The 144179-nt window shown below is 41.0% G+C and overlaps 1 protein-coding gene across 1 annotated transcript; it reads right to left on the minus strand.

Moving 5' to 3' along the window:
* Positions 1 to 43042: 43042 nt before the first annotated feature.
* LOC133660667 (uncharacterized) lies at positions 43043 to 45943 on the minus strand. Its single transcript, XM_062064246.1, has one exon. The coding sequence runs from the start codon at positions 45941 to 45943 to the stop codon at positions 43043 to 43045; it is 2901 nt and encodes a 966-aa protein (XP_061920230.1).
* Positions 45944 to 144179: the final 98236 nt, after the last annotated feature.

Consider the following 144179-nt stretch of genomic DNA (forward strand, 5'->3'; position numbering starts at 1 on the left):
ATTTGAACTCCAATAAAAAGTAAGTATAAGTCTAAGACCCACAAACGCTGGCTGAGTAACAACAATATGAACGTTGCATGGAAATTTCTCTGCCAGTTTCTGCATCCCACAGGGATTCTTCTTTTGTGTTTCTGCACCTGCGCTTCCCACACAAGGTTGCAACATTGTTTGTCAACACTGTCTGCTCTCATTTTGTCGCACATTTGACCCTCTGATGTTCTGTGTACCTACACTCTGTCCTCCCCGTCTAGGCCTGCTGTGTGTGTGTGTGTGTGTGTGTGTGTGTGTGTGTGTGTGTGTGTGTGTGTGTGTGTGTGTGTGTGTGTGTGTGTGTGTGTGTGTGTGTGTGTGTGTGTGTGTGTGTGCGTGCGTGCGTGTGTGTGTGTGTGTGTGTGTGTGTGGGCGTGTGGTACACAGAACATCAATTTCCACACTTTTATCAGCCCCGGGTCCAGTGGACCCCGGACATCTTATATGTAATAGAAATGTGTAGGGGGGGTGTATGGTGTGTGTTCATTAAATATGTATTCTGATATATGTTCTTCACAGAAAATGAGCCTAAGCCAGTGAGTCTCAGTTTGAAAAATTCATTAATTGTATTATTTTTCTTTTAATAAAAACCGAAAACGGGTCCCACAGACCCGAACACCACACAAGGGTTAAATACATTATTTAATTTTAACACTCAAAGGGGTATAAACAAAAGGCGCTCCCAGCGGAGGTAAAAACTTGACTATGAAAACAAAACTTGCACAAAGGCAGAGACTATGAACAATGAAACAAAAACACTAACTGTGGCATTAATAAACAAAACTTACTTGACAAGGAACTGTGACATGAAGCAGAGTGATGAACAAGTGTGTGACTCGAAACGTGAAACAGTTGCGTGACAGGACAGGTTTGAGTTTGAGTTTGAGTTTGAGTTTATTTCGAACATGCAAGCATACAACATGATACATCACAATTTCCAGTTTCTTTTCAACATGTTCGAAAAGGAGTAGGAAGAAGCAGAGCTTATTTAATCCTACCCCTTTTCTTTACATAACAGTTGCAAAACTTTTTGTTCACTTCCTGTTCACAATTTTTTCACAATAAACTCCATAAGTAATCACAATAAAAATAAATAAATAAATAATAGTAAGAATTTAATAATAATAATTGTTGAAGTAAGTCATATTTCATATGATGAGATAAGTAAGATTGCTTTAAGAATGAATGAATGAATGGATGAAATAAATTGAGAATGTTTGTCATGGTTCTTCTTCTTTGTACTTTGTAAACACTTTAAGTTTGAAGAGTTTCTTGAAGTGTATCATATCAGTACATTGTTTGATTGCTTTGCTTAATCCATTCCATAATTTAATTCCACATACTGATATACTGAAGGTCTTAAGTGTTGTACGTGCAAACAAATGTTTTAAATTACGTTTTTCTCTAAGATTATATTTCTCCTCTTTTTTTGAGAAGAATTGTTGTATATTCTTGGGTAGCAGGTTATAGTTTGCTTTGTGCATAATTTTAGCTGTTTGCAAATTCACTATGTCGTGGAATTTCAGTATTTTTGATTCAATAAATAAAGGCTTTGTATGTTCTCTATATCCAACATTATGTATTATTCTAACTGATCTTTTTTGTAACACCGTTAATGAATGAAGTGTACTTTTGTAATTATTTCCCCATATTTCTACACAGTAGCTCAGATATGGTAACACTAGTGAGCAGTAGAGAATATGAAGGGATTTTTGGTCTAGAACATGTTTTGCTTTATTCATTATTGACGTGTTTCTTGCAACTTTATGTTGTACATTTTTTACGTGAGATTTCCAGTTCAATTTATCATCAATCATTATACCTAGAAATTTGGTTTCGTTTACTCTTTCAATTTCTATTCCGTCTATTTGTATTTGTGTTTGACTTTCTCTTCTACTGTTAGCAAATAGCATTATTTTAGTTTTACTAAGATTCAACGATAGTCTGTTTTTGTCATACCATCCTTTTAATTTGTTAATTTCTTCTGTTATTATTTGTATTATCTCCTGTGTGTTCTTTCCTGAACAAAACGCTGTTGTATCATCCGCAAATAATACTAACTTTAAATATTTTGTAACTTTACAAATGTCATTTATATAGAGATTGAATAATTTAGGTCCTAATATTGATCCCTGAGGTACACCACAGGATATATTTAGCGTTGTAGACGTGTGTTTGCCTAGCTTCATGTATTGTTTCCTGTTCGTTAGATGACTTCTTATCCAGTTTAAGACTAACCCTCTGATGCCATATCGTTCTAGTTTTTTGATTAAAATATTGTGATTAATTGTGTCAAATGCTTTAGTTAGATCCATAAAAACCGCTGCCGCACATTTTTTACTATCTATTGCATTGGTAATTTCTTCTGTAATTTCAATTAAAGCCATTGAAGTTGAAACATTAGCTCTGTATCCATATTGGTTCTCTTCGAGTATTCTATTTTTATTTATGAAACTTTCTAATCTGTTATTGAACAGTTTTTCAATGATTTTAGAAAATTGTGGAAGTAGAGAAACAGGTCTATAATTTGTAAATTGATGTTTGTCTCCAGTCTTATAAATTGGTGCAACTTTAGCTATTTTCATTTTGTTTGGAAATGTACCTGTTTGAAATGATAGGCTACTAATATACATTAATGGTCCTGAGATCTCTTCAATAACCTTTTTTATCGTTTCCATATCAATTCCGTTACAATCAGTTGAAGTCTTAGATTTAAATGTTTTCACGATTGTAACTATTTCCTCCTGTGTCACATTACTGAGGAACATGGAGTTGGGATTTCGCTCTATGGTATCATTATAGTCCTCAATTGGAACTGGGTCTGGAATCCTTTCTTCCAATTTTGGTCCAATATTTACAAAATAATTATTGAAGCTTTCAACTACTTCCTTTATATTGTAATTTTTTGTATTTTCATCTAAGAAGTATTGAGGGTAGTCCCTCTTAGTTCCATTTTTAATAATGCTATTGAGGATGCCCCATGTTGCTCTCATGTTATTTTTGTTGCTGTCCAATAATTCACTGTAATATTCTTTTCTACATGATCGTAGTATGTCTGTTAACTTGTTTTTATACTTTTTGTACTTAAATTCTGCCTCTATAGTTCTTTGTGCTATAAATTTTCTATATAGTGTATTCTTCTTCTTACAAGCATTTTTTAATCCTTGTGTCATCCATGGTTGATTATTCTTTCTCTGCATGTTACTGAGTTGTATCCATGGACAATGTTTGTCATAAAGTATTATGAACTTGTTTAAGAAATGTTCATATGCTTCATCAACCTCTTTTTCATTATACACATTGTCCCAATCTTGCTTTTGTAGCTCAATTTTGAAGGCAGTCATCCTCTTCTCTGTGCATAGTCTTCGAAATGTCCTTTTGTCTTCCATGTTCTTCTTGTAGTTTCCATCATATATTGTAAAAACTGGCAGATGATCACTAACATCGCTTATAAGTAGACCACTTGTAGTGTTATTATCAAAATCATTGGTAAAAATATTATCAAAAAGTGTGGCTCATTGTCCTGTGATTCTGCTTGGCTTTGTGATTTTAGGATATAGACTGATGCTGTACATTGTATCAATGAAGTCATCAATAGACTTTTGCTTGTTGGGGTTCAATAAGTCAATATTAAAGTCACCACATAAGAACATTATTCTTTGACCATTGTCCATGTAAGTTGCCTTGATCCATTCTTCAAATGTTTCTATACCTGACTTAGGTGATCTATATATACAACTGATGAATATGTTTTTGCTTTTTTCCTGACATATTTCAATGGTTATACATTCTAAGATAATATCTATGGCAAATGACATGTTTTTTTACCACTTTGTAGTTCAGGTTCTTCATCACGTACACAGCTACTCCTCCTCCATTTTTGTTGGTTCTGTTGATGTAGTTTAGTTCATATCCCTCCAGATCAAAATCTATTCCTTTTTTATCATCAATCCATGTTTCTGTGACAGCAATCACTTTGAAGGGTTCGTTGATGTGTTCCAAAAAGTTCTTAATGTTGTTGTAATTTGCATACAAGCTTCTACTATTAAAATGAATAATTGACAATTTTTTATCACATTCAATGTTGCTATTATATTGATCATCCGTATAATAAAAACAACTATTACTGATGCGGGAGAAAAAATGTGTATCTGGATCTATATCATTTTCCAAATCCTGGTTTTTGTAATCTTTGTTGCAGAAATTTTTTAGTTCCATATTTTCTTGTTCAACAAACTTTGATGTTGTTTCAATAATCACTATAAGTGTAGGTGGATGCAATCCTGAATCTAGGTCCTCTTGTTTAGTCGTCCCTTGGAACATAGTAGTGCCGATGCTGAATTTAGGTGCTTGTTTTCTGTCAGAGTCCATTATCATCGTTGTTGTGGTAGCTGTGTAAACTTTAAAAATTGTCCAGGTCCTTGATGTCATGGACAACAATTACTCTTGCTTCTGGACTTCCATTCAGCTTGATGTAGATTTTACAGTTGGCGCTCCAAGTTCCCTGGATTTTTCCCTGCCTTCTCAAGTCGCGTGCTTTCTTGGCGATTCCAGCATTACGTTTTGTGAGATGCTCATTCATGTACACATTTGTTCCCTTCAGCTTCTTTCCCTGTCTCAGCAATGCCATTTTAGATTTTCTGTTTACGAGTTTCACGAGCACGACTGGAGTGGCGTTGTTGTTTCTTCCGTTCAGTGGGATGCATGTTTCGATGGTATTAATGTCAATTTCAATTTCTTTTGATTGCAGAAAGTTGACCACTTGCTGTTCTGCTGAGACCATATCCATTTCATCTGGTTCACCTTCATTATTCACAGCTTTCGCATAGGATCTTGGTTTAATTCGGTGCCCTGTCACAATGATATCATTCATTCGTTTATCCTGATCCATTTCATCTATGATGTTCCTCACCATGTTGTTGTCTTCTTGAAGAATCTTCATTTGTTTGCTCATTTCAGTGGCTTCTTTATTTCTGGAGTTGTTCTCTTTTTTCATTTCTTTCATTTCTTCTTTCATTTCTTTCATATCCTCTTTCCATCCATCCATCAATTCTTCCAATTTTTCTATCATTTATTCTTTAAATTCCTGGAGTATTTTTTGTAGTATCCCTTCTTGAATCCCATCATGTCCTGTGCCCAGCTTCAAATCAGTCTTTCCAGTCAATCCTTTAACTTTTGGCATCGCGGCAGTCACTGACGTCAGCGCCTCTTATGTCTTAAGGGCAGTTACTTCTTTAGCGACTTGCGGCACTTTTAACTTGTTTTTTCAACAATTTCGTACCTTGCGCCGTTCAGAGATCAATTTGAGGTGTCAGCCTGTCAACTTATATCACTCTGCGATGTCGGGATCACTTTAAAACAGCTGTAAACTAGCCGTAACTTTTGGTTGCTAGGCAACCGCTTTGAACTGCGGGAGGCGCCTTTGGCTTGAGGCTAACGGCTCTTCCACTCGCCTTATTTTAGCGTATCAGTGCCTCTCAACTGACCAAAATCAGATCGAAGATGCCAGGTGACTCTCCTGTGGCTGTGATCGCAAATCAGTGGTCAAATCAGTGGTCAAAATCTTCAGACTTAACAAAAACTCCGGTAGCAGAAGCGTAGCTTTTTTTCTTTGCGTCCTTTCTCATTGACAGGAAGTGGCCTGAGGTGAAAACTAATGAGTTGCTATGGAAACGAACAAACAAGGGAGTGCTACCAGGAACTAAAAAGAGTCCAAAAAACAAACACATGGCCAAAACAAAACATGATAAACAGACATGACATCAACAAACCCTTTAAAGTTATCGCTATCTCAGAAACATGGATGGATGCTAAAAAAGGAATGGATTTTGACCTAAAAGGATATGAACTAAACTATATCAACAGAACCAACAAGAACGGAGGAGGAGTAGCTGTGTACGTGATGAAGAACCTGAACTACAAAGTGGTAAAAAAATATGTCACTAGCTATTGATAATATCTTAGAATGTATCACCATTGACATATGTCATGAAAAAAAGCAAAAACGTACTGATCAGTTGTCTATATAGATCACCGAAGTCAAACATTGATACGTTTGAGAACTGGATTAAGGCAACTTTTACCGAAATCAGTCAAAAAATAACATTCTTATGTGGAGACTTCAACATTGACCTCTTGAACACTAACAAACAAAAGCCCATAGATGAATTTATTGGCACAATGTATAGCCTGAGTTTTTATCCTGAAATCACAAGGCCAAGCAGAATCTCAGGACACAGCGCCACACTTATTGATAATATTTTTACTATTTTGATAACAATACCACAAGTGGCCTGCTAATATGCAACATCAGTGATCATCTGCTAGTGTTCATAATCTATGACGGAAACTACAAGAAGAGGAACATTGATGAGAAAAAGACATTTCGAAGAAAAAGGTAAATCCAAGACCTCAACTGATTGCAACGAAATTGATATGGAAACGATAAAAAAGGTTATTGAAGAGATTTCAGAACCTTAACATTAGGGCTGCGAATCTTTGGGTGTCCCACGATTCGATTCAATATCGATTCTTGGGGTCACGATTCGATTCAAAATCGATTTGTTTCGATTCAATGCGATTCTCGATTCAAAAACGATATTTTCCCAATTCAAAACGATTCTCAATTCATTCAATACATAGGATTTCAGCAGGATCTACCCCAGTCTGCTGACATGCAAGCAGAGTAGTAGATTTTTGTAAAAAGCTTTTATAATTGTAAAGGACAATGTTTTATCGACTGATTGCAATAATGTAAATTTGTTTTAACTATTAAATGAACCAAAAATATGACTTATTTTATCTTTGTGAAAATATTGGACACAGTGTGTTGTCAAGCTTATGAGATGTGATGCAAATGTAAGCCACTGTGACACTATTGTTCATTTTTTTAATTTTTATAAATGTCTAATGATAATGTCAATGAGGGATTTTTAATCACTGCTACATTGAAAATGTAACTAATATTGATACTGTTGTTGATAATATTCATTTTTGTTTCACTACTTTTGGTTTGTTCTGTGTCGTGTTTGTGTCTCCTCTCAATTGCTCTGTTTATTGCAGTTTTGAGTGTTGCTGGGTCGGGTTTGGTTTTGGAATTGGATTGCATTATTATGGTATTGCTGTGTATTGTTTTGTTGGATTGATTAATAAAAAAATAAAAATAAAAAATAAAAAAAATAAAAATCGATTTAAAAAAAAAGAGAATCGATTCTGAATCGCACAAAGTGAGAACCTCGATTCGAATTCGAATCGATTTTTTCTCACACCTCTACTTAACATACAGTATATCAGCAACCTATCATTTCAAACAGGCTAATTCTCAGATAAAATGAAAATAGCAAAAGTCGTACCAATTTATAAGATTGGAGACAAACACTAGTTTACAAACTACAGACCTATTTCTGTACTTCCACAATTTTTTTAAATGATTGAAAAACTGTTCAACAACAGATTAGACAAATTAATGAATAAAAACGAAACACTCACAGACAGCCATTACGGATACATAGCCAACATCTCAACATCAATGCCATTAATCGAAATAACGTAAGAGATAACCAATGCAATAGATAGCAAAAAATGTGCTGCTGCAGTGTTTATCGATTTAACAAAAGCAATTACACAATTAATCATAGCATCTTAATAAACAAATTAGAAAGTTATGGCATCAGAGGGTTGGTCTTTAACTGGGTTAGAAGCTACTTAACCAACAGGAAGCGATACGTGAAGATAGGCGAAAACACTTCTACAGAGCTGAAAATATTTGTGGTGTACCTCAGGGATTAATACTTGGACCAAAATTGTTCAATTTCTATACAAACGACATTTGTAAAGTTACAAAGGACTTAAAGTTAGTATTATTTGCAGATGACACAACTGTGTTTTGTTCAGGAGAGAACCCACAGAAGCTAATACAAATAATAACAGTATAAATGTACAAATTAAAAAGATGGTTTGACAAAAACAGACTATCTTTGAATCTCAGTAAAACTAAAATAATGCTATTTGGTACCAGTAGAAGAGAAAGTCAAACAAATACAAATAGACGGAGTAGATATTGAAAGGGTACAAGAAAACACATTTATGGGTGTAATAATAGATGATAAAATAAACTGGAATTCTCATGTAAAAAATAGACAACATAAAGTAGCAAGAAACACTTCAATAATGAATAAAGCAAAACATGTTCTATCTAGACCAAAAATCACTTCATATTTACTGCTCACTAGTGTTACCATATCTGAGTTATTGTGTAAAAATATGGGGAAACAACTACAAATGTGCGCTTAACTCACTAACGGTGTTACAAAAAAGATCAATTAGAATAATACATAATGTTGGATATAGAGAACACAAAAACCCTTTATTTATTTAATCACAAATATTAAAATTCAACGGTTTGGTGAATTTGCAAACAGCTAAAATTATGTACAAAGCAAACTATAACCTGCTACTCAAGATGTACTAAAATTCTTCTCAAAACAAGAGGAGAAATATAACCTTAGAAGAAAATCTAGTTTAAAAAATGTGTATGCTCTTACAACACTTAAAACCTTTAACATATCCGTATGTGGAATTAAATTATGGAATGAATTAACCAAATAAATCAAACAAAGCACCAATATGATTCAGTTTAAGAGACTGTTCAAACTACAAGTTTTCACAAAGTACACAGAACTTTGATATAAAGGTTATTTATGTATTTAATATTTGTTTACTTACTATAGTGTATTATTTATTCATTCACTGTTCTGTTACAGAGAACAAGGAAATTGGGAAAAATTGCTATGGTATAAAAAGGGGTAAGATTAAATAAGCTCTGCTTCTTCCTACTCCTTTTCGGACGTGCTGTAACGAAACAACTGCAAATATGTGATGCATTACATTGTATCGTATGCATGTTCAAAATGAACTAAAACTGAACTGAACTGAAAACTCACACACACTACTGAAACACTCTCATACACACTACTGAAACACTCTTATACACACTACTGAAATGTTTTTCTCTCACGCACACTACTGAAACACTCTCATGCACACAACTGAAACACTCTCATACACACTACTGAATTTTTTTTCTCTCACACAAACTACTGAAATACTCTCACGCACAACTACTAAAACACTCTCATACACACTACTGAAACACTCTTATACACACTACAGATGTTTTCTCTCTCACACACTCTACTGAAACACTCACTCACACTCAACGAGCTAGCAACTAGTGATACAGAGTTTCTGCGGGTCCTAAGAGTCTCAGGGGCCGTGTTTATCAAGCGTCTTAGAGTGCCATTTTACACTTAAGTCCTGAGAATTTGCGAAATTTAGTCCTACTCTCAAACTTAAGAATAAAAGCTATTTATCAATTTTTTTAAGTCTAAGAATCACTCCTACTCTCCACGATATTTAAGAGACCTTCAGAGGTGTCCTAAGTGGTTAGGAGTTGCCAGCGGGGGATGGCACTGAGGCGAGAGAGACGTGCGCGAACGTTCAGGGAGCGGAAGGATGTCCTGGCTTTGTTTGATGACGAGCAGCTGATCAAACGGTATCGTTTAGACAGAGCGGGTATTATTTTTGTCAAAGATTTAATAATTTTCGATTCCATGTTGATTTCTGCATGTGGCTGCAGTGGGCTAGTATATATAGAGCCACCCACACCAGTTTCAAATTAGTTGCCTAATTAATGAATTGGAAAGAAAATGTTATGAGAGTAGCGTATGTGTGTGTGTGGCCCTTTAATAGGTGACAGCATGTGAGGTGAGTAACGTCAGTGAGTGTGTGGGCGAGAGAAGAGAGGGAGCGGTAGCATGAGTGCGGGCGGGGACTAGTTTGTTTTGCGTTGGATTGGCTGTGTGCAAGCAATCAATAAAGCAAGATTTGCAACTAATCGCCGGACTCATCATTCACCCTAAAGTCGTCCGCTGTGGAGACCCACTGCCGGGTAAAGTGAAGGGTGTTGGCCCGAGCATACATCGGCCCTGGAGAAGTGTCTCCCCTGCGCTCGTCGACTACGGTCTGGGAGCAGGAAGCAGGAAAGGTGCAACAAAAAGGAAACATTTATTTTTGATTAATTGCCAATATTGTTTGTTTGTTTTGTATTATTTTGTAGTTTATTGTGAAAATATACACTCCCATTGTCCACTTACATATTTGTAAGATATTTCTTTATTCTTAGACAAGGGATTCCCTTCCGTGATTGGTCATTTCTATGAACACAGAAATTACGTCACCTAAAAGTCAGTTTACGGCACATAGTAATGTCATAATTCAGCTCTGAGTGTGACACTTAAGATTCAGTCCTACACTTCGCTGAAAGTGTGAGTAAGACGCTTGATGACTAACTTTTAAGTGCAGCTTTCAGCGAAGAATTTCTTTACTCATAAGTCAACTCTTAGCAGACTTCTTAGGAGTAATTCTAAGAAGCTTGATAAATACGGCCCCAGATCTATTGCAAACTTGGCGTTTGTCTTGGAAGGAGCCCAAAAAGTACACTGTCAAATCAGCTAGTAATCTTTGCAGCGTTGTTGCTATGGTAACATGGCTGCAGCTTAAGGTATTTATACACTCAAATGTAACATAAAGATGATCATTTCTAATGTATACTTACTGTACTGAAAAATGTGTTAAGTCCTTAATCACAACTGCCTCAAAGGGCTTCATCTACTGATTACTTTTTCATCCCCTCTTTTACTTGTGTATGTTAGAAGTCTGTTCTGCACTGCTGTTGCACCAGGCATAATCTAACGTTGTTATTTGGCTATATTGGTTGTATACTTGAACAGTGCCATGTTGCCATGTCTTAAAACTAACATTACTGACTGTTGTTTGTTGTTACTGTCGGTAAATCATCTGTAAATTCATGCCCCACACTGAATCAGTAATACACTGTATATTATTGCTGTGATGAAATCAATTCTTCATCAGCATTTGAAGTTAAGTCAAGTACAAGAGTAAGCCATACTGATCATCCATTAAAAGTATGTAAGCTCCCTTTTTTTTGTTTTTTGCTCATTTTTATGTATATCACAGCATAAAGGAATGTCTCTTTATGTCATATTCCCTTTTTACATGACGCTCAGAAACACCAGTCTTATTTCAGGGTGGATTGACACCTCAGTTGACAAATAATGAGCTTCCTTTCCCCGTCCACAGCCTACAATAGTTGATGCGTCTGTGTTAAAGGGAAGGATATAATATTCATGGTAGAGTTACGGCTCAGAGAGAAATCACGTAAACAAACGTGTTCGGGGGGCTTGAAGTGATGAAATATCTTAAAATATATATTTGACTGAAATATAAACGTTAGTGGGTAAAATAAACTGATACTGACAAACAGTATCCATTACTGATTTAACATTGTGTGGGGTCAGTATTTTGTATTGTATTCAGTATTAGTATTATGTATTATATTTCCTAGAGCAGTATGACTTATATTTTGTTGGCTGTTTTCATGTGATCGGATTTTAACATTCTTATTTCAGAGTCAGGACACAGTTGCATGACCATTTCAACAAGGACGGAGTAAACAAACTCTAGATTCATAGAAGTTGGCTTCCAAACATAACTTCTCCCCACACACATATATTGTTTGGAATAATCAATATATTTCACATAGAAACAAAACATTCGTCCACAAACTGTGTGTTGAAAACAATTTCAGTAAAGTGTACGAAAGTGTTTCAGTAGTGTGTGTGCGAGAACAACAATTCAGTAATGTTTATGAGCGTGTTTCAGTAGTGTGGGTGAGAGAATTTCAGTTGTGTATATGAGAGTGTTTCAGTAGTGTGTGTGAGAAAAAAAGTTCAGTCACGTGTATGAGTGTTTCAGTAGTGTGTGAGAGTATTTCAGTAGTGTGTCTGAGAGAACAACATTTCAGGGGCTGTATTTATCAAGCGTCTTAGAGTGCCATTTTACACTTAAGTCCTGAGAATTTGCGAAATTTAGTCCTACTCTCAAACTTAAGAATAAAAGGTATTTATCAACCTTCTTAAGTCTAAGAATCACTCCTACTCTCCACGATATTTAAGAGACCTTCAGAGGTGTCCTAAGTGGTTAGGAGTTGCCAGCGGGGGATGGCACTGAGGCGAGAGAGACGTGCGCGAACGTTCAGGGAGCGGAAGGATGTCCTGGCTTTGTTTGATTACGAGCAGCTGATCAAACGGTATCGTTTAGACAGAGCGGGTATTATTTTTTTGTCACAGATTTAATAAGGGGCGTCATCTCCTCAGCAACATCACGCAGCAGAGCTTTCACAGCAGAACTAAAGGTCATCACAATGCTTCGATATCTCGCAACTGGGAAAATTCAACAGTGTAACGCTGTGAATGAATTGGAAAGAAAAGGAAACATTTATTTTTGATTCATTGCCAATATTGTTTGTTTGTTTTGTATTATTTTGTAGTTTATTGTCAAAATATACACTCCCATTGTCCACTTAAATATTTCTAAGATATTTCTTTATTCTTAGACAAGGGATTCCCTTCTGTGATTGGTTATTTCTATGGACACAGAAATGACGTCACCTAAAATTCCGTTTACGGCACATAGTAATGTCGTAATTCAGCTCTGAGTGTGACACTTAAGATTCAGTCCTACACTTCGCTGAAAGTGTGAGTAAGACGCTTGATAAGTAACTTTTAAGTGCAGCTTTCAGCGAAGAATTTCTTTACTCATAAGTCAACTCTTAGCAGACTTCTTAGGAGTAATTCTAAGAAGCTTGATAAATACGGCCCCAGATGTTTACGTGAGAGCATTTCAGTAGTGTATGTAAGAGGTAATTCTGAATAATGTCCCCAACGGCCCCTCATAGCAAATGAGCAAATGTGATACGCATTCAGAGGTGGGCGGTGCTTCACATCTGTGTTCAGATTATGGTTAAGGTGTAGTGATAACATAACATTTAGATTGGCATGAAATAAATGTTTTGTAATGTTATTATGTGATATATACACCTAAAGAAATGCTAGTACATCATTTAAGGAATATGACTGAGGGCAGGGGTGTTCTGGCATGCTGAAATGTTGTGTAAATTATTTTAACCCTTGTGTGGTGTTCGGGTCTGTGAGACCCGTTTTCGATTTTTATTAAAAGAAAAATGATACAATTAATTAATTTTTCAAACTGAGACTCACTGGCTTTGGCTCATTTTCTGTGAAGAACATATATCAGAATACATATTTAATGAACACACACTATACACCCCCCCTACACATTTCTATTACATATAAGATGTCCGGGGTCCACTGGACCCGGGGCTAATAGAAGTGTGGAAATGTATGTTCTGTGTACCACACACACACACACACACACACACACACACACACACACACACACACACACACATACACACACACACACACACACACACACACAGAGCAGGCCTAGACGGGGAGGACAGAGTGTAGGTACACAGAACATCAGAGGGTCAAATGTGCGACAAAATGAGCGCAGACAGTGTTGACAAACAATGTTACAACCTTGTGTGGGAAGCGCAGGTGCAGAAACACAAAAGAAGAATCCCTGTGGGATGCAGAAACTGGCAGAGAAATTTCCATGCACCGTTCGTGTTGTTGTTACTCAGCCAGCGTTTGTGGGTCTTAGACTTAGACTTACTTTTTATTGTCGTTCAAATTTGAACTTTACAGTACAACTAGGAACGAAATTTCGTTGCATTAGCTGGTTGGCAGTGCAGGATAAAAAAGCAATAAGGTGCAGATATAAATAAATAGATTACTGTACAGATAAATATATTGCACTTTTGCATATGCATCTACGTTTATGGATGTATGTTATATTGTCTTTATATCCCAGCGAGTTCATCCATTTTTGGGGGGAGTTGAGGGGATTATTATGATGCGTTCAAGAGTCTTACGGCCTGAGGGAAGAAGCTGTTACAGTACTTGGAGGTTCTGCTTCGGAGGCTGCAGAACCTCTTTCTAGAGTCCAGCAGTGAAAACAGTCCTTGGTGGGGTTGGGAGGAGTCTCTGCAGATTTTCTTAGCCCTGGTCAGGCAGCGGCTTTTTGCGATCTCCTGGATAGGAGGAAGAGGAGTCCTCATGATCTTTTCCGCCGTCCTCACCACTCTCTGCAGAGACTTCCAGTCTGAGGCACTGCAGGCTCCAGTCCAGACAGAGATGCAGTTGGTCAGCAGGCTCTCTGTAGTGCCTCTGTAGAATGTGGTGAGAATGGGGGGAGGGAGCTGTGCTCTTTTCATCCGACGCAAAAAGTGCATGCGCTGCTGAGCTCTTTTTACAAGAGCTCCGGTGTGTAGGGACCAGGTCATATTGTCAGTTATCTGCACCCCCAGGAACTTGGTGCTGCTTACCATCTCCACCGCTGTGCCATTGATGAAGAGTGGAGCGTGGCTGGACTGGTGCTTCCTGAAGTCGACAATGATCTCCTTGGTCTTGTCGACGTTCAGGACCAGGTTGTTGGTTCTGCACCAGTCAACCAGATGTTTCACCTCCTCCCTGTAGTCCATGTTGTTGTTGTCACGGATGAGGCCCACTACTGTTGTGTTGTCCGCATACTTCACAATGTGGTTAGTAGTGGACCTGGCGCAGCAGTCATGGGTCATCAACGTGAACAGCAGCGGACTCAGGACGCAGCCCTGGGGGGAGCCGGTGCTCAGGGAGATGGCACTGGAGGTGTTGTCGCCCACTCTCACAGACTGGGGTCTGTCTGTGAGGAAGTCAAGCAGCCAGTTGCAAAGGGGGGTTCTGAATCCAAGGCGGGCCAGTTTGCTCACCAAGTGCTGCGGGATGATGGTGTTGAATGCCGAGTTGAAGTCAAGAAACAACATCCGCACGTGTGTGTCCTTTCCTTCCAGATGTGCTAAGCTCAGGTGGAGTGCAGAGGAGATGGCGTCCTATGTGGAGCGGTTAGGGCGATAAGCAAACTGGTATGGGTCGAATGTGGGGGGAAGTCTGGAGACAATGTATTCCTTTACCAGCCTCTCGAAGCACTTCATTACAGATGTTTTTTTGGTATAAGTCAGTATTTTAACATAAAAGTGTTTGATATTGAGGCATTAAAAGCCACAAAATGCAACGGGTCCATCAGACCCACGAACACTGGCTGAGTAACAACAATATGAACACCACACAAGGGTTAAAACATGTTCTGGTCGAGTGCTCAATTACAGAATGATGAGCAGGCTGAATTTTACATTTTATTAATTGATAGGGAAGGGTCAAACATTGCCATGCAGAAATATGAATACCATTAACTTGTAAAACATGTAATATACAGAATATCAGAAGCATTTATTCAGGTAGAAATATCACAGATTACACTGTTGGGATAGGATCCATCCCCCAGAGACGCTTAAAGGGACAAGCAATAAAAAATGGATGAATGGATAAAATCATCTTTGACAATTAAAGCATGATCATAACAATCCACATTTTGTGTTATTTATGCGTGAAACTGCTATCTAAACATGGAAGTGTAGCTCCTCCTCTGAATGCTAGTGCTACTAAAGCAGGAATACATATATTGTTTGTCTACAAAAAACGAAATCTGGCAAGACACCAACACAAAGCAGGCATTTTTTTATTGTCATTAAATCATGTTTGTCCTTTTTGTGTTGAGCTGTTTAAAAAAAGCATGTTTAAAACACATTTCACTAAAGCAAATTAATTGTCCATCCATGGTGTTAAAACTTGAAAATTATCTGTATAGGGTCCACTTACTAATGATGAAAAATTGTATATATCGGTGATTAATCGGGATTAATTTTGAGTTAACTATGAACAATGCGATTAATCGTAATTAAATATTGTGATTGTTCGACAGCCCTAATACATCATATTGAACCCTATGGGTTAGATATATATACACTATATTGCCAAAAGTATTTGGCCACCTGCCTTGACTCACATATAAACATAAGAAGTGCCATCCCATTCCTAACCCATAGGGTTCAATATGATTTTGGTCCACCTTTTGCAGCTATTACAGCTTCAACTCTTCTGGGAAGGCTGTCCACAATGTTGCGGAGTGTGTTTATAGGAATTTTCGACCATTCTTCCAAAAGTACATTGGTGAGGTCACACACTGATGTTGGTCGAGAAGGCCTGGCTCTCAGTCTTCGTTCTAATTCATCCCAAAGGTGTTTTATCGGGTTCAGGTCAGGACTCTGTGCAGGCCAGTCAAGTTCATCCACACCAGACTCTGTCATCCATGTCATTATGGACCTGCTTTGTGCACTAGTGCACAGTCATGTTGGAAGAGGAAGGGGCCCGCTCCAAACTGTTCCCACAAGGTTGGGAGCATGGAATTGTTCCAAATGTTTTGGTATCCTGTAGCATTCAAAGTTCCTTTCACTGGAACTAAGGGGCCAAGCCCAATTTCCTGTAAAATAACCCCACACCATAATTCCTCCTCCACCAAATTTCACACTTGGCACAATGCAGTCCGAAATGTACCGTTCTCCTGGCAACCTCCAAACCCAGACTCGTCCATCAGATTGCCAGATGGAAAAGCGTGATTCATCACTTCAGAGAAGGCGTCTCCACTGCTCTAGAGTCCAGTGGCGACGTGTTTTACACTACTGCATCTGACACTTTGCATTGGACTTGGTGATGTATGGCTTAGAAGCAGCTAACACTATCACTCTATTTTTATTGTTGGTTCGTGAAATTATTTGTGCTGCAAGTTGCAAACACCTGCCTTCCATGAAGCTCTCTGCGTACTGTACGTGGGCTTGGTAGCAACTGACTGTGCAGAAAGTCGGCGACCTCTTTGCACTATGCCCTTCAGCATCCGCTGACCCCTCTCTGTCAGTTTACGTGGCCGACCACTTGGTGGCTGAGTTGCTGTTGTTCCTAAACTTTTCAATTTTCTTATAATAAAGCCGACAGTTGACTTTGGAATATTTAGGAGCGAGGAAATTTCATGACTGGATTTGTTGCACAGGTGGCATCCTATGACAGTTCCACGCTGGAAATCACTGAGCTCTCCATGCCAAAGTGTTTGATTTTATACACCTGTGACGGGGCCAAGTGATTAGGACACCTGATTCTGATCATTTGGATGGGTGGCCAAATACTTTTGGCAATATAGTGTATATACAGGTATATATATGTTTACACATTGTATAAGGCTGATTTATTACAACAACAAAAATTGTCAGAGGTACAAATACCGGATATTACAGAAGCTTCTATTGTTGTAAACCCTTTAAAGCTTAGCTCGGGATGCTGAGGATTCTCTGATTTTTTGAGTTGAAAATCTGACATCAGGGGGCGTTCCAGTCGAAATTTCAGACTAAGAACTCTGCTATTCTGACTACCTAATACAAACGGAACACACCATACAAAAATTAAAGGCCTGATGTCATGACAGTTTCGATTTTGTACTTTATTTTCCTGTGTTTGCTATAATTTCCTGTTTTGGTGAACTTATTTAGTAGTACTTCCTTTGACTCCTTGTCTTAATGTTTAGTTTCCTGCCAGCGCACATGTTTTCCACCTGTTGGTCTTTGCTGTGTCACTGTTTGTCTTTGCGCTGCATTACCTTTCTGCCAGTGCATAGTCCACACTAGCCGGCAGCTAGCTATCTTTGATTATTTTACATAGTGTTATTTAAATCTTTTACCTGCACTTCGCCTGCCGTCTCTGCATCTTGAGGTCATGACAAACTCAACAATGCAAGCACATGACACCTGATTTAATAAGAACTCAGATAACAAGTTCCAGCGTTTGCAAACTATAAAATGTGGACTATTAGTGGTTGTGTCGCGGGTGATCTAAAATTATTTGCATATAGTCACCAACGGTAATTCCAATTTACACAGAAATTGTAAGTACATTTTATTTAATTTACTTACAGCGCATTGCGGAAAAGAACTCATTCCTAATCTGAAGACCACCTTTAATAATAAAATAATCTGAACCGAGAACAAACTGATTCTATTTGTCATGATCCCACATGGCAGTTTGGACATCGTTATTAGTTTCTGTATTATTCAATGTCTGCCACTGTTATTTTAGTTTTCCACTTCCTGTTTGCCTCCACCACTTATTTTGTTGAGCGCTAGCTCTTTTCTCCTCCCCCTGATTGGTAATCAAAACAATCAGGATGTTTTTTATTCTATCCCTGTCCTCAGGACTGGGCTGCATCATTTTGCTTTGTTTGCTTCCCAAATGCATACATTTGCCTATGATTCCTGTACATTCCTCTGCTACACTCTTTCTTTATTTTTTGGTAATAAATACATGTTACCTGCACTTTGCCTGCCGTCTCTGCATTCTGGGATCCAGGCCAACCACGGTCAACAGTGAAAGGTAACACTATTGCTGGTATTTTTTTAGAACCAAAATTTAATCAAATTAAGAATGTGTGGGATTCTAATTAAGCTGTGTTCTCTTTTGACTAGCACTGTATGTAATATTATATACAGCTTTACTTAGACTTTAGGTCCTTCCATCGTTCCACACTTTGTAAAATTTCATAACTTTGGCAGCAATTAAGCCACATTACTGTAGTCTACAACTCGTTACGTTGTCTGACATGTGACTAATGAGCAGACAACATTATTTATTTGTTTAACTGAAATTAATACGTCCATTATTGAATGTTTTAGATTTTTTTTGTCAAGGTGAAATTTTAACCTGCAGCAAAACATGTTTACCTTCTTGGTCATTTGTGCAGTTCACCAGAAATTAATTAGGCAGAAAGATATTTAAGAATGAAAACCACTGAAAAATTTGCTCACCTGCCTCAAATTATTAATGTTGTTTACTGGATGATTATATAGGTAAAAATGTGACACTTATTACCACCATCACTGTTTAGCTCTCCAAAATATAGACTGTTAAATTTTGCTAACATTCAAAGATTAGCATCAATACAAATGGCCCATCGAATCCTAAATAACACTGCACCAGCGCCACTTAAGCACTTTGTCCAGTTTACATCTGCTGTTCATCCATCCATTTTCTACCGCTTGTCCCGTTCGGGGTCGCAGGGGTGCTGGAGCCTATCTCAGCTGCATTCGGGCGGAAGGCGGGGTACACCCTGGACAATGACAACTAGAAAAACGCCTCCACCAGGGGACATTGTAGCGTACCCAAATGTAAAACCTCTTTTGCACAACCTTTTCATATAAAGCTATAAAGGAATGGAACGACTCCACAACAAACTTGAAAAGTCTAACAGATTACTCTTCCTTCACAATTGAAGTTAAAAAGTGGTTTTGGAGCAATCAAAGCTGCTCACACGGTCACTGAGGTGGGCACTATGTTTGACATGTCAACTTAATGTATATCATATTTATGCATGAGAACATTTTGTTGTAAACTGTGTGTGTGTGTTAAAATCATGGATGTGTTTTACAAATGATGACAGATGTGAACAAGAGCTTGTATTGTCTGTGTTATGATGTAAATGAGGTGTGGTTGTATTGTATATTAAGTATGTGTCAATGAAAAGGCATTGTATGACTTTTCTTAATTTGATTACATGCTAAGTATGATTTCATTGTTATAGTTTGATTGCATGATTTTTGTATCCCTTTAATTTAGGTAGCCAGGGACTGCAGATGGAAATGAGCTCTTTAGCTATAATCTGGTGCAGAACATATCTGTCTTTGAGCTTAATGTTTCTGTGCATTGTCCCTTCAAATAAAGACTAAACTAAACTAAACAATTAAGTCAGATTTATATTAATAATAATAAAGGCTAAAATGATGTACCTCTAAACAGATTGTTGCCAAATACTCTAATCATCTTTCTTTTTAGTTGCAGAGATTCCTCAAGTAAAAAAACAACATTAGATTTAACCAGATTATTGCGTTAGAAATAACAATTTTATTTTAGCAGCAGCTGCAGGCCAGCATGCAGCACTGATGAGTCACATTTCAATCTCCTATTCAAAGCGCTCCCACTGTTTCACATCTGAAACAGAACAATGGGAGACCAAGGACAGTTCACATGCGGCCACAGTCTAGTAGTTAGATTAAAAAAATCTATGTGTCACGTCTCAAAAATCAAGTCTTTCACTCCAAGTTGACATGAGGAGAGTCTCATAAATGTATCTTCTTTCGGGATCACACACTGGCTTTGACACACGTTAAAAAAGATCAATTCAATATGCAACAGTTGACTCTTTTTCTCAACAGAAAGGGAATATATTTGTGTGGCCTCTGAATGATGTTCCACTCACAGGCAGCTTGTCTTAACTTTTCATTGTTTGTTGTCACTATGTTGTTATGCTCATTGCCAGTTCAAGCTGGGAAAACTGGGAATTTTGGTATCGATCCAATACCAAGTACTAGAAATATAGGGCGAGTATCACCAATACCGATATCTTTTGCAAAAAAATGTCATGGTCATTGAAGAATTTTGTGAATTCCCCTATTTAGTTGATCATGATTATAACAAAACACAGGACAACGATTATATGCACAGTATGTTTCAATAAGAAAAATACAATATATAGTGGTAATATATAGTGTCACACTGAAAAAAAAAGAGCTGACAAAATACGGAAAAAAAAAGATTAGATTTTAGAAAAAAACAACTAAAAACTAGTTAAATCATCTGTCTATGCAAGCAGTTAATTCTATTTGATAAGACATCCTAAATAAAGATTTTTACATCTAGCAATTAGCAGGACGGTTAAACTAGAAGTAAGTATTTTATTATGAAAACAAGCATTATTCAACAATTCTTAAATTAAGCATCCTCAGGATGTTGTAGAATCTTTGAACTATATATCATTTTTTTAAATCTTGGGAAAACCCAAATGTCTTATTTGAATGGTTATTTTCTTAATTGTAACTTTTTAAAACTAGAATAGAAAAATATAATTATTAAAGATACAATTAAGATTAGTCAATGATTAAAAAAAAAGTAAACAGATTCAACTTTATAAAATGTTAAATCTTGGCAAGCAGCTGTTACTTTGCAATGCAGGGTTTTTTGATGACTGATAATCATGACTGATCATCAATGAGTCAGATCGGTCGATACCAATACCGTTTTGATGTATAAACTGTAAATGTTTATTAATGTATTTATGGTGAGTGCTATTGGTAGTTTAACAATAACAACACAATATTTACACTTGTTACTTATTATCTTTCATTACATACAATGGTTGGAGCAAAATAAAGTCAATAGCACACAATAACTACCTACAATACCTGCATTGTTTATTTTAAGAAACAACGTTTTTTTCTTGCTGAAAAAAAAACAATTCTAGTTTCAAACTCTGTACTGACATTCCACAATTACGGAATCAGGAGAATATATATTCACAGACAAATTTTGAAACTATATATATACAGTCGCGATCAAAAGTTGACATAAACTTGTAAAGAACATAATGTCATGGCTGTCTTGAGTTTCCAATCATTTCTACAACTCTTATTTTTTTGTGATAGAGTGATTGGAGCACATACTTGTTGGTCACAAAAAAAATTCATGATGTTTGGTTCTTTATGAATTTATTATGGGTCTACTGAAAATGTGACCAAATCTGCTGGGTCAAAAGTGTACATACAGCAATGTTAATATTTGGTTACATGTCCCTTGGCAAGTTTCACTGCAATACGGTGCTTTTGGTAGCCATCCACAAGCTTCTGGCAAGCTTCTGGTTGAATTGTTGACCACTCCTCTTGACAAAATTGGTGCAGTTCAGCTAAATTTTTTGGTTTTCTGACATGGACTTGTTTCTTCAGCATTGTCAACACGTTTAAGTCAGGACTTTGGGAAGGCCATTCTAAAACTTTAATTCTAGCCTGATTGAGCCATTCCTTTACCACTTTTGACGTGTGTTTGGGGTCATTGTCCTGTTGGAACACCCAACTGCGCCCAAGACCCAACCTCCGGGCTGATGATTTTAGGTTGTCCTGAAGAATTTGGAGGTAATCCTCCTTTTTCAAAGTCTGGATCGGCCCCTGAATATATCAGACTACGATCAGAGCAGTACCCTGATCTTAACTGAACCCCCCACAACATAACCTCTAAAGGTGCGTTCACACACATTGCCGGTTTAGACGGTGGTTCATGGTGTTTCTCAATCGACTGTGAACTGGCGGAAAGTTTTCTCCACATGTTTTGAGACAGATTGCCACGGTAGTACCACAGATTTCTCTGAAAGGCGGCATAGTCTTCCACCTTCTACTCCGCATCAACCACAGTGCCTCCATGTAGCTCCTTGAAGAGCCAATGATGCTTCCGTGTTTAACTTTGCCACCTCTGTGTAGTTACCGTGTGCACGTCGTGACGGTCCTGGGCTAGTGGATTTTCGTGGTGTTAAAAAAGTATTATCACAAATCGTGTGGTGCAAACACAGAAGCGGCGGTTCTTTACACGGCAAAGAGTGTTTTGAACATGGCCCATTTCAAACTAACAAGACCGCCACAAAAAAATTATTATGGTACCTACGGTTCTGAGGGTTCATGGCGGATGAGTCATGGATGACCGGGTATTGTATTCTGTGTCAACACGGCCTTTGGCACAGCACGGCGAATTGCAGAACTTCCATGTAAACCATCAATGTGTGAAGGGTAAAACGTTTTTAAGTTCCTGGGGGTGCACAAAACTAAGAAATTGACTGGGATTCTTAACACATCTACAAAGAGAGCCTAGCAGAGACAGTTTTTCTATGGAAAATAAATTGCCTCCTCAGAAACTCCTGACCAGCTTTTACCAGGACAGCTGATCGGCTCCCCCGTACTAAACCTGAGTGACATGCTCAGACCGTCTCTTCACCCCGGTCACAATAATAGACACCCCTGGTACCCCCTTTTGCACCACCCTTTCCTCAGACAGCCTGAGAACCCCAAGCACACACACAAACAGACCGAGAATCCACTTTTTCCCCAGAGCCAAAGACCGACTGGAGGGGGCATAAACCCCATTACATCCCATAACCCCACATATAATGGCCTATGTGCAATATTTGTTTATATTTATCCTGTACTGTAGCATTTGCTTAATATTTTTATGTATACTCTATACACATTTTATATAGAGTATAGAGATTTTCCGGATGCTGCTATCAGGAGGATTGCTCGAACAAAGTTTCATTGTATTAACCTGCAAAGACAAAATAAAGGAATCTGACTCCTATCCATACAGAGATGGCAAAATCCATTCTATGATCATTTATATTGATGGACTAAGGATGGTAAATAATTCACTCCTGTAAATGAAATGAAGGAAAATGAAAAATCCCTGGCACGATTAAATTGCATAATCCTTTCAAACTGCATTATTTCAGAACCCCAGATAGATTTAAGCTTCCATTCAGGGGAGCAGGTTAACGGAGCAGACTGCCTTTTCTCCAAAGTAATCATCTTTTTTTTAATATGGTAAAAATATTGGAATTCATCACGTCAAAGTTCTATCACTTTTTTGTGCAAGCTCATAAGGAAATGAATCCATGAAGTTCGTGAATGCATATACTTTTTTTATTGAACTTGCTGTAATTTTATGTGGGCTCACACTGATAAAACACACTTGAAAAAATGGGATTCAGGTTTGCCTTGAAAAGCAAATGACGATAACAAGAATAATATACTGTAATAAATGTTGTAGTTGCACTAGTTGATAACCATGTTTGAAGTTGAATTAAATTATGCTCAAACCAATCAGCTTTATTTAGAGAACATGAGAGTGTGTGGAGGCTATGGTATTTACAATGCCATACACCAGTGTAGGGCAGTGTAGGACTTTTTCCGGTTCCAATTCCACTTTCCATCCTGCTTAACGATTCGGTTCTTTAAGGGTTCTCTTATCGATTCTTATTTGGGAGAAAAAAAGAGTGGATTAGCATTAATGTTGTTTAGTTTAGAGGTAACATGATCTTACAAAGCCTACAGTGAGGTCTGGTTTTATCACACAGCACAATTTCACAGATGTTGCAAGTTTTGAGGGAGCGTGCAGTTGGCATGCTGGCTGCAGGAATGTTCACCAGAGCTGTTGCTCGTGAATTGAATGTTCATTTCTCTACCATAAGTCGTTTTCAAAGGCGTTTCAGAGAATTTGGCGGTCAAGTCAAGTCAAGTCAACTTTATTTATATAGCACGCTTTCAACAACTTTTTAGATTGAACCAAAGTGCTTTACGGGTTAAAAAAAGCATGGAGCAAACAAAAAACAAAAAACTAAGCAAAAACAAAAAACAAAGAACATAAACAATGAATGTGCTAAACAAGATAGTGCAAATGCAATACGGTAAAAGGGGTCGAATAAAAAGTTTAAAAATTTGCAGAATAAAAATAATAATAATAAAAGTGCGACAAATTGAAAAAATACAACTAAAGCGAAGGGGTGGGAGGGGGGGACTAGAAATGGTGGCCTAGTGGGCGGACTCAGCTCGGGTCAAAGGCCAGCGAGAAGAGGTAGGTCTTAAGGAGCGTTTTGAAGACCCCCAGGCTCTGGGCTGACCTAATGTGGAGGGGAAGGCTGTTCCAGAGCTTAGGGGCGGCAACGGAAAAGGCTCTGTCCCCTCTGGTCTTTAGCCTGGATCTGGGGACCGCCAAAAGCATTTGGTCAGCTGACCTCAAGGCTCTAGACGAGGTATGGTGATGCAGCAGCTCGGTCAGGTATTGTGGGGCCAGACCATTTAGGGATTTAAAAACAATTAAAAGTAATTTAAAATCAATGCGGTGACGGACAGGGAGCCAGTGGAGTGAGGCCAGCACTGGGGTGATGTGCTCGTGTTTTTTGGTACTGGTGAGGAGACGGGCAGCCGCGTTTTGCACAAGCTGCAAACGGCGGAGTGATGCCTGATCAATGCCAGCGTACAGTGAGTTATTGTTGTCTAGCCGGTGTGTGATGAAGGCGTGGATAGCAGTCTCCAGGTCGCTCTGGGAGAGATAGGCCTTGGTCATTGCTAGGGTTCTGAGATGGTAAAAGCTAGTACTAACCACTGAGCTGACCTGTTTGGTGAATTTTAAGGCACTATCAAAGATCACACCGAGATTTCTCATGGAGGACCGGATGTTTACACCCAGAGGACCTAGACCTGTCCAGTGGAGGTGGGCTGCAGAGGCTTTGTGGCGAGATCTACCACCAAATTGCTTGTAGACCTGGGAGTCCGAGGCCAACGCCTGCGTATAGCCATCAAAGCTGCATCGGAGGCAGCCGAAAGAGGCAGCCAGTGGCTGTTCATGAGGAGGAAAGACCCCTGTTGGGCCCCCAAGTAGCAAGCCAGGAGGTATGCGGTCAGCTTAGGCTTGACTCAGGGAAAAGGACGCCCCTGCCATGCATAGTCCCATGAGAAGTCTGCTGTTCAACACCAAGCGACTCATGCTTAATTGGGATTGACGCAAGCCCTGGGCCGATCACCCTGTGGCTGGCCACCCCTGGAGAGGGCGTCTAGTGATAAGGCCGAAACGCCCAGTGACCCAGGGGCACACTACTGATGATGCGTCCAAATTGCAAAACACCCATCCACCATTTCACCAGCCATCACCAAACACTCTCAAGTATGTGCCAGCACAAAGGAATTTTACAACTTATCCTGTGTTTTTGTAAACTGAGTAACTGGACACTAAGTCCAGTGACCGCTGAGAAAGATAAGCTGACAACAGGGGAAAGTCCTTGTGGCAGCGTGGAAAGACAGCTGACAGGAGGGAATAGAGCCCACTGGGACAGGCATGGGCTAGCTTCCCATGCTTGTAGCTTCCCATGCCTTCGCATGTTGGAAGCACCCGTTATAGCTACGAAAAGACGACAGAAGAAAACACCCCTAGAGTCTGCGAGAGTGGGGGCGGAAGATGACTCATCGGCTGACATCACGGTAACAGACCCTGGACCGGAAACGACTATGAGTGAAAGCACAATACAAGAGAGTGACACTGCAACTGCCACAGCTACAACCACGACGACGGGACACAAACTGCAGATATGTCCCTGTGGTTGGAGGAGCATTACATCACATCATGGGTTGAGAGTTCACCAGGGAAAGAAGAAGTGTTTGAGAGAAGAGAGACAGAGGCCTCGCATTGACTACTTTCTACGAAAAGAGTCAAATCAGTCGAATGAAGTACAGCAACTGGACGCAAACCACAGCTTGCAGTACATCAGTACCAATGTCACGGAGGAAGCAAACACAGAGCTGATGACAACGACGGTAGAACCGACCCAACCTCCTAGACCTGCAGTCGAAAGGAGACTAGCAGGGATTAGACTGCATGTGAAGTGGCCCGGTGTCGTGGATAAGAAACTGTGGGAAACAATCAATACTGACCTGGCCCTGTCCCTCGAACAACTACAAAGGACAGTGGAAAAGAAGTTGGAGAGAATGGGGGACATTATCTATCAATATGGGTCAGAACGCTTCGGAGTGCAAGTAAGGAAAGGTGGAAAAAACGTCTCAACCGCACCAGTTTCTAGGAGGCAACATGAGATCAGGCGCCTCGTCCTTGAAAGGAGACAACTTGGGAAACAGTGGAGAAAAGCCTCTGGAGTGGAAAGGGAAGGCATAAATGTGCTCCAAGTCGACATTAAAACCCGACTGGCATCCCTCCGCAGAGCAGAGAACCTACGGAAACGTAGAAGGAAGAAAGAACAAACTAGAACACGGTTCTATAAAGATCCCTTCAAGTTCCTCAAAAGCATCTTCGCAAAGGAAAAAAGTGGAGCACTTAAAACAACAAAGGCAGACCTGGAAGATCACCTGAAAGCAACGCACTCTGACCCAAGGCGCTATGAATGTCTCACCATCCCTTCAGATATCCCGCCGATTGACCCTCCCGAACATCATATGCCTATCGGCCCTCCAACATGGAAAGAGGTGGAAAACACTGTGCGTCGAGCAAGATCTGCATCAGCCCCGGGGCCAAATGGAGTCCCATACAAGGTGTACAAGAACGCACCGGACATCCTGAGGTTTCTCTGGAGGCTCATGAGAACAGCATGGCAAAATAAAATGATACCCAAAATGTGGCGTAGGGCAGGAGGGGTCCTCATCCCAAAGGAGAAGGATGCAGAGAACATCAGCCAATTCCGTCCGATCTCCCTGCTAAACGTCGAGGGCAAAATCTTCTTCAGTGTCATTGCACAGAGGATGGGCGAGTATCTGCGAAGAAATAAGTACATCGATACATCTGTACAAAAGGCAGGTATATCAGGATTCTCTGGGTGCTCAGAACACTTCAGCATGATCTGGCACCAGATCCAAGTGGCAAAGGCGGAGAGAAAGGATCTCCACGTAGTCTTCCTGGACCTCGCCAACGCCTTTGGTTCGGTGCCCCATGAACTCCTGTGGTCTGCCTTCAACTTCTTCCACATACCGGACACCATCACAGCCCTAGTTAAATCCTACTTCCAGGACATGCAGTTCTGCTTCACAACCTCTGACTTTACCACCTCTTGGCAGCGCTTGGAGGTGGGCATCATGGCGGGATGCACTATTTCACCCCTGGCATTCACGATGGCGATGGAGGTTATCATCCGCGCCTCAAAGTGGGTGGTAGGCGGTCAGCGGGTTGACTCTGGCCAGCGCCTTCCCCCACTCAGAGCTTACATGGACGATATTACAACGTTGACCACCACCGTCCCATGCACCAGGAGGCTTCTCAGAAAACTGGAAGAGAACATCAGTTGGGCCCGTATGAAGATCAAACCATCCAAGTCACGAAGCATCTCAATTGTGAAGGGAGTGCTCTCGGACCTGAAATTCTTCATCGGAGATGACCCAATCCCAACAGTGTCTGAGCAGCCTGTAAAGAGCCTTGGCAGGTGGTATGATGCAAGCCTGAAGGACAAAGACCAGGTGCAACAACTACGTAAGGATATCAGCAGCGGCCTACAGTCCATCGATAACACCCAACTGCCTGGAAAGTTAAAGGCCTGGTGCCTGTAGTTCGGACTCCTACCCAGGATACTGTGGCCCCTCGCAGTTTATCAGGTCCCAATCTCGACTGTAGAGAAGTTGGAAAGAGGAGTCACAGGCTACATCAAAAAATGGCTCGGAGTTCCACGATGCCTTACCACCATAGGCCTCTACGGAGATGGCATCCTCAAGCTGCCCCTCACCAGTCTCACAGAGGAGTTCAAGTGTGCAAAAACAAGACTCCAGACACTGAATGAATCCAGAGACTTGGTAGTGAGCAACAATGCACCAACCTTGGCGACAGGGCGTAAATGGAGACCAGCCAAAGCAGTGGAAGAAGCAACAGCAGCCCTCAGACATGCTGACATTGTGGGCTATGTCCAGCAAGGAAGAGGAAGCTTTGGGCTAACAGCTACCCGCCCGGCTTGGAGTAAGGCCACAGCACCAGAACGGAGGAAGATGGTGGTGGACGAAGTACACCGCCAGGAGGAGGCTGCAAGATGGGCCAAGGCAGTCTCTTTGGGCAAACAGGGTCAGTGGACGAGATGGGACAGTGTGGAGAGGAGGAAGATCAGCTGGAAGGATATGTGGGCCATGGAAGCTAGGCAGTTGAGCTTTGTCATCAGAGCTACATATGACATCCTTCCAACACCAGTTAACCTTCACCAGTGGTTCGGCGAAGACCCGGTGTGTGCCCTTTGTTCCATGCCAGCCACCCTCAAGCACATTCTCACAGGGTGCAAAACCAGTCTCACCCAAGGACGTTACACCTGGCATCACAATCAAGTCCTAAAGACCCTTGCGTCCACCCTGGAGGACAAACGAGTAACCATCAACTCCCTACCACCACCAGCAGCCAACCACCAGCAGACCATTACCTTTGTCCGCGAAGGGGCTAAGGTAGTCAGGAGCGGCTCCATACCACCTGAGCGAGGCCAGCTATGCTTAGCCCGCGACTGGAGGATGCTGGTTGATCTTGGCCGGCAGCTTGCGTTTCCTCCGGAGATTGCTGTGACCACCCTGAGACCGGACGTGGTGCTCTGGTCCCCTTCACAAAAAAAAGTTTTCATCATCGAGCTCACAGTACCCTGGGAGGACTCAGTGGATGAGGCTTATGAGCGAAAACACCAACGCTATGCCGAGCTTGCAGCTGAAGCACAACATCGTGGCTGGAACACTGAGGTCCGTCCAGTGGAGGTGGGCTGCAGAGGCTTTGTGGCGAGATCTACCACCAAATTGCTTGTAGACCTGGGAGTCCGAGGCCAACGCCTGCGTATAGCCATCAAAGCTGCATCGGAGGCAGCCGAAAGAGGCAGCCAGTGGCTGTTCATGAGGAGGAAAGACCCCTGTTGGGCCCCCAAGTAGCAAGCCAGGAGGTATGCGGTCAGCTTAGGCTTGACTCAGGGAAAAGGACGCCCCTGCCATGCATAGTCCCATGAGAAGTCTGCTGTTCAACACAAAGCGACTCATGCTTAATTGGGATTGACGCAAGCCCTGGGCCGATCACCCTGTGGCTGGCCACCCCTGGAGAGGGCGTCTAGTGATAAGGCCGAAACGCCCAGTGACCCAGGGGCACACTACTGATGATGCGTCCAAATTGCAAAACACCCATCCACCATTTCACCAGCCATCACCAAACACTCTCAAGTATGTGCCAGCACAAAGGAATTTTACAACTTATCCTGTGTTTTTGTAAACGGAGCACTGACAAACGAGACTAGAGATGTATCGCCGAAGATGATGATCTCATTAAGGTTGAGGAAGTTAGCACTCATCCATGCTTTAATGTCAGTCAGACAGTCAAGCAGTGGTTGAAGTGCGACCTGTTCTGTGGCCTTAAGAGGTAAATAGATCTGAACATCATCGGCATAACAGTGGAATGGGGCATTGTGCTTGACCAGGATTTCACCTAAAGGTAGTATATACAGTAGGAAGAGTATGGGACCCAGGATTGACCCTTGAGGAACACCACAGGTAAGGGGGGCCACCGAGGAGAGAAAGTCTCCTAGCTGCACAGAGAAACTCCGGTCAGTTAGGTAGGACTGAAACCAGCTTAGGGCTACACCTGAGATGCCCACGTAATGCTTCAGTCGTGACAGTAGAATCCTGTGATCCACTGTGTCGAAGGCAGCTGTGAGGTCCAGAAGCATCAGGATCACAGGACTACCAGAGTCAGCGGCCAGAAGCAGATCGTTTTGCACCCTCAGGAGTGCCGTTTCAGTGCTGTGAGATGTTTTGAAACCAGATTGGAATTTCTCTTGGATGTTATTTATAGCTAGAAAAGATTGTAACTGGACATACACTACTCTCTCAAGGATTTTGGACAGAAAGGGTAACTGAGAGATAGGCCTGAAGTTAGAAAGAACAGAGGTGTCAAGATTTTTCTTTTTAATTAAAGGCTGCACCACAGCATGCTTAAAAGCAGCCGGGACATATCCGGAGGAGAGGCAGGTGTTAATCAACCATAAAATAGTAGGGCCAACTGAATCAAGGACTTCTTTGAGAAGGCGAGAGGGGAGGCTATCTGATGGACAATATGTGTGCCGCAGGTGTTTGACTGCGTCCGAGAGGGAGGAGAGGGAGATAGGCTCAAACTGCTCGAAAACAGCAAGCTGGGGAAGCGGGGGAGGGGGAGGGAGAGGAGGAGCAGAGGTGTCAGATGGTCTGAGTGCAGAGATTTTGTCAATGAAGAAGTTTAAGAAACTTTCACAGAGGACAAGTGAGGGGACAACAGGTGACACATCACAGGGGTTGATGAGAGAATTTAAAACTTTAAAAAGAACTTGGGGTTTATAACTGTTACTGGAGATCAAGGTAGAAATATACTTTGTTTTCGATGCTTTTACGGCTCGCTGGTATTCAGACACGGAGTCCCGCAGGATTTGGAGGGAGACATGAAGCCTATCCTTCACCCACTTTCGCTCCGCGCGCATGCAAGCGCGCCTGAGAGCGCGCCTGAGAGCGCGCGTAGAGTTATTTAGCCATGGTGTTAGAAAAGCTTTACTACGTTTGGATCTAAGGGGCGCAAAAGAGTCTAAAATATCAGTGCAAGCCGAGGTAAACATAGAAAAAATCTCGTCAGCAGTAAAATCACGCTTTACACCCAGTGCACAGATTGAATGTCTATTGAAGGCAGCTGAAAACATAGCAGCAGTTGAAGGGTTGATCATGCGTGAGCGGCGCTCGGGGACATAGCTGGAATTATTACCAGAGCACGGTATTACCGTTGTAAACAAAATTGGTGAATGGTCGGAGAAAGACATAGCACATATTTCATTTACAGAAACAGATAAACCATAGGATACCACGAGATCTAAAGTATGACGCTTTTCGTGTGTCGGGCCAATGACAGATTGCTTGATGTCAAATGAATCAAGGAGATTCAGAAAATCTCGGGCCAGAGGTTTTGATTGGCAGCAAACATGAACATTAAAATCGCCGCAAATTATAATTTGGTCGTAATTCACCAAAATCCCCGATAGAAAATGCAAAGTGATGTAAAAAGTCTTTGTTGAATTTAGGTGGACGATATACCACTGCGCACAGAACAGGGGGAGACAGAATTAATTCAAAGAGTTGTAGTTCAAAACTAGCATAGGTAACGTGTGGAATCTGCCGGCAAGTGAACGAAGATTTGTAAACAGAGGCTAAACCTCCTCCGCACCTGCCTGTAGTCCTGGGGGAGTTGAGGAAATCACAGTCCGGTGGAAGCAATTCAGAGAACGCCACATTGTCTCCAACAGTCAGCCAGGTCTCAGTGAGGAACATAAAATCCAACTCCCGGGTGGTAAAGAAGTCGTTGAGCCAGAACGTTTTGTTCGCCAAGGACCGGACATTTATCAGGGCCAGCCGAAGATTAAACTCCTCGCTAGCAGGCGATACAGCACGCTTCAGCATGCGTAGGGCGGAGCGGTCCAAACCACGCCCACACCCACGGGCCGGAGAGCACCGTGAGACCAAGCCAGGAGGAGCGCGGCCCGGAGATGCCGCCGGGTTAACCGGGAGGCGAAGCAGCAGAGAAGGGCCGGAGGCAGCAGCGGTCGCCGGCGCCAGGAGGTCGCCCAGGGTAGAGGCGACAGGTTGGATCCAGCGCGCTGTGTGCCGGACATCGGAGGTACGCCGGCAGCGTCCACCAGGAAGGAGGCGATGATCGAATGTGCGAGAGGATGACAGCAGGATCTTGAGTTTCACCAAAATACCTCCCCTCCTTCCCCGCCTCTTGGAGCGCTTTCTTCGTGAAGGAGCCGCCGGTGTACGACGCAGGTAGGCGGGGATACCTGACAGCACGAGAGGGGGGTTTGTCCAATTTCCCGAGTCGAATCTGGGTACCCATGTCTCGCTAAAGTTTTGAGCTCGGATATTAAACAGTGCTTGACGATCATAGCACAGTAGAGCAGAGACACCCCAGTAAGTGCATAAAAATGAGGCTACAGCAAACAAAAAACAGAGGCTTCGAGACAGACGACTCGCCGAACAAGCTGGCGCCATCTTGTCTCTCTGACGTGGTCCATCCAACCAGCCTCACAACCACAGATCACATGTAACCACACCAGCCCAGGACATCCAGTAGGTGCACCTCCATGATCGTCTGAGACCAACCACCCAGACAGCTGCTGCAACAATTGGTTTGCATGACCAAATAATGTCTGCACAAACTGTGAAAAACCGTCTCAGGGAAGCTCATCTGCATGCTCATCATCCTCATCGGGATCTCAACCTGACTGCAGAGCGTCGTCGTAACCGACTTGAGTGGGCAAATGCTCACATTCGGTGTTCTGTTCACGGATAAATCCTGGTTTTCACTGTTCAGGGCAGAGGGCAGGCAGCGTGTGTGGCGTCGTGTGGGACAGTGGTTCTCAACCTTTTTTCAGTGGTGTACCCCCTGTGAACATTTTTTTAATTCAAGTACCCCCTAATCAGAGCAAAGCATTTTTGGTTGAAAAAAAGAGATAAAGAAGTAAAATACAGCACTATGTCATCAGTTTCTGATTCATCAAATTGTATAACAGTGCAACATATTGCTCATTTGTAGTGGTCTTTCTTGAACTATTTGGAAAAAAATATATAAAAATAACTAAAAACTTGTTGAAAAATAAACAAGTGATTCAATTATAAATAAAGATTTCTACTCATAGAAGTAATCATCAACTTAAAGTACCCTCTTTGGGGATTGTAATAGAGATCCATCTGGATCCATGAACTTAATTCTAAACATTTCTTCACAAAAAAAGACATCTTTAAGATCAATATCTATGGAACATGTCCACAAAAATTCTAGCTGTCAACACTGAATATTGCATTGTTGCATTGTACTGAATGGAATAGCCTACATGACTTGATGTTCAGTTTATGAACTTACATTCATATTTTGTTGAAGTATTATTCAATAAATAAATTTATAAAGGATTTTTGAATTGTTGCTATTTTTAGAATATTTAAAAAAAATCTCATTTACCCCTTGGCATACCTTCAAGTACCCCCAGGGGTACGCATACCCCCATTTGAGAACCACTGGTGTGGGAGAGCAATTTCCTGATGTCAACGTTGTGAATTGAGTAGCCAATGGTGGGGTTGGGGTTATGGTATGGGCAGGCGTATGTTATGGACAACGAACGCAAGTGCATTTTATTCATGGAATTTTGAATGCTAAGAGATCCTAAGGCCCATCGTTGTGCCATTCACCCGAGACAATCACCTCACATTGCAAAATGGCAATGCACGGCCCCATGTTGTAAGGGATATGTACACAATCCGGGGCAGTATGGCGTAGTGGGTAGAGCAGCTGTGCCAGAAACCTGAGGGTTGCCGGTTCGCTCCCCGCCTCTTGACATCCAAATCGCTGCCGTTGTGTCCTTGGGCAGGACACTTCACCCTTTCCCCCGGTGCCACTCACACTGGTGAATGAATGATGAATGAATGAAAGGTGGTGGTCGGAGGGGCCCAAGGCGCAAACTGGCAGCCTCGCTTCCGTCAGTCTACCCCAGTGCAGCTGTGGCTACAAATGTAGCTTACCACCACCAGGTGTGAATGAATGATGGGTTCCCACTTTTCTGTGAGCGCTTTGAGTATCTAATAATAGAAAAGCGTGATATAAAATCTAATCCATTATTATTATTCCTTGAAGCTGAAAACATCTGAGTTCTTGCAAGGCCAGCATACTCACCGGACATGTCACCCATTAAGCATGTTTGGGATGCTGTGGATCGGCGTATACAAGAGTGTGTTCCAGTTCTTGCCAATATCCAGCAACTTTGCACAGCCATTGAAGAGGACCAACATTCCACAGGCCACAATCAACAACCTGATCAACTCTATGCAAAGGAGATGTGTTGCACTGCGTGAGGCAAATAATGGTCACGCCAGATACTGACTGCTTTTATGCTTTACAGCTATCCATACTTTTTTATCCATTTGACTGTCGTAATAATGACACGGTGCGCTGAAACATTCATTCAGGTGCCGCTGCGAAGCATAAAAAAATTCCCCATCGGAACAGACTGGGTACGTGGAAGTAAACCAAATCACAGATTTGCGCTAAGACAGACTTTAAATACTGAAAGTCCCGGAAACTGGCGCAATGTGACTGAGATGATGTCATCGAGAAGAACAGGGGAAATCATTTTTACATTGCACTTGACAAACACTTACTTCCATGGAGCCGTGCCAGCCAGGGTGCAGCACTGTATACACGGCAGCCCTGCACGGTGCACCCTGCTGGGGCCAATTCTATGTTTGCCTCCGGGACACACAGGCACCTCACACTACCAAACTAACTCCAAAATACAGAGCCTCTCAAAATATGATGACTACTTGTCGCCATAAAGCTGTGTGAAAAACACCTGCTATCACTGCAGCCAGTTGTGGACGTGACCACCAATTAAACATCTTCATTGGTAAGATGATGATAATTTGACAGCTTCTAATACTCGTTGGACTACTGTGGTGATATAACATCTCTCTACTTGATGCACAGCTCGCTTTTCTCTGTATTTAATCGTTGCTACTTGAGCAAACAAAAGTAATTACCTGGAAGCTTTTCCAAAAGTGTTTTATTTACATCTTAATTTCTTAAAATGTATGGATTGCCATGCACTGGTTATTAGTACTACTATTTATTCATAATTAATACAAGAACTGTTTGTTTTGTCTGTCTCTATTTAAACAATAAACACACAACACCGAATGCAGCTGGGATAAGCTGCAGCGCCCCCGCGACCCCGAGATGGACGAGCGGTAGAAAATGGATATATGGATGGATGGACATTGTTCTGACCTGGTACATGATACCCAAAATCTGCATCGAATCGTATTGCATCGAATTGTAATGTTTGAAAATGTATTGTTAGTGAATCGTATTGTAACCCATGTATCGAGATTCACATCGAATCGCCATTTACGGTACAGATGCAAACGCATATATAGTATACACATATATATATATATATATATATATATATATATATATATACAGTATATATTTATTTATATATACAGTCGTGGTCATACACTTGTACAAAACATAATGTCATGGCTGTCTTGAGTTTCCAATTATTTCTACAACGCTTATTTTTTTGTGATAAAGTGATTGGAGCACATACTTGTTGGTCACAAAAAACATTCATGAAGTTTGGTTATTTTATGAATTTATTATGGGTCTACTGAATATGTGACCAAATCTGCTGGGTCAAAAGTATACATACAGCAATGTTAATATTTGGTTACATGTCCCTTGGCAAGTTTCACTGCAATAAGGCACTTTTGGTAGCCATCCACAAGCTTCTGGTTGATTTTTTGACCACTCCTCTTGACAAAATTGGTGCAGTTCAGCTAAATTTGTTGGTTTTCTGACATGGACTTCTTTCTTCAGCATTGTCCACATGTTTAAGTCAAGACTTTGGGAAGGCCATTCTAAAACCTTAATTCTAGCCTGATTTAGCCATTCCTTTACCGCTTTTGCCGTGTGTTTGGGGTCATTGTCCTGTTGGAACACCCAACTGCGCCCAAGACCCAACCTCCAGGCTGATGATTGTAGGTTGTCCAGAAGAATTTGGAGGTAATCCTACTTTTTTATTGTCTCATTTACTCTCTGTAAAGCACCAGTTCCATTGGCAGCAAAACAGGCCATAGAGCATATTACTACCACCACCATGCTTGACGGTAGGTGTGGTGTTCCTTGGATTAAAGGCCTCACATTTTCTCCTCCAAGCATATTGCTGGTTATTGTGGCCAAACAACTCAATTTGTGTTTCATGTGACCACAGAACTTTCCTCCAGAAGGTCTTATGTTTGTCCGTGTGATGTTAGATGAAACAAAAATATACTTCTAGCATCAAACTGTAAGGTAATTAAATTTGAATTTAAGACATGTCATGGGCCAGACTTCATATTCAACTTGAAACGTCCCGCGGGCCAGATTGAAGATGCCGGCAGGCCATCATTTGGGCACCCCTGCTGTATCTGTAGTACTCTGTACTCCGTACTCTGACATGTTACATGTTTTTCACTTTACTTTCTGTGTGCTTTTATGTTCATAATTTGGAATAATAAGTAATTAATAATGATGATCAAGCATCTTTGCCCATGAAAATAAAACAATTAATCTTAATCACTTTGTTTCTGTTAATATGTATGAAGGCTTTAAGCTTTTGTACAAATAAATATTTCATTGAACTTTAATTTGGAAAAAAAAAGAAGGCGTCTCTTTGTGATGAATGGACATCAAATCACTTTCTGAAGATTTTTTTCTTCAAGAAAATCTTGATGTCTGCTGTGATATCTTTCAGAGTCTTGAGGGTTAGATGTGGTTGAAAGCGGTTTTGATTTAATCATAATGTTCCCAAGATTGACATTTAACATGGTTAACTATATGTTTGCTGAAATGACATTAAGGATAGGATAGACTTTAATGTATTGCTCAATGGGGAAATTCCATTGTTGCAGTGCAGGTTTTACATACAGTAACAGAAGTAAAGCATAATGAAAAACAAAGAAAAATGATAATAAATACTACATATTCCTGACTAATATGTATAGATTAAAGATAAAATACAACAAAAAAACCCTAACAAAATATTACATTAAATGTTATCGTTTTTCAAACATGGGCTTTAAGCATTTCACATTTCAGTGAGTTTTTCTGCTTTCAATTTAAAACTAATTCAGAAACCAGCCAGAATTACAAATACATATATGCAGCTGTGTATTTTATTGATCCTTATGTATGGTCCACCCGTATTGATTTGAGTCACAATAAAAAACTGTGAACAGTCAACAGTTCAATTCTAATTTTTACCTCACACATCAAAGCTATGAATGTCATTAATTGCAGGCCCCCAATGAGTAATACATTGTATGAACCATTCTTTTTTCAGGGTGCATTAATGATTGAATAACCTATATCTAAGATATAAAAAAAAAAGAAATAGGTTCAAACAATCAATTAATCTTTATACAGAACTATTTATGCAGAGGCAGGGTGCAACACAAAGTGTTATTTAATATATGTAAAAATGAAATATAAATAAAAACATATACAAACAGAAACATTTTTTGAGAATAATTGTAGTAATAATAGCAATTAATTTAATGGAAAATAAAATGCAAAAGCTTAAATTTATTAAGGAATTTCTATAATTTACACAAAATTAAAAGTATACATACTGTAAAGGCTGAAATATATACAATATATATGGTACACTCACCCAAATAAGTGGTGCATACTAGTATTTTGTATAACTTGGCAAAGCCAAGCACTATTAACTTCTCATTAGTGACCATGATTGATTGCAGCTGTTAGTTTCTCTTCACCAGCATAAAAATGATTTGTTTGACGGCAACTTGTACACCCAATTCTTGTTTTTAATAATTATTGAAGATGCACCCTGAAAAAAACATTGCAATAAATCAGAGTGGTTCTGAAGTGAAAATGACATTCAAGTCCATTAGGTAAACATATTTTTATTGCTAGAGTATTGTCATCAAAATCAGAATTCTTTGACCACTGAACATATCTGACACCCCTTCTCAACTGTCTATGTGACATCAAGGTTTGGTTAGCCCAAAATGTTTTAATAATGAATGAGGGAAAAACGGAAATTTCAGTTTTTGGTCCGGCCCTCACTGACTTGGGACCATTGCAAAATTATGTGCGTCCCAAAGTCACCAGCCTCGGCGTCACTATAGACAGTGATTTTAAATTTGACAAACAAGTCAATGGCGTTTTAAAATTGTGTTTTTATCATCTTCGTCTTTTAGTAAAGGTAAAACCATTTTTATCTTTTAACCTTTTTGAACAAGTCGTACATGCTTTTATTTCAAGTCGCCTGGACTACTGCAATGCACTTTATGCTGGCATTAGCCAAAAAGCTCTCTCCAGGTTGCAGTTAGTCCAGAACGCGGCAGCACGACTTTTAACAGGGGCCAGGAAACGCGAGCATATAACCCCAATTCTTCGGAGTTTGCACTGGCTCCCTGTTCATTTTAGAATTGATTTTAAATCCTTGCTGTTTGTTTTTAAAGCTTTACATGGACTGGCACCTCAGTATATCTCGGACCTCATCCAAATTTACACTCCTGCGCGCGCTCTGAGGTCCGAGAGCCAGCTCCAGCTCGTGGTGCCCAGGACGAGACTTAAAACCAGGGGAGACAGGGCCTTCTCTGTGGTCGGCCCTAAGCTCTGGAACACTCTGCCCCTCCATGTTCAAACTGCTTCCACAGTGGAGTGTTTTAAGTCTCGTCTTAAGACCCACTTTTATTCTTTGGCTTTTAACACTACGTGAGTTGTGTGGTCTTCTGTCCTCTGTTGTCCTCTGTGTTTTTTATAAATTTGTATGTCTATTTTACTGTTTTAATTGGTTTTACCCTTTAAAATCGTTTTTAATCATATTTATTTTTTATATTGTTTTTGTATTGGTTTTCTATTCATTTATTCTTTGTTTTTATTCAGTCATTAGTGTAGCATAATATTGTTTTTAATATTGTTTTTAACATGGCTGTGCAGCACTTTGGAAACATTCTTGTTGTGTAAATGTGCTATATAAATAAAGTGGATTGGATCGGATTGGATCGGATATCAACAATTGCCAATTATAACCTAAAACAAACACAGGTTATGGTTATAGTTAAAAATTGTTTCCAACATTTACAATTTTAGTGACAATTTTAGTTTTACAATATGATATCACATATTTCAGGTTTCTCTTTACAACATGTCTGAAAAGCAGTAGGAAGAAGCAGAACGTATTTAATCGTACTCCTTTTCCATTTCAAAGCAATTTGTTTTAACACAATTGTTTGTTCACTTCCTGTGCTCAATTTGTAACACAAACACATTTAATAATAAATAATTTCATTTAAAAAATTCCAACAAAGTTCTCAATAAATAGTTCTTTGAAGGTTGTGATTTACATAGTGAAATAAGTAAGATTTGTGTTTTCAAATTTCTCGTCTTATTGTCGAGAAGTATTGTTGTACATTCTTGGTTTGCTTTGTCCTTAATTTCAGCTATTTGCAAATGTACCAAGTCCTTGAACCGACTGATACAGGAGCGAAATTATCTATTATCCTAACTGAACCTTTTTTGTTACTCAAATGTGTTAGTGACATTATTGAATTAAGTGTACTTGTGTAGTTATTTCCCCATATTTGTACACAATAACTCAGATACGGTAACGAGCAATAGAGAATATGGAGTGATTTTTGTTCCAAAACATATTTAGTTTTGTTCATTATTGTAGCGTCTCTCACTACCTTATGTTGTATAATTTTTATATGAGATGTTACACCTAAAATGTGATTTATTTTACCCTGTCAAAGTCTACTCCGTCTATTTGTGTCTTTCTTACTGTTTCCGAATAGCAATATTTTAGTTTTACTGAAATTCAAGCATAGTCTGCTTTTGTCAAACCATCTCTTTAATATATTAGCTTCTGTGTGTCATGAACTCTGTGACAGTTTTTGGCCTTGTGTAATTTTTTCCAGTTTACTTCCCTTGTCTGCCATTGAGCGCTGGCTCCCAGACCTATCCCTGATAGGCCACTTGGACACACCTGACCCTGGTTGCCAATCTGGCCCCTATATATGCCAGCCCTGTCAATTGAACAGGGCTGAATCATTGTGCACTATTAGTGGCTGTTCTAAAGACTATTGTTTGTGTAGCTGTTTGCGGCAGCTCTCTTTGTTCCTTTTGTGCACTTCCTAGCTGCACTAGATACTTTATGTTTTTCAGTGCACTCTCTAGCTGCACCAGCTTTTCATGATGAAATATATAAATTGCAGTTGTCATCTGCAAATAATATTACCTCTACCAATGTGATTTATATATCAATCAATCAATCAATGTTTATTTATATAGCCCTAAATCACAAGTGTCTCAAAGGGCTGCACAAGCCATGACGATATCCTCGGTTCAGAGCCCACAAAAGGGCAAGGAAAAACTCACAACCCAGTGGGATGTCAATGTGAATGACTATGAGAAACCTTGGAAAGGACCGCAGATGTGGGTGACACCCCCGACAATCCATGCTAAATAAAGCATTACATTCTACCAGTATACAAAATCTATGAAACAATTTTTGATAAATATAAATAATTATGTAAAATAGTATTATAGGTAATCCTTGTACACTATCTGTGTGTCTCAAATTGACACCTACACCAGATGGTGGAAGGAACTACAAAAGACACAAGCAGTAGGGGAGCAGAGGAGCTAAGTGTCATATTAGCAAAGCAGAGGAAGTCACAGGGAGTCATTGGGATTCTGTTCCCCTGACAGACGTTACATTCCCGACACTTCACCGTGCTTCCTGCGAAGAGGCGGTGGCGCTTTGAGAGCTCAGCAGAATAGACCCTTGATGACTTTTATAAAAAACTCTGCAGCTGCAAAGAAGATGTAACAGCAGAAGAGAGGAGAGGAAACTGCTTTAGCTCCTGATGGGTGCTCTTCCAGCGCCACAGGTGGTCACTTTGTTTAGGCTGCATGTAGTGTGGGGGTGTGGAGCGCAGCTCTTCACGCCTGTTGTGTTATTTTAGTGATAGACTGGACAAAGTCTAACCAGGGATGTGTAAGGATGGGTACCGCAACTCGGTCCTTAAAATGCACCAGACCCAATATGCACAGTAGAATAACCAAACCAAAAAAAAGAAGTAGGGGTCGGTGCCTCATTTTGGTGCAAAATGTTATGGTCGCACTCAATACATCAATAGATTAGATCGACCAGCACACACACATTTCAATGCAGCCAGCTCTGTCAGAACAACAGAAAACGTCCTTATCATGCACCAATCACAGTGTGGAGTTGATTCACAGACCGGAAAATTCTAAACATCAACAATACAACACAAGTGTGACTGAGGGTTTTGTAAGATGATGATTATGTTGAGCAGACTTCGATCTATCCTTCCATTTTGTACCGGGGTCACATGGTGCTGGAGCCTATCCCAGCTGCACTCAGGCGGAAGGCGGGGTACACCCTGGACAAGTCGCCACCTCATCGCAGGGCCAACCCATATAGAAAGACAATATTCACACTCACATTCACACACTAGGGCCAATTTAGTGTTGCCAATCAACCTATCCCCAGGTGCATGTCTTTGGAGGTGGGAGGAAGCCAGAGCACCCGGAGGGAACCCACGCAGTCACGGAGAGAACATGCAATCTCCACACAGAAAGACCCTGAGCCCGGGAATTGAAGCCATCCCCTCTGCATTGCTGCCAGACTTGATATGACGAAAAGACAGCAGACAGGAAATCGACAAGTCCTATTCATCTGAACACAGCCTCGTCTCTCAGCAAAACACTACAGCCGTCAATAACCCTGAAGACCAAAGGCACACGTACGTCCTTCAAAATAAAAAGCGTTGAACGCCAAGTCCTTTCTTACAAAATAAGTATATTTTTTTGCACATTCGCTGTGTTCTGTAATTTATTTTGGTTTTGCTGTGATAAGTACGACAATATTGTGTGGATTGTATTTTTATATGTTGAATTTAATATTTAACATTTTATTTTCAGTATTGAAGTATTTAAATTACTTTAACTTGCATGACATAAAATCCTTTAAAAATAAAAATGCATTGTTTTTAAACAAAATGTGTACCTTGTCTATTCGTTAGTACCGATTTGATACTAGTATTGGTATAAATGTAAACGATACCATCCTTAGTGATGCAGTGAGGTTCGTGGCTTTTGAGGCACTGACTTCTTAGATATAGATGTTTGTTATTTTTTAACTTTGAATTATTTTACTATAATTTGAATACAGCTGGCTCATTAAGAGGATAAACAAGAAGAAGAGAATAATTTACTTCAGGTAAAAGACTTCCTAGAACCATTTTCTTACACCAACCACCGGCATCACCAACAACCGTTTGCGTATGTTACTAATACTGGTTGGACGGATAAGATTCCTCAAATAAATGTCGCAGACCTAATTAAAAATGTATTTGCTTTCATGGCTGTCAATCACAGCTATCAGCTACGCATGCCCACCTACGAGAGAGATCAATGCGAACACAAGGATTCAAAAACGCATGCACCAAACAAGACCATAAATCACTCACACCCTGTCAGAGGTGGGTAATAACGCATTACGTTTGTTCCGTTAAGATTACTCCGTTACGTTTACTTCGTTACGTTTACTTAAGTGACTGGATAAATTGTACTTGTCAGAGTAGTTTTAATGCAACATACTTTTAACTTTTACTTGAGTATTTTTGTGAAGAGGAAACACTACTTTTACTCAGTTACATTGAGTTTTATTCACTACATTTATTCATATGATAATTATTTATAATCTATACAGGTTACAGCTTGTTAAAACGCATGTGGCTCGTCAGCAGGCAGTGTCTCATGACCGTTTCACCAATCCAACATTAGTACTAATTATGTTTGACTCCATTCAAACGCAGCTTGGCATATTACCTAAGAAGAACAAGCCGATCCTGGGAGGAACTGTTTACGCTAAAAATCTTGTTTTAATAAGTGTCAAAATGTTCTCAAAGAACACACTTTAATCACATGACATGACGCAAGACAGAGCACCAGTGGACAGACTTATTTTAACAACTGTTTTTTATATACACAATATTTGCTTGAAAGATACATCTCCTGGATGCACTGGTACACATCATCAGTGATGTATCCTGGATTCATCGGGTGTTTCGGGTCTCACAACATCATACACCCTTGTCCAGGCGACCCAGCCGGGGTGATCAAGTCCCTGCTTGTGTCCCAGTAGCAACCCACGGATCTGCCCTTTTCAGCCACAACCACCTCATGGCTTTCTCTGCCGCTTCACTTGCGGATTGAATGGCCCTGCTTTTGGCCGCCCCTGTGACTCCCAATCGGTCAAGCACTTTGCAGAGGGAGCGTCCTGCAAAGCCACAGCAGCCAACCTCTATTGACTCATAGAAAGTCCTCCAGCCCCTGCCCCTGCAGTCCTCCACCAGCTCCTGATACTTGGCACGTTTCCTTTCGTTGGCTTCCTCAATCCGCTCCTCCCAAGGCACTGTTAGTTCCAGCATGATGAGGTGTTTTGAAGCCTCTGAGATGATGATCATGTCTGGCCGTAGAGATGTTTTTACAATGTGCTGGGGGAACCTCAGTTGTTTTCCCAGGTCAACGTGTAGCTGCCAATCAGGGGCTGTGTGAAGGAGTCCTGTTGTTGTCTTTGGACGTGCACACGGTCTCTCTCCAGCTTTGATGAATGAGATTGCCTTATTTGGCGCATGATGTTGCTTGCTGGTGCTGATGGCTGAGGCTATGCTCTCAGCAACTGCTTTGAGTACCTGGTCATGACGCCAGCGATAGCGACCATCAGCCAGAGACTTTGGGCAACTGCTGAGGAGATGTTCCAAGGAGCCTCTTCCGGAGCAAAGGAAGCAGGAGGGTGTCTCGCTCTTCCCCCAAACATGGAGGTTTGCTGGGCTAGGGAGGGAATCATAAACTGCTGCCACGAGGAACCGGACGCGGTGGAGGTCTGCCTGCATGATGTTTGACCAGGTGACTTTGCGCTGCAACGTGCCCTCCCATCTTGTCCATGCCCCCTGTTGCCGGAGTCCCACTGTCCTGCCCACTCGCTCTTCCTCCAAGCCTGCTCGGACCTCCTCCTGGAGTAGATGTCGTCTGTCTTTGCCCCGGGCCTGGCCAACTTGGGTCTTTGGGAAGTAGCCCAAGCCTGCTCTCCCTGTTGCTATGGCCCCAACCAGTGCCTTTTGCCTAAGGCGTGACTCAGCCACCTCCACCGCCTTTTCTGCCTTCCACTTCCTTCCTGTCCTCACTTCAATCCCGGCTGATGACACCTTGCAGTCCCTGGAGTCTCTGTACTGTAGGGCTTCTCTTGTGCGTGCCACCTTGAATTCTTCAGTGAGCCCACTGAAGGGTAGCTGCAGGATGTTGCTTGTCCCGTACAGAGCAGCGCTGTTGAGGCTGCGGGGGAGACCCAGCCATTTCCGCAGAAAGCTGCTGATCTTCCTCTCAAAGGATTCCACTGTTGTTACTGGGACTGCATATACAAGGAGAGGCCACAGAACTCTGGGAAGGATGGAGTGCTGGTAGATCCAGGCTTTGAATCTACCAGGTAGGCCAGACTTGTCTACTTTGGTGAGCCACCCTCCAAGCTCTTCAGTAGACTTCTGGATAGCAGCAGAGTCCTTCAGGCTGGAGTCAAAGAGCTTTCCCAAGTTCCTGACTGGTTGCTCCGTGATGGATGGAATGACCGTTCCTGAGATTGTGAATTGGAATTTGTTGACCACCTTCCCCTTCTTCAGCACCATGGACCTTGACTTTGCGGGCTTGAAACTCATCCTGGCCCACCCAATGAGCCTCTCCAATCCCTGCAAGATCCACCTGCTCCCTGGTACTGATGTTGTAGTGATGGTAAGGTCATCCATATAGGCTCTAATGGGGGGCTGTCGAACACCTGATCTGGATAGAGGCCCTCTGCATTGCACCTCAGCAGACTTTACCACCATATTCATCGCCAGTGTAAAAAGGACAACGGAGATGGTGCATCCTGTTATTATTCCCTTCTCAGGGCGATGCCAGTCAGAGGTTATTGACCCAGAAGTGACCCGGAGCCTGAAGTTATTATAATAATCCAGGATCAAGTCCTTGATCTTGCTGGGAACATGGTGGCGGTGTAGCGCAAGCTCAACTAGCTTGTGTGGGATGGACCCATAGGCGTTAGTCAGGTCCAACCACAACACAGCAAGTTCCCCTCTGCTCTCATGAGCCTCTCTGATGAGCTGTGTGACGACACCGTTGTGCTTCAGACAGCCGGGAACTCCAGGAATCCCCCCCTTCTGCACTGAAGTGTCGATGTAGTTGTTCTTGAGGAGAAACTCGGTCAGTCTTCGGGAGACGATGCTGAAGAACACCTTCCCTTCCACACTCAGAAGTGATATAGTCCGAAACTGGTTGATGTTTTTCGAGTCCTCCTCCTTGGGGATCCAAACTCCCTCTGCACACCTCCACTGGTCGGCCACTCTCCCCCTTCGCCAGATCACCTTCAAGGTCTTCCACAGATGCTTGAGAAGCCCTGGACAGCGCTTGTAGACGAGGTAAGGTACACCACTGGGGCCCGGGGAAGATGCTGAGTGGGCTGCCTTGATGACCTCTTCAACCTCCTTCAAACTGGGCTCTGTCAACTGGAACTCTGCTGTTGGTGGCGCAGGGCTGATGAGCGCTCTGTTGGGTCCTAGATCTTGTCCCCTCAGTGGGTCGCTCATGGTATTCTGGAGGAAGCGATTCACTTCCTCTCTTGGGCACTCAAGCCGGCCACTGCGCTTGTCCCCGAGCAGCTGTTTAGCAAACCAAAAGGGGTTGGCAATGAAGGCCGCTCGCTTCCTAGCTCTCTCTCTTCCACGCCTCCTGTGCCACTCTGCTCTGCGGAGAGTTGTCAGCTTCTTCCGCAGGATGTTGCGCAGCTCTTCTAAAGGTTGTTTGTCCTCCTCAGCAGCTCTCTTGAACTGTTTCCTGAGGGTTCGAAGCTCCTGGCGCAGTTGGTGTATCTTAGTGGCCCTGCGGTTCATGGTGTAGGGGGTGGCCTCAGTGTTGCCCTTCTCCATCCGTCCGAATCTTTCTGAGCCATAGCTGACGATGATGGTACTCATTGCCTGGAGCCTGCTGTCGACATCTCCTTTGGCTGTGGCTTGGATGATGTTGGACACATCCTCATCAAACTGCAGCCACTCGCTCCGTCTGTTTGCTTGGGGCCATTTAATCCGCTGCTGTGGAACTACTCTGCTGGGATTGATAGACTTTGGTACGTGGAGGGACTGGGATCTGTGGGGTGTCTCCTGTCCGGGCTCCTCCTGCGTCTCACCAGGTCCAGGACCTGTGCGTTGAACCTCGCTCTCCCGCTCCAAACATTTCATTCTGGCCTGATGGATTCTTAAGCCACGTTGATTTTTGCACAGCTTGCCGCAGATACATGTCATACTCGTAGTCAGTTCGTTTGCGAGGGTCGTTAACCTTTGGTCCGTCCGATGGGAGATCTCATCCTCCCCCACTCTCGGGATCTCCTGGGGGTATTGCTCTGTAGGGTTTTCCGCCCTGTCAGCCCAATACATTCGAATAGGATGTTCATTAATGTCATGTGCCGGCCATCCTTCTGCACATAGCTGCATCACTCGTGCACACACCCTGTCTCTCTTTAGCTGTTCTTTCAGTTCTTTTAGGTAGGCAGCACCCACAGGTAAGTGCTTCATCACCACGTCAACATAAATGTGTGTTTCCTCAAACAGTCTTTTATCTGCCAGAGTTTCTGCACTCCTGACTGGTGCTCCTGGCAATGTATCAGCTGCCCACAGATTTTCCCTGGTACATGTGATATGACACAGGAATACCGCATCAGACGCATATGAAAGTGTTGAATACGAGGAGGTAGTGCATCCAGTGCTTCTGAGCCCAAGAGACGAAGGAGGGGCTTGTGAGCTGTCTCAAGCTAGAAGTCGTTCCTAATCAGGAAGTTGCGGAACCTGTCGCAAGCCCAGGTCAAGCCTAGAGCCGCCTTCTCCACCTGCGCATATCTCTGCTTGGTTGGTGTGAGAGATCGCGACATGTAGGCCACTGGCCTCCACTCTTCGTCTCGTTCTTGGAGTAGGACCCCACGTAGCCAATATGATGATGCATATGCTGAGACTTTGCAATCTTTATTAGGGTCATACATGGCTAGTACTGGTCGTGAAGTCAGAGCATCCTTCAGATCTTGAAAAATATTTGGCCTGCTCAGCACCTAACATACAGCAGTTCCTCTTAGAGAGGAGGTTTCTGAGAGGTTTGTCTCTTTCTGCCAACTGCGAGATCAATTTTACCAGCTGGTTCACCATTTCCAAAAAAGACCTTAGCTCGCTCACTGTCGTTGGCTCCTGAATCCTCTTCACCGCCTCCTTCTTGCTTGGGTCTTGGCTCATGCCTTCCCCAGAGATCATATGACCTAAGAAGGTTAGTTTTGCCTTTGATAAGGCACACATATCAATGTTAAGCGTGACGCGTGCTTTCTGCATCTTCCTAAACACAGCAAGCAGGCACGCGTCATGTTCCTCTTGAGTGCTGCCCCAAACCAGCACGTCTTTTATGTGGCAAATCACGCTATCCAGCCTTTCTGTGACCTTAGTCACCATTCTATTTTGAAAATGTTCAGGAGCAGATGCAATTCTAAAATAATAGAACTCATAGGGTTTGATGAAGGTTGTTAGCTTTGCTGACTCTCCAGTCAGGGGAATTTGCCAACAGGCCATATTTTTACATCCAATTTGCTAAATATTTCCTCCACTGACGGCAATATAAACTCTTTTCTACACACAGACTCGCTCAGTTTGGTAAGATCAGCAATGCAGTGTTTACAATACGGACAACATATGCATCTTCCAATCTTCCATTTTCCCTTTCCGCAGCAGCAGCCTGGCGACACCCACAACCTCCAGTGGACTCCTCCTTGGCCCCAGTAGTGGCTTCGCCACTTTGCGAAAACTTGTTGGGTTTCTTTTGTATATGCTGAGGAAAACCATGACGCCAGCACCGGTATCAATTTTAAAAGTCACCTTGTGGTCATTAATGTCAATATTGACCCTCCGGGGATCACCATCTGCTGCTATGCTACCAAGAACGACAACATCACCATCATCCGTTTCATTCACTACACGCACAAATTGTGGCGACTTGCGTGTAATATCCTTTTTTTCCACATGCATGACATTTAACATAATTTGCATTACAATCACATTTCAGATGTGCTGGTGAGCTGCCACATTTTTCACACATTGACTGTGTACTCTTTTCTCGACTGCTTTGTGAAATATTAGATATATTTTGATGAAACTTGATTTCAGCAGGCTTGCTAATTCCTCTTTAAACTTTATCAAAATACTTTTTTTATCATACATCTGAGCTCTGTCCCTCCGCAAAGAAGCTTGCTGTTTTTCACCTCTTCACTTTGCCGTGCCATTATGACAGCTTTCTCTAACGTTAACCGTGCATCCAGCTGCATACGTTCAAACAGCCACATATCTGACAGACCCACAGCAAGTCTGTCTCTTATAAGCTCGTTGTGTAGTACACTGTAGTTGCAGTGCTCATCCAGCGCATATAATGAAGTGACAAAACCATCAAGAGTCTCCCCCTTCCTTTTGTTTGCGCATGTTGAAGTTAGCACGTTTATAGATGACATTTTTCTTCACAATAAAAAACATTGTAAACCATCACAAACCTCTTGGTATGTTCCACAAAGACTGTTGTCCACCTCGTCCCCCATACAGTAGATTAGCGTGTTGACTTGATACGCCTCAGAGCTTGCCTTCAGATTACTTGCCAGACGAAATCTTTCAAATCGCCAGATCTAATTGTACCGCTCTTGCGGCTTTGAAAAGTCAAACGACTCTGGAAGTTGGATATTGAACATAGCACACAATCCCGTTGCCACAGCTGGCGCTGCTAAACTGTTACTAACATTAGCATCTCTGTCCCGACTCAGTATTCCTCTTTCTTTTTTCTTGCCACAGTGCACTAACGCTTCTCGACACAGACACTTATTTTGCCGTTTTTTAAAGGACTGACATCACGTCTCGTTATTTGAAACAGTAAGCGAGTCCAACTTTTACAGCCATGTTTGTTACTGTCAGGTTTAACCACTAATGACATCTATTAATCAGACAAGAAGCAAGGAATCATGCAGAAACAGAGTTCAATTTAGCTCGAGGAGACACAAGTTTTGGGCTGTACTCTAGTTACAGATCCAAACTACGTTCTAAATAAAAAGTCTGCGCATCTCCTCTATTTATTAGGAAATGGCCCTATTACATCACGGTGACTGAGGGAAGGGGGGTAATCTCGACAACTCCAGTTAGGCACAATGTTATGATCATACAAAGAAGCAAATATGTTGACACTTGGTGCTATCGCCCAGGCTCCACTTTGTCTGGTCCCGGAACCCAATGTTCGGCCTTGGCAGCCAGCAGGCCGAGTCTGAACACAACACTGATAAAGAGGGCTGGCAATCTTTTTGGACTGCCAGCTTTGCACAGATACAAAAATACCATTTCAGCACAATTGACAATAATTTATAGCAATGGCCCTTAAGCATAAAGTTAGTGTGATAATATATACGTAAGTATTCTAATATTTACCCTGCCCTAGTCTGCTCAATCCTCCCGTGCCTCATCACCCCGGAAGTTATATAGACAGCCGTCGTCCTGTGATGTCATAACTCCCCGACTTTGTAGTCCTTTTCCTAACTAAAACCAGTTACATCGCAGTCGTGGTAAGCTCCAGCCCTGAATTATGTGTTGCTTCCTCTTATGTCTATTTTCAATTGTCCAGCTACATTTTAGAATACTTGTCCATTTTAACACAATTAAATACATTTATTTTTGTAATTTTGGAATCACTTCTCTGCCTTGTGTTTATGAACATGTGTGCCTTGTTATGTGTGTAAAGGGAAAGAAGACGGTACAGACAGCAGGGACGTCGTTTAGCGCCATATTTATTATTTAACACTATATATATATATATATATATATATATATATAAATATATACAAGGGAATGGAGTGTGACTAATCCAGAATGTATGTGGTGTGCGACTATGTGTGGAAATTAACTGTAGTGGGTTACCAGTAGTGTTGAGCGAGAGGCGGAAGTCCAAGAGGGGAAAGGCTGGCTCGGAGGTCCTTGAGCAGGCAGGAAGTCGGGGGCAATAGAGAGGCGTCAAAGTCCGTGTCCAGGCGGGAGGTCGAGATCCAAAAGGGGCAGCCAGAGAACCAGAGGGGAACACAGGGAGACGAGACACACATCTCGTAACGCGGGAACGGAGGAATGTTGCTGGAAGGCGACAAGGAGGACACTAGACCGATCAACACGGAGGGGGAGAAACAGAGAGAGAGTATGCATATAGCTTGGAGAATTTCGGCTTACAGTACAGGAACAGGTTGTTACGTTCTGGCACAGAATAGCAGTTTGCGCTGGCTTAAGAAGACATGGAAGCTCATCAGTGATAGGTGTGTAGAGTTTGATTGATTAGCCACTTGCTGCAGCTGGAGTGGTGCCCCGCCGGCGTGGTTTTGGAGGTGCGCCCAGCGCAGCACACAAATGAATGCGCACTGGGGTCCGCCCGGGCCGTGACATTCCTTAAGTAAATGACCCTGGTTTAAGTGCACCAGTTTATTCCTGGAAGGGTAAAATCCCCCCTAGGTGGCGCTATCGAGCTCTGTTTTCCATTATCTGATTGCTACCTTCACACATTATCCCTTTTTTTTTTTTTTCATTTTTCATGATGGCATCCAAACACCAGAATAATATTCAGCAGCCAACCAATGTGCAATATTTACAAAATATGTGTTTTTGTAATTGTGGAGTATCTGCAGTACATATAATGGTTCAGCAACATTTTGCAAACAATAATGTTGTGATGGTGATAATGGATGTAAAGTTGGACCTCAGGTAAAGAATGCCCTCCCAAAAGTGTGCAGGAATGCCCTTAATTTGGTCAGTATGTTGAGCTTTGTTCTACTGTTGAGGGAGTTTGCTCTTTGATGTGACCTCACTTCCCTTGCCAGCATAGACCCATAAAAACTCACGATGAGAGAGTAAGACCCTTACCGGATAAACGTGCAAAAATCTTCCAGGGAAGCTCAGCTTTCATGTGGCAGTGGGCTGGCATCGGCTAGCCTGGAATGCTGGGCTTCCGCATGATGATTGGATGATCTGTCTTAGGCTGAATCCGTTTTTGGTTGACAGCAAAGCATTTTTAAGTTTCATTCTGTCGATCCATGTTGAACAGGAGACTTTACCAATCCTTTTAGTGACTTTTTCTTAGATGACTAGCAACAAATCTAGCTTCTATTTCTGGTGTTATTGGAGACCGTAATCATGTTTGGAGACTGTCGCTCTGCAGTTACTGTCCGGAACGAGGAGCAAGTGTTGCTGTGAGCCCCTCCACAATCCCAACACACTCAAGTATTGGCCAAAAATTAGCTTCCCGGCCGAGTCATACCAAATACTTTAAAAATTGCCTCCCTGCTTGGCACTCAGCATCAAGGGTTGGACTTGGGGGTTAATCACCAAATGATTCCCAAGCGCGGCGCACACTGCCGCTCACTGCTCCCCTTACCTCCCAGGGGGTGAGCATGGGGATGGGTCAAATGCAGAGGACACATTTCACCATGTGACGATCGTTGGGACTTTAACTTTAACTGGTGGCCCGCGAGTTCAGTCCAAACAGCTCAATTTTTGTTTAATCTGACATCATATGGACAAAGATAAGACCTTCTGGAGGAAAGTTCTGTGGTCAGAGGAAACAAAAATTTAGCTGTTTGGCCACAATACCCAGCGATATGTTTGGAGGAGAGATAGCCTTTATTCCCAGGAACACCAACCTATTGTCAAGCATGGTGGTGGTAGTATTATGCTCTGGGCCTGTTTTTCTGCCAATGGAACTGGTGATTTACAGAGAGTAAATGGGACAATGAAAAAGGAGGATTACCTCCAAATTCTTCAAGAGAACCTAAAATCATCAGCCCAGAGGTTGGGTCTTGGGCTCAGTTGGGTGCGTCAACAGTGGTAAAGGAATGGCTCAATCAGGCTAGAATTAAGGTTTTAGAATGGCCTTCCCAAAGTCCTGACTTAAACGTGTGGACAATGCTGAAGAAACAACTCCATGTCAGAAAACATTTTGCTGAACTGCACCAATTTTGTCAAGAGAAGTGGTAAAAAATTCAACCAGAAGTATGCCAAAAGCTTATGGGTGACTACCAAAAGCGCCTTATTGCAGTGAAACTTGCCAAGGGCCATGTAACCAAATATTAACATGGCAGTATGTATACTTGTGACCCAGCAGATTTGGTCACATTTTCAGTAGACCCATAATAAATTCATAAAAGAACCAAACTTCATGAATGTTTTTTTGTGACCAACAAGTATGTGCTCCAATCACTCTATCACACAAAAATAAGAGTTGTAGAAATGATTGGAAACTCAAGACAGTCATGACATTATGTTCATTACAAGTGTATGTAAACTTTTGATCGCGACTGTGTATACGCTTAATGTCCCGCTGAGCAGCAACCTAAAAAACATTGTTTTTGGAAGAGTTGTGAACGCAGAGCGCTGGGACGAATGTCCGCGTGTGCCCAATAGAAACGATGCAGCCAGCCAGTAGGTTGGTTCAACTCGGCACATAACACTGTGAAGTGCCATTCATATAAACTTGCAGGCCGCACGAGCATTAAACTTTCATATGGGGGGGGGGGGGGCACAAAATAATGTGTCACGGGCCGCGAGTTTGTTATAGTAACATTTACGGGTTGGAATGTTACAGCAACAAAATGCTCTATTACCAGCAATAATGAGAAACTGTCTGCTATCTAGCTGTTAAAAGTACACTACAAAGAACTGCAATGATTGTGTCTTTGATATATTGAGCCATTTCCATTTTAGAAACTCATCCCTTAGGCTGTCAACATCAAGACTTACCTCCTTTCACAGCCAGTGAAAAACAAGTGTCTGCATTCAAAAAGTTATGTGCATCTGTTTGACTACTCATTTTCATACAGCTGTTTTGGTGTGCGAGGGGAGGATTATAGATCAACTTCAAATGAGTTTCATAAGAACAAATTTCACTTGGCAATAAAATCGAACGTACAGATTTAATGGATTATAAGTCCTATAAGAGGCTTTTACGTGAGTGATGCATCTTAAACTCCCTTGCGTCTTTCTCTCCGTCAACTTTAAATTGCTCAGGATTTAATGATAAAAAATTGATTGAGTTTGATTCTACTGGGGTGTGGAGAGACACAAGTGCCTGTGCCGTAAAACTACTTTAGTGTTGGCACTATCGTGATTGTTCAGACTCGTTTGGATTGCTTGTACAAAGCTCGTTATAATTGCTGTCCAATTAACAGCACGGTATGGTTGTATCTGTTTCAGACATACTTGTGATGTTTTTTTTAAATTAAAGAAACATCATGTTTCCCCTTACACAGTTTAGCATGTTTCATCTTATTCCTTCTCCACATCTCAAAATTTTAGTTTGTTTATGATATCATAAATGACTGCTGTTAAACGATTATTTAAAAAAAATGTTTTTTTTAATCACACATTTGCATTTAGATTAATCCTGATAATCACAGTTTATGACAAGTTAACATTATATAAATTACCTTTAAAAAAGAGCCCGATATTTTGACACAAATACAATTGTATTGTCATGGCAGCACCAGTGAACAGTAGACAGTTTGGAGTCATGTTTTGCTTTAATCTGTTTTATGCGGCATGTCATAATTTCACATGACAGTTTGGATTGCATTCTTTTCTGTATTATTTCCTGTCCAGTGCTATGATTTTTGTTTCCACTTCCTGTTTGCCTGCGCCAGCCTGAGTGCTGGCTCCCTCACCTGGGCCTGATTGGTAATCAGGACACACCTGTAACTGGTTGCCAATCAAGATGCTTTTCATGGCAGCCTTGTCCCCTGGACTGCATTACTTGTGTGTTTTCCCTAATAACAGTTTTTTGTTTTGTTTTGTGTTTTGTTTTACCAGCGCTTTGCTTGTTGTCTCTGTATTCTGGGGTTCAGACCAATATGACACATAACAGCATGCTTGGCTTCTTGCCAGCAACAATATGCTAGTATGACAATTAGGGTTGTACGGTATACCGGTATCAGTATAGTATCGCAATACTAATTCATCATTTTCTGTACGATACCATCTGTGACGACTTGGGCGCATGGTGATGCGGGTGTTGTTCTCCCAGGAATGCAGACGGGTTTCGGACACAGCTTGCAGGTAAGAATGATTTATTTAAGAAATAAATAACATTTGAACAAACAAAACCGTGCTCATAGCACTTAAGGTAGAAACAAAAGACTAGCGTGGGAGCTAGCAAGCCAAAATAGCCTAGTGTGAAAACTAGTCGCTAAACAGCAGGAAACAAAAGCCGTCAACTGTTGTGTGGAACAAACTAGGAAGCCACACCGAGTGAGGCCAGGGCAAAGACTAAATAGCCCTCTGATTAGTGCCCGGACAACAGGTGAGCGTCTCGAACACTAACCAGAGGCAGCTGAGCACAATCTGCCGTCATGGCAACAGAAACAAACAAACACAAGGTGCTGAAAATAAATGTGACTTGAAAACGTAAACAAACTATGATCCGGGCAGTGGATCCTAACACCATCTCTGAAATGTACCGGTCCCGAACAGAACATGTTAAAAGAGAAAGTAGGCAGATATTAACAGTAAATGAACAAGTATATTAATAATTAATTTTCTATCACTTGTCCTTAATAATGTTGACAAAATAATAGAATGATAAATGAGACAATATGTTACTGCATACGTCAGCAGACTAATTAAGAGCCATTGTTTGCTTACTTACTACTAAAAGACAAGTTGTTTAGTATGTTCACTATTTTATTTAAGGACTTAACTGCAATAAGAAACATATGTTTAGTGTACCATAAGATGTTTTGTTAAAATAAAGCCAATAATGCAATTGTTTGTGGTCCCCTTTATTTAGAAAAGTACTGAAAAGTACCGAAATAATTTTAGTACCGGTATACCGGTAAATATTGGTATTGTTACAACTAAAGACAATAAAGATATGAAAAACCTTTTTTTAAAAAAAAAATGTATAGATGTGTTTCAGCTTTCAATTACATTAGAAACAGTGTTTAAAAAGGTGGCCAGCATCTTTTTTGTTTTCCCCTCATTATGTTGTAAACTAGGGTTGTAACAATGTGAACATTTTACATCACTGTTGTTGTGACAAAAATGATCACAGTTGTCAATATTATCACGGTATTGTTGAATGTGCTCAAGAAAATACACACCAAAATAATTTAATCAAGTTACACAATATATTTTCTTGGCAGAAAAAAAACATTAAATATTGTGTTCAAATGTTTATCTTATTCCGTTTTAATTTGTAAATGTTTGTGTGTTTTTTTATTTTAATGATAAAGAAAAAACAGGTGTCGGGGCGCTTCACTTTATGTGACGTCACGCGAGTTCACTTCCTGTTCACATTATTTCTTCAAGCATCGTTAGATGATTTTGTCTGAGGAGAACTTCTATGTATATAAATTCTAGTAAATCTTGTTTCCTATTGCTGCATCAATAAAGAGTATTGCCTCCCAAGCAAGCAGAAGTACCTCTGAACAGTCTCTTGTTGCCTCAAGATTGTCATATTGGTGTCACAAGTGGAATTGCAGGATGGCAACCACTTGCAAAGAGATCGAGGACTTTTTTGCAAACTTGCTGATAGCATCAAGGATGCAGCTAATGGGAGGACTTAGTTCGCCTTCAAGGGTGCCTACAAGAGGCAAACAATGGCGGGAGTCAGTTAGATCAGTGGTCCCCAACCACCGGTCCGTGGATCGATTGGTACTGGGCCGCACAAGAAATTTAAAAAAATAAATAAATAAATACAATTTTTATTTGTTTTTATTTTTATTAAATCAACATAAAAAACACAAGATACACTTACAATTAGTGCACCAACCCAAAAAAACCTCCCTCCCCCATTTATACTCATTCACACTCATTTGCACAAAAGGGTTGTTTCTTTCTGTTATTAATGTTTCTGGTTCCTACATTATATATCAATATAGATCAATACAGTCTGCAGGGATACAGTCCGTAAGCACACATGATTGTATTTCTTTATGACAAAAAAAAACCTGATTGGCAGCCTGGCACACCCGGTGTCAATTGCCAATCAGGCTACTATTTATACCTGCCTCGCCCTCCAGTCAGGGCTGGAAGATTATATGCTGTAGACTGTTTGCTGTCTCCAGTTCTCCTTGTTTCCTGGTATCCTGTTTCCTGTTAGCTGTTTCCAGTTTGCCTGTTTCCTGGTTCCTGATTCCTGTTTTCCTGCATTTTATTTTAGACATTAAAAGTCATGTTTTCCTGCATCAAGCCTGCCATCTCTGCATCTTTGGGTTCGTCACCAACACTTCCTGACAATATTATAGAAATCAAATAAGAGCAGTCCTTTCCATGATAATATTTTCTAAAAATAAAAAAATAATTTGGCCCACTGACAAAGAAAATAAAAAAACTATGAAAATAAAAAAAATATTGATTTTCCTGAAATGTATGCTGTTGGTGGTCCGGCTGTGGGAGAATTTGAGATATGCTCCTCTTTCAGAGATCACATTTAGTTCACCCTAAAACATGCACATGTTGCACAATGAGATGTGTGCTGTAGCACCAGCATGAGATACCGCATACAACTTTTTGTCTGTAGACTACATCATTGCAGAGAATTTTAATTGCATTCAAGTAATCTACAAACATAATTTCATGATTAGTATTCAAAAATTAACATTCTTAATACATGACACTAGAATAAGCTCATATGTGATTGTGGAGTTTGTACACCTGTTATGTACGTGCCAACATGCAAAACGGCAACACGCACGCATAACACGCTGTTAAAGGCCTACTGAAATGATTTTTTTTTATTTAAACGGGGATAGCAGATCCATTCTATGTGTCATACTTGATCATTTTGCGATATTGCCATATTTTTGCTGAAAGGATTTAGTAGAGAACATCAACGATAAAGTTCGCAACTTTTGGTCGCTGATAAAAAAAAGCCTTGCCTGTACCGGAAGTAGCGTGACGTCACAGGTTGAAAGGCTCCTTACATTTCCCCATTGTTTACACCAGCAGCGAGAGCGATTCGGACCGAGAAAGCGACGATTACCCCATTAATTTGAGCGAGGATGAAAGATTCGTGGATGAGGGACGTAAGAGTGAAAGACTAGAGTGCAGTGCAGGACGTATCTTTTTTCACTCTGACCGTAACTTAGGTACAAGGGCTCATTGGATTCCACACTTTCTCCTTTTTCTATTGTGGATCACGGATTTGTATTTTAAACCACCTCGGATACTATATCCTCTTGAAAATGAGAGTCGAGAACGCGAAATGGACATTCACAGTGACTTTTATCTCCACGACAATACATCGGCGAAGCACTTTAGCTACGGAGCTAACGTGATAGCATCAGGCTTAACTGCAGATAGAAACAAAAGAAATAAACCCCTGACTGGGAGGATAGACAGAAAATCAACAATACTATTAAACCATGGACCTGTAACTACACGGTTAATGCTTTCCAGCCTGACGAAGCTTAACAATGCTGTTGCTAACGATGCCATTGAAGCTAACTTAGCTACGGGACCTCACAGAGCTATGCTAAAAACATTAGCTATCCACCTACGCCAGCCAGCCCTCATCTGCTCATCAACACCCGTGCTCACCTGCGTTCTAGCGATCGACGGAGCGACGAAAGACTTCACCCGATCATCGATGCGGTCGGCGACTAGCGTCGGATAGTGCGTCTGCTATCCAAGTCAAAGTCCTCCTGGTTTTGTTGCTGCAGCCAGCCGCTAATACACCGATCCCACCTACAGCTTTCTTCTTTGCAGTCTTCATTGTTCATTAAACAAATTGCAAAAGATTCACCAACACAGATGTCCAGAATACTGTGGAATTTTGCGATTAAAACAGAGCTTTTTGTATTGGATACAATGGTGTCCGAATACTTCCGTTTCAACCATCGACGTCACACGCATACGTCATCATACATAGACGTTTTCAACCGGAAGTTTCGCGGGAAATTTAAAATTGCACTTTATAAGTTAACCCGGCCGTATTGGCATGTGTTGCAATGTTAAGATTTCATCATTGATATATAAACTATCAGACTGCGTGGTTGATAGTAGTGGGTTTCAGTAGGCCTTTAATGACGTTGATTGGCTGCGTGTGAACCGTATCACATTGTAATGACCTAACAGAGTTTATGTGTGGTGATTGTTTTTGTGGCCATGAATGCATCACTGGCTGAGCAGAGTGTGAGCGTCTTTTGGTGCAAATGAAAGTGAGCTGTTGCTGTCGTCAATACAACATATAATGTGTTTGTTTTGGTGTGATTACGACAGAAAGTGACCATTTTTGCTACATATTAGTTTTGTACTGATGTGGTTTTAGTGTAGTTACGGCCAACAGTAATCAGTGTTGCTCAATAAAATGAATATTGATGCAGACCACCTCCTTTTCCTCCTTACATTGTCTCATTGTTTTATCTGTTGTGACCACTTGTTGAAAATGGTACAGAAGCAGGCACCTTCTAGGGAACATTGGTGTGGACCAAACCATTTTTTAAGAAGGGTCCAAGGGGGTTATTGAAATTAATACAATATAAATATTGTATACCTTGTGTCTTTGTTTTCATTCAAATATATTAGTATGAATATATATTAGTTTAGTGTATGCATAATCATGTTGTCATAGAGGTGACTGGGTGCTAAGCGTGGGCCCTTAGAATTGTCATCATCTCCTCTAATTTACGACAGCCCTGGCGCTGGTATGACAATAAAGTTTCTTAAATCTTTTTTGGTACAAGATCGACACAATATATTGACCAGTGTTTGGGAGAATTTAAAGTTCAGTTCTTGAACATGTAAAATTAAAGTGGTTTGTTTTCAAATGGTCAGTTGAAAATCCTCTTCAGCTTTTTTGATCTAGCACAAAGTAGAATTTAGTGTCTTGTTCTGTTATGCATGGCTTTCTGCTTTTCATCTGACATCCATACAATGTTAATACTCAGCATTACGGTGGCTAACATTTTGCTTACGATGCTAAAAGCAATTTCTAAAAAACACGGCACTTGACTCATCCACTTCTGTTTGGACAGGCTTTGAAAGAAATGGAGTGGGGCTTCTGTTCTATACCTCAAAGTATTATGTACTGCATTTTATCATCCAGAGATACTTTAATACAACTGTTAAAATGTTGGCTGTGTTTTGGCTTTATTTTTATCTTGTATCCTTGTCTTTTTTTGCTTGACATAAAGAGTTCCTCCAGCAAAAAAAACAATGACAACAACAATCCACTGGTAAGTATTGCAGAGTAATGAAGGGACCAGAATTATCTGGACAATGATGCTAACCCTAATCCAACACGTACGTGAGCACCAAGCCCAACAATACCAGCTCACGGGGACTTTAAAATTGTACAATTAGGTCCAACTGAAATCGTAGCACTAAAGTTTTTTAACTTTAACTCACACTCTTACACTAAAGTAAAACGTCTATGACAGAAAGTTAAAGCTATAGATTGCTGAGCTCAGACTGTATAGACCAGGGGTGTCCAAAGTGCGGCCCGGGGGCCATTTGCGGCCCGCAGGTCATTTTTTTTACGGCCCCACGGCACATTTTAAAAATACAATTGAAAAAAATAAAAAACATTAAAAGTGGTATTTAAAGAGCAAACAGGTGAAATGTAACAAGAAAATGTAGCAATGTTTACTCTAATCACACAAAGCTGCCATGTAGGCTGTTTCTTTTTTTTTTAAATAATAATGAATCAAAATCAATGTCATTATGAATTATTGACCTATTCAAGGCTCCAATTACGTCACATTAAACATTTTGAGATATTTTTGGGGGAAAATGTTGCATATTTTGTGTTTGCCATGTAAAAAACGAGCTGTTTTTTTAAAGAAGGGCCTAAAACAAACAAACAAAAAACAAACAACAGTAACACTTATAATTGACAGATAGATCTGAAGTTCATCTCGAGATTATTGTGTTAAAAGCAAACAGATAAAAAAAAAAACAATTATAATTTATTTTTTAACACTTTAATGAGTAGGACCCTTTTGGATCCCTTAAAATTTTAGTGTGATTTGTTTTTAAGTGTCATTGCTCAAAAAATAATAATGAATTAAAATCAATGGTGTTATGAGTTATTGACCTTTTTAAGGCTCCAATTATTATATAATCTCAAATATCCCCCTTAAAAATTTTATTGGGTGAAAATATTGCATATTTTGTGTTTTTTTCATTTAAAAAAAGGGTTTTCTTTAACAAAAAGATCATACAATTTAAATCTTTAAAAAATGTTATATTGACAGATAGACCTAATGTTGATCTAGAGATTTAAAAACTTGAATAATAACACAAATAATACTGAATAATGACACATTTTTTATATTTTTTGGACCAAAACCCTTTGGAGTCCCCGGGATCAAGCCTGAGTGGAAGCCTAAATGTATATTTTTTATACATATATTGTATTGGTTTTTAAAATAAAAAATATCAAAATGGCCCCTGCTAGCTTTGATTTTTCAATGTGCGGCCCTCAGTGGAAAAAGTTTGGACACCCCTGGTATAGACTAACAGAGACTCGACTGGTCACACACTGTGTTCGGGTTGTATCGGTTCCACCTGGTATCTTTCGGTGTCTACTATGTCTAGTGTATGTTTAAAACTGTGGTGGAATGGTAAAACTAATCAACATAATGCATTTTCTGTTGTCTGTGGACTCTGACTGCTACAATAAGACTAATAACATCTCAAAAGGCAATACAATGTGCGTCTTTTAACTGTGTGTGGATGTAGCGATATGACAATGTCATGTCAGTCCATCCATCCATCCATCCATTTCCTACCACTTGTCCCTTTCGGGGTCGCGGGGGGTGCTGGAAACTATCTCAGCTGCATTTGGGCGGAAGGCGGGGTACACCCTGGACAAGTCGCCCCCTCATCACAGGGCCAACACAGATAGACAGACAACATTCACACTCACATTTACACACTAGGGACCATTTAGTGTTGCCGATCAACCTATCCCCCATATCACAGTCATCTTCACCAAAATTATCAGGGTTATAATTATTGTCGCAGTGTTGTTGAATGTGTTTAAAAAGTACACATAAACTGATTTCTTATGACCAAGTTATTTTTTTAAGTAACTAAAATAAATAGACGCACTGTTAGAAAAGCTACTTTTTTGCATGTTTTGATATCCTTAGGCTTCACTGATAGTGTTTTAGTCTTAGTATTTAATCTGTTTTAATGGCTAAGGTTTTATTGTTTAAAATTGTCTTTGTTTTTTTTAATTAAAAGTGCGTAACACACAAAATCTATTATTATTATTTATTATTTCTGGCGAGCATTGTGACATTCTTTGTTTAGCAGTTCTTGAACGCACCATAAAAACATCTCCATCTCGTATTCCTCCAAGTATAGAACGATAGTTCTGTACTAAGAAAGCACAGCTTGTAGGTTCAATGTGCACAATTTAATATTTTAATTGCTCAGAAAGCAATGTGTTTATATAAGTTTAGATTGGAGTAGGTTGTTTCTTAATGGGGAAAGACTTTAATGTCTCTTGTTTTCATTTTGCATTTAAGCTAACGAGCTGACACCAGTCAGTTTGTGAGTTTATTAAAGTGTGATAATTTTATTTTAAAACAGTTATATTAACTGTCGGGAGTTTTACTGCGGTTATCATTATTACCATTTATTTTTACATCCTTGTGTGTCACTTGAATTGTGCTGAAATTATCTACTGCATATTACCATCCAGAGATACTTTAATACAGTTTAAAATGTTGGTTGTTTTGGGGGTTTTTATTTTTTATCTTGTCTCCTTTATTTTTGTTTTGCTTGACGTGAAGTGAGGTCAGCCTGTGAGTTTAATCGAAGCGCAGTTATCATTTCACGCTCTTTTGTCAGGTGATTTATCGCGGTTATCATTAATACTGTTTATCTTTACATCCCTGTGTGTCACTTGAATTGTGCCGAAATACATTCTTCACAAAAAGGTTTTATCCAGATGTTCATCTGTTTTGCACAGTTGCAGTGAGGGCTTGGAGATATTGCAAATTACTGTAGTTACAATCACGGAGGTAGCACCAATTTCTGGGCCCCATACATATCCCACCCTAAACACAACGTCGCGCATACAAACTCACTGGGTATGTTTACATGCACTAAAATTCTAATTGTTGCATGGATCTGGTTGAAAACAGGTTTTTGAAACACACCTAAAAATCTTAATTAGATTTTTGACTTTTGACAGATGGAATTAACATATCTAAAACTTCCAGACAAATCCTCTAAATCAGGGGTGTCAAAATCAAGGCCTGCGGGCCAGATCCGGCCTCGTGAATGAATTATCTATGGCCCCCCGGGATGATATTTGATCAGTATTAGAACCGGCCCATAGGCCACAGCCGCCTGCTGCTGTTTTGCACGCACCAATACTCCATCAGTGTTAGCGCTAGGAATTTTTAAAATGGGGTACCAGGGACCCCATCAACTCATAAAAATGGGGTCCCACAGTAAATGTTTGGGCTCCCACTTTTTTGTAACTGTTTTGAAAACAAATGATGAATGTATGCATTATATTGTTATATCTCACATTCTATATTGTGTTTTGGAAAAAGGTTGTCGTACACGTTACTTAATACATTAAAAAAAATATATAAAAGAAAACACATTTTTATGCATATGTAAATTTATTCAGTTATAAACAGGCAGCACGGTGGGAGAGGGGTTAGTGCGTCTGCCTCACAATACGAAGGTCCTGAGTAGTCGTGAGTTCAATCCCGGCCTCGGGATCTTTCTGTGTGGAGTTGGCATGTTCTCCCCGTGACTGCGTGGGTTCCCTCCGGGTACTCCGGCTTCCTCCCACCTCCAAAGACATGCACCTGGGGATAGGTTGATTGGCAACACTAAATGGTCCCTAGTGTGTGAATGTGAGTGTGAATGTTGTCTGTCTATCTGTGTTGGCCCTGCAATGAGGTGGCGACTTGTCCAGGGTTTACTCCGCCTTCCGCCCGATTGTAGCTGAGATAGGCTCCAGTGCCCCCCGCGACCCCGAAGGGAATAAGCGGTAGAAAATGGATGGACGGATGGATAAACATTCATTCACTTTCTTCTTTCCTTCATGGATCAAAACTTTACCGCTGCCGGTATTTCTAATTGTGTTATTTTCAGAATGTGTTTGTTCTATTTTTGGCCAAAGTGAGACAAAGAAAACAATCTGAAGTTATCTTTATTTTTTAGTTGTAATGCCATGATTTTAATAGTCCGGCCCGCGTGTGCACAGATTTTCCTCCATGCGGCTCTTGAGCTAAAATGAGTTTCACATCCCTGCTCTAAATCATTGTTTTACAAAAATAAAACTAACTATAACTCACTCATAAAAACAAATAATACTTAATATTATAACATTATTATTTGTGCATCCCCTGGGAGTTAAGTCTCCCCCTTTCTTTTAAAACCCAGGGACGCCTCTGTTTCCAACCTAAATCAAATATCCATGAATGTACCAGTTATGTGCAATGAGATGCAAAAGTTGAACTTATACATAACTTTTTACTATGCTGCTACAAATAGATTTATTATATTTTTATAATCACGTCATCTTTGTTCCAAAATGCTGGTGCGAATGCTCAAAGGTGAACTTTGAGAATGTTATGACGTCTGTGTTGAGTGAAGCGTTCGAAGTTAGGTTTGCCACTATTCAGGTGGAAAGAGTAATTTTGTATTTTTGATAGAGAGTGTTTTTAGGAAGTGTTAGTTATTCTTAATTTGATTCAAGTAACCTTATAATTGAACTTACACGGCTATATCCATTTATATTAACATTTATGGCATGCTTTGGGGGGAAATGGTGACCTAATAAAATAATAAATGGGTGGGGACAGCATTAGCACATCAAAATAAAGGCACCTTACTGCAGAATCAGTGGAACATATGTCTTCGTTTCCTTGCAACTGATTGTGCTAGCTTAGCCTAAGTGTGCACAATGATTGCGGAGGCTCAACCAAAGGCGACACATGGGAAGAAAGAGGGATTTGTTCAAAATAAGATACTTTTAAATATAAAAAAAAAATGGATGTAATTTCAAGCAGATTTCTACAGGCTGTTTTTTGGGAACCTCTGCCCCTGAATTCCTCACTACAACAATTTACCCTCACACTAACCACTACCCAAACCACAACAAAACCTCAACTCTAACAATGCAAACTAATTCTATATCATCTCTGCTTACATCACGGGTGTCCAAACAGAGACCATTTTTGTCTAGCTCATTTATTTATTGACATATTCAAAAATATGTTAATTAATGAGTTAATTATTAATAACATCAATTAATAAAGATGTCCGATAATGGCTTTTTTGACGATATCCGATATTCCGATATTGTCCAACTCTTAATTACCGATTCCGATATCAACTGTATATACATATATATATATATATATATATATACAGTCGTGGAATTAACACATTATTATGCCTAATATTGTTGTGATGCCCCGCTGGATGCATTAAACAATGTAACTTTACCATGAATTGATTAACGTGGACCCCGACTTAAACAAGTTGAAAAACTTATTCGGGTGTTAACATTTAGTGGTCAATTGTACTGTACTGTGCAATCTAATAACAAAAGTTTTAATCAATCAATCAAAAACAAGGTTTTCCTAAATAAGAGAACAACTTCAACTCCAGTTATGGAAAAAAAGTGTCAACATGGCACTGCCATATTTATTATTGAAGTCACAAAGTGCATTATTTTTTTTAACATGCCTCAAAATAGCAGCTTAGAATTTGGGACATGCTCTCCCTGATATAATCCTAATACCCACTACAACTATGGTAAATACTATACTTTGACTTTCACAAAGTGCATTATTTTTTATTTTTTTTGAACATGCCTCAAAACAACAGCTACAAAAACAATGAAGGCACACAGATTCAGGACAGAGTATAATATAGCATACTTGCCAACCTTTTGACCTCCGAATTCGGGAGATGGGGGGCGGGGGATGGGGGTTTGGTGGTAGCGGGGGGTGTATATTGTAGCGTCCCGGAAGAGTTAGTGCTGCAAGGGTTTCTGGGTATTTGTTCTGTTGTGTTTATGTTGTGTTACGGTGCGGATGTTCTCCCGAAATGTGTTTGTCATTCTTGTTTGGTGTGGGTTCACAGTGTGGCGCATATTTGTAACAGCGTTAAAGTTGTTTATACGGCTACCCTCAGTGTGACCTGTATGGCTGTTGATCAAGTATGGCTTGCATTCACTTATGTGTGTGTAAAAGCCGCATATATTATGTGACTGGGCCAGCACGCTGTTTGTATGGAGGAAAAGCGGACGTGACGACAGGTTGTAGAGGACGCTAAAAGCAGTGCCTTTAAGGCACGCCCCCAATAAAGTTGACCGGTTGGAAATCGGGAGAATGGTTGCCCCGAGAGATTTTCGGGAGGGGCACTGAAATTCGGGAGTCTTCCGGGAATATCAGGAGGTTGAAACCGATACCGATAATTTCCGATATTACATTTTAAAGCATTTATCGATCGATAATAACCCCCATTTCTATAAATTAATAACTATTTACCTTGTCACCTATAACACAAAGCTAAGATGTCAACATCTCTTTGTTTCCCGACCAAACTGTGTTCATAATAGTCCTATGATGTTGATGCAGATCACAAGTGATTTGATGAATCAATCATTTTCTTCCTGGAGGTAGTGTGTACTCCACATACACTGCAGAAATAATCATTTTCACTCCATATCCTGCAGAGTTCTTACTCGGCTCATCTCATCGAAGCTGCAGGGTTATCCATTATCATCTAGGCTTCTCTATCAACTGGAGCCTGTTCCACACAATGCTGGCAATGTTCATAATGAAGCTACTGTGTGAGAGAAATCTAAAGGAAGAATTACCATATCATGCATAAGGCACAGGTACTGATGTATACTGTGTCTTTGTGTGATGTTAAGTGGCGTGTGCCTCGACTGGGAATTTTCATCTCCTCTGCAGAGGTTCAATTACTATAACACAAAAACGATCAACGATACACGGAAAATTATGCAGATGTCATAAAATCATAAAAAAACAACATCCTAAATGTAATTTTCCTGATGGGATATAATAATATTTACTGCAGGGGACTTAATGGAATGAAATCATTTTAAGCCTCTGACTGAACACTAATTGTGTGCACCAACTATGCACTTTTTTTGATGCGCTATTGTCTCTCCCAAAAGGTGTTCAATTGCATTATTATGCTCCCCGCCCCCATTGCCCTCCACCTCTCCCTCCCACTGGGCCAAAACATCTTTGTAAATAGCAGCGCTGCTGTTCACACAATTAAAATAGTTCAATTAAACCAGCAAGGGCGTGGAGATTTTAGCCTAATTATGTCAGCAAGACATGGCACACGCACAAAGGTAAGGACGGGAATTCAATCTTGAGTCCAAGATAAAATAAGAAAGAATAGAATAATAAAAAAAATGATACACAATAAAATATAATGAAAAAAATAAAGCAGATCGGAACAAACTGTGTACGGTTTTCACTTTCTGTAATCACACAATTACGTAAATATCAATTACATATTACATGCTGCCTGCTGAGAAACAAACCTTGATTAATTACAGCAATAATAAAATGCCACAAGGTGACAGTATCGTTTTGTAAACACCCTCCTGTTTCCTCCACATTAAATGTCTTCAGGGCCGCCCCTGGCTAAATTTGGGCCCTAAGTGGAATTAATTTTGAACCCCACACCCCTAATACAAAAATTGTTTGTGTGGAACAATTATTATATACGTTTTAATGCATTTAAAACAAATTAATAGAAAATAAATTGTTCAATATATTTTAGAGCAAAAAAACATACATTTGCATATTTTACCGACACATCACCAGGCCGATTTGATCCCAGTACAACAATTTATCAGCCCAGCCCTAATGTTGTGTGCCACCGGGGACATCGAGTGTGTCTGTGGAAATTTGCCATTATATTCTTAGGAATACGTTTCTGGTAAAATTTCACTTGAAGCACCCTGTCATTCAAAACCGGCCATTTTACATTCGCTTACTCATGGAAAACAAGGGCCCCCAAGGATTATGTGTGGCCCTACGAACAGTTTTATTTTATTTTTAGTATTCAGTGGTTACTTGAGTGTCCCGATCCAATATTGATATTGGATAAGCAAAAAAATACAAGTATTGGATGATATTGGATCTAAATGTCCTCCCAGGTTGGTCTTTTCTTGTCATTTACAAAAGGTAAATATGTTAGTCTACACTGTAGGCTACTACAGGCTAGCAGCTACACAACAGCTAGGCACACAATAGCACACAAGGTAGACATGAGTAATAATTGTCCTTAATTGAACAATATTTCAATATAAAACTCGACATGTGTCAATTAAAACAAGTATTGAATAATTGTAGTTGCATATTACCTACATGTAGAAAGTATCCAGTAACAAATGTGTCTGCATCAATCAAATTACTACGTCATGACTCATAACCTTAACTTAAGGAATCATTGTGACCACTAAGCGTTCCCAAAAAACAAATTACCACTCCACTTCAAATGTAAAGACAGTACAAGCTTGTCATAAGATTAGTGTTTTTCATACCTTCCATTATTCTAGTCATTTTAACTTAGTTATAAAAAAAAAAGACAGTAATTCACTTGAAACCTTTTTCATACACTCCATACTACAAAATAATAAAAGTATGCACTCTGAATCGTGCTGATATATCTTATTAATTACGGTATCGGTCAATCTTCAAGGCTCTAATATCGGTATCGTATTGGAAGTGAAAAAGCTCTATCGAGACAGTAGGGGTGTCAAAAAATAAACATTTTCAAATTAATTGCAATTCTTATAGGTAATTCTTACTCGATTCCAGTCCAGTCTCTCAAACAAATCATATTGTTAATGTACAAAAGTAGATGCATATATCTGCTGTTATTGTATTTGACTTTTTTAAATGTTTGGGTAGAATTTTTTTTAAAGAAAAACACTTTTATTTTAAGTAACATACACATTGAGGAGAGCTGTTCATCTTTTTTTATAGAGGAATGTATAGTTAATCATAGAACGGGCACCCAATGTTATTAAAAAGTATGGATTTTGAATCGAGATTCGATTCTGAATCGAATCGTTACCGCCAAGAGTCAAATTGAATCAAATCATGCAGCCCTACGAGACACCTCAAGTGGTTACCTTCGCTTTACATTTGACTTGAATGTTCCAAGGTTACTTTTGTAATATGTTGCCTTTACACTTAATACTGTGACAATCTGTCACTTCATTTCTGTTTGTTTCCTTGTTTTTGTATTTACTTCCCGTCAGTGCTCTTATTTTGTTCCATTTCCTGTTTGTTCCACGGAGCACAGTTTTTTCCTCACCTGCCGTTGATTGGCAGTCGGTCCACACCTGCTGCCAATCAGCATATGTTCCATTTATGCCTTGTCTCGAGCACTCCTCAGTGCTCGAAGATCACTTTATGTTTGGAACGTTTGTATGCAAGACTGCTTCATGTTCTGTTGTATGAGATTAAAACTCATGTTACCTCCTCTTCGCTCTCCTGGTTCCTGCATCTTGGGGTCACAAAAACGGCAGCCATGCGAGTTCCTAACAAATACAAGTTTAAAGATGATAACAGTTTGAACTTGGAACACATTCACTTTGGAAGTATGTTGACTTTGGGGATATCTTGACTTGAGGTTTTATTGGACTCACCTAAAATGTGGTCAAATATATTGTGTTTTTGTTAGTAAGAGATTAAAACCAAAAGTACAACCACCAAACAATAGACAATTTGAAAAGTGTGAGGGTTCAATTGCTGGCACCAAGTATTGCACAAAAAACATATGCACAATCAAACAATGCAGCTCATTATTTTTTTAGTTACTTTCACTCGACTAAAAGGTGGAAAACATTGATCGGCGTTGATTAGCCTTAATTAATATTGATCTGGATGAATCGAGCACAGCGAGGGTTATCATGCGAGAGAGTGTTGGTGGTGTTCTGCGACGAGCTTTGTGAAATACAAAAAACGATTTGCTAAATGACCACCGTTGTAATTACTCCTGGGGCGCTCTGTGTTGACGTGCAGTGACTAGACGTGTTTGTAATTATTTAATGGACTGAAGAAATGACCTTTTAAATTCGGAACACTAAATGATAAAAAAGCTGCATGTGGTGATCTGAGACTTGCTATATATTGATCATGTAAAGTACAGTACAAACCACTTTTTCTGTGATACAGGTTTTGTTGAACATTTTCGTAAGAATGTGTCCTGCTTGGCTGTAATGATGGATGATGGAGATAGAGAATCTATGTCAACAATCGACACATTTCTGTCAGAAGTGAAAATATTACACATATTGTCTGTTCAGCAATTCCATATTTGAGCTGATAAATAATTTAAGGGCCGCTATGAAGACATCAGACACAAAAATGATACACTTTTTTAATGGTGGTCATACTTTGTGTTGGTACTTCTTGCAAGATGCATTTTCTTGCACCTGGATCATTTCAATGCACCATTGCAGTTATTGCCAGTGTTATGCCAAAAACACCAGCTGTGCGGTCTCCCAGAGTGTACCTTCAGCATGCTAAAATAGTTCTGTTGTCTAGACTGTGTTTCTGTGTCGCATAAAAAAAGGCACAGGTAACATAACACCACACCACAGGTTGGAGCATGATGTCGGGTCTGCAAAAAAAGAGTGTCTACATGGTGACCACTGGTAATACATGCAAAATCCTCATTTAAATAGGGCGGTCTGCATCACTTTTGCACTAGTTATCAATTGTTCACACAGTCTTAATAGATCACCCACAACACGTCCACTAATCAGTGGCGGGCCGTGCGTTTCTCACCTAGGCCTTCAGTGATGTCCTACTTAGTCCGACTTCACCTCTCAAAATACCGTAATTTATGTCACCACATGGACACGGCTGGAGTTACTATACAGAAACACACTTACACACTACTTAGTGGGCATTGAAGCCCCTCAACAGTGTACAAAAGGGTCTATTTTTAACATTCAATAAACCCGCTTCAGCAATTAAAACATATCTTACATGGTACTGTCAAAATTAAAATAATTGTATAAAACAAATGAATCAGGAAAAAATTAAGAAATATTTGAACTCACAATTTGTAGCACCCATCCGACGCCGTATAAGTCAGTTGTACCGTCGTAGTCGGTTGATTCGTGCGAAAGTGGCGAGCAAACCATTTGGTGTTGTACCAAAATGTGATTGCCTGCCAAAAATGTATTTCCTTCACAGGAGTGAGCACCGCTCGCTAAACCTGCATTGATTGGCTTTGTCTGTCCACAGCGGATTCATCATCGGCGGTCACTCGAAGCGAGTATGACGATTCTCCTGGTAGGGGGGTATCCCTTTATGGAGGATGCCTGTGCGTGACTTTGTTTAACGTGGGGAGACTGGTGCACGGACAGTCACCACACGATCTTTGGCAAATCCAGGATTTAATCAGCGGATTATTTGGTGCAAGACAAACACTTTATCTTTGTGGTTATTGTATATGTTTTTTGTAGCTTTCTATGGCTCGTATGGTTGCCACTTCTTGTTTACGCAACTTGTGATTGGATACTCACTTGGGACTCAAGGGCTTGAGATCTTTCTGTGTGGAGTTTGCATGTTCTCCCCGTGACTGCGCGGGTTCCCTCCGGGTACTCCAGCTTCCTCCCACCTCCAAAAACATGCACCTGGGGAAAGGTTGATTGGCAACACTAAATGGTCCCTAGTGTGTGAATGTGAGTGTGAATGTTGTCTGTCTATCTATGTTGGCCCAGTGATGAGGTGGCGACTTGTCCAGGGTGTACACCGCCTTCCGCCCGTGTGCAGCACCCCTCGCGACCCCGTAAGGGACAAGCGGTAGGAAATGGATGGATGGATAAATAAATGTAGCGATCAGAAAGGAAATCAATGTATCAGAGTAAAAGTACTAATTCTTCTTTCTCAAGTAAAAATACAAAATATGTTGCATCCAAAATTAGTCTGACAAGGACAATTTTTCCAAAAAGTTACTTCAGTAATTGAAACGGAATAAATGTAACCCATTACAACCCACCGCTGATCCTAATGTTATCAGCATTTACATGTTTAGGATGTTGTCAAGTTACAATAATTATACAGTATCTATGACAAACAATGAAGTTGTCAATGTTTTGTATTGACAACTGGTGAGCGCTCCAGTTACTATATCGGAAATCAAGATGGGCACATCCACGAAAAGCTATTTTTGCACTTGCCTTGTCTGAATATAAACAACTTATGGGAAAATATGCACTCTTTCTGCAACCTTCAAACACGGTGGGTGAAGAGGAAACACAGACGCTATTGGTAGCAATGTACAGCGTATATGGGGCATTCTACCGAATTAAAGCAAAGTGCTGTCCCTTTACAAAAACAGGGTTTAATAAAAGACTTAAATATTCAGACATGCATTTTTACTTACTTTATTTTATGATGTGTTTAAACACAGGGCATTCATTGCGATAGTGATAAGATAAATAAATACAAAATCATTGGGTACTTTCTATTGGGAAAGTAGCTGTTCCTAATAGCGCTTAAAAAATGTTTTAGTTTTGTTTCAATGGTATAATTTAAAATAACTTTATGATAAAGTTCAAACAGAGGTTGACAGAGTTTAAGAGGCTTGGCTGGTTCTAGATTTAGGCCACATCCATAATTTTTTTAACAGGAATTTACATTACTTTTCTTCTCCTCATGGCTGAATGGTAAGTCACTTAATCCTATAGTTTTTAAATAAGTGTGTTCCAAAGTCTGTGAGTATGTATCTTTAAAAACTGTCACTACTGAACACATATTCTCTTCAATTATGTAAACTTTTTCAGCTTTTATGCAACATATAGGGTGACACAAAACAAGCGTTCATCACCTAAACTTTAATAACTTTTGAAATAATTAATCAATTATTTTTATTTTTCAGATTTACCAAGAAGAATTCATGTTCTAAAAGTTTAGAAAATGTCAACTTCGAGATGCCATGGACTACTGAACAAAAGACATTTATAGTTGAGGCCTATTTTTGGCTGTATTCTATCCACGCGGTTCAATTGCAATTCAAAGAACGGTTTGGATGTCGTGAATTTCCTGCCCACACAATGATCTACAGATGGGTCAACAAGTTACAAACCCATGGGACTGTTAATAACCTCAATCGTAAAGATACTAAAAGACAATCACACTCTGGATGACCGAAATCATCAAGGACACCACAGAACGTTGATGCCGTCAGAGACTCTGTTGTTCGCAGCCCACGCAAGTCTGTGCGTAGGCGAAGTCAGGAGCTTGGAATAAACCGGGAGTCTGTGCGGAGAATTTTGATCGCAGATCTCGACCTCTATCCTTACAGGATACAGATTAAACAAAAGCTTATACCTGCCGACATGAGGAAACGAGTGATCATGTGCCAGTGGTTTTGCCATAAGATTGACGCTGCACCAGACTTCCTTGACAATGTCTGGTTTTCGGTTAAGGCACATTTTCTGCTGTCAGGTCATGTGAACTCTAAGAACAACATCTTCTGGGGTAGCACACCGCCTGAGTACTGTCTGCAAAGGCCATTACACTCAAATGAGCTGCACGGTCGCCATCTCCAAACATGGCATCATTGGACTATTCTGGTTCGAGGACGACAACGAGCGGTTTGTGACAATCAACACCGAGCGATATGTTCAGGTGCTTGGCAAATTCTGGACAGCACTTGGTCGACGAAGAGGGGTCGTCAGGGACCTCCAGTGGTTCCAGCAGGATGGTGCCACCCCCCACACCTCAAACGACTCATTGGCATGGCTACAGCATCGTTTCCCTGACCGACTGATCAGCCGCAGGTGTGACACGGCCTGGTCGCCGCATTCACCGAACTTGAACGCCCCAGATTTTTATCTGTGGGGATACCTTAAGGACAGGGTGTATGGCAACAACCCCCAGACTATCCCTGATCTGAAGGCAGCAATCACAGCAGCAATAAGAGCGATCCCAAGGGAAGAATGTGGGAGGGTCATCGAGAACTTTTCCCGCCGGATCCAAATGTGCAGGGGAGCTCATTTAGAGCACTTTTTTTTTAGCGCCAGTTAAACAAAGAGTTTTTGTGGTACAGACTTGAAACTTTAGAGATGTCTGCTACATAGACTTAACCTAATGTAGCTGAATTTGTGTTAATCTAAATACAATTTTGGAAGTTATTCGATTTTTATTGATGAACATTTTTTTGTGTGTCACTTTTATGTCATTTAGGCTTTTGTGAGTGTACAACTCAAACAAAATGAACTGGAAAGTAGTCTAATCCTACCATTTTGAAATAATATGTTCACAACATCTTAAAATAACTGATTAATTTTAAGAATCATCGTTTTAATAATATATTTAAAGCAAATAAGCATGTTTTTAATGTAATGCTGGTTTCTATCTGTAATTGTAGAATTCATAGGGGAAGGAATCAAGACACCAACATGCCAAAACAAAAAAGTGGAAAAGAAAGTGTGAGAGAATACAGAGAAAGAGTGAAGTCTGAACCAGTTAACACCAAGAATATTTGAAGAAGGAATAAGAAAGAAATAAGTAAAGAAAGGAAGGAGGAAAGTTTGAAGTCACCAACAATTTATCGGCCAGGGAGTAAAGGAAGGCTAACTCGAGACAAGGAGGCCAAAGACTACGTTTAAACTTCAGCCCAAAGTGGATCAAATCTGAGTTTTTTCTAAATCAGATTTTTTTACAGCTGACTGTTTAGATTATAAGTAACATGTGATCTTTATCAGACCCCAGTATAAATGCGCACACGCCCCAATGTAGACTTGATATCAGATGCACAGTTCAATTAACAAAGGAAGTTTCGTAAATGAACAAGGAAGTCACTACTACAGGAGAAACATGGACACCACTGTTAATGGGTTTATGACGTGGCTGTTGCGTAGAGGAAGTAGTCAGATGATGGAAAACAACTGCAGGAGGAGGAAGAAAATAATAGAAAAAAGTAAAATGTTAGTGCTGCACCCACGAAAGAGGTAGCTTAAACAAAGATGGCGTACAAGTCTCAGACAGGTCGCATTGCCGTTTGAACTGCAATCACATTAGAAAAAATCAGATTCCAAACGGATTTGGACTCCCTCTTGATGTGGTCCAATATGATACGAACATATTAGATTTAAAGCACTTTGAAACGTTTCGACGAGCAAAAATGATCCAATCTGATTTGGTGTCTAGTGTTAACGGAGCCAAAGTAATGCACATTAGATTTCAGGACCCTGACAGTAATATGAAGTGTTCTCTTCTTCTCTGAATACTGAATGCATCCACTTTATACCGCTTGTTCCTCTTGGGGCCTGGCTGGAGCCTATTCCAGCTGCACTCGGGCAAAAGGCGGGGTACGCCCTGGACAAGTTGCCACCTCATCTCAAGGCCAACGCAGACAACATTCACACTCACATTCACACACTAGGGCCAATTTAGTGTTGCCAATCAACCTATCCCCAGGTGCATGTCTTTTGGAAGAGTGAGGAAGCCGGAGAGAACCCACACAGTTGTGTGAAAAACATGCAAACTCCACACAGAAAGATCCCAAGCACAAGAATAGAACCTAGGCCCTTTTCTCTGTGAGGCACAAGCGCTAACCACTGTTCCACTGTGCTGCCACTGAATACTGAGCCCATGTGGTTACTTATTTTCAACTGATATTAACAGTTTTCCACAAAAATACATTATTTTATTGACCACAAAACCTAAGTGTTTGCAATATTTCCAACATCAAGCATGTTATAAGTGTATATGAAGCAATAAGGTTGAGAGAATATGATACAACCTTGCAAACAAAATAGTGGTCACTACCGAAACATGTGCAGTCACTGCTGAGACACGGTGTTTACAAAGAAAAGAAAATATATTGAGTTATCAACTAAAATATCATGGTACTGATTGGCTAAATTTATGTTCAACTTCAATAGTCATTAAATCAAATGATTTTTTGTGGATTTAATTGTTGTCGGGGCTGACAAACTGTGTATATGTATGTGTATGTGTATGTATGTATGTATGTATGTATGTATGTATGTATGTATGTATATATATGTGCATGTGTGTGTATGTGTACATGTGTATGTTTATGTGTATGTATATATATATGTATGCATATTTCTGGGGGTACGTTCTGGGCCTGCCTGTCGGGTGGGGGTCGGCGCCTCAGGCTACTGCATCCGGACTGCGTGTCTGGAGCTCCTGGGTCCCGCCGTCCATCCCTTCCGGGTGCCCGTCTTGGTTGGGGCCTGCTGGGTCTGGTCCCTGCGTCTACTGCGGTGGCTTGGTGCTGCAGGGTATTCCAAGGTGCTGCGAGTCGGCCAGTTGTTGGGGTAGCGACCTTGTGTGTCAGCATGTCTGTGATCTTCTTTTAATTCTTTTTTATTTATTTATTTATTTATTTATTTATTTTTTATAAATAGATTTAATTATTTATTTATTTGTTTCCTTTTTTTTTTTTTTAAATATATTTTATTAATATTATTATTATTATTATTATGTATTTATTTATTTTATTTATTTATTCCCCTACCTCAGGGGGGGGGGTCTCGGCGGGGCGGTTGCTGGTTGTTCCATCTCCATCGTTGGGGTCCCTGCGGGTGGGGTGGGTGGTTCCTGTGGCCCCGTGCTGGGTGGTCCTGTGGCGGCCGGCTTGGGTGGGGTGGCCGTGGGCTGGCCTCGCCGCGCTCTCCGGGGGTTGGGGGGGGGGCTCGTGGGGGCCCTGTTGCCGGTGGGGCGGGGGCGGTCTTCCCGTCCGGTTGCGGGGGGTCTCCGGGCCCCTCGGGCGGGGCGTCCCGTCTTTCTGTCCATGTGGGGTGTGGTCTCTCGCTGGCTTGGGGTCTGGCTGCCCCCTGTTTTTCTCGTGCCTTGTCCTCTGCCGGGTGCGTCTGTCTGCGGCCTGCTGCTGGCCCTTGTGGGCGGCACGGTGGGCCAGGCTCTGGGGTTCCTGTCGCTGTCCGGCTTGGCTGCGTGGGGGCGGTGGCCCCTGGTTCCCTGGGCACCACACCTACTGTTTGTGGGATGGGTTCTCGGGGAGGCTGGGGCCGTACTCTGGCTCCCGCACACACTGGGAGTCAAATGTATTGTACATGCAAATTCACATATACTCACACACATACATACAGACATACATAGGTACCTACGCTCCCACATACATATACAAATAAATACAGTACATATTTACACACTCAAAGTTCGTACATCCACACGCACATTCATTATACAAACATACTGTATACACATACTGTACATATACATTCACTGTAAAAACATACATATACACATACTGTACATATACACTCACTGTACAAACACACACATACACATACTACACATACATTCACTGTACAAACACACACATACATATACTGTACATATACATTCACTGTACAAACACACATTTACACATACTGTACATATACATTCACTGTTCAAACACACATACTGTATACACATACTGTACATATACATTCGCTGTACACACATATACACATACTGTACATATACATTCACTGTACAAGCACACATACACGTACTGTACATATTCAAGTACATATGCACACATACACTCATGCACATAATCACGTTTCATCAAACATACATTAATGTTGTTGCCCTAGGGTAAACTGGGTATAACACATGGCACACTGACAAAGCTTAACCTATTGTTACTATAACAATCTACAAGGTTAAGGTTGCTTCTCTTTCTTCCCCTCCATTTTTCTGCATTCTTTCGTATCTGAAGTTATCATTACGTATATGTATTGTTGCATTTGAACAATTGTATTGTTGATAATAAAGGTAAAGTACTGGTATTGTTTATTATCAATAGCACTATTTCTATTGGTATTCATATTGCTCCATTTTTAGTGTAATAATGCTCAGTTCTGTATTTTTTTTTAAATTTTCGCTAACTGCTTATTTGCTATTACTTTTACCATCATATTTGTACATGTCGTATTTGCTGATGTTGCTCTGTTGTTGTTGTTGTTGTTGTTGTTGTGTTTGCTGTTGTTGTTTTTGTCTCTCTGTCTAATCCCCCTCATGTCCCCACAATTCCCCCCTCTGTCTTCATTTTTCTCTCTTTCTATCCCCTCCTGCTCCGGCCCGGCTGCACCAAATGATAATATAAATACATTTAATGAAGTCAAAATACAAGTAAGGCAACAAGAGAAGTATCCTACACTTCTCTTTTGTAAAGTAAATCTGAACAGCCGATATGGGCATCTACATCTGCTATATGATTTGCCCGAGAAGCTGGGCAGGACATAAAAAAATAAAAATAAAATAAAAAATAAAATAAAATCTCAATATTCAAAAAATATATATTTACAAAAGATAAGTAAGTGTGATATTAACAGAGTAAAATAATAATTTATATTCATATTTGGAGGCTACGATTCAGTAGTTACAAATTTAGGGGGAGGAAAAACATTCCCAAATATTCTGAAAATACAAGTGGACTGTTCTTTTTACAGAAATGGGTACTTCCGATATTGTACAATATATATAGGGACAAAGTTTCGAGAATACAACTTACAACATTTAAACATATTTTCAACTTTACTTTAAACCAACTTGGTAGAATGGCCCATATACCAATTTAAATAAATGTAGTTACACAAAAGTTAAGTTACCACATATAAATGTAGAACAAATTATTGTAAATGGCTGACTTAGTGTGACAAAAACTAAACAGAAGTGCTAATAACGTATATTATAGAGGCGGACATCATTGTTTACATCTTGAGAAGCCATCTTTGAAACAAACTCGGGGGTGGTGAAAATGCTCCGACTTTCTGAGTCGGAAATCAGAACTCGAGAGGCGCTCCAGTTGAAATTCCGACCAGGAACTCGAAAATTCTGACTTCCCAGTACAAATGGAACGCATTACAAAGCATGGCGATTACTTTGGGAGTGCAACATAACATTTATGTGATTTGCAAATATCACGTGTAAGTAGACAGCCTATTGAGGGTTATTTTTGATTAGGGATGGACAGACAACTTAAAAAACACGTACGGGGATTTAAAACAACTGTACGCAGATCTAAAACATATGTACGCGGAGCTGAATACACACACTGGGATTGATATACACACAAACAAATCAGTACACACAAATGCAAATTATATTACACGCGCACAGATTGAGATACATGTTTGCAAATATTATGTTGCAATAATACTTTCAAAGTTTTTCACAGCTTGCGCAGAAATTATTTGGTTATGCAAGCCATTTGTTGCAGCAGCTGTTCGGGTGGCTGGTCTCAGACGTTCATAAAGGTGCACATGCTGGATGTGGAGGGCCTGGGCTGGTGTGATTATGCGTGGTCTGCGGTTGTGAGGCTGGTTGCATGTACTGCCAAATTATTTGAAACACCTTTGGTAGAGAAATAAACATTCAATTCAGCTCTGGTGGACATTCCTGCAATCAGCATGCCAACTGCACGCTCCCTCAAAACTTGCAACATCCTTGGCATTGTGCTGTGTGATAAAACTGCACATTTCAGAGTGCCCTTTTTTTATGTGAGCAGGCTAAGGCACAGCTGTGCAATAATCATGGTGTTTAATCAGAATCTTGATATGCCAAACCTGTGAGGTGGGATGGATTATCTTGGCAAAGAAGAAATGCTCACTAAAACAGATTTAGACAAATTTGTGAACAATATTTGAGAGGAATAGGTATTTTGTGTATATAGTAAATGTTTTAGATTTTTGACTTCAACTCGTGAAAAATGGGAGCAAAAACAAAAGTGTTGCATTTATATTTGTGTTCAGTGTATATACTTGACGTACACTACCGTTCAAAAGTTTGGGGTCACATTGAAATGTCCTTATTTTTGAAGGAAAAGCACTGTACTTTTCAATGAAGATAACTTTAAACTAGTCTTAACTTTAAAGAAATACACTCTATACATTGCTAATGTGGTAAATGACTATTCTAGCTGCAAATGTCTGAGGCCCATTTCCAGCAACTATCACTCCAGTGTTCTAATGGTACAATGTGTTTGCTCATTGGCTCAGAAGGCTAATTGATGATTAGAAAACCCTTGTGCAATCATGTTCACACATCTGAAAACAGTTTAGCTCGTTACAGAAGCTACAAAACTGACCTTCCTTTGAGCAGATTGAGTTTCTGGAGCATCATATTTGTGGGGTCAATTAAACGCTCAAAATGGCCAGAAAAAGAGAACTGTCATCTGAAACTCGACAGTCTATTCTTGTTCTTAGAAATGAAGGCTATTCCACAAAATTGTTTGGGTGACCCCAAACTTTTGAACGGTAGTGTAAGTATGTAAGTAAGGTAGCAATGGGCACATTTATAATAACATTTAATATTTACGTATTTTGATCATTTTCGGCATTCTGTATTAAATTCAAAAACACATCACGTTTACTTTTTTTTCCAACTACATCACTGATTTCTGCTCATTGCAGACTTAATGAGTCAACAGACGTAATAAAACATCACTTACTGTACATTGTCTGCTATTATTAGGATGCCAACTGATAAAATCATGGTATAGTCCTGTTTAGATAAAGAATGACTCGTAATCCTTGCGAAGAAACGGGGGGTGGAACCAAACGCAGACCAAGGTCTTTTCGTACTGTTCTCCCCTTTCCCGGTCTAAATTGGATGCCAAAGTTGAACAACTCGTCGGAATACATCCTCGTCCTTCTACAATCCAGGTGAGACGCATGATTTATGATTTAGAATAAACTTTCACGAGCAGGGACGTAGGAAGTAGCTGATCAGTCGATGATGTAAACATAGGCCCACAAGCTCATGATCATGGCACCACAATAAATAGTTTGTCTGTGTTAGCGCTTATAATATATAATACAATATCACTAATACTTGGATAATATTCAAGTTAGAAAATGTAATCAGAGTATTGTTGGAAGTTTTTGGATGTTTTTTAGAGGACCTCCTATTGGCTCCATTGTAAGCAGACTTGTATTAATGTTTATTTACTTGTTAGAATGCATTTTTTTTAAAAAGCATCCGTTTTCAATTAATCAAACAATCAATGTTTATTTATATAGCCCTAAATCACAAGTGTCTCAAAGGGCTGCACAAGCCACAACGACATCCGCGGTACAGAGCCCACATAAGGGCAAGGAAAAACTCACAACCCCAATGGGACATCGATGTGAATGACTATGAGAAACCTTGGAGAAGACTGCATATGTGGGTAACACCCCACCCCCTCTAGGGGAGACCGAAAGCAATTGATGTCGAGTGGGTCTGACATAATATTGTGAAAGTCCAGTCCATAGTGGATCTAACATATTAGTGAAAGTCCAGCCCATAGTGGGGGCAGCAGGAAGCCATCCTGAGCGGAGACAGATCAGCAGCTCAGAGATGTCCCCCGACCGATGCACAGGCGAGGGTTCTACCCCGGGTCCCAACTCTGGACAGCCAGCACTTCATCCATGGCCACCGGACCTGTGTGTCTCCCTCTCCACAAGGGAGAGGGGGGCAGAGGAGAAAAGAAAAGAAACGGCAGATCAACTGGTCTAAAAAGGGGGTCTATTTAAAGGCTAGAGTATACAAATTAGTTTTAAGATGGGACTTAAATGCTTCTACTGAGGTAGCATCTCTAACTGTTACCGGGAGGGCATTCCATAGTATTGGAGCCCGAATAGAAAACGCTCTATAGCCCGCAGACTTTTTTTGGGCTCTGGGAATCACTAATGAGCCGGAGTTCTTTGAACACAGATTTCTTGCCAGGACATATGGTACAATACAATCGGCAAGATAGGCTGGAGCTAGACCGTGTAGTATTTTATACGTAAATAGTAAAACCTTAAAATCACATCTTAAGTGCACAGGAAGCCAGTGCAGGTGAGCCAGTATAGGCGTAATATGATCAAACTTTCTTGTTCTTGTCAAAAGTCTAGCAGCCGCATTTTGTACCAACTGCAATCTTTTAATGCTAGACATAGGAGGACCCGAAAATAATATATTCCAGTAATCGAGACGAGACGTAACGAACGCATGGATAATGATCTCAGCGTCGCTAGTGGACAAAATGGAACGAATTTTAGCGATATTACGGAGATGAAAGAAGGCCGTTTTAGTAACACTTTTAATGTGTGACTCAAACGAGAGTTGGGTCGAAGATAATACCCAGATTCTTTACCGAGTCGCCTTGTGTAATTGTTTGGTTGTCAAATGTTAAAGGCCTACTGAAAGCCACTACTACCGACCACGCAGTCTGATAGTTTATATATCAATGATGAAATCTTAACATTGAAACACATGCCAATATGGCCGGGTTAACTTATGAAGTGCAATTTTAAAATTCCTGCCACACTTCCGGTCTGAAAAACTCATTTGGATATGATTTATGCGCGTGACATCACAAAATCCACGGAAGTGGTTGGACCCCATCGACCCGATACAAAAAGCTCTTGTTTTCCTCGACAAAATTCCACAGTATTCTGGACATCTGTGTTGGTGAATCTTTTGCAATTTGTTTAATGAACAATGGAGGCTGCAAAGAAGAACGTTGTAGGTGGGATCGATCTGTGTATTAGCGGCTAAGTACAATACTTACAGCAACACAACAAGGACTACTTACTACGCCTAGCCGATGCTTGCCGCCAAACCCACGGATGAAGTCCTTCGTCGCGCCGTCGATCGCTGGAACGCAGGTGAGCACGGCTGTTGATGGGTATATAAGGGTGCTGGCTGGCGTAGGTGGAGCGCTAATGTTTTTATCATAGTTCTGTGAGGTCCGGTTGCTAAGTTGCTAAATTAGCCTTAGCGTCGTTAGCAACAGCATTGTTAAGCCTTACCAGGCTGAGAATTTTTAACCGTGTAGTTACATGTACATGGTTTAATAGTATTGTTGATCTTCTGTCTATCCTTCCAGTCAGGGTTTTATTTCGTTTGTTTCTATCTTCATTTGAGAACGATGCTATCATGTTAGCTCAGTAGCTAAGTGTGTCACCGATGTATTGTCGTGGAGATAAAAGTCACTTTAAATGTCCATTTCGCGTGCTCGACTCTCATTTTCAAGAGGATATAGTATCCGAGGTGGTTTAAAATACAAATCCGTGATCCACAATAGAAAAAGGAGAGAGTGTGGAATCCAATGAGCCAGCTTGTACCTAAGTTACGGTCATAGCGAAAAAAGATACGTCCATCACTGCCTCTCGAGTCCTTCACTGTAACGTTCCTCATCTACGAATCTTTCATCCTCGCTCAAATTAATGGGGTAATCGTCGCTTTGTCGCTCCGAATCTCTCGCTCCATTGTAAACAACGGGGAATTGTGAGGAATACTGGCTCCTGTGACGTCACGCTACTTCCGGTACAGGCAAGGCTTTTTTTTTATCAGCGAGCAAAAGTTTCGAACTTTATCGTCGATTTTCTCTACTAAATCCTTTCAGCAAAAATATGGCAATATCGCGAAATGATCAAGTATGACACATAGAATGGATCTGCTATTCCTGTTTAAATAAAAAAAATAATAATTTCAGTAGGCCTTTAAGGTGGTATTATTAAATAAATGTCGGTGTCTAGCAGAACCGATAATCAGCATTTCCGTTTTCTTGGCGTTGAGTTGCAAAAAGTTAGCGGACATCCATTGTTTAATTTCATTAAGACATGCCTCCAGCTGACTACAATCGGGCGTGTTGGTCAGCTTTAGGGGCATGTAGAGTTGGGTGTCATCAGCATAATAGTGAAAGCTAACACCGTATTTGTGTATGTCGTCAAAAGTGCAGGGCCAAGAACCGAACTCTGGGGAACTCCGCACGTTACCTTAACATAGTCCGATGTCACATTGTTATGGGACACACACTGCATCCTGTCAGTAAGATAAGAGTTAAACCAAGACAAGGCTAAGTCTGACATACCATTACATGTTTTGATACGCTCTAATAAAATATTATGATCGACGGTATCTTAAGCAGCGCTAAGATCAAGAAGCAGCAACATACCTGTAGATGACGCATCAGAATCCATCGTTAGCAATAGATCATTAGTCATTTTTGCGAGGGCTGTCTCCGTAGAGTGATTTGCCCTGAAACTGGATTGAAAAGGTTCACAGAGATTTTTAGACACTAAGTGTTTATTTAGCTGCTGTGCAGCAAGGACTTTCGAAATAAAGGGAAGGTGGGACACTGGTCGGTAGTTTATCATGAGGTCAGGATCGAGGTTAGGTCTTTTGAGCAGAGGATGAATAACCGCTTTTTTGAATGCTAGGGGAACAGTGCCAGAGGAAAGTGATACGTTTATAATATTTAGCACTGATGGACCTAATAATACAAAAAGCTCCTTGATAAGTTTCCCAGGAAGTGGGTCAAGTAAACACGTTGTTTGTTTTATCCCACTTACACGCCGTAATAATTCCTCTAATGTTATTTCATCAACAAGAGAAAGACTATCTTGGAGGGCAGTATCCGTCGTATATACAGTCGTATCTGTGTTAATAGAACCCAGTTGTAGCTGGGATGTGTTGTCTTTAATATCTCCAATTTTCTTATTAAAGAAATTCATAAAGTCCTCTGCCGAGTGGGTGGAGCTACTGGGAGGAGTCCCTTGTTGGGTTAGCGACACTACTGTACTAAACAAAAATGTAGGATCGGTTTTGTTGAGGCGGATGAGATTTGAGTAATATTTAGCTTTAGCTAAGGAAAGCATGCATTTATAAGTTATTAAATTATCACTCCATGCTTGATGGAAAACCTCAAGTTTAGTCGCGTGCCATTTGCGTTCCACCTTTCTACATGATAATTTATGAGCTCTAGTTTCTTCTGTAAACCATGGGGTACGCCTTTTAGGGGCCCTTTTTTGCTTTAGCGGTGCTATACTATCAATGGTTTCGCGTAGGGCGTCGTCAAAGTTGTTAGTTAGGTTATCAATAGAGCCGACATAATTTGGGAATGGTGCCATTACCGAAGGCAGTAGGTCAGCAAGTCATCGTTGTGGCAGCATTAATGTTGCGGCTGCTATAGCAGTTATTATTTTTATTAGCTTGTTGACAATGAGTCAGAACTTCGAATTTATAGGGTAATGATCGGACATTACTTTAGTATACGGGAGTATCATAACTTTGGAGGTGGTGACACCCCTGACAAGCACTCGATATATCGTATTACCGTTGCAATGCGTGGGTTCATTCATTATTTGTGTAAGACCACAGCTATCAATTATAGTCTGGAGCGCCACGCACTGAGGGTCCGATGGGGTATTCATATGGATATTAAAGTCCCCCATTATGATTATATTGTCGGCGTGCGTCACTAGATCAGCAACAAACTCTGAGGATTCACTGATAAAGTCTGAATAGGGCCCTGGGGGGCGGTAGATAACAGCCAGGTCGAAAGGCAGCGGTGTGACAGACCTCATAGTAAGCACCTCAAACAATTTATATTTATTATTAGGTTAGGGGTAAGGTTAAAGTTTTCATTGTATATTATATTAGTGCGACCCCCCCCCCCCCAACCCTTTTAAGGAAGGGGACAGCCAATATGTGCATTCGCATAGTTAGGAGGAGATGCCTCATTTAGCGCAAAAAAATCGTCTGGTTTGAGCCAGGTTTCGCTAAGACCAATGACGTTAAGATTGTTGTCTCTAATGACCTCATTAACTAATAACGTTTTGGGAGACAATTATCTTACGTTTAAAAAGCCCATATTATAGGTATTGGGCTGTTTTGACGAGTTTTTGTTGAAATTATCCGTAGTAGCAATATTAATAATATTGCGTTTATTATGCATAGTGCACTTTAAATTGTTTCGACCATATCTAGGAATTGATATGACGGGAATTTTCAGATTGTTTGCTTGGTGCTGCGATAAACTGAACGTATAATAATTTGCCACCTCAGTAGAATGCATGTCTAACTCTGACACAGTCACAACAGAAAAAACATTATGTGAGTTGTGTATTATTCTACGAGAATTGCTATGTGTGCAGGGATTATCCAGCCTGGCGCTGGCTAGTCTGTTTTAACTGACTCCTCACCCGGACTAGCAGACTCTGTAATTGCCTGTGACCGGGCTTGCTCTAGTGTAGTTAGTCAAGTGTGACTCAAATAGTAGTCTATGTTCCTAGACAGGATGATGGCGCCTTCCTGGTTAAGGTGAAGGCCGTCTCTCATCAGCAAGCCTGGTTTGCCCCAGAAAGAGGGCCAATTATCAATAAACGTTAGTCCCTGTTGTCTACAGAAGCAAGGCAGCCACTTGTTAAGCGAGACTAATCTGCTATATCTCTCATCATTGCCTCTCGCAGGCAGGGGGCCAGAAACTATTACTCGATGCCTGGACATCTTTCTAGCGAGATCACAAGTCCTGGCTATGTTTCTCTTTGTAATCTCTGACTGTCTCATCCTAGTGTCATTGGAGCTAACGTGTACAACTATATTCGCATAACTAGTGGTGCGATTAGCCTCTCGTACATGTTTACTAGGCCTGTTGCGAGTTAGCTCCCTAAGATTAGCTTCAATGTCAGGTGCTCTGGCCCCGGGAATACACTTAATTGTGGCTGGTTTGCTAAGCTTTATGTTTCGGGTGATGAAGTCCCCTATGACTAAAGTGTGGTGCCCGGTAGGACTAGCTAAAGGGCTAAATCTATTATGCGTCTCAACCGGTACACTGTAGCTTATAGGTCGCTTAGGACCACTATAAACTGGGCTAGTTAGCTCGCTACAGCTAACGCTAGCAGATGTGTCTGCAACATCTAAAGTTACGAGATTACTCTGCTCTAACTGGCGGACACGGCTCTCTAGCAGAGCCAACCTATCCATGAGTAAGGTGCATGATGCGCAGAAAGCCATACTCACGGTATTTTCTGTCACCGAGTGAAGTTCCTGCTTTCTTCCGGGAAGTGGTCACAGTGTGTGGGAGTAGATTCCTTCCGACCGACGACCGGCGCCGCCTTTCTCCGCACTAGCTTCGTTAGCTTAGCAGCTAGCTGAGGGAGTGGTGGTGAGACAGAGATCGGGTGATTTGCAAGTTAAATAGGACTACTAAATATGTTTGGGAAGTAGTATATAAAGCTGCAAAACAATTAAAAGCACACAGCTAGAACGATACTTAGCTTTTTCGCAAAAGCGAGCAGCCAGCGAGCAGTCAGCGAGCAGTCACTCACGGTGAACCGGAACCGGAAGTCCGTAAATCAAAAAATATATATATTTATATTTCGTAATGATTGTGAATGATAGGCAAAATTCCCCAAAAAAGTGCAGTTCCCTTTTAAGTACAATTTTTGGCTACTCTATACATCTCTGATTAGGATTACTTTTATAAGATAATGGTCTTTTTTTCTTGGAATGTATGTTTTTCTAATTGTTCTTTGTAGTTCTTCCCTTAGAACCCATTATCGGCGCTAGTCCTTACTTTCAGAAGAAAGATATTCAGAAATGTACATTTAAATTACAATATTGGGTGTGAGGTGTGGTTAATGAGTTTATTGACCTCTATGTAAGGTATTCACGCTCCGTTCACAATTCTGTCATGTGTTAAAGGCCTACTGAAATGATTTTTTTTTATTTAAACGGGAATAGCAGATCCATTCTATGTGTCATACTTGATCATTTTGCGATATTGCCATATTTTTGCTGAAAGGATTTAGTAGAGAAAATCGACGATAAAGTTTGCAACTTTTGCTCGCTGATAAAAAAAAAGCCTTGCCTGTACCGGAAGTAGCGTGACGTCACAGGAGCTAGTATTCCTCACATTTCCCCATTGTTTACAATGGAGCGAGAGAGATTCGGACCGAGAAAGTGACGATTACCCCATTAATTTGAGCGAGGACGAAAGATTCGTAGATGAGGAACGTTACAGTGAAGGACTTGAGAGGCAGTGATGGACGCATCTTTTTTCGCTCTGACCGTAACTTAGGTACAAGCTGGCTCATTGGATTCCACACTCTCTCCTTTTTCTATTGTAGATCACAGATTTGTATTTAAACCACCTCAGATACTATATCCTCTTGAAAATGAGAGTCGAGAACGCGAAATGGACATAAATACACGATTAATAATATTCAGCTTTGCGAAGCTAAAAAAATAGAAGCTAACCTAGCAACGTAGCCAACGTGATAGCATCAGTCTCAAATGCAGATAGAAACTAAATTAAAAAAAACCTGACTGGATGGATAGACAGAAGATCAAAAATACTATTAAACCATGAACATGTAAATACATGATTAATAATATTCAGCTTTGCGAAGCTAAAAAAAATAGAAGCTAACCTAGCAACGTAGCCAACGTGATAGCATCAGTCTCAAATGCAGATAGAAACTAAATAAAAAAAAACCTGACTGGATGGATAAACAGAAGATCAAAAATAATATTAAACCATGAACATGTAAATACACGATTAATAATATTCAGCTTTTCGAAGCTAAAAAAAATAGAAGCTAACCTAGCTACGTAGCCAACGTGATAGCATAGCAGTCTCAAATGCAGATAGAAACTAAATTAAAAAAAACCCTGACTGGATGGATAGACAGAAGATCAAAAATACTATTAAACCATGTACATGTAACTACACGGTTAAAAATTCTCAGCCTGGTAAGGCTTAACTATGCTGTTGCTAACGACGCTAAGGCTAATTTAGCAACTTAGCAACCGGACCTCACAGAACTATGTACTCTCTCATTTTTCTATTGTGGATCACGGATTTGTATTTTAAACCACCTCGGATACTATATCCTCTTGAAAATGAGAGTCGAGCATGCGAAATGTACATTTAAAGTGACTTTTATCTCCAAGACAATACATCGGTGACACACTTAGCTACTGAGCTAACGTGATAGCATCGTTCTCAAATGAAGATAGAAACAAAATAAATAAACCCCTTACTGGAAGGATAGACAGAAGACCAACAATACTATTAAACCATGTACATGTAACTACACGGTTAAAAATTCTCAGCCTGGTAAGGCTTAAAAATGCTGTTGCTAACGACGCTAAGGCTAATTTAGCAACTTAGCAACCGGACCTTACAGACCTATGATAAAACATTAGCGCTCCACCTACGCCAGCCAGCCCTCATCTTCCCATCAACAGCCGTGCTCACCTGCATTCCAGCGATCAACGGCGCGACGAAGGACTTCATCCGTGGGTTTGGCGGCAAGCATCGGCTAGGCGTAGTAAGTAGTCCTTGTTGTGTTGCTGTAAGTATTGTACTTAGCCGCTAAGACACCGATCGATCCCACCTGTAACGTTCTTCTTTGCAGCCTCCATTGTTCATTAAACAAATTGCAAAAGATTCACCAACACAGATGTCCAGAATACTGTGGAATTTTGTCGAAGAAAAGAAGAGGCTTTTCTATCGGGTCCGATGGGGTCCAACCACTTCCGTTGCTTTTGTGACGTCACGCGCATAAATCATATCCAAAGGAGTTTTTCAACCGGAAGTGTGGCGGGAATTTTAAAATTGCACTTTATAAGTTAACCCGGCCGTATTGGCATGTGTTGCAATGTTAAGATTTCATCATTGATACATAAACTATCAGACTGCGTGGTTGGTAGTAGTGACTTTCAGTAGGCCTTTAAAGCCCCAAACACAACGTTCAGTCGTATACAAATATATTTCCTGGTGTAAGATTGGCTGGTTGGCTCTAGATGACAAATGGCCTATTGACCACTTTCTCGCCGCACTTTACCCTCTGATACACTTGTACTATACAGCAACCAATTTCCAGCAATCTTTTTTCTGTATGGTTGAGGTAGACGTGTTCTGTCCGAGAGAAGCCATTGCTGCAATCATCTCCCGCTGAGCGCCACAAAATTACAGCCTGCCACAGCAGCCACAACTTTAGCGTGAGAAATGCTGCCTGCGGCCCGATGACAAAGATGTGAAGATGTGGGTGATCGCGCAGGGAAGGCAGGCCACAATTATCTGTGTAGCACCTTGGAATAACAATGCAGTTCAGGAGGTTTCACGGGAAGGGAAAGGTGCAATCAGTATTTCTAAGCTCAAACGCCTTTTTTTTTTCAGTCAGTTGATTAGACTGGGTGTAGGTATGTTCCACTCAAAAGGATGCATTTGTTTGTCAGTCATGTTTAAATATCAGATACCAACTATGTTACAGTTAATGGAAAGCCTCAAATATTAAAGGTGAACTGCCCATTTCGGAATTTTGCCCATCATCCACAATACTTATGTGAGACAAGGACACACATATATTTCCCTTTTTTGTGCGTTCTAAACAGTAAAAAAAAATGCTCGTAAGAGGTAGCTAACAATGCAGGGCATACAATTAATGGGCATACAATTGATTCTGCCTATAAGGCCCTATAAAAACCATCCAAAAACCTCCAACACAATTGTATATACATGCTGTAAGTACGCATGTAATGTAGTAAAAGGCACATTCATGATACCATGTAATATTGACAGCATTTGTTCGTTAACTTTTTGACATCACAATACGTGTAGCTGTGATTGGCTGAAGTCGTGCAAGAAGCTGGAGCCCAACCCTGGCCTGAACTCAAAGGGTAGAGAATGGATGAATGGCTTGAAATGAGAGATGTATCGGCTGATAAATGCTTTAAAATGTAATATCGGAAATTGTCTGTATCGGTTTTTTTATCATCAGTATCGTTTTTTTGTTTGTTTTTTTTTATTAAATCAACATAAAAAACACAAGATACACTTACAATTAGTGCACCAACCCAAAAAACCTCCCTCCCCCATTTACACTCATTCACACAAAAGGGTTGTTTCTTTCTGTTATTAATATTCTGGTTCCTACATTATATATCAATACAGTCTGCAAAGGATACAGTCCGTAAGCACACATGATTGTGCATGCTGCTGGCGCACTAATAGTACTAACCTTTAACAGTTAATTTTACTAATTTTCATTAATTATTAGTTTCTATGTAACTGTTTTTATATTGTTCTACTTTCTTTTTTAATCAAGAAAATGTTTTTAATTTATTTATCTTATTTTATTGTATTATTTTTTTTAAAAAGACCTTATCTTCACCATACCTGGTTGTCCAAATTAGGCATAATAATGTGTTAATTCCACGACTGTATATATCGGTATCGGTTCATATCGGTATCGGTAATTAAGAGTTGGACAATATCGGAATATCGGATATCGGCAAAATGCCATTATCGGACATCCCTACTTAAAATGCATGAGAATGTTTTTAGGCGCTAAGATTTATCTTCGAGCCAGATCCAGTCATCAAAAGAGTCTCATCTGGCTCACAAGCCATAGGTCCCCTACTCCTTTTTAGCTTATACCTGTCACGGCACAAGCGCATGCTGCTGCGCACTCCTCAAGGAGTCCCGCGGAGCCCGCCTCGGGACATGGCCACGGGCTCTCATCCCCTGCACGCGTCACTCCGGCGGCAGCAAGCAGCTGCTTTCCATCAGCACTTAACCCACCTGGCGCTAATGAGAGGTCCTGCCTTCATAAGCCTGCTCAACATGCTATCTGGCGCCAGAACGTAATCATCTGTTGGAGTACCGTAAGCGATCACCTACCTCTATGCAACCTTGCTCTCTCTGTGTGTTCCCCACCGTCATGTTTAATTGGTCTCGTGTCTTCCTTCTCGTCCTTCCTGCAGTCTGCCTTTATCCACGTGACAAGCTCCACATCTCGTCTTCCTTGTTGTTCCCTTCTTGATTCCAGACTGCCTCCCTCGATCCCGCTTGGACACGGACCTGTTGACGCCTTGCTATATTCCCCGACTACCTGCCTGTCTCACCGAAATTCAAGCCTGCCTTTCCCCTCCGGGACTTCCGCCTCTCGCTCAACACTCCCGGTAACACACAACAGCTAATCTCCACACATAGTCTCACACACACAGACACACACACTCTTGAATTTTTGTCACACTCCATGTCCTTAGTTTATTCATATTATTGTTTGTTATTATATATATTGTTAATACATATAATAAATACATAGAGCTTTATTATGCCCCTTGTTGTGTGTGCCGTCTACTCCCCCCGTACGTAACAATACCATTCTCTTCTACTATCCGCAATTCCACATAGCTAATAATTAATTTTTGTGCATGGAAACATACTGAGCGTAACAAAAAGCTAATTAACTTATAAAAACACATATTGTTCCCAACTGGAATGTCTTCCTTACATCAAGGCTAACAACCGTTTAACAACTTGTAGCTAGCGAATACAAATCTAGACTATAGCTTTCTCTTCACACTTTTTAAGTGTAACAATTGTTTTGTTGTAAAACTATTGTGTAAAAGCCTGGAAGAGAAACACTGAGAAACTGAATGTTTACAATTTGACATGAAAAACACAAAATGCCATACTCCAGAGAAGACTATGTTCCTGTAGGTGAGTGGTGATCCCAATTCCGCTAATTTCCATAGACGCAAGGCTTTCTGGTGGCAAGATATACAAACGTATAATGAGTATGACAACCAACCCGTGTGACAACTAACCCCATCGAATAACAACTAAAACCAAAATTAACTTGTATCAAGTTGGGTCCCATGCCAATTTTTCCAATATGAAATAATGGAAATTAATACAATCCAAGACTAAACTTGACATGATAAATTCTTTATCAACTGTAACATTATACTATTTACCGTTTAAAAAGAAATTACCATTACAAAACTATACTATAAGATTACAGTACTATGCATAATAGAGCGTGGAAAGCGAGTGAACTTTAGAGATAAGGCTTTTAACATTCTTAACCCTCTGGGGATTAATTTTATAGACATACAGTAGTTAAAGGACAAAAAGTCCACAGGAAGTTAAGAGAGTGTAAAACATGTTTGGATTAATATTCTTATCAATGTTTTTTTTGTTCAAATCTCTCAACTTCAGTCCTAAATAAAAGTAGTAAACATGTCACATTTTTATTTATGTATATTTTTTAATTGTAACCCTTTAAATGCCCATTTCATCTAATTATGTCAGTTTTTTTAATTTAGAAATATTTGCATCAAAAGAGTTGAGTGTGTCGGGCAGTAGCGATGTAGCATAACTACATTTCTCAGTAGCGTGGTAGTAGCGTCGCTCCTTTTTGAACCAGTTGCGATTCCTGCAGCTCAGCTATTTTTAGACCCATGTAACGAGGTAGCGTCCTTGAAACGCTACACCCTACAAAGAGAGCATATGGACTGCAAATCCAGGCAAAAAAGTAAATACAATGACCTGGATGAATAAGAACTAAAGATGGCCGCCCCCACCCACACAAAGCACGCCTTTTCTTTTTCTTGTAACACAGAAGGACGACACCGCAGCGCTCCAATAAAACACACTCAGATCTTCTGTTTCTAGCCGATACTACATAAAAAATAACGTAAAATAACGCAGTAACGCATCGTGTAGTAACGGTAACTGAGTTACTGAATATAAAAAATAACGGGTTAGATTACTAGTTACCGCCGAAAATAACGGCGTTAGTCCCAACGCTGCTGGCGACTCTTGATGACCTCATCAAACCGCCGCGAGCGCAACATAACAACAACAAGAGTGTGTTGTTGCCGGTGCTGTAGCCGTGGCTAACAAGTGAGCTCCCTCGGTGACTGACTAACGACACCATGTCTATGGTTTGGGATTATTTCAAAGTGTGTCTGACGGATAAAAAAACTGGCAATTTGCAATGACTGCAAAAAGTTCATTATGCGAGGAGGAACCAAGATGTCTTCCTTTGATACGAGCAATTTGATCTCCCACCTCTTCAAGAATCATAAGGAGATACACGATGAATACAAACAGAAGATGGATGAAAAGCAAACACCGAAAAAAAATAGTACCACATAGTTGTCGCTTAAAGACTCCGCCGAGAAAAAAACAAAAATACAACAAAAAACACCCCAGGGCAAAAGCCCACCTTGTGGTCAGGGACAATGCACGCAATATGGCAACCGCTACGATGGAGTTTGGTATGGCTAGTCTGCCCTGCATGGCGCACACTTTGCAGCTTGCAGTGAACGGAGGTGCCCTGTCTCAACGCAGCATTTCAGAAGCTCTGGCTGACTGCTAGGCCACTTCAAGCACTCACCACTAGCTTGTAGCACATTTGTGTTACTCATACAGATACGTTAGAGCAGGGCAGATTGAGCCCAGTTTATAATTTCCTGTTATAAGGTATGCCAGGCAGTCTTGCACTAAAGGAGGACTATGTTATTGTTTACTTTATTTCTCTAGTATACTCTGGACTGAAGCTGTGTGCCTTCATTGTTTTTGTAGCTGTTGTTTTGAGGCATGTTTAAAAAAAATAAAAAATAATGCACTTTGTGAAAGTCAAAGTATAGTATTTCCCATAGTTGTAGTGGGTATCAGGATTATATCAATGAGAGCATGTCCCAAATTCCAAGCTGCTGTTTTGAGGCATGTTAAAAAAAATAATGCACTTTGTAACTTCAATAATAAATATGGCAGTGCCATGTTGGCACTTTTTTCTATAACTTGAGTTGAAGTTGTTCTCTTATTTTGAAAAACCTTGTTACATTGTTAAATGCATCTAGCGGGGCATCACAACAAAATTAGGCATAATAATGTGTTAATTCCACAACTGTATACTGTATATCGGTATCGGTTGATATCAGAATCTGTAATTACGAGTTGGACAATATCGAAATATCGGATATCAGCAAAAAAGCCATAATTGGACATCTCTAATAAGAACATCTATAGACAAGGACAAAATGAATGATGATTGGTTGGGTTGAGTATGATAAGTCACGATTGGCTAAGGTTAGGGCAAAACATTAGTCAATCGTGATTCACCATTCATCACGCGTGATGAAGTGTTTTTGGAAGTAAACAAAGCTGACGGTCTCAGCGCATTTGTGGCAATTACAATATTTTCTGCAATCAAAGTCTACATTTTCTCAAAGGAATTATTGTGCGTAGAAGATTAGGAAGGTAGAGGGAAAGCATTTCAACATTTGCAACAATGTTTGCTCCAAAGAGCATTGACGTGAGTTCCTATAACATTTGATTTTTGCCTGTTTTCAGCTCATTTGTCAACCCATGCTGCTTAGTTACACATTACAAGTTACATAGGATTCCAGTCCTGGCATAAAAATGTTAAACTTTATTGATTTCCATTCATGTAAAGCTGGAGTTTGTTTTGTGAGATAAATTTTGCCCTCTTCCTTTGGCCAGGATATTGTCGTTTTGACACTGTGGTTTCTGTTGATACAGTACTTTATCCAGTGCTGAAAAGTCTCCATTATCTAATATTATTATTATTATTATTATTATTATTGTTTCACTGACTTTTATTTAATTTGCTTCCATTGTTTTCCTTCTTATTTTGTACATGATATCAGTAGAAGCATTTAAGTCTCATCTTAAAACTCATTTGTATACTCTAGCCTTTAAATAGACTCCCTTTTTAGACCAGTTGATCTGCCGTTTCTTTTCTTTTCTTTTCTACTCTGCTCCGGGGTGGACCGCTAGCCTGTCCATCAGATGGGGACATCTCTACGCTGCTGACCCGTCTCCACTCGGGATGGTTCCCGCTGGCCCCACCATGGACTGGACTTTCGCTGATGTGTTGGACTTTCACAATATTATGTCAGACCCACTCGACACCGAGGATGTCGTTGTGGCTTGTACAGCCCTTTGAGACACTAGTGATTTAGGGCTATATAAATAAACATTGATTGATTGATTGATTGATGATATCGCAACTTTGCAAGTTAAAATAAATGTTAAAATGTTAAAAAGCCACACAGTGGTCATGTTTAGTTTGTGTTTATTGTAATAAACAATCAAACTAAGCATTATTCCTCTGCCTATCTGTTTGGTAGAAATATGGACATTAGGTACATTATTATTATTATCATTATTATTATTATTTAAGAATATACACTACCGTTCAAAAGTTTGGGGTCACATTGAAATGTCCTTATTTTTGAAGGAAAAGCACTGTACTTTTCAATGAAGATAACTTTAAACTAGTCTTAACTTTAAAGAAATACACTCTATACATTGCTAATGTGGTAAATGACTATTCTAGCTGCAAATGTCTGGTTTTTGGTGCAATATCTACATAGGTGTATAGAGGCCCATTTCCAGCAACTATCACTCCAGTGTTCTAATGGTACAATGTGTTTGCTCATTGGCTCAGAAGGCTAATTGATGATTAGAAAACCCTTGTGCAATCATGTTCACACATCTGAAAACAGTTTAGCTCGTTACAGAAGCTACAAAACTGACCTTCCTTTGAGCAGATTGGGTTTCTGGAGCATCACATTTGTGGGGTCAATTAAACGCTCAAAATGGCCAGAAAAAGAGAACTTTCATCTGAAACTCGACAGTCTATTCTTGTTCTTAGAAATGAAGGCTATTTCACAAAATTGTTTGGGTGACCCCAAACTTTTGAACGGTAGTGTATATATATATATATATATATATATATATATATATATATATATATATATATATATATATATATATATATATATATATACATACAGTCGTTGTCAAAAGTTTACATACAGCTGTCCTGAGTTTCCAATAATTTCTACAACTCTTATTTTTTTGTGATAGAGTGATTGGAGCACATACTTGTTGGTCACAAAAAACATTCATGAAGTTTGGTTCTTTTATGAATTTATTATGGGTCTACTGAAAATGTGACCAAATCTGCTGGGTCAAAAGTATACATACAGCAACACACTTGTGTGGTGTTCGGGTCTGTGGGACCCGTTTTCGATTTTTATTAAAAGAAAAATAATACAATTAATTAATTTTTCAAACTGAGACTCACTGGCTTTGGCTCATTTTCTGTGAAGAACATATATCAGAATACATATTTAATGAACACACACCATACACCCCCCCTACACATTTCTATTACATATAAGATGTCCGGGTCCACTGGACCCGGGGCTAATAGAAGTGTGGAAATTGACGTTCTGTGTACCACACGCAACCACCCACATACACACACACATACACAAACACACACACACACACACACACACACACACACACACACACACAGCCGGCCTAGACAGGGGGAGGACAGAGTGTAGGTACACAGAACATCAGAGGGTCAAATGTGCGAGAAAATGAGAGCAGACAGTGTTGACAAACAATGTTGCAACCTTGTGTGGGAACCTCAGGTGCAGAAACACAAAAGAAGAATCCCTGTGGGATGCAGAAACTGGCAGAGAATTTTCCATGCAACGTTCATATTGTTGTTACTCAGCCAGTGTTTGTGGGTCTTACACTTAGACTTAGACTTACTTTTTATTGTCATTCAAATTTGAACTTTACAGTACAGATAAGAACGACATTTCGTTGCATTAGCTCATGGTTGTGCAGGATAAAAAAGCAATACGGTGCAGATATAAATAAATAGATTACTGTACAGATAAATATATTGCACTTTTGCATATGCATCCACATTTATGGATGTATGTTATATTGTCTTTATATTCCAGCGAGTTAATCCATTTTTGGGGGGAATTGAGGGGATTTTTATGATGCGTTCAAGAGTCTTACGGCCTGAGGGAAGAAGCTGTTACAGAACCTGGAGGTTCTGCTTCGGAGGCTGTGGAACCTCTTTCTAGAGTCCAGCAGTGAAAACAGTCCTTGGTGGGGGTGGGAGGAGTCTCTTCAGATTTTCTGAGCCCTGGTCAGGCAGCGGATTTTTGCGATCTCCTGGATAGGCGGAAGAGGAGTCCTGATGATCTTTTCTGCCGTCCTCACCACTCTCTAGAGAGACTTCCAGTCTGAGGCACTGCAGGCTCCAGTCCAGACAGAGATGCAGTTGCTCTTTTTACAAGAGCTCCGGTGTGTAGGGACCAGGTTATATTGTCAGTTATCTGCACCCCCAGGAACTTGGTGCTGCTTACTATCTCCACCGCTGTGCTGTTGATGAAGAGTGGAGCGTGGCTGGACTGGTGCTTCCTGAAGTCGACGATGATCTCCCTAGTCTTGTCGACGTTCAGGACCAGGTTGTTGGTTCTGCACCAGTCAACCAGATGTTTCACCTCCTCCCTGTAGTCCATGTCATTGTCACGGATGAGGCCCACTATTGTTGTGTACTTCACAATGTGGTTAGTTGTGGACCTGGCGCAGCAGTCATGGGTCATCAACGTGAACAGCAGTGGACTCAGGATGCAGCCCTGGGGGGAGCCGGTGCTCAGGGAGATGGCACTGGAGGTGTTGATGCCCACTCTCACAGATTGGGGTCTGTCTGTGAGGAAGTCAAGCAGCCAGTTGCATCGGGGGGTACTGAATCCAAGGGGGGCCAGTTTGCTCACCAAGTGCTGCGGGATGATGGTGTTGAATGCTGAGCTGAAGTCCAGAAACGACATCTTCACGTGTGTGTCCTTTCCTTCCAGATGTTCTAAGCTCAGGTAGAGTGCAGAGGAGATGGTGTCCTCTGTGGAGTGGTTAGGGCGATAAGCAAACTGGTATGGGTCGAATGTGGGGGGAAGTCTGGAGACAATGTACTCCTTTACCAGCCTCTCGAAGCACTTCATTACAGATTTTTTTTGGGATAAGGTAAACATCCGTTCTGTATTTTAACATAAAAGTGTTTGATTGTGAGGCATTAAAAGCCACAAAATGCAACGGGTCCATCAGACCCACAAACACTGGCTGAGTAACAACAATATGAACACCACACAAGGGTTAATATTTGGTTACATGTCCCTTGGCAAGTTTCACTGTAATAAGGCGCTTTTGGTAGCCATCCACAAGCTTCTGGGAAGCTTCTGGTTGAATTTTTAACCACTCCTCTTGACAAAATTGGTGCAGTTCAGCTAAATGTGTTGGTTTTCTGACATGGACTTGTTTCTTCAGCATTGTCCACACGTTTAAGTCAGGACTTTGGGAAGGCCATTCTAAAACCTTAATTCTAGCCTGATTTAGCCATTCCTTTACCACTTTTGACATGTGTTTGAGGTCATTATCCAGTTGGAACACCCAACTGCGCCCAAGACCCAACCTCCGGGCTGATGATTTTAGGTTTTCCTGAAGAATTTGGAGGTAATTCTCCTTTTTCATTGTCCCATTTACTCTCTGTAAAGAACCAGATCTATCGGCAGTAAAACAGACCCTTAGCATAATACTACCACCACCATGCTTGACGGTAGGAATGGTGTTCCTGGGAGTAAAGGCCTCACCTTTTCTCCTCCGAACATATTGCTGGGTATTGTGGCCAAACAGCTCAATTTTTGTTTCATCTGACCACAGTACTTTCCTCCAGAAGGTCTTATCTTTGTCCATGTGATGTCAGATTAAACAACAATTGAGCTGTTTTTTTGACGTGTAGATTTTTATTGTTATTCTCTCTGGATAACTTTGTCTGCGTAATCGAGAGTAACTTGTAGCTTAACTTACTACATACACACATCACTGGGAGGTTGGTACATAATGACGTAACAGTCGGTGATGGCTTTGACACTTTAGAATTGCAATGAAAAGCAAAACAAATAAAAAGGACTGCGCCCAAAGTTTCTTCAGCTGTGTTTTTTTTGTAGCGGGTAAAACCGTGTGTGTAAGTAGTGGCTTTGCGTCGTATATCCATCTTCCTTTACTGCCACTGCTACGAGCAGGGCGCATACCCTAGTTGCCGGATTGAGAGGTAAGTGCGCTTACCACTAGGCTAGGCTAGCACACTCTTTGAAGTTGTTAGAGAGTGAGGTTTACCAACGTACACATGGTTCAGCCACCCTGGATGACAGCCACCCTGGATGGCGTTCGTTACAAGTGCACGAGTGCTGCACCTGCGGGGAGACTGGCACTGCAAATGTGTGTCTGTGCGTGTGTAATGGGCAGAGGTGGATCGGGCCTTCCAGCAACCTTTACAGAACATTTTGTGGTCTGTGAATGCAAATTTGTTGCATCTGTTGGAAAAACTTGTTTGCCTGGTCAGAATAAACACCTTCTGGCTACTGACTGGAAGCAGCAGGCTGCATCAACACCAACATGTTTCTCTGCTTGTTCATTGCTTGTCGCAGATTTCAACTTTAGCGATGGTTTATTGTTTCTATTTCATGTTGGTTAAATAGAAACAACTGTGGAGTTTGTAAACAACGAGACAGGAGACGTGAGCGTAGTCGAGGAAGTTTACTAGCTCCAACATAGCATGTCATACATCCGACAACAACAACGACCTCTCAACCGGAAGCGGAAGTTCCTAACTCCCTCTCCGCTTCTTCTCTTAAAGCTACAGTGTCCTCTTAGGTGAATGTCTCTCATTATATGGTTTGGGTCACCACACAGGCCCCCCCAGAATTCACCTACACAAAACCCTGCAAAACAGAAAAAGTGCAATTGCATAACAGAAAAACATGACCCTGCAGTAAATGAACAGTAACCAACACAGTGCAAAGTCAATGGGACAACAGGTAACGGGCCGGGGGGAGGACCTTCCGTCCGTAACGGCTGTGCTTGACAGGAGGGGAAACAGATGGGCCCGAAACGCGAGCCACCGGTGGAGCTGGGGCCGGAAGAGAGGCAGGCGCAGGGGCCGACTGAGGAGGGCGCCCCCGTCGCGGCGGCAGGGCCACTTGCACCGGCTCCCCAATGTCCACGTGAGCAGGCTTGAGACGGTCTATAGCCACCCGCTCCGGTCTGCCCCCCATGTCTACCACAAAGTTCTTATCCCCCGCCTCCAGGACACGGAAGGGCCCGTCGTATGGAGGCTGCAGCGGGGACCGATGGCTGTCGTGTCTTATGAAGACGTATTTCGCCGATGGCAGATCCTTGGGGACGTAGGACTGGGGAAGGCAGTGTCGAGACGTCGGAACGGGAACGAAGGCGTCAGCAGCGCTCCGGGACACACTGAGGTGAGAGGCGGGCGACCAGGGAGCCGTAGCAGTCGGAAGGAACGCCCCTGGAACCCGTAGAGGCTCGCCATACACCAGCTCCGCGGCGGATGCCTGGAGGTCCTCCTTAGGGGCTGAACGCAGGCCGAGCATGACCCACGGAAGCCGGTCCACCCAGTCGCCGTCCGTGAGGCTGGCCCGCAGAGCTGCTTTCATGTCCCGATGGAACCGCTCGCACAGTCCGTTGCTCTGCGGGTTGTAGGCAGTAGTGCGGTGGATCTTCATCCCGAGGTGCTCAGCAACCGCCGTCCAGAGCTCAGAGGTAAATTGGGAGCCTCGGTCGCTTGTGATGTCACCAGGCGTGCCAAAACGGGCCACCCAGCAGCCGATGAACGCCCGTGCCACCTCCGCGGCCGTCGTCGAGGACAAGGGGATAGCCTCCGGCCATCTGGTAGCCCTGTCCACAATAGTGAGGAGGAAGGTATAACCACGGGAGGGAGGCAGAGGGCCCACAAGGTCAACATTCACGTGGTCGAACCGCCTCTCTGGAACCACAAACGGCGCCAAAGGGGCTTTGGTATGGCGGTGCACCTTGGCGCGCTGGCACGCCACACACGAGCTGGCCCAGGCTCTAATATCCTTGCGGAGCCCCGGCCAAACAAACTTGACACTCACCATCTTGGTCGAGGCCTTCACCCCAGGATGTGAAAGGCCGTGGACGGTGTCGAAAACCCGGCGCCGCCAGGAAGCAGGCACCAGGGGTCGCGGTTGGCCGGTGGAGACGTCGCAGAGGAGGGTAGTGTTAGCCGCGTCAAACGCCACGTCCTCCAGGCGCAGCGCCGTAGGGCCCGACCGGTAGTCCTGAACGGTCGCGTCCTTGGCCTGGTCCGCTGCCATAGCGGCGTAGTCGAGCCCCAAGTGAACGGAGTTAACAACAGCCCGTGAAAGGCAGTCGGCGACAAAGTTATCCTTGCCAGACACATGTTGTATGTCCGTAGTGAACTCAGAGACCGCCGCGAGATGGCGCTGCTGACGCCCAGACCACGGCTCCGAAGTTTTGGCCATGCAGAACGTCAGCGGTTTGTGGTCCACGAAAGCGGTGAACTGCCGGCCCTCCAACAGGAACCGAAAGTGTCTGGTTGCGAGGAAAAGTCCCAGTAGCTCCCTATCAAAGGTGCTGTACTTGCGCTCATTTTCCCGGAGCTGTTTACTGAAGAACGCCAATGGCTGCCATCCACCAGCCACCCACTGCTCACATACGGCCCCCACGGCATAGTCGGAGGCGTCCGTCGTAAGGGCTATAGGGGCGGCCGGCGACGGGTGAGCTAGCAGCGCAGCATTGGCCAGCGCAGACTTGGCAGCCTCAAAAGCCTCATCCATCTCTGGGGACCAGTCCAACTTGTCCTTAGACTTCTTTCCCCGGTGGGCCCCATAAAGGGGACGCATGACGTGTGCAGCACGAGGCAGGAAACGGTTATAAAAGTTCACCATGCCCAAAAACTCCTGCAAGGCCTGTACAGTAGGGGGACGGGGGAACGCGGCGACAGCCTCAACCCTGTCGGGCAGGGGAACGGCCCCCTGCGGAGTGATGTGGTGCCCGAGGAAGGTGATGGACGACTCCCCGAACTGACACTTGGCTGGGTTGATGATGAGGCCGTGCTCGCTAAGCCTCTCGAACAGCTGCCTGAGGTGTGTCATGTGTTCCTCCACCGACGCGCTGGCCACAAGGATGTCGTCCAAGTACACAAACAAAAATGGCATGTCCCGGAGCACAGAGTCCATAAGACGTTGGAACGTCTGCGCCGCCCCCGTAAGGCCAAACGGCATACGTAAGAACTCGAAGAGCCCGAAGGGTGTGATGACAGCCGTTTTTGGGACATCTCGCGGGTGGACCGGTACCTGGTGGTAGCCTCGCACTAAGTCAATTTTGGAATAGATGGTAGCGCCCGCCAAGTGGGAAGAGAAATCTTGGATGTGCGGTATGGGGTACCGGTCGGGGGTCGTGGCGTTGTTTAGGCGACGGAAGTCTCCGCAAGGGCGCCAACCCCCGCCGGCCTTAGTAACCATATGTAGCGGAGAAGCCCACGGGCTGTCCGAACGGCGGACAATGCCGAGGCGTTCCATCATCGAAAACTCCTCCCTGGCTATTGCGAGCTTGGACGAGTCGAGGCGTCGGGCCCGGGCGTAAACCGGGCGGCCCACAGTGGCGATGTGATGTTCCACACCGTGCTTGGCCACCGCCGAGGAAAAGGTGGGCGTGGTGAGCCCAGGGAAACCGGCGAGCAGGCGTTGGTATGGATCCCCGGTGGCGAGTGTGTTAGCGAGGCACAACGCCCCAGCCCCCCCAAGCGTGCAGGGGTATGACGCAAAAGAGACGGCATCAATCAAGCGACAGTTCTTAATATCCACCAGCAGGTTGAACGCGCAGAGGAAATCCGCACCTAGCAGCGGGGTGGATACAGCAGCCATCACAAAATCCCAACCGAACCGTCGGCCGCCAAAACTAACATCCACGCGCCTGACACCGTACGTCCGAATGGAGGTGCCGTTGGCGGCGTCCATCTGGGGGCCGTGGCTGCCGGTCATCGTGTCCACAGCTTGTGCTGGTAGTATACTGCGTTGCGCACCAGAGTCCACCAGCAGCCGCCGGCCCGACAAGGAGTCCCTGATGAACAACAGCTTGCAGTCACGGCCGGCGCCCATAGCCGCTAACGAGCGCCGGCCCTGGCGTTTCCCTGAATCCTGTAACTGCAGGGTTTGCGACACTGCTTCGCCTTGGCCCCGAACCTGGCATGGTAAAAACAGAGCCCGTCTTCAGGTTGGCGGCGAGCCGTCACCGCAGCCGCGGTGTCCACATAGTCATCCACAGGAGGTGGCGGGACGGCCTGGTGGGGCAGCAGGGCATGCACAAACTGTTGCCGGTTGGCCAGGAAAACCCTGTCCGCCTCAGCGGCCAAAGCACGGTAGTCCTTGGAGGCGGCGAGTGGAGAACTGGCTATCGGTGTGCGTACCGGTGCGGGGAGCTGCCTCAGGAAAATGTGTGTAAACAGAAACGCCGGGTCGGCTGATCCCAGCACAGACAGCATTTTTTCCATCAGTTCAGACGGTTTCCCGTCACCAAGGCCATGTAGGGACAGTAAACGGTCCGCTTTTTCCAGCTCCGACAGCTCAAATAACTTCAGGAGGAAAGCCTTTAAAGCATCGTATTTGCCAGCAGGCGGTGGAGCCTCCAACAGTGTCATCGCTCGCGCCGTCGTTGATGCGTCCAACGCCGCCACTACATGGAAGTACTTCGTAGAATCCTGCGTTATTCCCCTTAGCTGGAACTGGGCTTCCACGTGTTGAAACCACGGCCGTGGGTTATGCTGCCAGAAATCGGGTAACTTCACAGTAACGGCGTAGATTCCCGCGTTAGCCATGTTGTTAGCAGTAGCTACTCCGCCTGCGGGTACCGCGTTAGCCATGTTGTTGTTAGCAGCAGCTACTCCGTCTGCGGGTACCGCGTCAACAAAATTGTCAGCGCCTTCATTGTCTGACATGCTCGTATTCGTAGTTCGTATTCTCGGGGTCACCAATGTGGAGTTTGTAAACAACGAGACAGGAGACGTGAGCGTAGTCGAGGAAGTTTACTAGCTCCAACATAGCATGTCATACATCCGACAACAACAACGACCTCTCAACCGGAAGCGGAAGTTCCTAACTCCCTCTCCGCTTCTTCTCTTAAAGCTACAGTGTCCTCTTAGGTGAATGTCTCTCATTATATGGTTTGGGTCACCACACAACATTAAAACATTTTCAGAAAGAAAATAAAACATTATTGGCTAAATTAATTTGTGCATGTAATTCAAATGTAACTAATGTTGTACTAAGCAGCCAGACTGTAGCTCTTTTCGGTACACGGCAACACAGGAAAGTTATTTTTTGTAAAACGGGCATTTATTGACTCCTCCTTGCTGTATACACCATCCACGCCGACACGCCAACACGCCGTGAGAACTTACAAAATACAGTACAATACAGTACATCAGACTTTGATTTCACATCAATAAACACTCAGAAGGAAATTAAATTACAAAAATACAATACCTCGTTGGCTGCTTGTAACAAAAGAGGTTCTAATAATCACTTGCTTGATGTTTTACACAAATCGTCGAATACACTTAAAACTTTCGAGGAGCTGAAGACAACGTGCTTAAGCACCCTCCCCTCTTGCATGTTCTGCCTTATTTACTGTCCGTTGGGTCGCAACATCACAACAATAGTTCCGCTTTGCAACACAATTAACACAATACATCTACATTTTGCTCAGGAGATTTTACAATTAAAAATTTTCTAATAATATTTTATAACTCTGCATCATTAACTTATTTATTAATATTTATTTATTTATGACACATATTTAAAGCATGCAAACTCTCAGCAACAGCTACACTCCCACCAAATCACTCATTGACCTGAAATGTCTGATTTTCCCTTTTTATCAAAACCAGTTTCAAGCATCTGTATGTGTGTGCGTCTTAATTGGCTTCTACTAATGTTACTATTTTATGAATAGGTCTTTCTAGATTAATCAGTCGTGTGTGAGGTTTGCCCTTGTCAACAGAAGTCTCACTGAGCACTAGTTTCAGCTTGCGCACCTTGCCATCTCTTCCAGGCTGAGCTTCGACTACTCTTGCAAGCTTCCATTCATTTCTTGGGGTACACTCGTCCTTTAAAATCCCAATGCCGTTCACTTGTGAGTTCCTTGATGGGCTGTGCCATTTCGGTCACTGTTGTTGGTTCAGCAGATATTCTCGCTTCCATCTTTGCCAGAATTCATTCACCAAGAACTGCACCTTTCTCCATCTCTTGTGCAGATACAAATCCTCTTTACAGAACTGGCCTGGAGGTGGCAGTATTACTGCAGATTTCTTGGTGAGAATATGGTTTGGTGTAAGAGGCTCTGGAGCTGTTGGATCGTGAAGATGCTCAACACTCAAAGGTCGGCTGTTTATAATGGCCATTGTTTCATACATGAGCGTCTTCAAGCTTGTGGTGTCGAGTCTGTTTGCCCATTTGTCAAGCATGGTCGTCAGAATGCTTCTAATCGTCCGAATTTGACGCTCCCAGACTCCACCCATATGACTTGCTGATGGGATGTTCACAATGAACTCACAACCAACTGCTCTTTGGCGCTCTTGATCCATGCCCTTGAGTAGCTCTGCAAATTCTCTTCTAGCGCCCATAAAATGTGTTCCCTGATCACACCTCAGTTGTCGTACAGGGCCTCTGATAGCTATTAATGTTCTGAGAGCGTTTATGAACGCATCTGTGGTCATGTCGTCTAGGGTCTCTATATGCACTGCTCTAGAGCATAAGCAGGTGAAGATCAACCCATATCTTTTAAGTTCTTTTCTTCCTTCCTTTACAAGGAATGGACCAAAACAGTTGAGTCCACAGTAGGTAAATGGAGGACTTGTCAGAGTTCTTTCTTTTGGGAGATCTGCCATTTGTTGAACTTCTGTGGTTTTCCTGTACCTTCTGCATGGGACGCACTTATAAATATGTGAGGAGACAATACTTCCGCATCCAAGAATCCATATTCCATTTGCGCGTATCTCATTCATTGTCATCCCTCTTCTTTGGTGGTGTACACGCTCATGGTGATATTTCACAATTAAGTCTGACACGTGTGATTTCCTTGGCAATATTGCAGGGTGCTTCACGTCATGATGAAGGGCTGACTGTGACAACCATCCTCCCACCCTGAGTATATCGTTTGCATCAAGGTAAGCGTTGAGCCGGGAGAGCTTGTTGCGTTTGCCAAGTTTTTCAGCTCCATTGCATTTGATTTTCTTTATGTCATCAGCAAAGGCTTCCTCTTGTGTGAGCTTGATGATGAAGAACTCTGCTTCACGTCTCTCTTCAAGGTTTGTAGTTTGGTCTGTCCCTACTTGACCTCCACTACGTCTCCTGACGCATTTCTTCAGTCTGGCGACAGCTTTCACAGCTCTTGACCAATCTGAGAACTTGCTTAGACGGCTGATCAATGGGTTTGTGGTTTCGGCTTTGACGGTATGAACATGAGCTTTCCGCAGTTCTGGGTCAGTGTCATCCACTTTAACTATTATTTGTTTGACTGACAAACTTGGTTGCCAAAGGAAGTCTGGTCCCTTCAACCAACATGAGTCCTTCAATTGGGCTGCACTGGCTCCTCTAGACGCAAGGTCTGCTGGGTTGTCTTCAGAATTGACATGGTGCCATTGTGCAGGGTCGGTACTGGATTTGATTCGCTGTATGCGATTCGCAACGAATGTATGGAATCTCTTGGCATCATTGTTCACATAGCCTAGAACTACTTTGGAGTCAGTCCAGTAATATTCGTGTAGAGCTTCGATCTCAAGTTCTCCTTTGATGGAATCACCATTGCGCACAGATGTTACTGCAGATGATAGCTCGAGTCTTGGGAATTGTGGTCAGTTTTATGGGGGCGACCCTTGCCTTTCCCATGACGAGTGAACAGCTGACCTGCCCAGTTTCACTTATGATCCGAAGGTATGAGCAGGCACCATAGCCAACGCAACTTGCATCTGAAAAGTTGTGCAGTTGGTATTGTGAGGTCTTTCCAAACTCATCAGGTAAGTAGCTTCTTGGGATTCTCAAGGATGCCAACTCAGGTAAGTCTCTCAGCCATGACTCCCACCGTGGGCGGACGTGTTCTGGAAGAGCTTCGTCCCAGGTTACCTTCTGGCTGGACAGTGTCTGGAGAATCTGCTTACCGAGCAGTATGAATGCGCCACAAAGCCAAGTGGGTCGAAGACAGAGGCAATAGTTGAGAGCACTCCTCTTCTAGTAAGTGGTTTGTCCTTTACAATAATTCTGAATTGAAACTCATCTGATTCAACACACCATTGGACACCGAGGGCTTGTTCGATTTGTTCTCCTAGTGCAATGTCTTGATCCTTGATTTGGGCGCATTCCGTTGGTGGCACTGAGTTGACGACATCCTTACTGTTAGACACAAACTTGTGTAGTCTCAGGTTTCCCGTTTTGCATAGGGCTCTTGACTCTTCTATCAGGCTGATTGCCTCTGTAGGTGTGCAAACACTCGTTAAGCCATCGTCAACATAAAAGCTTCTCTGGATGAACTTTATTGCCTCTTCAGTGTAGCGTCCACGGCCTTGTGCCGCGAGGTGTTTGAGAGCAAAGTTGGAGCAGCCAGGTGACGAAGCTGCCCCAAACAAGTGCACACGCATTCTATACACCGAGGGTTTAGAGTTCATATCACCTTCGTCCCACCAGAGGAACCTCAAGTAGACTTGGTGTTCCTTTGCGACGTGAAATTGGTGAAACATCTTCTCAATGTCACACATTATGGCGATTGGGCCCTTCCTGAATCGGATCAGCACACCAACCAAGGTGTTCGTCAGGTCTGGTCCAGTTAAGAGGTGATCATTGAGTGATGTATCTTGAAAACGTGCAGAACAGTCAAAGACTACTCGTATTTTCCCTGGTTTGTGGGGGTGGTAGACTCCGTGGTGCGAAATATACCGTGCTGGTTGCTTGTGGAGTTCAGACTGTGGGACCTTGACAGCGTCTCCACGAGCGATGATATCATTCATGAAATGGACATAATCTTTGTAGTACTGCTCATTCTTTCTTAGTCGTGTCTCCGGTGCTGCTAATCTGTTAGCTGCACATCTTTCGTTACTTGGAAGACTGGGTTTGTCTTTCTTGAACGGTAGTGGTAGCTCATAGTGTCCATCCTTTTTCTGTCTTATCCCCTCTTTCACTCGTGACATGAAGAGAAGATCTTCTTGAGAGACTGGATTTTTGTCTGTTGAGTGGTCTGTAAAATCAATTTCGAGCATCTTAATGATTTCTGAAGGACTTAGCTCTTTGACCTGATTTCTGCAGACAAAGTGCACTTCATCTTTAAGTCGACTTAGAGGTTGTGCGGCAGGAGTCACTTGTCGTACGATGACCCTATGGCTCACTCCAATTGCGTCTTCAAACTCAGTTGCTAGCTTGGAACAGCCAACAATGCTCCATCCAAGGTCGGTTCGCTGACCATATGGATGGCCTTCTTCTCCGCATAGAATTTCTCTGGGAAGAAGAGCTTGATGGCAGTTATGGCCTATTAGTAGGCCGACAAGGCACTCCAATTTTGGAGGAATCTTGTGGACCAATGGTTCAAGATGAGGCCATCGTTGGGCTGTCTCTGTGGTGGGAATGTGCGACCTCTCAGCAGGAATGAACTCACGTGAGAAGAGAGGTGGTAGTGAGATCATTTTTTCTAAGTCATATCCTCTCACTTGTAGGTTACACAATTTTTGACAGGGTATGACTGTAGAGACTGATGACATTGTGTAAAGCCGTAGACAGACATTCTCCATCTTTGTGTTGAGCTCTTGAGCAACTTGGTCCAGGATGAATGTTGTGTCACTCTGCGTATCCAGCAAAGCATATGTTAAGATCTCATGCTCAGGCTGTTTTGTGGAAGAGACCCAGACTGGTACTATTGAGGATGTATGTGAGCCTTGATTGCCTTGGGCAACTCTATTGGTAGTTGCTGTTGCAGTTGCAGGGATTTGCTCTGTTCCTCCTGCTTTATTTGAATCACTCTCCACTTTCTTTGATGAAGAACCTTTCTGAAACTTGTCATCGTGCAAGCATGTTGGATGTCTTCTTCGACAAGTATCGCATTTACTTTTGTCCTCACAGTTTCTAGAGTGATGACCGGTCTTTAGACAGCCAAAGCAAAGTTTCTCTTCTTGTGCATACTTGATGCGATCAGAGATAGTCTTTTCAGCGAACTTTCTACACTTCTCCAGCTGGTGTCCAAACTTCTTGCAGAAGACACAAGAGACAGTGTTCTGTGTCGTATTTGTCGACAACGTTTTTGCCTTTATGGTTTCAGTTCTTGTCTGTCTTGGTTTCTCATTCTGTATACTCTTGAGTGCTTGTACAGAAGATATGGGGTCACATGCCAGATCAGCTTCCTTTGATAAGAAGTTCACCAACTCTTTGAAAGAAGGATATTCAGCTTTCGCTTGTCTGGTTTCCATTGCTTTACGGTTCCATCTGGACACAAGCCAGTCTGGGAGCTTTGTCAAGATCTTCTGACTTTCAGTGCAGTCATTGAGAATCTCTAATGTCTTGATATGAGGTATTGCAGCCTCACAGCTCTGGAGAAAATCTGCAAGTTCTCTCAGTTCGCATCTATCTTTGGAGCTTACTCTTGGCCACGCATGCAGCTTATCTCTGAAGGACTTCCCAATTACGTAAGGGTCTCCAAAGCGCTTCTCTAGCAGCTTCCATGCAGTGTCATATGCTCCCTCTGTGCCGATCAGGAAGAGTCCTTCAAAAGCCTTCCTTGCAGCACCACTTAGATACTTTCTCAAGTAGTAGAGTTTTTCATTTTTTGGAATACCTTTTCTGTCAATCAGTATCTGAAATTACAATTTCCAGTCGTTGTATTTTATAGGATCTCCCGTGAATACTGTAGGTTCAGGTGTTGGGAGACGATTGGCACTCATGGCTTCAGCGAGAGCAGTTGCTAAATCAGGACTTTGCACCTGCGTATTTGGTGGAACTTGTGGGACTGATTGAACGTTGGGATGACTAGGATTATGACTTGGCTCTTGAGCTTGTTGAGGAATGAATGGAGGACTTGATGGATTGAGGGTTTGTGCCTTATCGGGTTGTTTGATGTTATGTAGTAAACTAATGACTTTGGACTTGTCACTGAGTTTGTCGTACACTTTGACTCGGGCCTTAGCTGCATTCAGCTTCTTGACTTCCTCTAAGTGCTCAAGCTTTCGGAGCTGATTTTGCATTGCCTGTTGTCTGGCTAGAGATTCAGCCTCAAATTGTGCAGCACGTAGCTTCTCTTCAACCTCCAGTCTTTGAAGTTCAGTGACTTCCTTGTCTTGCTCTTGTAGCACTAACAAAACCTCTTTGGCCGCAGCTGCTTCGGCCACAGCATCATCTCTCTTGACCGAAAGGTTACTTAAGTGAGTTTTGTGTTCCGAACGAAGGTATAGAGATTTTAATGATGGACTTGATGAATTTAGAATGGAGCCGACATCTGGCCACTGTTCTTTATTCACTGCAACATCACCGTCAATGAGTTGTTCTGCTCTTTTAATCATGAACTCAGACATCGATACACATGCATCCACTTTACGTCGCACATCTGCATCAGGAGCTTGCATTTGACGGAATTCCTCATATACTGCCTTCACATCTGCACATGTGGCTTGTAGATTATCCATCGACTTGTTTAATTCTTCCTCTGAGATTTCATCACTCATCAACTCTTTGGCTACCTTTGCATTATATTTCCATTTCTCATATGCAAGTTTGTATCTGCGATGTACGCCTTTCAATTTTTCTTCTTGAAGTCCTTTCCCTTTTTCCGTCAAGGTTCGAGTTCTTCCGCTTCTTCGGACAGTGTCTTCTCCTTCTGCAGCTTGGGCATTAACCTCAGGCTGAGCTAATGAGTTTGTGTGTGTGTGCTGTTCTGTAATTTTTGCGTTTGTGTCAGACATGTTGAGATAATATGAGGCTTGTCAATTGACGATGTTTTTAGACGATGAAGGGTTAATTTAACTTTGTAGTAGGCTAATAATTTGAAATACCTACAGTTCTTTAAGTATGTAGACTACCTTTTAAATGTGAATAATGTTTAATTTCTCGATAATATTATAAATGCTTCCTTACAAGCTTGTGCAAACAGTTATTAATAAAGAAGAAGTTACTTGGGACTATTTTTAATTATTAATTAACATTCAGGCCTCTTTTTTTTTTAAATGTATTTCTTATGTAAATTAAATGACCAGTAGGCCTATTTAGTTACTTAAAATACACTTTGCTTATTTAACAGGAAATTCACCAATCTTGGCCAAACTCAAAAAATGCCTTATATCCTATAGCTGTCTTAATTGACAGACACTTGCAAATCTTGGTTTAACTCATAAAATGCCTGAGACACCTGGTGGAATAAACTGAAACTACACACTCTTCCTGTTGAATTATGCACTGTTTGAAACCTTTAAAGTCTTCCTATTTTACGGTTTGACTAATAATTTGCAGTTAAACACATACAGTAAAACAATGTCAGCAAGTGAAAATAATACTATTCATTCATACAAAGCACCGTTTGCAAAGTGATAAACCTGAGTCCTTGTGAGTTCTAGAAGCACGCCTCTTCTCCCACCACTCGGCTTTGGCGGGGCTCTTTGGACATGCCTTGAAACTCGACTTGATTGACAGCCAGGTTAATCTCCGTTACTCGCATGCGCGTATGATCCCGTGTCTCTCCTACCCGCGAAGGCAGTCGAGTTCTCACTGTAGCTCCTTTCCGTACACGGCAACACAGGAAAGTTCGTTTTTGTAAAACGGGCGTTTATTGACTCCTCCTTCTTGCTGTATACACCATCCACGCCAACACGCCGTGAGAACTTACAAAATACAGTACAATACAGTACATCAGACTTTGATTTCACATCAATAAACACTCAGAAAGAAATTAAATTACAAAAATACAATACCTCGTTGGCTGCTTGTAACGAAAAGAGGTTCTAATAATCACTTGCTTGATGTTTTACACAAATCATCAAATACACTTAAAACTTTCGAGGAGCTGAAGACAACGTGCTTAAGCACCCTCCCCTCTTGCATGTTCTGCCTTATTTACTGTCCGTTGGGTCGCAACTAGGGATGATACTCGAAACCGGTTTTCCCGGTTGTTTGATAAGAAAAGAACAGAGTCCTCGGACTCGAATCCCTTTATGAGAACCGGTACCCGTTATCGAGACCACTATAGTAAAGGAAAAGAGTTGATTCTTTATTCGAATCCCGTCCCGACCAGAAATGCCCCGTGGGACATCACAAGAAATGACGTCATGTAGCTCAGTCATTAGGCGCAGATAGCGAAAGCAGGAAAAACAATGGACGGGAAAAAGCGCTCCAAGGTGTAATAAAGTTCAAAACAAAAGCTATAATCTATCGAATAACTTTACTGTGAGATTTTAGCAGGGTAAAACACATGACCAACACTTTTACGACCAACCGGAAACATAGCAACTAGGCTAGCAACGCACCTCCTTTACGGCAGCTGTCGCAACGTTCTTAAAGCAACCGCAGCACATACATATATATACAACACATCTCCCTTTTTTAACTTTTGTTTTTCTTTCCTTGTAAACAAAACAAAATCACACTGTAGATGTGTTGTCTGTCTAATTATAAATAATGCAGACGAGGCGTGTTGGCTGACTTCTTGACGTTTACTTTCACAGCGTGGCCACATGCAACACTTTTCGGGGCTACCGCGCATGCTCATAACTCCCGTTGCATGCTGGGTAGTGTAGTTGTTATATTCTCTAGCTCAGGGGTCGGCAACCCAAAATGTTGAAAGAGCCATATTGGACCAAAAATACAAAAACAAATCTATCTGGAGCCGCAAAAAATTCAAAGCCATATTACATGTGTCATGAGATATAAATGTAATTAAGAGGACTTAAAGGAAACTAAATGACCTCAAATATAGCTACAAATGAGGCATAATGCTGCAATATATACATATCGCTAGCCTAAATAGCATGTTAGCATCGATTAGCTTGCAGTCATGCAGTGACCAAATATGTCTGATTAGCACTTCACACAAGTCAATAACATCAACAAAACTCACCTTTGTGCACTCATGCACAACGTTAAAAGTGTGGTGGACAAAATGAGACAGAAAAAGAAGTGGCATAAAACACGTCCTAGAAAGTCGGAGAAAGTCATACTTGTAAACAAACTATACGGTGAGTTCAAGGACCGCCAAAATAAGTAGGACAAAACGGCGCTCGCCAAATACTCGAATCAGTGAAGCATGTTTAATATAAACAGTGTGATTTGTAACAATTAGGGAGGTTTGTGTCATGTTTGTCCTCCTACAGAAACCATGCTAAAACAAAAAAATAGATTTTTTTCCCCTCATCTTTTTCCATTCTTCATACATTTTTGAAAAATCTCCAGAGAGCCACTAGGGCGGCGCTAAAGAGCTGCATGCGGCTCTAGAGCCGCGGGTTGCCGACCCCCGCTCTAGCTCATAACATTTTTCCCCCTATAAAGAAATAATGTTAACTCAATAAAGTGTATTTCTTTTTTTAGCTTTAACTTTTCATTTTTTAGCATTGTAACCACATTTGCAAACATTTTTTCTCTTCATAGAATTTTCTTTCAATCAAGAAATAAAGTGCAAAAATGTCAAAGCATCATAACAAACAGTTATGTCAAATAGCAGCAGAAGTGCACTTTTTGGAGAGCTGTATTATTTCCAGTTTTGTGCCCAAGGGACTGATTTTATTTAACACTATATTATTATTTATACACATATAGTGATCACAGAGACAGCTTGTTTTTGTGTTACTGTATGTATTTGTTTCTCTGAAAAATCCCACTTAATATACTTTGGTAATATACAGTCAATATTTATTTATTTTATTTTATTTTTTTAGGGGGTAACAGTCAATATTTATTTATTTATTAGATTATATTTTTTTATTATATAATAAAAGTGAGCTTTTGTTAAACCAAATATTGTGTTTTTTTCCATATACAACAACCTATCTGGACTCGATAAGAGAATCGATAAGGAATCGGTTCGATAAGAGGATTCGATAATAGGCTCGAACTCGATAATTCCTTATCAAACATCATCCCTAGTCGCAACATCACAACAATAGTTCCGCTTTGCAACACAATTAACACAATACATCTACATTTTGCTCAGGAGATTTTACAATTACACATTTTCTAATAATATTTTATAACTCTGCATCATTAACTTATTTATTAATATTTATTTATTTATGACACATATTTAAAGCATGCAAACTCTCAGCAACAGCTACACAGACCCTTTCCTATGTTTCAATTCCAATCATGTGGGACCCAGATCTCCTAACTGTGAGGCACACATGCTGACCTCGCTGCTATGCAGGATATCCGTTATCATTTTGTGTGCAAACATAAATTCTGAATAATTCATTCTACTGCCTTTTGGATATCGTCCTCATTCCGCCCTGAGAAAACAGGTTCAGGTTTGTGAGAAGTGACTGATGTCACAGCCTCATGCATCTTTTTGATAGGGTGCTAAACTTGCACCTCCTTAACTTGTATCTGGGGCAGTAAGGCTCTGCGCTGCTCTCTTATCTTATCGTACGCTAGGAAGCATTCAGCACATAGCTGGAGTCACCTTGGTGCTTCGAAAGATGCAAACACTCCTCTGGAGGGTTCTGTCTTAACATAGAAACATATTGTACTGCAGCGAGATTGACTGTGAAACGCATTTAGTGCAGTTTAAAATAAACTACAAACTGTGAAAAAATTATTTAGCCTAATGTTTGTTCTTCTACCACAATGCCAATTATTGTATTTTAACTTCAGCATTACTTAAACATATGTTCTTGTGGGTTAACCGAATGAAAAATGAATTAATTTTCTTTACGGCCTGCCCTGTGCGGGGTCATAGGGAGCAGTGGTCTTCTACTGCTGACTTTGGCCAATAACAGTCAGTCAGAGGAAATGCATATTTAAAAAAAAAAATAAAGACAGCTATTTGTGTTATGAAGTGTTTGTTGAGTTTTAATAGTAGTCAATCATCAATCAATCAAAGTTTACTTTTAAAGCCCTTCATCACAAATGTCTCAAAGGGCTGCACAAACCACAACATACACATCAGGGCAAGAAAAAACTCTGATGTGGGATCACATCATCATCGGCAGTCACTCGTAGTCGAGTATGACTGTCCTCAGAATGGATGGGTTCCCATTCGGGAGGACGCCTGCGCGTGACGTCTTTTAGCGTGGGGAGACTGATGCGCCTGCAGCCACCACACAGTCCTTGGCAGAGAGGGGCCTTGATCCAGTGGCATGGATCCATGACGACTGGAGACCACCCTCTGTTGCAGCCTTCATCCGCCTTCAGTGCCGTTGTGACATGCAGTGTCATCCTCCGCCACTTCAACCGTTGAGGTCTTTGAAATGCTATTCAACCCATAGCTGGGACCCTGACAGGTACTACCACCCCGGGTCAGAGTGGACCTGGGAGCAATGATGACTGAGGGGTAACTCCACCTTCCCCAAAACTCCAGAACTCCCGAACTGAAGCCTCATCACCGGATGCAGTTTTGAGTCATACCCAGGACTACAGGATCACACACACACACACACACACACGCACACGCACACGCACACGCACACACACACACACACACCGCTTGACCTGTGTAATAGTCAATACTACATGATTCTAGCCATCTCTTTAATTTAATGGGAAAAATAAAAAAAGACAAGGGCTTCCGCCCGATTGTAGCTGAGATAGGCTCCAGCGCCCCCGTGATCCTGAAGGGAATAAGCGGTAGAAAATGGATGGATGGATGGGAGGGCCCTATCCTCCCGTTTTTTTCAAGTGTTTTTCTACACTCTAGAAGTTACGCATGTTTTTCTTATTTGTATTCTCCCATCCAGCCTGCGTACTCAAGTTGTGAATGAAGGTGGACTCATTACTAATGAGGCGGATTTTGCCATGATGCCTTTTTTATTTGGTTGCGTGAGAATGTGGAAGATGGAGTTTTACTCACACTTGTGAATGTCATTGAAATCCATGAAAAATATAACACCTTAAAGGCCTACTGAAACCCACTACTACCGACCACGCAGTCTGATAGTTTATATATCAATGATGAAATCTTAACATTGCAACACATGCCAATACGGCCGGCTTAGATCACTAAAGTGCAATTTTAAATTTCTCGCGAAATATCCTGCTGAAAATGTCTCGGTATGATGACGCCTGCGTGTGACGTCACGGATTGTAGAGGACATTTTGGGACACCATTGTGGCCAGCTATTAAGTCATCTGTTTTCATTGCAAAATTCCACAGTATTCTGGACATCTGTGTTGGTGAATCTTTTGCAATTTGTTCAATGAACAATGGAGACAGTAAAGAAGAAAGCTGTAGGCGGGAAGCGGTGTATTTCGGCCGGCTAGCTGCAGCAACACAAACACGTAGCCGGTGTTTTATTGTTTACATTCCCAAAAGATGACAGTCAAGCTTTACCATTGGCCTGTGGAGAACTGGGACAACAGAGATTCTTACCAGGAGGACTTTGAGTTAGATACGCAGACGCGGTACCGTGAGTACGCAACCAGAATGTTTCCATAAGCATTTTGTTTAATTTGTATGTGTAACGCAGTACGCAGCTGCGGCTTCTAAACATTTGATCGCTTGCCCGTACGTGCGTGCCGCTATGTGCATGTCATGTACGTAACTTTGGGGACTTTGGGGAAATATATGTGCTGTACGAACTTTGGGGAGGTGAACGGTACTTTGGGCTGTGGGATTGAGTGTGTTGTGCGGGTGTTTGATTTGTGTTGGCGGGTTATATGGACGGGAGGGGGGAGGGGTTTGTTATGCGGGATTAATTTGTGGCATATTAAATACAAGCCTGGTTGTGTTGTGGCTAATAGAGTATATATATATATGTCTTGTGTTTATTTACTGTTTTAGTCATTCCCAGCTGAATATCAGGTCCCACCCGCCTCTCACAGCGTCTTCCCTATCTGAATCGCTCCCACTGCCCTCTAGTCCTTCACTCTCACTTTCCTCATCCACGAATCTTTCATCCTCGCTCAAATTAATGGGGAAATCGTCGCTTTTTCGGTCCGAATCACTCTCGCTGCTGGTGGCCATGATTGTAAACAATGTGCAGATGTGAGGAGCTCCACAACCTGTGACGTCACGCGCATATTGTCAGCTACTTCCGGTACAGGCAAGGCTTTTTTATCAGCAACCAAAAGTTGCGAACTTTATCGTCGATGTTCTCTACTAAATCCTTTCAGCAAAAATAAGGCAATATCGCGAAATGATCAAGTATGACACATAGAATGGACCTGTTATCCCCATTAAAAAAAAAAAAAATCGCATTTCAGTAGGCCTTTAAACAAAATGCTTATGGCAACATTCTGGTTGTGTACTCACGGTACCGTGTCTGCGTATCCAACTCAAAGTCCTCCTGGTAAGAGTCTCTGTTGTCCTAGTTCTCCACAGGCCAATGGTAAAGCTTGACTGTCATCTTTCGGGAATGTAAACAATGAAACACCGGCTACGTGTTTGTGTTGCTGCAGCTAGCTGGCCGAAATACGCCGCTTCCCACCTACAGCTTTCTTCTTTGCTGTCTCCATTGTTCATTAAACAAATTGCAAAAGATTCACCAACACAGATGTCCAGAATACTGTGGAATTTTGCGATGAAAACAGACGACTTAATAGCTGGCCACAATGCTGTCCCAAAATGTCCTCTACTATCCGTGACGTCACGCGCAGGCGTCATCATACCGAGACGTTTTCAGCAGGATATTTCGCGGGAAATTTAAAATTGCACTTTAGTAATCTAACCCGGCTGTATTGCCATGTGTTGCAATGTTAAGATTTCATCATTGATATATAAACTATCAGACTGCGTGGTCGGTAGTAGTGGGTTTCAGTAGGCCTTTAATCCTCCTGTTTCTCATGGAAAAAGATTACAAGGAATGAAAGCAAAGAAAATAGAGATGTAATATAAAAATTTGACTATCTTACTAAACTTTACTTGATTAATAAAAAAACAACACTAAAACAACAATAAATAATGTAAGATACTAAGCAGTAAGTCCCAGAAGTCACAATATGCAGATCTTAAATGTACAAAACAGGTACCAATTAGTAAGAAATGTTGGTTTTGCACAATGTGTCCCCTTTAAGAGTTCTGTTTCGTCCAAATGTTTGTAAAGCCGTGATGCGTCAGAGGGGCTTGCATGGACGACTGTGTGCGTGCGTGCATGCCCAAGTCGCAGAGTGATGGCTGACAGTGAGACATTAACTGTCAAAAAATAAAGTGAATCAAATGATTAAAATTCAATAATTGAATGTTTAAAATGTTGTGGTTATTATGCTTGCTACTACGATCAATAAAGGGATTGTTGTTGATCAATGATGGCTTCACTGTCCAGCAGAAATCGTATGCATTGACCGTCCCAGGATGTCCACGGTGATCATTTTATTCCATGGTCGAGCTCTTCTTTCCCATTTTTAACAGGTAAACAATGTGCATTTTTATTTAGCATTATGGTACTTTTATCATCATCTCAATGGTTGTTTCCAGTTGGCCCCAATTGAAGCGATCAGCAAATATTTGATAGTTGTCTAGATGTTTCTTTTATTATTTTATAATGCGAGCTATACACTGCCTCAAAACTTCAAGTCAATTATAAGTTTCACCTCCCAGGACCACTGGACTTGTTGAAGCCTCAGAAGCATGCAAGAACATAAGTCCTTAAATCAATGAGAGAATTCGCGGAAGACCAAATTTGACATGAACCGCCCACATTTAAGGCTTGCTCCACCCAGATTGTGCATCTTGGATGAAGGCCGAAGGGAAAAACGCACATATTTTTTCACTTGAGCACAGGGGAGAATAGAGCCCAAGGTGATTCGATCATTTTTGGGTGGACATTTAAACAAAAATATCTTGCAGTCCCTTTGCACCACTTGTAATCTATTGTTCTCTGCATGAGCAAGGATTATTGAGCAAATATCCTTCACCTCTGAAATGAATATCTTCCCTGAGGTTGCCTCAAGTGCATCTGGTTTATCTGGCTCACCCCTTCTTATTGATACATAGGAGGAAAAAGCACTTGAAAATGTCAACAAGCGTATCGATTACAGTTGAGGACACAAACTCCCTTTTAATTTAAAGAATTACAGCAAAATATTAATGCCGTGGAATATCGTCCCATTTGTTTAAACCTCTTGCGCCGCCAAAGTCACTTTTCACATCCTGGTCAATCTTCCGGTCAATTCCATAGACAGTGACACATACTTCCGCAGCTAATGGAAATAATTAAGAAAAAGAAAAAGTGTTGCAAGGGTGATTATGTTCTAAGGAGTGGGCGTCCTCACATACTTTCTCATTACTCTGCAGCTGAAAGGACCAAAGTACAGTAAGCACTAAGACTGACTTGCACTTAGCTGAATGAAATGGTACCAATCAAGGTTGACCGATTAGCACATACGTCAGAGGCACATTGTCCTATAGGTACAGCCACAAGGTGAGTGTATGTGCTTTGTTACAGATCTTGGTGTTAAAGTGAAAATTTTAATTTCCCCTCGGGGATTAATAAAGTATTTCTGATTCTGATTCTGATTCTGAATCATCTTTTGGAGGCATAAAACATACTTTCAAACCATTTGTATTTCATAATATGGGAAGGAAGGAAAAATAAGGGGATTTTCATTTCCATCACACACTGCCATTGAATAAAATGTTTAAAATGCATGTATGCCTTAACTTGGATCGCATATCTCTTGTAATACAAGAAAGCATGTTACTCTTACTCCACCGTGTAGCAAGTACAGATGATATCAGTTTATTTTTGCCTCAATTTTCACTTTAAGCTTGACCTGATAAGACCTGATAAGTCAGAGAGAGAAAGAGATCATACAGTATTATTTGCTCACAGGTGCTACCTGGTGGTTGTTTGAACACATTGCAGCTAGGCCTGGGTAGTCCCACACCTTAATGCCTCAGTCACATGCACGAATCTCACAGAAATGAGGCAAAAATGCAGTCGTACGTACTGTAGTGGGCAAATACAAAGCTTCATAGTCAGGACCCATATTATACCGCAGTGCATGTATGAAAATAAAAACATTTCACATTTTTCATGCTGGTTCATGTCATTTTTTTTTCAACGTAACACAACTTAAAAAATGTGTGACCTTTCTGTTTCATCTTCTTAAGGCAAAGATAGTAAGTCTCTTATTTGTCAAGATACATTTAAAGCTCAATATAGTGTGTGGCCTGATATAATGAGACAATCAATATAACGCGATCGTGCCATAGACCCTAAATTTTGGCCCGTTTTTTTTTTCCATCAGTCAGTCGCTGTGTTTTTCACCAAAATATTGCGTATTTACAAAGTTGTTGTTGTGACCGGTCCCTCACAGTCAGGTCCTGTGTTGGTTTACTCTACACGACCGTTACGCACCTTCATTGCTACACTTTGGTGTTAGACAATTGGCACGTATGACATAAAGCAGCAGTCTTTAAAGATGAAGCTATAGAATGACACTAGAGAGTAGGGATGTCCCGATCAACATTGTTGGCCTAAAATCCAAACCGATTTTTTGGCCAAACATGTTACTAGTTTATCTGCCTCAATTTTCACTTTAAGCGTGAGTGAAAAAAGCAATAACAACGTAATAAGACTTGATAAGTCCTAAAGAGAACTAAATTATAGACTATCATCTGTTCACGGATGGTACCTGGTGTTTTTTTGAGCACACTGCCGCTAGGCCTGGATAGTCCCAATCCTTAATGTTTGTTACAGTGTCACCTACTGTCGGATCAGATCAAATTTTGATGTGATACTTTGACAATAGATTAGGGAACTAAAAATGTTTTCAGCAATTAACTAAAATGCTTAAAATAAAAAACAAATAAACATGACATTTTTTGTAAAGTTAATTTTATTAAATGTAGAATATAAAAATAAAATGTAGAATTTGCTAGTATTGTTGTATATCAGGCTATGTTCACATTGTAGGGTAAAATGTCCAATTTGTATTATTTAGTCAAATTCAATCCCGTTATGTCGTCGTTCCCGTTACAGAAAAAATGCGATGTCTAATGTGAATGCAATCTGACCCGCATGCAGACATGACGTCATGACGTCACACGTGCTGCAGTGTTTATAGAAGTAAACATGGCTCCAATTCTACTAGGACTACGTCCTGGCGCATTTGCAGCAATTGCAAAGATTTTGTGCAAAGTCAACATTTTCTGAACCAAATGATTGCATGTAGAAAGTTAAGAAGGAAGAAGGCAGGCATTTTGACTCTCGCAGTCTGCGAGAGATTTGCGTTGATGTCTGCTCCGAAGAGTATGTGGGCGAGCAGTCGGAGACATAAGTGAGAGCATGGCATTACAATACTGATACTAAATGACAAAAAATAAAAGCATGCATTAGCGCCTCTATGTTAGACTGGCCTCTGGACGGGCCTGGATCATTGTTTTGCATTGAACCCCCTTGCAGCATAGCTTTCCCTATGCTGCTCTGTCTATTGTGCCTTTTTGTGCACCTCCGTGCTGCACTATATTCTAATATAGTGTCATTATTATGTCCAACAACAACAACAACAATTCACACTTATGCACAATTCTGAATCTTCAACTATATCAGTCCTTCTTAAATAGTGGGACGGGACCCCTGGGAGGGATGTGGGGTGTGACCTCGGGGAAGATGCTTTTTCTACCCATACCAGAATATGATGAAGCTTATGTAGCACTTGGCTTCCGTGTAACCACGGTAAGAGACAAGGAAAGACCGGTATGTTGTTTCCTTTAGAGTTTACAAACTTACAATGTTACGCAGAGGTATAGTTATAACAATTTAAAAGACAAATTATACTACTTATAGTTATACGGTGGAGAGTGTGTGTGTGTGTGTGTGTGTGTGTGTGTGTGTGTGTGTGTGTGTGTGTGTGTGTGTGTGTGTGTGTGTGTGTGTGTGTGTGTGTGTGTTTGTGTGTGTGTGTGTGTGTGTGTGAGGGGGGAATATTTTCTTCCTGGGAGGGTGTAACAGAAAATAATTCAGAAGCACTGAACTAAATCAACAAGTATGTTTTTGAGATGTTTGGTAGGAAGCTGCAGTACCATACAAAAAACCCCACCCACGTAGACTGGAAAAACATGCAAACTCCACACTCAAAGATGCAAACCCTAAATCTTCTGACTGTAAGGCTGACATGCTAACCAAGGAAACTACACAGTAAATACAACAATTGTATTACCTCTCCTTAATCCAGTCCTTTCCAAGTGCACTTGCAAAGATGAATCATAAAATCCACTTATGAAAATGTACCAGTTGAATGGATAGCACTTACACAATTGGCCAATCAGAACTCATTGATTTAGAATCAATGTAGGCGCATTCTTTGGTCCACACTTACACTTACAATTATTAGTCTTTTGTGAGCTCTTTTCACATTTTTATTTCAGGCTAATCAGACCAACAAGAAGTTGCCAAGGGAAACTACTGAGACATTGCAAATGAGTTGATCATATATATAAGTGAGGTGGTGGCTCATGGCTTGGTTTAGGATCCAGAGGGTCAATGGTTCAAAACCTGCCGCAAAACAATATATAGAATGGTGGATGGACATTTCCACTTCCTGAGTGCTGTGAAGATGCCATTAAGCATGACACAGGACCCCCTTTTAAAAAAAACTACACTGTTGCGTAACACCTTCACTCAAAAATATTGAAATCAAGCTTCTTTAAAATGTAAATAAATAACAGAAATTCATATTTGCCGTTGTGACTTCATCGTAAATGGACAAATCAAGTATTTCTTTTTTATTTTCAATGTGAGACATCATTAAAATGCATAGATTAAAAAAAGAATAGATCTAAAAGCTTTTAAATTCAAAGTTACAAATTATAAACAAGCAAATCCACATTTTCTTACAGTGAAAACCACCATACAGTTTAATTCACAATGTTTGGTTAAAAAAAAAAAGACACCTCTGAAGTTTAGTTGTCACCACAGTCATGTTGTCATGACTCTCATAACAGTTTTGGATTTTGTTTATTATGTTTTTTTAAATTGTGTATTGTTTCCTTTCCAGTAGGTGGCTACCTCACCGATCCCTGATTGTTAATCCGGATACACCTGGTACCGGTTGCCAATCAGGATGCTTTACATGCCAGCTCTGACCTCTAGAAGGGGCTGGATCATTGTTTTGCTTTGAAACTCCATGCAGCATAGCTTTCCCTATGCTTGCTGGGCCTATTTTGCCTTTTTGTGCACTTCCTTGCTGCCCTATATTTTATGAAATACTTTTTGTCTGCACCTCGCCTGCCATCTCTGCATTCTAGGGTCAAGACCAATACAACCATGACACGTTGCAAGCTCTGCTACAATAGAACATAGCAAAAACTGCATAAGGAACTAATAATGACATAGTACAACTGTATATATATATATAGTTATTTATAATAACTTATTGTACATGTATATGTCATGTTAAAATGTAAACATTTCAGTAGTCACAGAGTTTTAGCCATGGTGACAGTTAAACGGAATGGGTTATTTCTATGTCCCATCCATCCATTTCTACTGCTTGTCTCTCTCTGGGTGGGGGGTCTGGAGCCTATCCCAGCTCCACTCGGACGGAAGGGAGGGTACACCCTGGACAAGTCGCCACCTCATCGCAGTATTTCTATGTCCAAGATTTCCATTTCTGTTACGTTCTGGTGTGGCGTTGTTGACCCCATGATACAGAGACAGGATGTGGTGAGCAGGTAATGTAATACTTTATTAAACAAAACTAAAACTAGTGGTGCTAGGGAGTGCACTGAAAGCGAACACCCCTGATTAGCATAAACACAAAAACCTTAGGAGCAAAATAGAGTTGCAAGTAAAACACAAGCAATGATTCAGAGAACAGTGCTGGCATATAAAGCATTCTGATTGGCAACCAGGTATATGTGTGTGAAAACTGAGGAAACCAGCGCCCAGACTGGAAAATAGTGTAAAAAAAAAAAAGCAAATAGGAATTGGAAACCCAAATAAGAGGGCTGGACAGGAAATAAAACAAAGTCCAAACCTGTCATGACAATTTTAGCCAAAATATGAGACATGTGATGTACATATATATTTGCATGCAAGTACATTTCTTCTGCCATAGAATAAACTCAATGAAATAATTGCATAATGTTAGATTTCATAAAATGTGTAATAGAAGATGAAAAGCTGTGTATTAAATGTCCTTGACAAGTAAGTGTCTTGTGTTTTCCACCCCACCCCTGAGGGGGAACCTGATCATCCCTGCAGATTTACTGTATATTCATCTCCATGGGCAGTATGTGTTATGTTTATATTAGCCTGAACGCTGCATGTTTGGCCTGCGCTACATTTCCACTTCACTTTGCACCCCACAAGTGCTGGGGGGAGTTCAATCACATGAGCTGCATGTGGGCCAGGATGGCTGGCAGGAAAACAATACAGACTAAGCTCAATTTCTTAGCTCAATGATTGTGAAGAGAACAGCTCAGATGTCACAAGAAGTCAACATATCGCACAAGACGAACTGCAATACCTTTAAAAAAGTCACTAGATAACAGTATTTCTATCCCATCCCCATTGTCTGTCAGGTGTTTTACAATAAGTAGTTGTATCTTTTTTAGTTTTATTATTAAGGATGCATAAATCGCAAAAAGACGCTGCCTGACCTGGGCTCAGAAAAATCTGCAGAGACTCCTCCCACCCCCACCAAGGACTGTTTTCACTGCTGGACACTAGAAAGGGGTTCCGCAGCCTCCGTAGCAGAACCTCCAGGTTCTGTAACAGCTTCTTCCCTCAGGCCATAAGACTCTTGGACGCATCATAATAATCCCCTCAATTCCCCCCAAAAACGGATTAACTCGCTGGAATATAAAGATAATATAACATACATCCATAAACGTGGATGCATATGCAAAATTGCAATATATTTATCTGTACAGTAATCTATTTATTTATATCTGCACCTTATTGCTCTTTTATCCTGTAAAGGAAGTCTAAGTCTAAGTATCAAAACTCAGTACCAAAACAGCACCGATGCCGACATAAACGGTCCTAAACCAGACCCAAAATCTTAGTAGATTTTGGTGCCTCATTTCAATGCTAAATACATACAGTAGCTACTATTAAGACAGCCGATGATAAGCATGATTTAACTCAAATGCTCAGGCTGGAACGTTTGGTTTCATAATGTTCTTTTTGGACATAATTGTGTATGTGTTACATGGTTTTAAGTACCAGTTTGGCACCAGTATTGTTTAATATGTAAACAATACCCAACCCTAGTTACTACATCGTGATTATTAAGGATGTTTTCCGCCTCTGATCCGATACTTTGACAATCTAGTTATAGATTATGGAACTGAAAATGTATTTTAGCAATCATCTCAGAAAATTTAGGTTTTGGTAGTAATGTTGTAAAATAGTACAAAAAAACAACAACTTTGAATATGAATACAATTTATTTTTCTCTTCACCACAAAACAGGTTTTGATTGCAAAAATTTAAATTGGACACTTTAAACTTGAATTGTATACAAGACTGTCTCAAAAGCGCAGTTTGAAAATTAAAACATTGTTACATTACATTGTAATACTCCATCACTGTAAATTGCACAAAGGTATCGGTTCTTTAAGTGCAGGAATAAGAATAACAGGAAATATTGAAGTTTTTTTTCGAAGACCCCTATTTTGTTAGCAAAGTCAGGCAGGATGTGGTGGAGGGCAGAGATGTGCAGTTGTTTATTTTGCATGTGATCACAGTGCTGTGTGCAAAGAACGAGCCGCTTGATGTGGCGATGAGTGCGGGTGTAAGTCTTTGCCAACAAAAGTTGCATTTTCCTCTATTACTGCTTCTTTATAGCTCACGGAGAATCCGTTGATCATTTTATTAAGTCACTCAATTTCTTTTGTTTTGCTCCAAACGGCTTGTTGTTGGAAGCTAACGTTGGCGTTAGGGATGTAACGATACACGGTAATAATGATAAGCCGCGGTGTACCTCCTGACCATCACTATTACCATTTTAAATTAAAATTCTCAAAAAACCGTCATTTATAACCCCGCCTTGATAAATTTCCGGACCGGCTAGTGCTAGCTGGCCAGCTAGCTTACATGCTAATATGAATACAAGAGTCATTAACAACAATCTAAACTTGTAGAAACATATTTCGGTCTGAGCAATTAAACAATACAATGTCACGTCACATAAACCAAAAGTGAAGTGCACAACACTAGTTTTCCATTAGCATAATAAAAAAAAAACTTCTAAAATCTTTACAAATGAAAAGAGAAAGAACGATAAACATATCTAAACACCCATATTGAATATGGCTCTTAAGAAGACAAAACAATGTTTAATGTTTCCTCCGAAAAGCAAGTATATTGTGTCTATTTACTTCATATAATTTTTTTAATCAAATTTGGTTAGAATATATCAATGCGTGTTTTGAGCACATATAACAATACCGCAATAAACAAATAAAGAGAGCCGTAATAACTTGGGTCACAATTACCGTGATATGAAATTGTTATAACCATCCTGACCAGGTTGGACTTGTGTTTACTGTTTTCCTGTGTTTTGGTGTTTAGTTATGTCCAGCACTCCTATTTCATCCCACTTCCTGTTTGTCTCCACTCAATATAGACAGATACCATAACCATAACTATCAGCTACTTTACCTCTGCCTGAGCGCTGTGCCCCTCACCTGTTTCTTGGTTGACAATCAGGAGACACACCTGTCCCTGGTTGTTAATCAGGTGGCATCTTAAGCAATGTTCTTGTTTCCTGTACTCATACATGTCATGCTCTACCTGGTGTTCCTTGTTCCGCAATACTTGTAAGTTATTTGCCTCTGCTTTAGTTCCTGTTTGCTCTTTTGTTTATTTAGTTTTCTGACTCACCCGTGTACCTTTCTTTCTTCCAAACTAATTATTATTTACTTTTATTTCTTAAAATGTTATTCTACTTGCACGCTGCTTCTCGTTTCTGCATCCTGGGGTCACGCCGAGACAGTGACATTTGCATCCCTAGCTTCACGCAGAAGGTCGTCCAAGCTCATTGGCCAATCTCCACTAAGTTAAAAAAGGTAAATATCGGCCAGACACTTCCAGTGATTATCTTATTGCTTATGTTTGGAAATTGTCAAACAGACTGTGTTCAACTTTGTAGGTTTCACTGCATAACAAATATGCATCACAAAAGTTTACCATCTGTAAAAATGCCTGCAGAAGTACAGTAAATGTATTCACAAAGTACATTTGCTGTGTGTTTATATAAACAAGACAATACAGGCACCAAAAAAACTAAAATTGCCTCAGACCTTCGCTCACTTCTACCTGCCTGTAGTCTTTTCTCTTTGCACCGATTCATTCCATATTAACGTTAAATACTTTTTTCCACACGTATCATCCACAATGTCTTCTGGCTGACCGATACAACAAATACAACTAAAAATGTGGCTTTGATTTCAATTTGTAGCTGGAAACGATTAATGGATCAAAGAGCCTTTTAAATACCCCCAATAGGACACAATGTTTCAATTCCATGTTTAATTTACTTACATGGATTTGTGTTGTTTGTTTTTTTCTTTTAAGAGTGAATAATATTCCTCCCCACTGTAGTTTTGTACTGGCTGATATTTAAGGAAAAGCTATTCCCTGCTGGCCAAACCCATCTGGAATACATTGCTTGGCAGCGTATGGAAAATAATACAATTTGTTATGATTTAATTAGATCATAAATGTAAGGTAGATGGCAAATGCTAATTAAATGAGACAGTAGTTCATCAGTAATCTGTCAAAATGTGTGTCAAGACACCAAAATGTATGAATTTAAAAAGGAGCAAGCTGTAATATGAAAATATGGTGAAAAGTAGAAAAAACGGTTACAGTGGGGAAATAAATATTATATTAGTGTGTCATTTTTAATGAGATGTATCTTAACTGATGTTATGAATTAATTTGTATTTGATTGAGGGGAAATAAATATTTGATTCTAATGCAAATCGTGTACTAGGTGGAGAAACGTTTGTTTTCCAGATTAGAGGTCAGACATTTCTTGTAGTTTAATTTGTCACCAAGTGATTGATTTTCTTTTATTTTATTTCCAAATAGTTTTCTCACCAAACTCCTTGTTGATGGTATTGAGTCCATTATAGTCTTGTGTAGGTCTAAAATTATGTCTCCTTTGTCCTTTGAAAGCTCCTTGGTCTTGTCCGTGGTAGTGGAGAGATTACAATGGAAGAGACTGTTCTGTGACAGGTGTGTTTTATCTCATAGCCGTCCATCCATCCATCCATCCATCCATCCATGTTATTCCACTGATCTGAGGTCAAGTCACGGCGGCAGCATCCTAAGCAGAGAAGCCCAGACTTCCGTCTCCCTGGCCACTTTATCCAGACATAGTCCCCCAACGTGTCCTGGGTCTTCCTCGTAGCCTCCTGCTGGTCGGATGTGCCCTAAACCAGTGGGCCCCAACCTTTTTGTAGCTGCGGACCGGTCAACGCTTGAAAACTTGTCCCACGGACCGGGTTTTTTTGGGGGTTTTTTTCATAAAGAAATATAATCATGTGTGCTTACGGACTGTATCCCTGCAGACTGTATTGATGTATATTGATATATAATGTATATATTGTGATTTTTGTGTTGATTTAATTTAAAAAAAAAAAAAAAACTTTTTTTTTTATAATTTTTTTAAATTTTTTTATTTCTTGTGCGGCCCAGTACCGATTGGTACCGGGCCGCGGCCCGGTGGTTGGGGACCACTGCCCTAAACAACTCCCCAGTATCCTGACCAGATACTTGAACCACCAAATCTGACTCCTCCCGATGTGGAGGAGCAGCGGCTTTTCTCTGAGCTCCTCCCAAATGAGAAGGGAGAGCCCCGCCACCCGACGAAGAAAACTCATTCGGGCCGCTTGTACTCGTGATCTTGTCCTTTTGGTCATAACCGAAAGCACATGACCATAGGTGAGGGTAGGAACGTACATCGACCGTTAAATAGAAAGCTTTGCCTACCGGCTCAGCTCTACCACAATGGATCGATACAGGGTCCGCATTACTGCTGACGCCGCCTCGATCCGCCTGTTAAATTTACGATCCACTTTTCCCTCACTCGTGAACAAGACTCGGAGGTACTTGAACTCCTCCACTTGGGGCCAGATCTCCTCACCAACTCGGAAATAGCACTCCACCCTTTCCTGAGCAAGAACCATGAACTCGGACGTAGAGGTGCTGATTATCATCACAGTCGCTTCACACTCGGCTGCAAACTGATCCAGTGAGAGCTGAAGATCCTGGCCAGAAGAAGCCAGCAGAACCAATTTATCTGCAAAAAGCAGAGACTTAATCCTGCATCCACCAATTTGGTTCCCCTCACCGCCCTAGAAATAAAAGTTATGAACAGAACCGGTGACAAAGGGCAGCCCTGACAGAGTCCAACCCTCACTGGAAACGGGTTAAACTTTACTGCCGGCAGTGCGGACCAAGCCTTGACCCGATCATATAGGGAACGGACCGCCACCATTGGGCGATCCGATACCCTGTACTCCCCACAAGATTGCCCTCTCCAAGTCCACAAAGCACATGTAGACTGGTTGGGCAAACTCCCATGTACTCTCAAGGACCCTACCGAGATTATAGAGCTGGTCCACAGTTCCACGACCAGGACAAAAACCACACTGCTCCTCCTGAATCCGAGGTTCGACTATCTGGCGTAGCCTCCTCTCCAGTACACCTGACTAGACTGTACCAGGAAGGCTGAGGAGTCTGATCCCTAAATAGTAGAAACCCACCCTCCGGTTCCCCTTCTTAAAGAGAGGAACCACGACCCTGGTCTGCCAATCCAGAGGCAATCCAAGCAATGCTGCAAAGTCTTGTCAACCAAGACAGCCTCACAGCATCCAGAGCCTTAAGGAATTCTGGGCTTTTTAATGACCTTGGCAACCTCAGCCCCAGAAATAGGAGAGCCCACCACAGATTACCCAGACAGTGCATCTTCATTGGAAGAGGTGTAGGTGGGATCCGTCCCCACTATACACGGCGTTGACAGTTCACTGCTTCCCCCTCCTGAGGCGGTGGATGGTGGTCCAGAAGTCGTTTTCCATGACTTCCCCAAACACTTCCCATGTTTGAGTTTTTGCCTCCGCAACCGCCGAAACTGCACACCGCTTGGCCGGTCGGACATGTCTGCTGCCTCAAGAGTCCCAAGAGCCAAAAGGACCCGATAGGATCCTTTAGCTTGAAGGCATCCCTCTCATAACCGGACATAACTCATTTGTGTGTATCATAGGGGGTCAGTAAATAGGGTTGGTGGGGAATTCAAATATCTATTACCACCGATCGAATATACATTAATTTGTAAATGTATTTATTTTTTTGTCAAAATTACAATGAAACTACAAATCTGGACTTTTCATAACATTGTGAGTGGGAAGCTTAGAAAATAAGCACTGAATCAAACACTTACTTTCCTCACAGTACGGTACAATATAAACAGATTTAAATATTATAATTGCAAGTTTTGCTATACTATAATTGTAAAACTTAAATTAAATACTTTCACTGCTCTTGAGTCTAAATTCATTGAGACTCTGAAAAGGAGAATAATTGATATTGCCATATACTGAGATGCTCCACTATCAGCCAATACATACCATAGATTAATTTTTAATTTCACTCATTTCATAATTTAATAATGATTTAATATAATAAATATTGATGATATTAAAAATAATAACAATGAATACTAATTGCCATGCATGCATGCACATTTGATGTTTTATTTGGCTATTTATGTAATTGTAATTGCTTTTTTTAAGTTTAGTCCTAATAACAGCATACATCAAGTTAAACTAAGTCAATTGTTGATCTGTTTAAAATTAAAAACACATTTCCTAATAGTAAAAAAAAAAAAAAATCATCTGTTAGGGGGTAAAAGTATTTAGTGTTTATATTTAGTGTGAAGCGTTAAAGGAGGCTAACCAAAGGTTTAATTAACTTCATGCATCACACTTTTTTTTCCATTTTTAACAAACTCTCATCATACTATTTACTGACTCCGCAACTGTGCTATATGTATATAAGTGTTTATACGGTATGTGTGTATTCGTACAGTCATGGTCAAAAGTTTACATACACTTGTAAAGAACATAATGTCATGGCTGTCTTGAGTTTCCAATCATTTATGCAACTCTTATTTTTTTGTGATAGAGTGATTGGAGCACATACTTGTTGGTCACAAAAAACATTAATGAAGTTTGGTTCTTTTATGAATTTATTATGGGTCTACTGAAAATGTGACCAAATCTGCTGGGTCAAAAGTATACATACAGCAATGTTAATATTTGGTTATATGTCACTTGGCAAGTTTCACTGCAAAAAGGCGCATTTGGTAGCCATCCACAAGCTTCTGGCAAGCTTCTGGTTGAATTTTTGACCACTCCTCTTGACAAAATTGGTGCAGTTCAGCTAACTTTGTTGGTTTTCTGACATGGACTTGTTTCTTCAGCATTGTCCACACGCTTTAGGACTGGATGTTCCATTTCCAACTGGTCTCATTTAAGAGTAATCACCTTTTTCTGACACATCCACATTTCCCAGTGTGCTTATGTCTTTGTGCATACATGTGTGCTTGTGTGTATATCTCTGTTTGCTTTGCTCAATGTTTTTTCTTCTCATCTCTTCGTCTCTCCAGTATTAATAGAACTTTGCCCCTGAGAGCTTTAGGAGCACAGGAACATGCTTGATTGTTGTGACCATTATTTTTTGACCCCATAAGTACCGTGTTGGGGGGGATAAGGTGAGGCATTCTAAAAAAAAACAATTATGAAAACATATTATGAAACATATATTAATATTTATGGTATACATGTATTTTCTGTATTCTTTATGAATGTACAGTAGGGAAGGGATTCATATGGCCCCATTTCAGGGTGGATCTTGTGTGAGAGGAAGGGAGGGTAATCATTTTGCAATGCAGTCTGCTGAAAATGATTGAAAGCTCTCCTCTACATAGCAACTGATGTTGTGGTCAAATATAGACTTGCCATAAAACACAGTTTAAGATATTCAACACTTTACTGACATCTGGCGGCTAAAGATGATAGTGCACCCTAGCAATTCGTCACATTTCTTATGTCCGGTAAACCGTGACGAATGAGGCCATATGAATCCCCTTTTTACTGTACACAAATCAAATACAGTGCAGAAACCTACCCTCTGATAGTGGTTGGATGACGTGTACCCATTTATGTTTATCTGCACGTCACCAATACAGTGTGTTTACAGAAACATGTATTACACTCCATGACTTTATCTTTAACTTTGACATACTTAAAGTGTTCCATTATTCTTGCTGATTCAGACAATAGACTGCAGAGAAATGTCATATGGTGAGGCGCACAGTACTCTGGTTCACCCTGAAGATGTACAGTACATAACATGTAATGGTAGTTATTTGGTCAAAATGTTGCATAGGTTATGTTTTACAGACCGTTTTCAAGACTCAGTCTGATCCTCTCTTCAGGATCCGCCGTTTTGTAGGTGATCTTATTCACGTGGTTTCACTTTGTATTAGAAATGGCAACAGCAGAGGATGCATGTGCATGTACGAGCCAGTCTGCCCCACAAGAGAAAGATTGAGAAAAATGGGAAGCTTATTGACTACAGCGCGGACTAGAATGGCGGACGGAGTACTTTGGGTGTATCTCTACCATGTATGGATAATCCTGACGTCACCAAAGGCAAAAACATCACAAATGGGGCAAATTCCAAACAGCTAGTTTACAGGAAATAAGAAGGAAGGCAAGACTGTTTATAAATATCTCTGCAATGCCTCCACGGTTTTAATTTATAATTTTCGGGACCTTATGCAGATCCCAAATACACAACAGCAGGTACCAATAGGTAAAAAAAAGTTGGTTGTGCCTGGTAGTGCCCTTTTAAAGGCCTACTGAAAACCACTACTACCGACCACGCAGTCTGATAGTTTATATATCAATGATGAAATCTTAACATTGCAACACATGCCAATACGGCCGGGTTAGATTAGTAAAGTGCAATTTTAAATTTCCCGCGAAATATCCTGCTGAAAACGTCTCGGTATGATGACGTTTGCGCGTGACGTCACGGATTGTAGCGGACATTTCGGGACACCATTGTGGCCAGCTATTAAGTCATCTGTTTTCATCGCAAAATTTCACAGTATTCTGGACATCTGTGTTGGTGAATCTTTTGCAATTTGTTCAATGAACAATGGAGATAGCGAAGAAGAAAGCTGTAGGTGGGAAGCGGTGTATTAGCGACCGGCTGCAGCAACACAAACACGTAGCGGCTACGTCGTAGCCGGTGTTTCATTGTTTACATTCCCGAACGATGCTTTACCATTGGCCTGTGGAGAACTGGGACAACAGAGACTCTTACCAGGAGGACTTTGAGTTGGATACACATGCTTGTGGAGATGGGACAACAGAGACTCTTACCAGGAGGACTTAGAGTTGGATACCCGCTACCGTGAGTACGCAGCTGCGGCTTCCAAACTTTTGATCGCTTGCCCGTACGTGCGTGCCGCTATGTGCATGTCACGTACGTAACTTTGGGGAAATATATGTGCTGTATGAACTTTGTGGAAGTCAACGGTACTTTGGGCTGTGGGATTGAGTGTGTTGTGCGGGTGTTTGATTTGTATTGGCGGGTTATATGGACGGGAGGGGGGAGGTGTTTGTTATGCGGGATTAATTTATGGCATATTAAATATAAGCCTGGTTGTGTTGTGGCTAATAGAGTATATATATGTCTTGTGTTTATTTACTGTTTTAGTAATTCCCAGCTGAATATCAGGTGCCACCCGCTTCTCACAGCATCTTCCCTATCTGAATCGCTTCCACTGCCCTCTAGTCCATCACTCTCACTTTCCTCATCCACAAATATTTCATCTTCGCTCAAATTAATGGGGAAATCGTCGCTTTCTCGGTCCGAATCGCTCTCGCTGCTTGTGGCCATAATTGTAAACAATGTGCAGATGTGAGGAGCTCCACAACCTGTGACGTCACGCGCATATTGTCTGCTACTTCCGGTACAGGCAAGGCTTTTTTATCAGCGACCAAAAGTTGCGAACTTTATCGTCGATGTTCTCTACTAAATCATTTCAGCAAAAATATGGCAATATCGCGAAATGATCAAGTGTGACACATAGAATAGATCTGCTATCCCCGTTTAAATAAGAAAATCTCATTTCAGTAGGCCTTTAAGAGACGCAATTGCAGAGGCTTAGTAGATCAGCCGTGTGTGCATTATCAAGTTTGCACATGTTTTTAGTCCACGCAAACCTTTAGTAGAGTAGGCTCTTTGTGTTATGACAATGTGTCTGCATGATGGACCCAATTGCAGATATAACATATGATATGTACAGACCGGGGAACTTGGAAAAAAAAATTATTATCCAAAAAGTATTCATAAGTCAACAAAAGACACATCCCTAACGGTACATGAACCTTAAACCAGGGATGTCATAGTGCGGCCCGGGGACCATTTGCGGCCCGCAGCTAATTGCTTACTGGCCCGCCACACATTCTGGAAATGCTATTGCAAATATTTAAAAAAAACATTTTAAAAAGTGGAATGAGGTGAAATCTAACCTATTGTGTCTTTCTTCATTTTTCTTTTTTTGCCGTTGCTCAAAAAAAAAATATATTTATAATGAATAATTTTCAAGGCTCCAATTACTTCAAAAATGTCACTTTAAAATGTGTTATGTGGAAAAAATATTGCATATATTGTGTGTTTGCCATATAAAATCAAATTTTTATTTGACAAAAGAACATAAAACAAACAAAATAATAGTCCAAACGTAAAATCGACTGATATATCTGAAGTTTATCTCGTAACTTAAGTGTTGAAAGTATAAAAAAAACAAAAAACTAATAAAAATGTATGAGTGGGGCACCTTTTGGATCCCAAATATATTTAGTGGGATTTTATTTATCATTACACTGTGATTACTCAAAAATAATAATGAATTAAACTCAATGGTATCATGCATTATTGATCTTTTATGGCTCTAATTACTAAATACTGCATATTTCAGTTTCACTATAAAAAACAAAGTTAAATAAATAAATAAATAATAATTTGACTCATTTCTAAAATTTTAATCACTGAACCCTTTATGGTCACTGGGAGCCCTAAAGGGGAAAAAAAATCCATATATTTTGTTTTGGTTTGAAAATGAAAAATATCAAAATGGCCCCCGCATGCTTAGATTTTTCCATGTGCGGCCCTCAGTGGAAAAATTTTGGACACCCCTGCCTTAAACCCTAACTTACTAACTAGCAACACATCAGCAAAGACAAGACTTATATTACTAACGCACTGTGGAGGCAATACGGTATTGTGTGAAGACTTACTGCACAGGTCTCATCATGTATTTGATGATATTTCTACATTTGAACATATCCAGCTTTTGTACAAAACCGTGTAAAGTTAATGTGCACAGGCCACATGGCTCCTTAGTGCTGGATTAATTATATATGTAAATACTGCATCCTCTGCATGTCAGTCTTTTAAGCGCGCACTTCAATAAGACGAACTAATTAGCATTTATCATGTTTATGTTTTTCCCTCTTCTCTCTCTCTCTCTCTCTAGCTCGCTCTCTCGGTTTGTTTGTGTCACTTGCTGTCATTTATAAAACTTGAGGGTGAAAACTGTCCCCATGCATATTGCTTTTAATTAATGATGTGGTCCGATTTAGTATTTAAATGAGACTACTTTGAAGAGTGGGAGAGTCATTATGCTTATCTCATTCTGCTCTTTTTGACTCCAATCTGCTGTTTATACAGACGTTTTTGTGAAAGAATGGGCCGCTCTCAGGAGCTCAGTGATTTCCAGCGTGGACCTGTCATAGGATGCCACCTGTGCAACAAATCCAGTCGTGAAATTTCTTCGCTCCTAAATATTCCAAAGTCAACTGTTGGCTTTATTATAAGAAAATGGAAGAGTTTGGGAACAACAGCAACTCAGCCACGAAGTGGTAGGCCACATAAACTGACAGAGAGGGGTCAGTGGAGGAATTATGGTGTGGGGTTTTTTTCAGGAGTTGGGCTTGGTCCCTTAGTTCCAGTGAAAGGAACTTTGAATGCTCCAGGATACCAAAACATTTTGGACAATTTCATGCGCCCAACCTTGTGGGAACGTTTTGGAGCGGGCCCCTTCCTCTTCCAACATGACTGTGCACCAGTGCACAAAGCAAGGTCCATAAAGACACGGATGACAGAGTCTGGTGTGGATGAACTTGACTGGCCTGCACAGAGTCCTGATAGAACACCTTTGGGATGAATTAGAACGGAGACTGAGAGCCAGGCCTTCTCGACCAACTGTGTGACTTCAGCAATGCGCTTTTGGAACAATGGTTGAAAATTCCTATAAACACACTCCGCAACCTTGTGGACAGTCTTCCCAGAAGAGTTGAAGCTGTAATAGCTGCAAAAGGTGGACCGACATCATAGTGAACCCTATGGGTTAGGAATGGGATGGCATTTCAAGTTCATATGTGACTCAAGGCAAGTGGCCAAATACTTTTGGCAATATAGTGCAGTAGTAGTCGTAATTTGTGGTGTACCACAAACTTGTGTATTTCGAAGTTCAACTATAGTCTTTTATTTTATGGAAAATACTCTCAGAAGTCCAGTGTTTTTTTAGTTAAATTGTTTTGTGACATCGCCATAAAACATTGTGTGTTGATAACCGTCAAACTAGAAAAAACATGTGTTGTGATTCAGAAATAATGTGGCTGCTAAATACAGTACAGGCAATGCAATTAAACAAATGTCATACACAAATCGTCACTAAGCAGATGCTAACACAATTAGCATCCTCCCATCTACCAATTGGTTGCACACTAATTAGTATAGTGATAATGTAAGCAAAACAAATAGCATTATTTTTATATATACTGTATATATGTCACAAATATATATTTATTTAATGTATTTTCAATTTTCAAAAAAATGAAAAAATAGTTGATCCTGCTACTTTGGTTATGGCTTTGTTGCAGCATGTCAAAGAGTTGTATGTAAAATATATTCAGGACACCCCAGTAGTTAATGAATTCCAGTGTCTGACATAAAATAACCTGATTCATATGTTGTAAAAAATAACAGTGTTAATTAATTAAAATAAATACCAGTGTCTGATACAATTTTCACTAAACTCATTCAATTATCCTGAATTCATTCATTTATTATCTATAACTACCAGTGTCTGATATACTCTGTGCTGAATAATGTATTTATTATCTATAACTACCAGTGTCTGATATCCTCTAGGCTGAATTAATGTATTTCATATCTATAAATACCAGTGTCTGATAGTATTTATCCTAAATTATTCAGAATCAGAATCTGCTTTATTGTCCAAGTATGTTTAACACACAAATAATGTTACCTGGTAGACTGTGCACTCTTTTTTCAATGTCAGAAATAAAGAAACTAATTTATTATCTATAAATACCAGTGTCTGACATCACGTGTCTTAAATAATTGATTTATTACAATAAATAATTGTGTCCGATATCACTTGTTATGAATTAATATAATTTATCAAAATAAATACCAGTGTCTGATACCATTTATCCTGAATTCATCCATTTATTATAATAACTAACAGTTTGTCCTGAATTAATTCTTTTTTTTTACACCTTTTACCAGTGTATGATATATCCATACATCCATTTTCTACGGTGTATGATACAAGTCATCCTGAATATATTCATTTATTATGATAAATACCAGTGTTTTATATAATTTTTGCAGAATTCAATAATTTATTATATCAAAAACTTTACGTGTGAAGGCAGCTGGATATAGGCTCAAGCTCCCCTCCAGTGTCTGATCATTTATTCTGAACTCATTCATTTAATAAAATAAGTAGGGTCTGATATCAGTTGCCCTGAAAAAAGATAAATACATTTAAAAAAAAAAAATCAATTAGGTCAGAACCATGGTGTATAAAACTATCCGAATTGTTTAATTCCTATAAAGTATCATACTCAAATGTTGCTTGTTCTTTCTCAAAAGAACAAGCAGTCCTATCAAAAGTCATTTTCAACTTTGCCTCACAAAAAGAACAGGTGATGAAAGATTCACCTTTTGAGATCTCAAAAGAGCTTTTGGATACACAATGTTGAAAATTGTGGAGTACCAGAAGTACTGTTTATTAGTGAAAGTGAAAGTACTGTAGTATAACTTGAAGAGAACTTCAGAGCAGTGCAGTAATGTTTGCTCTGCTTATTAATATTCATTGTATTGACTCTTTTTGATTCAAATTTACTAATCAGTGAAAACGCATACATTTTTAATTCCTGCACCAATGCTCAAGTTGTCACCTCAAAAGGAGAAGAACAAAATGTTCATAACAATTTGTTTTATGTAAAAATCATTATTCGAGGTAGTGGAATATTTTCTACAGCTTTTAAAATCTAGATAAATTGTTTTTCTAGGGATCCATTTTAAATAGCCCACATCAAGATTAAGATGCTGTTTACATTTGTCTGCTGTCTAATAGGCACTCTTGTTAAATTATGAAACAACACAAACATCACTCACACACAGAGTTCCACCACACTGCCGTGTCTTTACGAATATTCATCCAGAACATCATTAGGTGCCCTGCTTTTAAACTTAACAACTGGAGAGTCTTTAATCTACACGCAAGACAAAAGCAGTCTGTGGCGGAATGTTTAATTTTTAATTTAATTTAATGTTTAACTTTAACTTTTAACTTTAAACGTTTTTAATTGATTAATAAAATGTTAATTTTCAATCACTGCTTCTTTCTTTTTTTTTTAAGAATTAAGACATAATTCATCCGCAACTGTCACTTTTAATTACCAGCGTACACAGTAGGCTGGCAAAAAAAAATTTCCTTTTCATTTATTGTTCTTCATATTCGACACTATTATAACTCTGACTAGGAGAGGAGGTGAAACTCGCAGTACAGTCCTGTTATCGAAATTATTATTTTTGTATGTTTTTTATATATTTAAAATATTTTATTTGTTAATTTGCTCTTATTTGCTTAGTATCAACAGGCTATTGGCATAAATAACATGCATAACAGTATATCATGTATTTTCTAATTCTATGCTAAAAACTAACTCCTGGTAATTTCAGTCTTTTTACTCCAATAAGCCATCTTCGATATAGGAACCTCCAAGAAAAAATGAAATAAAGTTGCCTGAGATGGGCCAATACATATTTTAAGTCATTCAAAATGTGTATTAACAGATTACAGTTGAAAAAAACTTTAGTTACAACAAGCAAATGGCACAGATTCGGTTTGAATGACCATTCTATGGTAACCATCAAAGTCCTTATTTTACCTTGAAGCCACAATATCACCCATATAGACATTGTAAATGTAGAGAAAAACATAATTTATATTGGATAGGTTTTATTCAAGTCTGTATAAAAAGTTGTTGCTTAAAGGGCGCCTCTAATGCTGACAACATTGAAATGTATTTAATTCAGTTACTCTGGACCTAAAAACAATGTCTGCAAGTAAAATTCATCCCAGAATAGACACAGTATTGATTGTAGGTGTGAGTTTCAGCACATTTTGGCACGCCCACATTTAGCCAAAATTTGATTTCAACAATGTAAAAAAGATGCAGACAAGGACACAAAATTCCCTTTTTTCGCCAATGCATTTATTTAATGTTTTATATTAGGGATGTCAAAGTTAATGCAACGCTTTAACTATAAATTTCAATAACGGCTGTAATTGTTTTAACGGCCGATTAACGCGAAGACTTTCTTTTTGACACTCGTGCCATGCCGGAGTTGGAACTTGGCTGCAGTTCACTTACTACTGATGAGCCACAAGCAAACAGAAATGGACACAAGAAAATTGACCTTACGGAAATATCAGCTTCAAAGCCATAGCAAGTTGTTCTCCCGACAAGAAAGGACTACTTTTTGCCGTGAGAATAGGCGAAATCCATGCAATCCAATCCAATCCAATCCAATCCACTTTATTTATATAGCACATTTAAACAACAAAAATGTTTACAAAGTGCTGCACAACAATATTAAAAACAATATTAAAAACAATATTCAAATAGTATCCTTAGCTCCACCAATGACTGACTAAAAACAAAAAATAAATAAATATAAAAACAATATAAAAATAAATATGATTAAAAACAATTTTAAAGGGTAAAAGCAATTAAAACAGTAAATAGAAATCAAAATTTATAAAAAAAAAAAAAAACACAGAGGACAACAGAGGACAGAGGCCCACACAACTCACGTAGTGTTAAAAGCCAAAGAATAAAAGTGGGTCTTAAGACGAGACTTAAAACACTCCACTGTGGAAGCAGTTTGAACATGGAGGGGCAGAGTGTTCCAGAGCTTAGGTCCGACCACAGAGAAGGCCCTGTCTCCCCTGGATTTAAGTCTGGTCTTGGGCACCACGAGTTGGAGCTGGCTCTCGGACCTCAGAGCGCACGCAGGAGTGTAAATTTGGATGAGGTCCGAGATATACTGAGGTGCCAGTCCATGTAAAGCTTTAAAAACAAACAGCAAGGTCTTAAAATCAATTCTAAAATGAACAGGGAGCCAGTGCAAAGTCTCAAGGATTGGGGTTATATGCTCGCGTTTCCTGGCCCCTGTTAAAAGTCGTGCTGCCGCGTTCTGGACTAACTGCAACCGGGAGAGAGCTTTTTGGTTAATGCCAGCATAAAGTGCATTGCAGTAGTCCAGGCGACTTGAAATAAAAGCATGCACGACTTGTTCAAAAAGGTTAAAAGATAAAAACGGTTTTACCTTTACTAAAAGACGAAGATGATAAAAACACGATTTTAAAACGCCGTTGACTTGTTTGTCAAGTTTAAAATCGCTGTCTATAGTGACGCCAAGGCTGGTGACTTTGGGACGCACATTATTTTGCAATGGTCCCAAGTCAGTGAGGGCCGGACCAAAAACTGAAATTTCCGTTTTTCCCTCATTCATTATTAAAACATTCTGGGCTAACCAAACCTTGATGTCGCATAGACAGTTGAGAAGGGGTGTCAGGGGGCCGTGGCCTTTTGAAATCGACATATAAATTTGGCAGTCATCTGCATAAAAGTGATAAGACACTCCATGCCTCTTAAAAAATCTCTCCAAGAGGGAGAAGGTACAGTGCAAACAGGATGGGGCCTAGAATAGATCCCTGGGGGAACACCACAGTAAAGCGGAGCAGAAGAAGAGGTGGCGTCCCCCAGCCTGACAGAGAAGGACCTTCCTGACAGGTAGGATCTGAACCACTCTAATGCAGTCCCCCTGACACCCACACAGTCTCTCAGGCGGTCTAAAAGAATAGTGGGGTCGACTGTGTCAAAGGCAGCTGTAAGATCTAAAAGCACTAAAATGGCAGAGCGCTGCCTGAATCAGACATTAAAAGCAAGTCATTAAAAACCTTTAAAAGTGCAGATTCAGTACCATGCAAAGCTTTGTATCCCAACTGAAATGGATCTAAAGTGCTATTTTCATCTAAAAAAGGCTGCAGTCGTGCCAAAAAACATTTCTCCAAAATGTTTGACACAAAAGGTAATTTGGAAATGGGCCGATAATTTGACAAACTTGTAGGATCAAGACCTGTTTTTTTAATCAAAGGCTCAACAACAGCTCTTTTACAAAAAGAGGGGACACTGCCAGAAATCAAGCCGCTGTTGATGATGTCCCTAACAGACAAGTCAATAGAATACCAGACTTCTTTAAAAAAGCGAGGGGGGACTGGGTCTGTGAGACAGGACGAGGGTTTTAGTTTGTCAACTATTCCTATAATCTCAGGCATGGACACAGGCTCAAACTGACAAAACACAGCCGAGCACTGAGTGGCCACATTAAAACTCAATGGAGAACGAGAAAGATTTGCCCGAATAGAAGCAACCTTGTCGTTAAAAAAGGAGAGACATTTTTCACGAGTTTCACTTGTCATCTCCATTGAAGTGGCTGAATTCGGATTAAGAACATAACTAATAGTTTTAAAAAGAACACGTGGCTTGCTGATACTATTCAAAATTAAGTCTGACAGATATTTTATTTTCTCAGCTTTAACCACACTTTGATAATCCCGACAGCTTTCTTTTAAAATTTGATAAGAGACCTCCAAGTGATCCCCTTTCCACTTGCGCTCTGCCCTTCGCCACTCACGCCGAGCTGTGCGTGTGGTTTCATTGAGCCAAGGCTCCTGTTTTGGCTTTGGATGTATAGCTCTGAGGGGCGCTATACTGTCCAGAATCTCAGAACATGTGGAAAGAAAAGAGCACATTAATTGTTCAGTGTCTGCAGAGTGTGGTATACTCTGCATGGAAACAGTGAACAAAGGAGAGAAGGCAGCTGCAGTGTCAGACATAATAACACGGCCATGACGCATGGCCAGTGGTTTTACATCAGGGTCCAAACTTAAATTGAACATAACAGGACTGTGATCAGAAAACACAGCATCACCAACAACCATAAGACCATAAGACAGTACAAGGTCTAGTGTATGCCCGCGTTCATGTGTCGAACCAGACACAGACTGTACAAAGTTAAATGAGTTAATGACATTCAGGAAGCTCCTGGAGAGCGGTTCGTTTGGGCAGCAGGTGTGAAAATTAAAATCCCCAACAATAAGGACACGATCATATTTGGGGAGGATTTCGCCCAGAAATTCAGAAAAGTCATTTATAAAGTGTTTTTGGTACTTGGGTGGTCGGCACACAGGACGACATCAGAAAGACCCAGTTCAAACATGCATGCAAACACCTGCTGCGTGCGTCGAAAGAGGTGGGTGGTGCTTCACTTCTGTGTTCAGATTATGGATAAGGTGCAGTGATAACATAACATTTAGATTGTTACTGTGACTGATATAGTAAGTAAGATGACATAAACGCTCAACAGAAATGAAAGACGGTCGGCAGGATGTCGAAAGGAGACTTTTTTATTGAAAACAGTCGAGCCGACATTAAAACATGTCAAGACACTTTCTCAAACCAATCACACACTTTTCCGGCTTCATAATAAAGGCGCTCGGCTATACATCCGGTTTAACTACGTTTAGGGCTTCTTTTTTTTTTTTTGTCCTGTGCAGACACTCAGGCAAATCAAATTATTGAAGTAGATGTCCATATTTGCTGTACAGGTTTACTTTACAAAAGAAGTGTGGGATACTTCTTTTGTTGCCTTATGTGTATTTGACTTTATTAAATGGATTTATATTATTGTTTGGCGCAGCCGGACCGTAGCAGGAGGGGAAAGAAAGAGAAAAAAAGGAAGACGGGGGGAAATTGCGTGGACAAGAGAGTGATAAGACAGAGAGACAACAACAACAAAAACAACAACAACAGAAGCAAATACGATATGTACAAATGTAATACAAAAGTTTTTAATGAGATAAATTAAATATTAATAACAATAAAGAAATGACAATGCACATTATTACACTACAAATGGAAAAATACAAATACCAATAGAAATAGTACTATTGATAACGAATAATAATAATAACGAATAATTTCAAATGCAACATTACATGTGTGTAATGATAACTTGAAATACAAAAGAAAGCGGATAAATGGAGGGGAATAAAGAGAAGCGAACTGTATTAACCTTGTAGATTGTTATAGTAACAATAGGTTAAACTTTGTCAGTGTGCCATGTGTTACCCAGTTTCCCTTAGGGGAACAACATTAATATATTTGATGAAACGTGATTGCATGAGTGTATGTATGCATGAGTGTATGTATGCATATGTGCTTGTATCGTACAGTATATGTATATGTATGTTTGTACAGTGAATGTGCATGTTGATGTATGTATCTTGAGTGTGTATGTATGTACTGTATTTGTGTATGTATGTGGGAGCGTAGGTACGTATTTATGGGGTAAGTACCAATGTGTGCGCGTGTGTATGTATCAATGAATGAATATAGGTATGTGTGTATATATGTATGAATGTGTATGCGCATTTGTATGATTTATTTGTCTCCCAGTCTGTGCGGGAGCCAAAGTAAGTTTCTCCTTAATGTACGGGCTTCTTATTAGCCGTCACACCTAACAAAATAAGGTAATATAATGTATTGTAGCGTCCAGAAGAAAACAAATAAAGTCTGACGCTCTTTTTAGCTTTTATGGCCAATTTTATGATAACGAGCCCAATTCCAACAAGTATTTCCTCCGTGCAGACACGTCTGTCTCCGCGTTTCACTCCTAGACACACAACACTTGTTCATTCTCCACCGACACGGGGTGTTCAAAGACCATAGGAAAAATGACCACCATAACACACTAACATACACATTAACACCAACCATACATACGGGGTTGTCTGCAGCGGAGGCAGCGTGTCCGCGCTGTGGACGTACTTTAATATATTTGAAATATACCTGCACACAGCGATCTTCACAATTAAAAATGACACTGGTGGTTTTTAATGAGAGAAAGGCTTCCATCAACGCGAATCAAGTGTGACATCAGGCTCCTTGCAGATCACTTTTCGTCACCGACATGGAACGACAGAATCTAAACAGAGTCTCTAATAACAACAAAAATAGATGCTAGATTTGTTGCCAATCGCTTTTATTACAGAAAAAGTGACTCAAGGAATTGGCAAAATCTCAAATTGTTTTTATAATTTTCAACAAATTACATTGTACAATAAGCAGCAACAATGTAAAAATAGAACAAAATAATTTTATGGAAGACAAATATATGTTAATACTTTACTTAATAATAACAGATTTGTTTTAAATGTATATTCACATTGTTTGGCCTTTTTAAAGAATATAC

Source organism: Entelurus aequoreus, linkage group LG11, assembly GCF_033978785.1.
Source record: "Entelurus aequoreus isolate RoL-2023_Sb linkage group LG11, RoL_Eaeq_v1.1, whole genome shotgun sequence".
Taxonomy (NCBI): domain Eukaryota; kingdom Metazoa; phylum Chordata; class Actinopteri; order Syngnathiformes; family Syngnathidae; genus Entelurus; species Entelurus aequoreus.

Bases quoted from the DNA above. Each gene is read 5' to 3' on its own strand.
- LOC133660667 (XM_062064246.1), bottom strand. From the start codon at position 45,943: ATGAGTACCATCATCGTCAGCTATGGCTCAGAAAGATTCGGACGGATG.